The following is a 141,479-nucleotide window of genomic DNA, read 5'->3' as shown; positions in this document are numbered from 1 at the left end:
CACATCTACGAACTTCTGAACCGACGACTGGGAATCCAAGAGGAGATGCTCTTGTAAAACGTTTTTTTTTTTTTGCAACTTGAAGACGTACTGCATTGCGAGAACCGATGTGTAATATATCGCATATTTAAATGATAATACTTCCATGAGAAAGCCTTTGAAAATTAAACGTATTTTGAGATCGCAGGGCAGTTTGGGGCTTCCACGAATACGCAGTGAATATGCCGCGGGTCCCGTAGACCCACATTCGCTTTGATATGTGTATTTACAAGCACTTGTCAGAACTCTCCCCTGATGTGTAAGTCTGATATTAATAACTAATGAAATCTTGACGGGTGCCGGTCAAAACAATTATTTATTCAAGCTGTGGTTAATGTGTTCCTCTATCTGTACTCATAGATTTGTCTTTTGATTTACATTATAGATTATCCTCTCTGTCCATGCGCCAAACTTCATGTTGCTGTAATGCATCTTACTTTCAGGTTGACCAAAAGACAGACTTGGTTGTTTCTTATTTTTCATCTGTTCACATTTTGGAAGGATTCTGTAATAAGCTAAAACAACTTTGCTAGGGGTGTGAGGGGAAACAATATAGCCTTTATATGCTATATGCTTCAGAAAAGATCCAGCGGGATCTTTCATAACTCACATTTCATACATGTTCTTAACAGCTGATAGTATTATTTTTATAAGCTTGATAATTAAGCAGTTACAGCCAGTGCCATGATAAAACCAACTATATTTCCAACCAAATGTATATTACGTGATTTTTTCAAACTATGTGTATAAATGCATAGACAGTACTATGTTGTGCAGTAGAGTTATTACGTGCACAAAGGTTTAGTTTCAGAAATTAAGAATGCATTTTCATCCGGCTTCTCTATGCAATAATCATATATGCAATTGCTTGTGTTTATCATGTTCACTATGGAGTTTTTATCCTGAGGGCCCATAAAGACACTACTGTATGTTTAAATCTTTTCTCTTCTACAGTAGTCATCCTCGATCATTGCTATAAAAAAGAGCATTGGAAAAACTTGTCTTTGCATGGCAAGGCGTTTTTGTGCTACAGATGATATCGATGTCAATTTTCACTTTTGTAACGTTTTGTTCTGACTGCTGATTTGAAGACATCCACTAACTGAAAACGTGTACATGGTGTCTAGTGCTCAACAGCCTGTGTGATAGATGATAGATGCTTTCTGTAGGATATGCAAGTTTGTATCATGTGTAACATCTTCTTTTAACCGCTTGTTTTTCAAACCAAAGAGTGGTTAAGTTTTGAATACTTCTTATCACATTTTATAACAAGTATGATTTGTCATTTCATTTTCTGTCTCACCTCGATGTGATTTGGTTGTCGAAACATTGACAGTGACAGTTTTGCTCATTTGTAAAATCTGGTTTTAAATCATGCAGTTTTACTTTCATGTGTATTTAAGATTTACAAAATGGAAGAAAAATGTCCCTTTATAATTAAATATGTAGGATAGTCATGACTGGGCAAAACATTACCAAAAATATGACAATAGGTCAAATTTATGGTATACGAATGTTTTGGTCTTAAAATATGTGAGATCTTTTCAAATGTCAACACACTTTTTTGCCAGAAGTGAAAATAATAGTTAGGTAGTCGACAAATAAACCGTGCACGTGTCCTATGTGTGCATATTTTGTGATTTTTATTGCCATTATCATGTATCCTAACCAATAACAGGCAAATATCTAACCAATAAAAAGTATTAAAAAGTGCTTGTCAACTCTGACAACACAGTTCGTAATAATTTAAAAATTATAGTTTTTTTCCGGTTTCCTGAAAAACAAAACATTTGGAGATACGAGGTTATGCTGTTTTATATTATAAATATAAACAACATAAAATAATATTTTATTATCATTTTGATTTTAACATTTTTGCTTGTCACACCATAGGACACATGGTACGGTTCATTTGTCAACTACCCATATTTTATTTGTCAAATATTTATTTATTTAAATGATATGGCATCATGATATTATGTTCAATTTAAAGGGCTATTTTTAATGAATCCTCTCTCTTGTAATCAATAGGTTTGTGATATATGTGTTCGTAAAACTGGTTTACCCCTCAGCTCCATTAAAACACTGGATTTCTATTCAAATTATATTAAGGATTCCATTAAGGTTAGACAAAACCTGACTTCAGTAATTGGGAAATGTAAGCTGAAACATTGCAATTCAACAGCAGCACAATGTAGCAAGGTTGCATATCACATATCATTGGAACGTTCACAAACATGAATTGTTTTGACAGGAGCGTTTTCATGAGTTCACATAGTCACCAAACTAGTGCAAAACTGGTTTACGCACCATCCATTAGACGTATAGAGGCATACGATGTATAATTTACATCAGTGTGAGAAATGATCGAGTCACTTTTGATGTGCTCATTGGAGATGCAGGCACTGAAATGGGACTATTCAAATATATAGATAAAAACACATTTAAAGACGTATTGTTCAGCTCAATTTTGCTGTTAATGACGTATTTCTTTATCGACAAACCCCGCTTAAGGCTATTTCTGCTGGACTGTTCTCTGTGTAAATGACAGCAGTCGTGCCCTCACACAGCCAACACGCTAAACGCAACATAAAAGACAAGAACATTGAAGATTAATCCTGCCACAGGAATCCAAGGACAGTGTGATGTGAAATATGTTCTATATGAAACAGGTTTGTTATTTGGCTTAATAATCATGCAAATATAAATTTAATGTTAATATGATTTCAGTCGATCTAAATTATGGAGGCATGATATTGTTTCCGTCTTCTGCGTTTCTTTTTTCTCTTGATCCTTTTTTAAAATAATGACACCCTGCATAACCCTGCATTGCAATTGCCCAAGACGCGTGATCTCAGAATGACAGCGGTCATGGTGAACGGATGTAACCAATGTATGCAAACTGTGGGTAAAGTTTTAATTTTTGCACAAGTTGGTATGGCCTTAATTTTATTGGTTGATTTGCTTAAATTGTGTACTGGCACAAAGTGCATCTCTTCATTTGCTTATTGACATAATCCGAGTGCACTTCCAATGGGTGAAAAATAAAAGCAGATCCTTATTTTTATGTTCCAATACTAAAACATGGAATTTTGCATGAATAGAAATAAAATGGCAGATATTTTTTGGCTTGTACAGAAATGTGAGCAATTTGAAGAAAAAAAGGAATGTACCATTTCTGCTGTATCTGTATATAACACAATATTTATTGAAATATGTCTTAATGCTAAATCTAATTCTACTATTAAAGGTTTTCTGAACTAAAATAACTGAACTGTCTGTGAGAATTGTGTGAGAGCTGCACCTTTACTCTCTCAACAGCTGGTGTGACTTGATCAATGATGTGATGCATATTTTTCAATAGATATGTTTATTTATCTATTCATGCAGGTATGACCTAATGATGATGACGATTTCAGTTTCTGAATTCATTTTATATTTTTGAGGCAAGAATGTCAAGGTAGTGTTGCTTAAATTAAAAAATATTACTATTCCTATAAGTAACAAAGTCAAATTTTAAACGGTAATACTTGATTGTATAAATAGATATAAAAACCATAAGTTGTATATAATGGGTATAGCTTCTTTTTTAAATAATGATGTGAACACATGGTATAATAATGTTACTGCTGTTGTACTTGGTTACATAATTTGAGAGACATTAAAGGAATAGTTCACCTTCAAAACAAAAATTACATTATTTACACATCCTTTTGTCATTTTAAACCTGTGCGATTTTCTTCTGCAGAACACAAAAGAAGATATTTTGATAAATGTTAGTAACAGAAACCGCTGGTCCCCATTGACTTCTATTGTATGGACACAAACCCAATGCAAGTCAATGGTAACCAATTGTTTTCTTTTACGCCATTTTTAAATATATATTTTTTATGTTCTGCAAAAGAATAAAAGTCATACAGGTTTGAAATGAGTTTCTTCGTTTGAAAGATGAACTATTCCTTTACTTTATTCCTGTAAATACAAATTTTAGTTTCTATGAAGACCCATAGTGTGTGTGCTTGTGCGCACTGTTTATATGAAACATGGCCTGGGGTTGATTTATAATTACATCATTTTAACCTGAGAATATAAAAAATATTACACATTTCATTTTCATGACTCCGTTTTTAAGGTGTGTTTACGGATTACACTTATTTAAAAAAATTATAATTTGGATTACAAGATTACTGTCATTATACAATACTTTGCCAAATATTGTATACAAGAATTTTAATTTTTTTACATTTGCAATTTAAAGTCCCAGATTAATATTGACATATCCCTGTTTTAATATCCTTAAAGCATTTGTCTGTTTTGTAGTTTAGCTTAAACATGCATGCATTTGGCTTTATTAACTAAATGCAATTGAGAAGCAATTTGACTCACAAATGAGGTAAATGGGTAGATAATACGACTGTTGTATGGTTTTTAAATGGCTGGGATGGTGACTTGTGATAAAAAGGTTTGTAAGGGTCCATCTGGGAGGGGAATTGTTGCCAGCTGTATGAAGACATTTCATACATGGGTCATGAGGTGGGGGCTTCAAATATGCAAGCAGAGGAGAAACGTATAAAGCCCTCCCGCTTTCATGAATACTAATGCTGGGCCACCTGCTGGTCAACACACCTGTAACCAACTAATCACGTTTGCTGTTAATTCACTTTCTAAAACGCTTGGCTTGTAAACCTTTAGTCTGATGCGTGCACATGAATTCATAATTAGGGTCAATAATTTCATGATACACCAGTAATGGAATCAGACAGAGAAAATGGAAAGATGATTTGCCGCCGTAAGCCTCAGGATATATCTGTAAAGAAACACTGCTGGGATTATAAATCTTATTGATATTTTTTGAGAGCAGCAGCACAATATTGCAAAATCTCATCACTTTGGCAGCTGGGTGATAGATGCCGATAAGTTGCAAAATCGACTTTAGCCATTATGACCAACAATAGCTTGGCAACAATGGGGATAAAAGATTGAACCAATGGTATGAGGCTCCTCAGATGGAATGTGAGGGATTGGGTACTACCGGAGAGCCCTTTTAAATTAGATCTGCATTCACATCAATTATAACCCCAAAAAAGGTGATGACTCATTTAAAATGTCTTTAAGTTCCTGATATTTCTTCATAACCTTGAAAAAACCCTCTTAACCTTATCTCCCAGACAAGACACACTCATGCTTCAAAATAGTACATAGTTTATTTTGTTCTCTCATCAGTGGAGTTGTTAAAATGTTGTCATTCTTGATGAAGTGCAACAGTAGAAGGCAAACAGGATTCTTTACATGCTAGATAGTCACTCACACACAACCATGATTCGACTTGGCAACAATTCCAAATAAAACCATACTTGCACTTGACCTGAAAGCGGGTGCTAGCAATACACAGGATTGCCCAAGCAGTAAAAACACGTTCCTTTAAGAAACAGGGAGAGAACGAAATGCCAGGTTTCTCCTTCCCCAATTCAAGTAGTTTTGTTTTTCTACAACAAATTCAAGTTCAAACTCAGAAATAAAAGGAAGAGTCCAGATGAAGAATTCACACTCCTGGGTCCTGGAGTGGGGGATGGAGACAGGGAACAAGGGAAACCATCTGTGTTAACCAGGGTGACTTGCATCAGCAGCGAATGACGTTGGAGCTGCCTCACTGACGGGGTGCCGTGTAGCGGGCCTCGCTGGATCCTGTGCCGCGACCGGCTCCGAAACTAGGTTTCTGAGTCATGCCTCCACGGGTGGGTGGTACCCTTGAACCGCCTATCCTGTCTCGCGGTCCACCGGGGCCTCTGGGGCGGATGTCTCGCCGGTCACCTTCACGGGCAGAGCGGGTCTTTTTCTCCTCCACGTTGAGTCGAACATCTCCTCGCAGCTTAATGGGCTGAAATGTAAAGGAGGTTATTCTGATCATCCTGCATTTCTTAAAGTACATTGAGAAAACGTGACATCAGAGGGTTGAACGTACCCGATTGCTGAGAATCTTCTGCACTGGCTCAGAATCGTCAAATACCACAAATCCAAAGTTAGGCAGCTTGCCACCGCTGTTGATCCTCAACTCCAGGACTGTACCATATTCTACACAAGACAAATTAAGCAGGTAAGCACATGCAATGAGAACGTGAACATATGTAAATGCATTGCTTTATAAACTCACGTTCAAAGAATTCCTTGAGTTCAGTCTTGTCCACGTCGTGAGGCACGTTTCCAACGAAGAGCTGGTGGCTGTCGGGGTACCGGACTGCTCTCCTCACCTCTGACTCACCACTCTCCCCCTCCCGCACTGCTAAAAACCAGATGACGCATAAGACGAATGACACTGCAATCTGCATATGATGCACGTCCTCTCAGTGTGCTAGTGGACCAGCCAAGATTTGTGCTTTTAATTTAACTTTCCATTTAGCGGGGTGAAATCCTATTTGTACGCAGACAGGAATTAAACTGTGCTGAGGCTGCCTTAAGCAGTTTCACACGAGCCACTGAAGTTTATACACAAATGGCCAAATCAGCTAATGAAGAATGGAAAAAGTACAGGCAACACTAGCTAAATTACAAGTCGTAGCAATTTAACACAGTCGTTTGTCACATGGCAGATCACAGGAGAAATTTCACACCTCCTGGTCTAGGTGTTCTGTGAGCTGGAGACGGTCCTGGCCTTTGGTCACGTGGTCTCTGGTCTCTCTGGGGTCTCTGTGCTGTGGTCTGTGTTTCTGCTTTCACCTCTACACGTGGCTATAAACAAACAATCACTATTAATAGTGACCATAGCTCACGTTTAACATTTTTGATAATGTATTTAAGTCACACATCACATCTAAAACTACAATTACAACCTTCTATAAATAAATCATTAGACAAAGTAATTTATGACGAAAGATGTTTGTCTACCTGAGCAGATGGAACTCTGACAACATGTGGAGGGACTCCCGTCACAGGGACCACTCCTCCTGGTGGGAGATTCTTGCTTGTGACTGAAGCCCATGAGGATGGCTAAGAAAAATTTGAAAGCAGTTATAGCACTCATTTAACCAGTCTGTTATGTCAGTTTAGTTTTGCAAAGTTTAGTTGTCATAAGACTCCGGATGTGGTCCAGCATTCAAGTATTCAAGTATTGTGTAGTATTCAAGACTGCTTCACTCAAAAATTCAGTCATTTACTCACCTTAGAGTTGCTCCTAATCTGTATAAATGTATTTGTTCCGATGAACACAGTTCAAGATATTTGGAAGAATGCTTATAACCCGACAGATTTTAACCCCCCTTGACTTCCATAGTAGGAAAAAATATAATGGTAGTCAAAAGTGCCCCAGAACTGTTTGCTGTCCTACATTCTTCAAACTGTTTTTGGTGTTCAACAATAAAAATGCTATTCCTACTATGGTTGAGTCAATGGCAAGATCTGTTAGGTTTAAGCATTCTTCCAAATATCTTTCTCTGTTTTCATTAGAACAAAAGACATTTATGCAGATTTGAAACAACTCGAAGGTGAGTAAATGACAATTGAAATTTTTGGGTGAAGTGACCCTTTAAATCACATGCAGGCGTGTTTCATTTAGGTCGGATCTGAACCATTTGTGGAAAGTGGCCCTCGAGAACAGCAGCAGAGAGTGATGAGCATCTTACCCGGCTGTCCTCTGGCATGGTGGGTGCGGTGTCAGCAGGCGTGGGTGAAGTGGGAGTTCTTTGAGTCTTCTCCTCAGAATGAGTCTCGGGTAGACTGACGGGCTCCTGTTTCAGCTCTACAGCTGCTGACTCGGACTCCACCTCTTCTTCTGGCTCAGGCTGGGGCTCTGGGGTCACCGCTAACTCCTCTAGTGGGCCCTCTGGCTCAACACTTAAAGCCAATAGATGTCTAATTAGTTTTTTCTATTTAGGCATAAAACTAAGTTGAGAAGCAATTATTACTGGTTAGATACTTGCAAAACCCAGTAAAAAAATCAAATGGTGACTAATAATTCCGCAATAAATGTAAATAAGCCCATTATGTTGAAGAGTCCACCACAAGGCTATTATAGTTCAACTTATAGTTACCATGGTGGCTGTTCGTAGTATCCGGCAGGCTCATCCTGGACCACCTCAGGTGAGTGGACCCGTTCCAGCTCCTCCACATCCTCCTCAGACTCTGTCAACAGCAAGACAAGAATGAAATCATCTCCTCACAGTGAGACAAATTGCTCTAAAGAGCCAGTAAATACATCAAGAGTGCACATCAGCTGCTCACCCTCAGGAGGTTCTGAGTCGGAGTCGCCAAATACTTCATCCTGGTATCGGAAAATATCATTGTGTACGTAGAACTTATTCGCAACGGTGCCCTAGGAAGATGACACGGCAAAACAAATTAAAAATGGTCTAAACTAAATCCAAGTTAAATTCACCAAATTGATACAGGCACGATAAACATCTATTGATCTTGAATACTGCATTTAATTAAACTTGTATTAATTAGTCTAATACGGAAGATTGGAAAAAATAGACACGCCTACACAATGTCATAAAATTGTATTTCCTTACAAGATACTAAATAGTGCAACAAAAAAAATAAACACCGGTCTAAACATGCAGTTAAGGTAACAAAGCGCTATCGACACCTGGTAAGAATAAGAAACCTTCATACCTCAGGTGCCAGAACAAACGTCTGCATGAACTTCCTCATGGGCTGCATGTTATTGGAAAGCTCGCCCATGACTTGCACCACCACTCCTTCATTCAGTGTGGCATGGGCATCCACATGCCTTATCTTAGTGTGGCAATCACGAAAGCTCAGAGCCATTACCTTCTTATGGATTTCCTATTTAAAACCACAAAAACATCAACATGAAACCACAGGTAATGGGATTGAAAGGGAGACGAGCACTGGATATGAAACTCACAGACTGGCCGAAGACAGCTTCAGCTTGTTTGCCATTACCGTCCAGACCGCCGTGAACATAAGACGAGTTCTTGCCATAAAACCTGAGAAGAAAAACACTTTCAAGTCAGTTGCAGCTACAAATCTAGATGTGTAAGCACTACTAGGCGTTTACATGGGATTACCATAAAATGTGCGCAAATGAGAAATCTCAGAAAACAAACAGTCACCTGTGCAGGTAATCGGGCGCCTGGTTCAGCAGGGTGTAGTACTGTCGGACAAACTCTCGCCCGACAAGCTGGGCACTTGGCTTCTCCATCACCATTTCTTTGGTCAACTGGTTTCAACTAAAAGTTAAAAAGACGACAGTTCATAACGATGCGTTAAGCGCATAAGGCGAAGAAATGAAACACGACAGACCCTTTGGTGAAACTGAAACCCTTTGTTAAGCCAATCCAGATCGAGACGCAATGAGGCGGTTTATTATCGACGGACGACGATATTTCTCCAGGAAGTCACACCCCATGTGCGTGGATCATAAAAACCGTCTGAGTATCGCGTACAGTATCACTTTAAAGCGAAAAGAAACCCCCCGAGTGGTATTGTAAGGAAATCGGTCCATTATAAGAGGCACACAACCAGGCCCGTTTATCTCCAAAGGCCTCGTTTCCACCCCGGGCCTGGTCTTTTGTGATCACGCCGAGGCTAAGAACATGCTTGAAATATATTAAGAGCAAATCCACTTCATTATAACAGACGAATAAGGCACGTGTCCAGACCTACGCCGCATTATGTTGAACCAGATTCTCGTTTGCAGGATTAAACAGTGCATATATAAATATTAGTGGATTATTTAAGGTTAACGCGTATGTCCGCCGTGCATTTACTAAATAAATATAGCTATAACACGATATAAAAGAGTAAGTAAAGATGGATTCTGTCTGACGGAAATGTCGGCTAGCATTGAGCTGAAGAACGTGGCTAATGCTAATCCTCAATGCGTCGACTAACGAAATCCCACGCCGGTGGCCTAACAACGCATTTTATCAAACGCACGACAACATGGGACCTCGATGTGACTCGTGTGTAACGTATTGATGTGAAAATGATAGGAACGGGCAAGCGTTATAAAATTAGGCTTTACGTCAAGCACATGGTTATTAGCTGCGCACGGGCTAACGGAGACTCAATAAGCTAACAGCTTCAGCAACACAAGACGTACGGAAATAAAAAACAGATCGCGTGCTTTCAAACACGACACGTGAAATCCCCAAAACACTTACCAGGAGGGAATCGATAATATGTTTGATGTGGAGTTTGAAGCGATTTTGAAGTAACCACCTCCCGTGCCGGTAGCTGTGAGACTTTAGCTCGGATACTGGCAGCAGCAGCGCGTGTGGCGAATTGCCGGTTTTACATTAGCTGCGTCAAAATCAACCCGAGTGTGCACGCAAACCTCGGCAACCAATAGTATCTATGCAGAGATTTTACGCACCCAATCGGAAATCGTTTACTCCCAAATTCCAGAAATGCAACCAATAAGCGTTAACTATTAGAGATGTCGTAGCCTATTAAAACGGACGCTGAAAGGATTAAATCAAGGTTGCTAGGCCGGCATGGACGTGATGAACAATGAAGAATATCAATTGCGTAGCAGCCACGAAGTTTGTTTGCGACACTTAGTTGCCAAGTGATAGTGCACAATAGAAACTATACGGCACAAACAAATATTGAACTTTCATGCCAAGTACTGTGAACGAAGAAAGTTTTTAATCCAAAATCTTTTTTTTGTAGTGTTAAATTAAGAAAGTTTATTCGGTAGCGTAACATTGTTATTTAAAGAATTGAAGATTTCGAATGAATATAGCAGAACGCATATCGTCCTCTAGGGGGCGACACGTGTCTCAAACATAATGAACAATCGGCGTTTGAAGACGATACAGATCATTTGTTTGCCATTAATAAGGATTAATGTAACTGCCAACAATCCGTGATCAGTATTATATCCCTCCCAAAATGTTCAACAGAGCTCATTAACAGTGTTTTACTGAACGCTTTCATTTCAAGATGGTAGAGCGGGCGCTTCACTGCCTGTTTGGACACCATTCCTATGTGATAGTGGAAATAAGATTATGTTGTGTTGCTGGAACTCAACCGGTAGAACACAAGATGATGAGTTGATTTCCCAGGAAACATACAAACCGATCAAACGGGTACATTGAAAGTAAGCCGCTTTGAATAAACATGTCTGCCAATGCAAAACTGTGCATGAAAGACTCTGAAACTGCTTGTGATCGGTACACTCAATGTAGTAAGATTGTCTAACGTTCATCCACATTATTCGTTTATATTGTGTTTTTGTGATCTGCACAATCATTCTGTTTTTTAGGGTTAAGGAGGAGTGCATAAGGAGAAGAGGAGTGGTTTACGCCTCCCACTGCAGGGGCCAGGCCAAGCTTACTGTTCTGGAGCTCTGCCATTGTTCAGGATCCCTGATGTGAGCGTCTGGCTGGAAGGGTAAGCGTGGTGACTGGGTAAATCCTGCTCTCTCTCTACTGGAGCTCGGCTTTTCCCATGATTGTCTATCCCCACTGAGACCATTAACTCATTTTCCCACCGTGTCGTGCATGGCACGTGATTTGGGCTTAGTTTCAAGTGCTCACGTATTTAATTGCAAGTGAGAAGAATAATTTTATCATATAATCTTGAATAATAAATTATGCTTGTCGATGTGCTTTTAAGAAATGAAGATCTCTCCTCAAGCAATTCGTCCTCTAGAATCGTATATTTCTGAAGTTTATTTATGAACATGGCCAATTAAATACAAAATGAGAGTTTGTTAAAAACTTAATATAAATAGGTTTGTGTTTTTTTAATGTTTTGGTTTGACAGTTTGGGGTTTTTCTACATTCATCTGTTTACCAGCCACATTCCTCAAATAATCCTTTAAATACAAGGTTCCTAAAATATACTTTTATAAACGCAAAAGCAATGAAATTACGTAAACATCCACTCCTCCCTTGGTGAAAATACTAACATATGTGTTCCACATTTCTAGCCCTACTGTAGACTGTACAATGGCTCTACTGGTGTCCCTGATTTATTTTTTTATTTAGCTTTAACTAAGTAAAACATGTAACAATGCCAAAATATTACATATCTGCAGGAGAACGATATCGAAAAACGGAGAAATGCATGCAAAGATTGAGTTTGAAAAATTCAGTAGCTTTATTTTTTTAAGAGTTGCATAGCGCTCACATTGTGGCAAATACTGCAAATGTATGTGAACATGTTAGAGGGAGAAAAAATCTCATCCTGCGAGATTATGTCCTCTTGAAGTTCAAATAATAATTTCTTGTTTATTACTCAAATTTGAAAACACTTAACATTTCGCCCCGATTTCCGACAGGTACAATATGCAGATAAAAACAACAACCTAAGATATTCATGTATTTTTAGATCTTAGAAAGAAATCAAAAGAATAAAATCCACCACCAATTGTGCAACAAATAAAACTGAAAGGTTTATAAAGCAAGCAGAAAGGAAATTTATTTGGAAACTTTATTTTGTTTTTGTACATTTCCAACATCCAAACTTACATTAAAATAAAGCCCTGATTTTGAGATTTACTTTTGTGGAGCCATTTCCAGAACACACATTTATCTGGCAACACACATGTACATAGTTCATCATAGTTCAACTCTCTATTGAATACAGCCTGTACAACATCTGTTTGCAACTTAAGATTTAAAACGGGCAGTGTGAGTTGTGCACTCTTTAAACATTATGAATGTTTAGTGGTATAGAGTATGCAGGTTGTTAGCAATCGCGATTAGCACCTTTGATTTTAATTTAAGGGTCAGCACCTCGTCCCAATAGTAACTAGGAAGTGTAGATTTTAGACATGCTTTAGATGACAAGGTCGTTGTCGACATCCTCTGAAATCAGAAAATGATCAAAGTTATTAATATGTAAAAATTAAGCTACTAGACAAGAGTATTGACAAAGGCATTGACAAATTCAAAGAAACTCACGTTCTTTGATTCCAAAGCAGTTGGCCCATTCCTCAAGAGCGATGTACTTGTCGTTGTCAGCATCACACTGCTCAAAGAAGCTGGTGGTGCAGTGCTCCATAGGGATGAGAGGGGCACGCAGAGGGGCCACTTCAGTGTGGGACAGGAACCTGGCAGAGCACACGAAAACGCAAACAATTAGATGTTATTTGTTAAAAAAAGTAAATGCATTAGATATCATAAACTTACAATGAGGAATAGTGTTTTCATAACATTTATTTATATTTATTCATGTTTTTTATTGTCTGTACGTGTTGTGTTAGTACTGAGCACTTAAGTTTGTAAAAATGTACTAGTAAATGCAGAAAACAACATGAACTAGGATAAATAAATGTTGCGCAAGTGTTTTTTACTGTTAGTTTATGTGGCTAATGTATTAACTAATGTTAACAAATGCAAGTATATTGTGATGTGTTAGCCAAACACCGTGTACTGGACGCCACAGGCGGAATGCGAAATTACAACCTGCTCGTTCTTAATGGGTTTGTCACGTCTTGCATCCAGTGTGGTCAAAATGTAAAATTATAATAGGTTCTAATGAGTGTCTAATGTCTTTTGTTGTGTCTCATCACGCCGGTTGCCTACGGTGTAGACACGGTGTCAGTCTAATAGGAATTTCGGATGGAAACAAAATGGTAGGAAACTAGAGTAACTGAACATACCCGTCAATGGGGTGCTGGTCAAGCTGGCCAAACTGCCAGTGTACAGGGAATATGTACATGTTGTAGTTCTTCTCAAAGTCAAGAGCGAGAAGGTCCAGAGAGTGCTCACCAGCCTCCAGTCTCTTCTCATTCTCATAGATCTTCTTCACCTAGAAACAGACATTTGCCGGTGAGATTTCACTTCTGATAACATGAACGAAGCTCTTGGCTTCATGTTACTTGAAATACTTGAAAAATGTTCAATGGTAACATTTTACAATAGGACTGTATTTTGTTAACATAAGTCAATGCATGAAAGGGACAGTTCACCCAAAAAGAAAAATTCAGTTTACTCTGCCTACAGTTGTTTTAACCTGTATAAATGTATTTGTTCTGTTTATCACAAAGAAGACATTTGGAAGAATGTGGGAAACCAAACAGTTCTGGGGCACCATTGACCATTACTGTGTTAGTTTACAAACATTCCTTTAAATACCTTCTTTTGTGTTCAGTGGAACAATAAAATGTATAAATATTTGAAGCACCTTGAGTAAATGATGACAGAATTTCAATTTTTAGATGAACTAATATGAATTGTTATTTTTGGGTGAACTATCCCTTTAAAGTCAGTAGTTAAAACGCATACGAAACTAGCGAAATGATTAATAGCATTGAGTATTGACAATTATTAATCTTTGTTAATTTTAGTTAATGATGAAGTACTATATCGGTCATGCATTTACACATGTTAACAAATAAACCTTATTTTAAAACACTTGACAGTGTGAGGTATTTTGCACACATTAAGCCAACAATGAAAAGTTCTGCAGGTTAAACAATCGCATTTAAACACTTTAGACTGTAAAATTCTGAAGGTTGAACTGACTCTCAGTTTCTGCTTCTCTGTGAGCAGGTTGTTCTCGTCATCACGCTCATACAGGGTCACCAGCACGTTCTTCAGCCAGTCCCTCATGCGCAGGGGAAACTCATTCAGCTCGCTGTCCAAGCAGGGGGCAATGTCTGGGGCAAAAATCAAACATTAAAAAACAATAGATTTAAAATAAATAATAAACAAAAACAGCATGCCAGCACGTCTCTTGGCATATATTGTATTCTCATATTCACTGTAGTGTACGCCTGAGAGTGTTAAAAGGGCCAAATATCAGCCCTCTGGCTAATATTTGTGCCATAGCTGTTACGGCCTAATTCATTCATGCCAGAAACGCATTTTTCCTCGTTCGTCCCTCACTGAGACACCCCGCCTAGAAATGAGACTACACCACAGCAGGAGCTCCATCTGAGCCCTTCAGTCCCGACTGATCTCATAAAGCATACATAGGCTGTGGATGAGACAGATTTAAGGGGGATCATTCTGCTCTGCGAAGCAGCACTGCAAGCTCGATCTTGCCCTGTGCTCTGTCTGTGCAAAGGGTTCACCAGGAACGCCTGAAAGCTACAAGCCATCAATCAACCCTAAGCACTCATCGCTGTTTAATTTTACAGCTGATGCTGATCCAAACATTAGACTCTAAAGCAAACATTTTGGACAGTCCATTCAAATGTGTTTTTTATCCATAGGGCGGACTCACATTTGCAGGGTCCGATGTAGTCCAGGTGCAGCTTGTGGCCCTTCTTGGTGCCCTCCAGGGCGCATTTGGTGGCGAAGAAGTGGCAGGGGGACTCGTATGTTTTGTTGTCAGTGCCACAGATCTAAATGTCATAAACATGAGAATTTTTAAATGCCACGATTGTCATCTTGACAGGATTGGATTTGTACCCAAACAGACTAGTTATTAGATATAAACTTAAATTTCAATGCATTTCTGTCACTCTACATGTGAAAACATGAGATGGAATGAAATAAAACGCACATGCTCAAATTCTCCCACAGGGGCGGGGCATGTCAGAGGGTCCTGGCACACACACATTGGCTGGTTGCTGTCGTCAACCTCGCACACCTTGCCTTTCTTGCAGTGATGGTTCTGGCAGGGGTCTGGAAAGAAAATGCAATTAAGACACTAAAACTGTTTATATATTTCCTTTTTTTGTTACTTTTAACTATGTTGTAAAAAGTTTTCATTCCTTGCTTTTTATTTCAGACATATTATGTGGCAGGCAAACACATCATGTGGCTGAATAACTACAGTCTGTCGGATCCCGTAATTACAGCCGTCTACTTTTTGACTTATATTCAGTCTGTTATTACGCTTGGCTTTATGTTCGCCTGTGCAATCTCGATTCATACGCAGGGAAGGAGGGCTTCATGATGCAAGCTGCAGCTCTCATCTCTTTTCAATAAAGCTTTGCAGCAAGGTATGTGAGGCATGGAGAACACTAAATGATGAACCGAAGCCTCTGGTTATTTTGGGTAATGTTATTTAACTCACTCTCAGGAAAAACATCCTCCTCAATCTCAATGGCCTCATCAAATTCTCCCGTCTCCACCTGGACCGGGTTGGCTCCCACTTCTGGCTCCTAAATGATAAGAAAAAAGCATTGTTGTTATTATAACCAAATCGGGGGTTTAAAACACTGCTTTGCTCTTTTTTTTTAAAGCGGCTGAACTTCAAATGAATCAATTGGTTATGAATGACCCACGTAACTGGCCAGCCGCAGTAGCGTTTTGCTTTTGTGTCCAATAGAACATCTGGGCTGTGGGAAAGCGTTCAATAGCAACTGCTGCCTTTTTAGATATATTTTCTCTGGGGAATTTAAGAGGAAACTCAACATGTGGATATGAAACGCATCTGTTATCATTATGGGGGGGTCTATCTATTGTTTGCCCAATAGCTGGTTTGTAGGGGCCTTAAAATTCAGCTGAGATTTAGCTTTTTATTTATTTGAGGTAAAAGCTTTTTACCTCTTCAGCAACTGGCTCCTCTTCAACAATTGGATCTTCCTCAACAATTGTCTCCTCCTCCACATCTGGCTCCTCTTCAGTCTGCAAAAGAACATATAAATTAAATGCATTAAAGTGGTAGAAGTAAAAATGAGGGTCAGTAAATGATGACAGAAGTTTCATTTTTGGGTGAACTCTTTAAGTCATATGTGGTTTTAATTAAACACAAAGATTGACTTACTGGAGCAGCCAAGGTCGTGCCAGCAAGGCAGATTAGGAAGAAGATCCAAACCCTCATCTTGAGTTTCAGCCTAAGGAAAAATAACAATTCACATCACCACCAAGGATTGGAGCAAACATTTTGGTAGCATCACGTCAATCAGGCGTGCTTATATTCATCACTTTTATAGTAGTCGACCTGTCTTGCGTTCAATATCACACCAGTTCAACACCTCACACACCGAACCCCATGCACAGTACCAGCTGCTGGAGTTGGGATCTGGCACAGGCTTTGAGCATCATAACATCTTGCTTCTGCCATCAGAGCTGCTTTGTATGCTGTGTAGCAGAGAGCCAAGCAGCAGAAGTCTGTCTCTCCAGACATGAACTGATTGAGATAAGAGCTTTGGTTGTCTTTGTTCTGCTAGCTCAAATGCTTTTCTCTCTCCCAAACAGACCCAGGAAGAAGGACTTAGGTGAAATGTTCTCCTTGAGAAATACACTTACCTGTGAAGCGATATGGGTTGTTTGACTTCCTCATCTTAATGATTGCCTGTCTCTCTTTCTATATATTTACATATTTTTTGTTTATGGCTGAAAAGTTCAAAGCAGCAATGGGTGTATCATCATTTGGGTGAATGTATCAACTGGTGTACTTTAGACAGAGAAGATCAAAGCCAGACACTATTGTATGTTTTTTTAAACACAGGCATAGTAGGAAGGGTGTGCTGTAGTTTCACACAAAAGACATCCTGTTGTTTCTTTACATGAAAGGTGTGCATTTACCTTTATGGGACATGATTGAAATATTTATTTAGCCTTCTTACTGTGGTGATTTTATATATATGAAGTTTGTCATATGATATATATTTTATCACATGTTGTAGTTGATCTTTTCTGTGATTTAAAGCTAATTTCCCCTCGGGGCTATGATGGGCATGTTTCTGCATGAACAGAGAGAGGGTGGATTTACCCCATATAATCTGCACATTCATTATCGGCCGAGTAGAAAAATTCCTACGGGACGTAAGGGGGCTTCTTAAAACCACTGACCCCACAATCATTCGCCCTGCATCCTTGAATATCCTCGCCTTGCTGCCTAAGGATGAATTACTTAAAGAAAAAATAGTTTGAGCAACATTGTGGTTCCATCTGGCGATTAAAAACATTTAGTTGGCTGTGATGTCAGATAGTAGATGTCAGTAGTTTTCAGAATTTAGTTAATTATGCATTTCGTTCTTATGCAGAACGGAATAAAATATTTTAAAGAATGTTGGTAACCAAACAACGACGCTACCCATGGACTCGCATTGGTTTTGTGTCCATACAATAGAAGTGAATGGAAACTGCCAGTGTTCGGTTACAAAAATTCTTCAAATTATCTTCTTTTGTGTTCTGCAGAAGAAAATTTCAGTCAAACAGTTTTAACTGACAAGATGGTGAGTAAAAAATGACAGGATTACATTTTATATTTTTGAAACAATCCCTTTCAAATTCAAATAACCTTAAAAGTTGTGACGTCTCAATTTTATAGCATTGATTTTATTTTTTAACATCTCTTGTGCACATGTGCATGATTTGTATTCCTGCTGGAGGACATTAATCGGAGTCAGCCAGGATGTCGACTCTTTAGTTTTCATTGGCATAGGTGAGACGCCACACTTCTTTTAGACTTAGACATGGAAAACTTCAGACACTGTCACACTTTCAAACGCTGACGTCTGTGAACATGGTAAACAAAGAATGTTTTTGCTTTTCCGTCAACAAACAGGTACCGTTTCACTCCGAAAATGATGGATTTTAACAGGCTATGGCTTTGAGCGCTGTGAGTCACAGTACGAAGGAAATGACCCAATATCATATCCTGTGTTTAGTTTGGATGTAAGACTCTTTTCAGAAGTTGTTTTGGCACATGTAAGTGACTTTATTGCATGAGGTGAAAATCCATTTGGTGGAGTCTGTTTAGAGCAAAACAACTTGTTTTATTTGGAAGGTCGCGATTGAAATCAAACACCCCCGAAGTGAGGGAAGTCTGTAGGATAAAGATGTCTTTTTAACGTGGTATTTACTTTAGCGTCGAATTAGGTAATGCGGTAGCGGGGAGGATAACATGATCTCAATGCTCAATTTTTTCCTAAAGAGTCATTTTCCAGAAGCTCTGCAGGCTGGCGAAACTCTCGGCCCCCTCTGGAGTGACATAACAGGTGGTTCGATCTCAAGATAAATTAGTTGGAATACTGTATTCACATCAGTGATGCTACTTTGTCCTGCTCCCAAAGCATCTCCTACAAACTCATAAATTCTGTTTGAATACTAGACAGCACATCCGATTCTGCATAGAAACATACTTTCCAGCTGTAATATCATCCAAAGTAGTTTTAGCCTCTTCAGTACAACCACATTATCATCAATGCCCACAACAGGGATCAAGAATCTGGCATGGTAGGATACGCTTGATTTATAGAGCGGGAAGCCACTTGGCATGAGAGTTAAACCCTTGCGCAAACCACCTGTCCATTACTTCCCTGCATCTGTGCAGTGTTGAGCAAAAAAACAGACCCATTCTCAGTAAATGCTCGACTGAAAGCTTCAACGTAACAAAAGCAGTCACGGTAAAAAAATGATTCAACTTGACAAAAAACAAACCTCTATTAGCATGCAAAGGCTAAGAGGCCAAAACCTGCGTCTGTCCTACGGCTGAGGTTTTGTTTCACAGGAAATGAAATGAATTTCTCTGTAACTTTATCTTATTTTGGTGAAATAGCTGCTACAAAGCTAAACTTTGTGCAACAAGAAAGGTAGATGTGGGGGGGGGGGGGCAACATAGACACAGCAGGACATTTTGTCTTCTGATGAAAAGCTTTGCTATGGATACGGATGAGGTATGCAAGGTACAGGGACCTCCGATGTGGACAAAAGACGTGACTTAGCAGAAAGATCTGTAACCTGAGTGTACAATCACCTGACCTTCTTAACTTCCCCCTCCAACCCTCACAGACGCTTGTAAGATAGTCCTCTCTGTTTTTACTGCCGAACCGTCTGTTTTATCCGGTACAAAGAACAGAGCAGCTGTGCATGGTAGAGCAGGTTTAACCCGTAAAAAATAACAATTAAAAAAAATCTGTCCAGGACGAAATGCAAGAAAAGAACTGTGGTTAAAATCGGATTATTCTTTTGATAAATCTAAGGGAACGTTCACCCAAAAAGGAAAATTCTGTAATGAATCACTCTCTAGTTGTTCCAAACCTGTATACATTTCTTTGTTTGGTTGAACACAGAGAAATATATTTGGTAGAATGCAGGTAACCAAGAAGTTATTAGACCCCATTGACTATCATAGTAGGAAAGATGACAATGGTAGTCAAAAGTTCCCTATCCTACATTCTTCAAAATATCTTCTTGTGTTCAATAGAGCAAAACAATAATAAAGTAATTTGTCCTACTAGGGTATTCGATAGGGTCCAAGAACTGTTTGGTTATAAGCAGTCCTCCAAAAATATTTCTCTGTGTTCATAAGAACAAATACATTTATACCGATTTGGAACAACTCGAAGGTGAGTAAATTACAGAATTTCTATTTTTGGGTGAACTGTCCCTTTAAAGAAATACTGTTGGATTATTTTTTTTATATAATAACAGGTGCTTATGCTATATTATATTGTATTTTTTTATTCTACGCATTGTAAACACAAGTCTGAACAGGAGAATGATAAATTAGTGTTTTGATTTGTAGGTTTTTTCTGTTCCGTTGCAGAACTCATGCACACCATCTGCTTCTGATAGAAAAACAGATTTAACCTTTCCTGTTTTACCCAAAGGCAATTCAGAATTATTTTCCAATAAAACATATTTTTCTTTTTTTTACCATCTCATGAAAATCTTTTTAGTGCCCAGAAGGAAAAACACAAACTGGAAGGTGGAAAATTACACATTTACACATTTGTCAGAAACCATCCAACCCAACATCAGTCAACATCATTTGTTGATTTGTATCAGGTGGCATAAAAATAAGTACGTCTTTACATACTATTTACATGCCTTTAAGTGCCTTTTTTCGTCAAGTAATTTCTTTGTCTCTAAAATAGCACCGGCCCCTAAGCAGCTGTAACAGTTTGTTCTCACATCAGTCTTGTTTGTCCAAAGGAGCTACATCTGCCTTGTTTCGACAGGGTCCCAAACAGCTGCTGAAAAATTGCCATGGAAACATGCATTCCTTTTGATGGGAGTAATAGAAAAGGGAGTGATCTCTCTCTCTCTCTCTTTCTCTCTCGCTCTCTCCTTCTTTCTCTGGCTCTGTGACGTTCTCCCCTCCCCCCCGTCTCTGGCTCTGTGTTCACCCCTCCTGCTGCTTATGTGGCACACAATATCTCACTATTGTGCCTCTCCGAGCTTTACAGTACACGTTTTGTGCTGCAAACTTAGTAAACAGCACAGTACATTTGTCTGATAAATATTCTAATAGTGTGAAATGTTATGTTAAGAATTTTTAATGAATCATTTTGTAACACACCAATCTTGCACAAACAATAGACACCTGTTTCCATTGACAATGTCTGTGCTGTTTTAAATCTTTTTGTAAATCTCTGCATGGAAATGCAGGTATAGCATGCTGGTATAGAACAAAAATGGAAAACGTAAGCTAGTAGTGAAAATTGGTTTGTCTATAATTATCTTGGTATTGACAAAACTTGATTTTGGGAATCAGCCAGTTCTTTATAGATAGGAGTAGACAAAGGAATGATCTTACCTTCTGTCCGTCTAACAAAGAAGCCAGAGGAGAAGTCAGCTGTGGAAAGGTCTGAAACTATCTAACAGCAACACAAGTCCACACAGAAGACATTTGCTGTGGGCAGGCCCGGTCAACCCCCTTCGCTCAGTTTGGGTGGGACGTCCCACAGTTAACTCTGTGTATCCAAGTCGTGTTGACCTTTATTCTGAAATGTAGACTCTCATCCCCAAACTTTGTTTTTGTGTTTGTGCATTGTTTATATACATGATTATATACTTTGTCTGATGGTGTCCTTTGTTCTGTAACCCTAACCGGTAACCGCATACGAAATTTAGTGACTCTCAACTTGTTGAGTTTTGAATAAACACGGACAGATAATTGCATATAAGTGTGATACTTACAAAGAACGTTCCTTCAAGCTAAATATTACTGAATGAACCATTCATGTCAGATCTTGTAGTTCGTGTTGATGCAGACATGAATAACATCATAAAGGCATTTAAGCTTAGCTGTGTGGATGCATCTTTAGTCTTTTGGCCAATGCAAATAGTGTCACTTCCTCTTTTAGACCAAAGGTCAATACAAACAAATAAATCAAAACCAGTAGGTTTACTGTATATATGAAATATTATAAGACTACTTTAAAATGATTGTCATCAATATTACATTTTGATTTAATTAAACATTTATATTGACATTAGCCACAATAACTATATTGAATCTTTGGATGTCACGTAAAAAATAAGTCATTCATATTAACAACATTTATTTATTATCCAAAAGGGAATGTATAAACTGTTATTGGTGTGAAGCTATCTTATAACAGCCGGCTCTAAATGTAGCATGTATTTCAGATGTGCAGAACAGATTTTTGGAGAGAGCGTGTCAAAAACTGTTGATTCCTGTTGGAAAAAAAGGAAAAACCGAGTCCTAAATTCCAGGGCCCTTCCCATTTCACTGTCTCTAAGTTTTGCGTGTCCCTGACCCCCAGACTAAACTAATCTGTTTCATTCCACCTATGGGACATCACCCTCAAATTCATGGTGAAAGAGGTTTGCTCTGATATAGATTGCTAATGTCTGTACTTTCTGAGCGGTAAGGAGAGAAACATCTGGATGAGACAACGCTGGAAAAAAATAGCTTCTCTGCAACGTGGCACTTTCCATTCTGGCCTCTGCAGACACTGAAGGAGCGGAGGAGGTGTAATTATTGTATGCACTGCAGACGTGGCGCTGTCTGTGGGAGCTCAATGGGTCACAGACTCCCAGGAATTTATTCAATTTCAAATACATTGAAAACCCATAGGAAATATTATATTTGAGATAAACAGCAATGAGTCGATGTTGATAGGAAATTTAGACTTATGTATTTGGTTTTCACATTTTTCTTCTTGGGAAGAGAGCCCCTTTATCTCAAATGTACTGTATCTCCCAGACTCTCTGAAAGGATCTCAACAATCTTTTAAACTGGGCTCACATTGGCCAAGATCTTACCATACCAAAGTCTTCAAGAGATGTCACAAAAAGGTCTATAAATTAATTATATAAAATAATTGGTAACACTTTATAAGGTTGTATTTGTTATTAATGTTAGTTAATGTCAATATAAAAAGGTAACACTTTACAATAAAGTGCTAGTTAACATAAATACATTAGATTACATTACCTAACAAAGAACAATTTAGTTTTCAGCATTTATTAATTCTTTTTCAGTTCATGTCAATACAGTTACTCATGGTAATTCATGGTGCATTAACTAATGTTAACAGTAACAATGTTTTATTTTATTAATGTATTAGTAAATGCCGAAAGAAAAATGAATTAATATTAATAAATGCTTTAAACGTATTGTTCCTTGTTGCTTTATGTTAGCTAAATTATAAATTGTTTACAAATAACACCTTATTGTAAAGTGTTACCAATATATATAACTGTATACAATATATAGTCGCCAAGTAGTTTTATACTGTTGCTCTTTTACTGCCATATGTGTGTAAATTTATATTTATTCATTAAGAAGAAACATAGTGTGTTATAAAAGACAATTTATTGACCAATATAATAATAATACAATAATTTAATTTGTTTTGTTGCATCAAAATATTACATCATGGCCCTTAATTTATTTTGAGTCCCTCTGTGGGTATAGTTTACGGGAAATACCTCTCAAGGGACCAAACTGAAAATAGCTAGTTTTAGACTTGCACACCAGACGGTGGGAGTTTGACCACTGTTTCCGCAATAAGGTTACACAGGTTGTTCAAAGACATCATACCTCAAAAACAAGAACTCCTTTCACTCTGTTTCCTATTTAGACTCTTTGTAAACTCCGTCCCTGTGAAGAATAACCTTGACTGGAATAAATCATTATACATCAGTTCGCAGTAAATATAAACACTAAGGTGTTTCTGTTGTGTGCATAAATCATACTGCAATGATTCAACACTTGCTGATAAAGTCAATGTTTAGGATTAACATAAATTTACTATAAAATGGTGTTAAGCAAATACTGGCAGAATCTGTTTACTTGATGCCATAAAATGACTTAAAACCATTCTGTCTTTGTCATCGTGTCAACTGAAGCGAGGCCACACGCAGTGAATGTGTCTTTTCACAGTGAACCATCTCATTGTGTCAAAGACTCGTCTGTAATTTGGAAATAGACCCGTCTTTGCCTGTAGAGGCTACTGTGCAAACTGGAACCCAAATGCCCTTATGTAACCAGGTGCATAATATCACATTGCAGTCACTGAGGTTAGATATATACAGTTTAAAGAAAGACATAAACATAGGTGAAAAAAGTCAGTGGTGCTTGTTGAGATAAACACATTACCTTGACTCAAACTTAGAAGGGTTTAAAAATCTGAGTATTACACTTAACAGTGTTGTTTTGCTTTTGTTTTGGAGCTACAAAAGAATGAATGACTTCAAACTGTAGATTCTGATGTATTGAAATATATAATGCTGTAAGTTTGACTGTAGAAGCAGACGGGTATGTAACCTGCTGTTCTATACTTGGAGAAATACAATAGCTCTTCCTCTCAATGCCCAATTTCCTTTACTCCACAGATGACTTGGACAGATATGAGCACAGAGAAACATCTGGGCGTCGATCCAGGAAGACAATAATGATAAGCTGACAGATGGAATAAATGGACGGAATAGTGAGTACGTCATGATTCTGTGCTCTACTTCCGCGGAAGTTGCTAAGTGGATTTGAACGTGGCATTTCAGGGATGCAGGAGTGGCTGTTTTCAGTGGGATGGATCATAAGTGTTGGGTTCAGACCTGCTGTTGAATAAGAGGTGACCTGCTGACGTGTACATCAAAGACAGATGAAGACCTAACTAATGTAGACTGATAGCCGACTTTTTAGCATTGAGTTCATCAGGAACTGAATTGCTCTTTAAAGTTTAAAGTAGATTATACTGTTATCTTAATTGAATTCGAATAATAAATACTTTTTTGATATTAATCTTTTTAAAATATTTGTCTCAACCCTACCCCTTCTCAGTCTCTGTAAATGTGCGAACAAATGTTTTTTTAGTCCATCCATTTTTTATCATGACACTCATGATGGGCAATTATTTCTCAATAATTCCCACAATGGGCATTTGATATCGATGACATTTAAAACGTGACAATGCTGATGACAAGATTAAAAGCAGAATTATGGTCTCATATAAACGTCCTTGTGTTGCCACATCAGCAGCTTTCTGGTGAAATCTGAAGTGAATGAATAATCCATGGAGTCTTTTGACTAAACGACATTTAGAGATACAAATGAATGCAGCGTTTAATCAACCCCCATAGTCTTCATAATTAGCTTCAGTTTTGGCCCCATCTGTTAGGCAGTTAATTTAGCACATAAGCAATGACTGCAAACCTATTCTCATTTACTAATGGACTGTATGAAGCCTATAGTTTCAGCCTTTCCTACCATTTGCACACGTCAAAATCCTTTTTTCTGATTCTTTGTGTTTTATTGTAAAATTAGCACAGATATATTCACTTGAATGTGTCATTTCAAGTATCAAGCCTGGGGAATGTATCCCTTCGACTTTCTATTAAAAGATAAATAGTTTTAAATTTCTCAAAAAAAGAAGCATGATTGGTCTAGAAGCTGATTCATTTTTATTTAGTACTTTTTTATTTCAATTCAGTTTTAAATATTTTGTAGGTTGTATTTTGTTCCAACACTTCCATCACAAAAGTGCTGTGGACCACACAATTTTCCAAACAGATTTTTCACAAAACAAACTGTAATTTTGCAGATCTTTCAAACATTTACATCAAAAAATGAAAAGTAATTGACACAACTGTTGTTTTATGTATTTAACTGGCGCCGCAGCTGGGAGAAATTTACCGCTTTTTTACGGGACACCATTTTTCTACAGTAAAACTTTGTTTACGTCTTGCAAAATGGTCCATGCAGCGGACCACATTTTAGTGCCTATGGTGAACTGCTGTGGGTCTCTTGAGAATCACGTCCAGTCATCAGATACAGACCGTACTGTGCTTGGGTTACAGTACTTGTCCCTTGATCAGCTTGAGCGATTACACTTGTCTCTACTTGTATGGCAGACTACAGTCACGTCGCGCTCGCTCCTTCTTTTGAAAAGAGCAAAAGATTCTTTTCAGTAGCCCTCAGTAGATGTTATCCCCTGCAAATATTTCACTTCTTTGTGAAGTACAAACAAATTCAACTAATTTTTTCCCTTCTAACTGTCTGTTCTTACATTATGGTCCTTCTAATTAGCCTGGTTCTCTCAACCTTGCACTGGTTACCTATAAAGCCTCGCATTAACTTTAAAATCTTGCTTATTGCCTATAAAGCCCTACACGGTTTAGCTCCTCACTTCTTGTATTACAGTCCTTCACGTACACTACGCTCTTAGGCATCCGGTCAGTTGGTACTACCTAGAATTTCAAAATCAAGTTCAAGTGGTAGATCCTTTTCCTATCTAGCGCCTAAACTTTGGGATGCAGACACACTCTGTCAGTTTAAATAAAGACGCATCTTTTTAATCTTGCATACACTACAATACCATAATATAAATCCTCTGAGGATTTGGGCTGCATTAGTTAGATCAACCGGAACCAGAAATACTTCCAATAACAACTGATGTACTACTCTAGAACAGTACAGTAATCTACTCTCAGCCATACTTGTCTCATTGTTCCAAGGTTACCACAGAGGGCAGGATGCTGTTCAAACCCAGACCTGATGGTAGAGCGGAGAATGGGAAGCAGCGACCTAACAAGAGCTGAGATAAAAGAACTGAATAAAGAAGGATGCGGCAACTTGACACGTCTTCACTACAAAATTAAACTGCTATTAGATTATTAATGATAATCTTGAATCTTTATTTATTTTTATTTAGCCTTGTTGTGCAAGCACTGTCGAGCTTGTGCAAAGGCTGCAGCTTTTGCCAGAGGGGAACTGGAATCCCCTGGTTCTCCGGAGGTTTTACTTTTCTCCATTGGACTTTTGGGTTCCTCACCACCTTTTGCATACTGTTTTGCACTGTTTGCCTGGCCGGGGGGCTATAAAATGATTCTCAGTGATAACCACTGTGTTTATTTGTGTGGGGTGTGTGTTTGTGTGTGTGTGTTTGTACGTCCGTCTGTGTGCAGATTTGTGTGTGTGTCTATGTGTGTTATTGTGAGTGTTTTGTATGTGGGTGTGTTTGAATGGGTGTGTTTGAATAGGTGTGTTTGTGTGTGTGTGTGTGTATTTCTTCTGTATTTTTTGTTTTCACTTTGTATAACCGTATATGTTTTGCATATAGTCAATATATTTCTGTACAGCTGCTTTGTAAGAATGAAAATAGTAAAAAGCGCTATATAACTAAAGTTGACTTGACTTGACTAAAGTACATGACACAGTTATGCCAAAGCAGCAGTTACTTTACATGAGCTTGGATTTAGCCTGAATTCTCAAGTGTCTTGACTCAGTTAAGAGGGTGCGTGTGATCCTGTGATAGCAGTTAATTTGTGAAGGTGTTGGTGTGAACAGGAAAAGCCCTGTTTCAGCCTGTCACCCAGCGACTCTGTCCGAACATGATACGATTGATTCATGGGCTACACACAGTTAAGCATCTTTTATCATTCATCTCTCTGGCATTAATGAACAGACCACCCCTGCAATACAGACACTTTCATTTCTTAGATTTTAAGTAGAAAAAATCACGAAATCTCATTAATCACATAACAAACTGTGTTTTTAAAATGCTTCAGGGTAGTTTTAACATCTCATCTACAGTAGTTAACAACATCAACGTTTCAGCGCTGTATTAAATATCACAGGAAGGTTCTGTATTCAAATTATTATAGTACAGTGGGCAACACTGTGCAAGATTAACCAGAGCGCTCAAGAAGACGCCTATATACTAAAAAACGCTGGGTTATTTTCAAACCAGAGCTGGGTCAAATCCAAACATTTTCTGGGTTTATTGAACCCAACAGCTTTTTTTGTATATATCAAACAGTTTGCACTTTTTACAGATTATGATATTTGGTGGTTTCTATCTGTTAAACATGTTGAAGTTTCCTTAGGTTACAGCCCACTTAATATACAACACCTCTCCACCATCGAAGACTATCTGAGAAGGTTACTGTATCAGGTTTACATTTCGCAACTTTATAATAATACATCGCCAAAAACCAGGCACATGAACCATTAACCTTTATTTATGAATGAATGTTTGCAGTATTTCACAAGAATAAAATATTAAAGTATGCTTTAGTAAACTGTAGTACATTTCAGAATACCATATTATAGTAAATATGCCAGTATAATATGATTACTATAGAATACTAGTATTCCTCAGTATTGCCTGTATTTATAATAATACAATTTGGGGGTTATTTCAACCTAGCATTGGATCATAAAGAGAAACAAATGAGAAACCCCGCCATTGGGTTCAATTAACCAAGAAACTTTTTATATTTGACCCAACAATGGGTTAAAACAACTCAGCATTATGGATTGAAACAACCCAACAAAGTTAATTTACAACCCAACAGTTGGGTTGGTCCTTTTGTGACCCAATGCTTAGGTAAACCAGCATTTTTTGTGCATCTAGGAGTTAACCTTTCATGTGGTATTACTGATAATAGACAGACATTCTCTTTAAAAGACTAATATAAAAACAATGAATGAACTAGAGGCAAGGTCTCAGATATGAATCTAGATCTACTCTGTACAACAGATTTAGACTGGGATACTTCATTTGTCAAGAGTGGAAAAGAACTAAAGATCGGCTCTCTGTTTTAGTCAGTGATGCATGTGTCCACAGAGTTCTTGTACACTGAGTTTCCATCACCTGCTTGTTCAGACAGCGGGAACCAGTAAAAGTCTCTTTCCACTTGTTACAGTTATGGGTGCCTCTCGAGTCGCTGCATGGCCTGAATGGTGGGTCATTTCTTACATATTCTCTTTTCAAGTCATTCGAGACAACAGAGAAGCACTTGTGTTGCTTCCACCGAAGTATGATGAGTTTCTGGAGGAATTTGAAGCATCTTAGTGCCAGTTTATAAACACTGATTTTGTTATATATATGTTTTATAGGCTACTCCCTTAGCAATTAAGACACTTTTCATGATCTTTTTATTTATAAACCTGTTATGAATAACTGTATCTGCATTCAGAGTTTGTGGATCTGTATTCCACACACTAGACTAAAATTACAGTGAAACAAATGCCCCGCACATATTGAAATGCAGCAATACCCAGTTCCAAAGTCTGGAACAAGATGATCAGATTCAACTGAGAGAGGTTTGCACAGTCATGTCTATTATAATGAAACTTCGTCCCTTAGCTGCTCCATGGAACCGAAATTCAAAGCAAGGCCAATAGTGACTTGATGATTCTGCACAACAGTTGCAGCTTGAAGAACAGAGCTTATTTTGCTCCTTTCTGGGTTTGAGGCACATCTATCCGAATCAATGAAATTCAACCAACTGAATATATAAACATAATTTGACCAATAAAATATTGAAATGTAATTTTTTGGAAAAAAAAAATCTTTATAAAGAATGATTTAAAAAATGAATTCATTTAATTTCATTGGTCGTTACAGTTCAATTTCCATGAATTGTCTTATAGAGTTTGTTTCCTTCCCACACATGATACTGGAAATGTTTTGTTTGATTTAAACCAGTATCCCTGTCTGCACATTTAAAAAATGTTTATCTAAGGTTTTACTTAGAAACCACTGCCTGGAAAAATTTACTTTTATTTGTTGAAAGAGTGACATTGCCCCCCACTGGTAGCAAAATATAAAGCAAAAAACCCTATCAATTCTTGTTTTAGTCTTTATACATTATTTGCATCAGAATATACATTATTTGCATCAGAAACCTAAACTAAACATATAACTGTGTATTATTGACAAGATATATCAGGTTCAATGTGGAATCATAAAAACAAAGTACAACAACGCAGTTTAAGGCTTTGCCATTCTCATTGTTTTCACATTTGATGATTAACATTAAATCACAAAGCAAGTGTCAACAGAACTTGTTAAACTAAATATATTTATCTGAAAAGTAAACAGTTACAGAAAGTGTATTTCCTCTAAACATGAAGCTTTTTGAGATACCTTTTCTGTGCCATGCATGATGACCATGATAAACAGACAAACTAAAGAAAACACAGGAATCTTCATTTTGTTTTACATACTTTATTATGTGCGCGTCTAAACAATCACATCCAGATCCTAGAAGTGTTTCGATAGGGAAGGAAAACAACCATGATTGAAAAAAGTCTATTAGTGTTTCTTAAAAAAATCGTAATGGTCCCAAAAAATAGTATGCTATCGGATGCATGTTGATTTGTCCAATGTGCCGTCCCACTTGTGCATGTTCTTCAACGCAGCATTTGTGATCTATTGAAACAAGTGTAAAAATGGTTAAACACCAGACATATACATAAGGTGTATAAATATTGCAATTCTGTTCACGTGTGTAATTCAATAACTCATTATGAGCGAATGGATACAAATAAAAGGGACACAACTAAGGATAAGTACAAGACCTCCACTAGTAAAAGAAAGATGATGGATTTGAAATCACAGGAAGGCTGTAAAGCTTTTCACGAAGTAAAGACACTTTGGACCGACAAGTTAATCCTGTCTGATCACAAGACAGAAGACGTGTATAATGTATAGTAAGTCACGTGTCGTAAACAGTGTCACGTCACTATTCAATCATAAAATATTTCTTAATACCAGTTAAACTGGTCATATTCCACTGCGGTCTAATGAATTAGTCTTACATTTACTGTAAAATAATACTGTAACATTATAAGCTACTTGAGGAGCAGTCTGGGATTTGTGCAAGGGATCAATGAGATTCAATGACTTTATTCATATGTTTTGTATTCATTTTCCCTCACCTTGCTGTAATTTTTCATTTAGCACCGACGTATGTAACTGTTTTCCCAGTCTTTTTCAGTGTGTCCAGAAGAACATCTTTGTCTTTGTCCGACTCAATAAAAACCTTCTTGTTGGGGAGATCAATGTCAAATTTGACGTCTGTTGAGAAACGTGTTTAGGTCAAAACTGAACTTTGTTCCTGTTGCAAGGTAAAAATGTGCTACAAACTAAGACAGAAATGAACGAGTCACACTAAGTTAATGGATTGATGTTACGTTATTCAAGTAAAATGCTCACGTCTTTTCACTTTCATACATTCCACAAGTTTTGATAAGTTCGTTCAAAGGTTTTCCAGAGACTCTTCAGAACAAAACATAAAAACCTACCCAGTTTTTTAAGGACTCGAGTTACTGCACCAGAGCATCCCTCGCATGTCATGTCAACAAAAAACTCGTGAGTCTGTCACAAAAACAAAACATCTCTATTACTGTGAAATATCATATGCGCTAGCTGCAAAGCTAAACAGCTGGATAGTCCTGGTAAACAAAAAGCGATGCTCTACAAAAAGCAGGTATTTTAAATATACACAGATATGTGTTCATAAATGTGTGTATTAAATGTGACATTACCGTCATGATGAGTCAGAAAGTCTCGAAGTTTGATGCTGTACCGACTCGATCCCCAGACTAGCAGCAATTGTACAGTCAAATGACGCGGTGTTGGGTTTAGGGCTCATCACTAAATTACCCCTATTTTCTGACGCCGGTCAATTTGACAACTGAATGTATAGTTCACAAATGTAATATAAATGTATACTGTTGTAAAGTTTTATACAATGTTTGTTGTTATTTTGTGTGTGTTATGTGTTAATGGGCTTCTTTTAGAAGCAGATTTGCAACACACGGTTTACCCACATGAGGTATACTTTTGCACGGTTCCTTCGATCTCGGTAATTTGTTTTGGGCTCCCCCGTCCTTAAAAATGTTTGATATGTTTTAGATTTTTAAGATATTTTAGGATATTAAAGGTATAAACATTTCATCAAAAAAATAACGTTCTTTTTATTTCACCTAGCGTTACGGCTCTCCTGGTTGATGTCCTTAGGGCGACATCATGTTGACCCTGGAACAACATTTAAATCAACCAATCAGATTTCAGTAAAATGTTTTCCTTAGGTCAACTAAACAAGTTGCCCTGTGGGGTATTCCAGATTGTTTATTTGACCCGGGTACATTTAAGGGCAAGTTAGCTGATAACCTCATCAGAGGTAGCTTTCAGGGTATTTAAGTAACCATAGCAACTCACTACCTGAAGATAACGTGCTCCGGAGCTAGCGTTACAGATTTGTATCATAGCAACAGGGATCTCACTTAAAAGCTCACGTTTATCTCGAAGCTGTCATTTTAACAGCAAAATAATAAAACAATAACCTTTGGTTTTGAAAACACGTTTTGCTGTGCAGGCAACTGCAGCGGCAGAAGTGAAATCAGCTGACCGGCACAGATCATGTGACACGAGGAGGAGTTCAGGGACAATCACACGACACGAACAGTGGTTTCACATAGAGCTGTCAGGTCACATGAAATATGCTGTTCTGTCATAGCTGGACTCATTCAGGTCCGGTTTTGGGTATGGACTTTCTGATCGTTATATAGTTAGTGTCGGCCTTTCAGCGGCTGTTGTCGTGTTTACGGTAAGTCGTGTCATCTATTGCGACATGATAGCTGATGGCTAAATGGTGCAGGATGCTTAACGTTACAGGATCTTGCGTATCGACAGTTATGACTTAACATTAACTGCTACACAGTCTGTGGGTAACTAAAATGATATTCTGTGTTATACTAGTTATTAGACATGTTGCCAAGGGTTATTGCATTAGTTAGCCCATCCAAATCGACAGTGAATGCTTCACAGATATTATGGGGTCATTACATCTTCTTGTAGAATACAGTCACATTAACTTAAATGTGCTTTCTAAATAGCTGGAAATAAAATCATTTTGACATGTGCACTCATGACATGTCTTTCTTACTGCATTGATTTAAAAATCAACCCATTTTGCTTGTGAGCCTTTCTTTCTTGATGGTTTGCATGGCTAAATCAAAAATGTATAAAGTCCATGGTCATCCCACACTTTCTGTCATTTTATTGTGAGGTTCATTGATCTGTTGTTGTATTGATTTTTACATACCCAGACACCAATGTCAATGGGAAATGTGGTCATGCAAAACAATGGCCACTCCAAAGTCAAACATTGATTTTAGAAGTGACTTTATGGATAAGAGATTCCAGTTTTTACTGTAAACATGTAGCTTGGGTTCATCATATGTTGTGATGATACAGTTACATTTGTGAATGCTGAATTCATCTGCTGCTATTTGTGTCTCTATAACGTCTATTACAGCCTAAAACAACAGCTTATTGCTGTAAATGTAAATGGCTATATTATGATTATTGTCATGTTATTGGAAGGTCATTCCAAAGTACTCCTTTAAGTTTCTCTCTGCGTTTCCCATACAATTTGAAATATGTAATCATAATAATATGTTTTATTTATACAGTGCCTCTCAAGAACCCAAGGAAATCACATCTACAGATAATTGACAACAACAGATCACAAAGACAGGTAACATTCATACAAACCGGGTCAAGGCAAATATCAACAAATAATAGACAGACAATAGATAACACAAATAGAAAAAGACATACAATTACATCAATAAAAATATGGCGTTGAATGTTTGCACATAGGAAGCACATAGATGAGAAATAAGAGTGGACCATAATATGGTACTAAATTGTGTAGAATTCATATTCCCTTGTTTCTTCTTATTCAACTTTTTGTTGTTGTTTTCCCTACATACATAATAATACAAACGACGTCTGTAAATGATGCACTATAGTAGTTAATCTATGAAATTGTTGTTGCTGTATGAAACTAATGTTCATGCTCTCATGTCAGCTCATTCAGTCTTGCTTTTTAGCCCTGAGAGATAATAAAAAATATCATGGCACAGAAAGGGCACATTGTGCGTCACGCATGTGTTCTGGGAGGGCTAATAACTCTGTTCATCACAGGACCTGTAGATGCAGCGTCTCCGCAGGGAAGCTTTTGATCAGTGAAGCTATCAGTGGTAAATTACACCCCGCCAAAGCAACCATGGCCTCTGATATCAACTATCAGGATGGTAAACCAATTTCTTTTGCATTCAGGAAAACTCTGATCTCATCTCCCTCTTTTGGACTAAGCTTAACATAAGAAATGTAATAAGCAATGTACAAATGAAATAAATAGGAGATACAAGAAGATCTTGTTTTAATGTCTCTAAGCAAGTCAGTTTTTGGGACAATCTTAAAGCTCTATTGTGTGTTGATCACAGGCCCAGGCTTTTCTAGAAGAGATGAGAGCCCTGCTGAGGATGAGCCTATTCGTTCACCTGGTTCTGCACGACAGACAGATTACGAACGAATTGGAGGAGGAAGAACAGGATCCTCGTATGTGATATAATCTATTCATACTTGCTGTTTATAAACTTTTATATATATTGTGTTTTTTTAATATCTATTTTTGCTTTACAGTTTTTTTCAGACACTAATTCATTTACTAAAGGGAAATATTGGCACTGGACTGCTCGGCTTGCCTTTGGCTGTCAAGAATGCAGGCCTCCTGGTAGGACCCCAAAAACGTTGCCTGTTTTATTTTTTGAATTGTTGTTCCTGCTTTAAATCTAAGAGGTGTATAGTTTTAGTGCACTTGTCAGTGAGTGATACAGCGGGTTTGTTTTATTGTGGCAGGATTTGTCATTATTAGAAACTCACAGTATGTCAGCATCATTTTGGGCCTATTATTATACTCTTTGTGAGTGTTGAGATATTGAATTGCTCATCTGACCTAACCGCACTAAAACAGCAACAGTGTAGTGTGTAGAGAACTGAGCTCTGTTCAGGGAATGTGCTTTAGTTTCACATGTCGTCTGTTCGAATGAGTCAGGGTACATCAAACAGTACATGCATTTGTAAATCAGATGAGAACTACAGTCTTTTAAATGCATGCCAAGTACAAGTAAAACAAATATGCTGCATAGTTTGTTTCAGGAATTACAAAAAAGATATTGTTGTATTACTTTGTTTTGTTACCTACACATCTTTCCATTTCAATTTTAGATTTTTAATTCTAGGTTTAATTATGTATTTTTGTTTGAGTTTATTTAATATGTATTGTATATGGATTTTCCAAAAAACGTCTGGTTTTACACAGACTATAGAGATTACTTTATAAAAAATATATGTATATAACTGTGTACGTGACAAATGCAATCTTATCAAATCATGAAATAATTTGAATTGGTACATGTGAATAATAATTTCCAAAGATCCTTTTTGCTGCATTTCTCTGCGTGTAGTGCACACCACAACATGCTCGAGACTGTTGTGATAAGGAGGGTACTGAACACTTGCAGCTTCAACTGTAGACACAGAAACAACAAGAAGCAATCTATTCAAAGATGTCACAGACTTGTAAAGACATGCAATATGCTTTACTTTTGGAAACTCAGGCTTGAAGATGATCTTGAACTTAGATTTTAGTACACTTGCCATCTCAAGCAACATTATATTCCGTTTAGTAAAGAACCGTGTGTAACTCATGAGACAGTGGCAGCTTGGCCTTTAATTTAATTTACACAGTTGACATTCAGTATGAGGGAAGGTTGTTGCTTTAATGGCCTTGTGCGCCACCTTTCGGTACGATGTAAGGAAAATATACCCAGTATTTTTCCTCGCAGCAGGTTGAAAGGATATACTGTATTTAAATCTGTCATGTATGTTTTAAACATTAAATTCGAACAAACAAAAAAACATTCGCTCTATCGGCTCATTCACTAGCATCATGGGGTCAAATATGAGAAGCCCTGCTATAGAATGCTATAGTAAAAGCAAATAAAAGGTGTATAAGCAATGTTTTATCAATGTTTTAATGGTCTCTTTCTGTGCTTCAGGTGGGACCGTTAAGTCTTCTGGCCATGGGCATAGTGGCAGTACATTGTATGAACCTACTTGTGAAATGTGTACATCATCTAAGTGCAAAGTAAGAATGAAGTGCTTTGATGCTTATATGATACAGCACCACATAGCAGTTCTATTGCACAGCCAAATTCTTTATTAAGTTTATTGATTAACTCATTAAATGAATTGCAATCGTGCAATTCTTTTTTTTCCAGGCTGGGAAAACCATTTCTGTCGTACGGAGATGCGGTAGAGTATGGGATGGAGAATGTATCGTGGTTGAGTAGATATTCTTTGTGGGGAAGGTAACTAAACGGATTGACGATTATTCAATGTTTCACCAGTGCTTTTTAAGTTGAGCTTCTTCACAATAATATTTTGACCTCTGTGATTCTTTTTGCCTAATGTCATGCCACATCACCCCTGTAAAAAATGCAGTTTGTCTAAGGTGGTTAGACGTGTGACATTTGGAGTAACATGGAAGTTTGTTTTATCTTTCAGACATGTGGTGAATTTGTTCCTCAACATAACCCAGCTGGGATTCTGCTGTGTGTACTTCGTATTCCTCAGTGATAATGTCAAACAGGTAAGAGACCTTTAAATGCTAAATTCAACTGTTAGAAGAGCACAATTTATTCTGTCCATACAAGAAGCTGGGAAATAGTTTTCCATTTGTTTTCCTAGTAGCTAGGACATTCTTAGTAAAAAAGGTCAAAAAAAGCTGTCATTGCATTACATATCGGTACCTAAATGCTTTGTATGAGGACGTTTTTAAATGGTATAATCCCAGTGATATCTTCTGTACCGTTTTTCGGAAAGTGTAGGGCTTGATAACAATATTTAAGTGATAGTTCACCCAAAAATGATAATTCTGTCATCCTTTACCCGCTTTCTTGTCATTTCAAACCTGTATGATTGTAGAACACAAAATAAGATATTTTGAAGAATGTTGTTAACTGGCCCTCATTCACTTGCATTGGTTTTGTGTCCATACAATACAAGTGAATAGGGGCCAGTGCTGTTTGCTAACCAAATTTCTTCAAAATATCTTCTTTTGGGTTCTGCGGAAGAAAGTCATAAAGGTTTGAAAGAACAGGAAAGCGGGTAAAGGATGACAGGACTTTCATTTTTGGGTGAACTATCACTTTAAGGTGGGTTGAATACCAAGGCATGCGTAAAATGTACTACAGGATGTCACTTGGTTAAAAAATTAAGCTAAATTCATAAACTTTTAACAATATACACGCACCTAAAGGATTATTAGGAACACCTGTTCAATTTCTCATTAATGCAATTATCCAATCAACCAATCACATGGCAGTTGCTTCAATGCATTTAGGGGTGTGGTCCTGGTCAAGACAATCTCCTGAACTCCTGAATGTCAGAATGGGAAAGAAAGGTGATTTAAGCAATTTTGAGCGTGGCATGGTTGTTGGTGCCAGGCGGGCCGGTCTGAGTATTTCACAATCTGCTCAGTTACTGGGATTTTCACACACAACCATTTCTAGGGTTTACAAGGAAAAACATCCAGTATGCGGCAGTCCTGTAGGTGAAAATGCCTTGTTGATGCTAGAGGTCAGAGGAGAATGGGCCAACTGATTCAAGCTGATAGAAGAGCAACTTTGATTGAAATATCCACTCGTTACAACCGAGGTATGCAGCAAAGCATTTGTGAAGCCACAACACGCACAACCTTGAGGCGGATGGGCTACAACAGCAGAAGACCCCACCGGGTACCACTCATCTCCACTACAAATAGGAAAAAGAGGCTACAATTTGCGCAAGCTCGACAATATTGGACAGTTGAAGACTGGAAAAATGTTGCCTGGTCTGATGAGTCTCGATTTCTGTTGAGACATTCAGATGGTAGAGTCAGAATTTGGCGTAAACAGAATGAGAACATTGATCCATCATGCCTTGTTACCACTGTGCAGGCTGGTGGTGGTGGTGTAATGGTGTGGGGGATGTTTTCTTGGCACACTTTAGGCCCCTTAGTGCCAATTGGGCATCGTTTAAATGCCACGGCCTACCTGAGCATTGTTTCTGACCATGTCCATCCTCCTATGACCACCATGTACCCATCCTCTGATAGCTACTTCCAGCAGGATAATGCACCATGTCACAAAGCTCGAATCTTTTAAAAAAGGTTTCTTGAACAGGGCAATGAGTTCACTGTACTAAAATGGCCCCCACAGTCACCAGATCTCAACCCAATAGAGCATCTTTGTGATGTGGTGGAACGGGAGCTTCGTGCCCTGGATGTTCACCCCACAAATCTCCATCAACTGCAAGATGCTATCCTATCAATATGGGCCAACATTTCTTTCAGCACCTTGTTGAATCAATGACACGTAGAATTAAGGCAGTTCTGAAAGTGAAAGGGGGTCAAACACAGTATTAGTATGGTGTTCCTAAGAATCCTTTAGGTGAGTGTATGCAGGCATATTGTGATGAGTGAATTTCTTTTTTTCATCGCTAGAGGGCAGTATTGCTTTTCAGTTACAAACAACACAATTTCTAAACTTTTAATTAAACTACAGGTTCAAATGTTTAGGGTCAATTAACTCTTTATTATTTTTGTTTTGTTTTAGACAAAATAGTCAAATACAACTATTAAATAAGATATATTTAGTATGGCAATTATGTGGTGAATCTTGTGACTAAAGTAAATTCAAAATAACTATATGATATTTTAGCAAAAACATATAAATCTAAATTAGTTTTCACTGCAAGCCAGTCCCCCCCCCCTGAAAAAACAAGTACGCATATGCTTTCAGGTTCTACAAAATTTTAAATTACAAGAAACATGTGTCTATACAACGGTTGTATTGTGAAAGATTAATTCTTATTGCCATGAATTATTTCTTTCATTTTTTTGTACAATGTAGGTGGTTGAGACTGCTAATGGTACGTCCGTGAACTGTCACACAAATGAGACCGGAGTGATTGTCCCCAGCTATGACTCTCGTCTCTACATGCTTTTCTTCCTTCCTTTTATCATCGTGTTGGTGTTCATCCGCAATCTCAAGTACTTGGCTCCTCTGTCCTTTTTTGCAAACATAACCATGTGTGTCAGCCTGGTCTTCATATACTACTACTGTCTAACGGTAAGAAAGCATTAACTTATACCAAACACTCATCCACACGCTCTGAGCAATATAGAGTTTAGGGGCCCAGAATTAATGGGATGGTTCACCCAAAACAGTTCTTGGTCACCATTGACTACCATAGTAGGAGAAGTTTCAATTGTAGTGAAAAGTACCACAGAACTGTTTGCTTTCCTACATTCTTCAAAATATCAAATTTTTTGTTCAACAGAACAAATACATTTATAAAGCAATTCTTCCTACTATGGTAGTCAATGGGGACAGAAAAATCTGTTTGTTACAAGCATTCTTTCGAATATCTTTCTCTTGTTTTCATCTATTTGAACTCGAAGGTGAGTAAATGATGATAGAAATTAAAATCTTTGGGAGAACTGTCCCTTTAATAGCTATGATGTGGACCCTGAGCTTCAGTGTAAGCCATCAGCTACTTGAAAGTTGTTTTATGCATATTATGAATCATTATATCTAACAAGCAGAGTAAGCAATATTTTGATGGATTATAAGGTGTTGCCCAAAGTTGAACAATGCAATTTTTTGGGTGCAGTCAAAACATGTCTGTAATTCATATAATAAACTACACCTTTGCTGTTTCACCTGTTTGAACCTGTGAGACTTCATTCATCCAACCTGGACCGCCAAGTTGCAGAAAAGTTCGATCTTAGAAATATTCTAGTACCAGTCAGATTTTTTATTTCATGAAAATCATACAACATTACCAATCAAATACTTTTTGGAGCCACTCGGCAATTCTTCCAAAAATACATTGCATAATCGATCATTCTCATCCACGTTCAAAGCAATCCGTGAGACCCTTATCTCTCCCCCGGCCTCCTGATTGAGTCTCAGACGTTATGGATGAAGGGTTAAGTGTAAATGACAGGTTACCAAGTTGTTTTCATAGCCCGTTTCTTATTGAACAGCTTTAAAATCCTTCAAATCAGACTCCCTGCCTGTAATCTGTGGGTAATGCAATTTTCTAGAGAGGCAAGAAAATCTGTCATGCTAGAATAGAAACAGGAAGTTGGCTGCAGTTGGTAGATTGGTTTGTTGTTCGCGAGACATTTTTTTTGCGAAGAGGCAAGGGTTTCAAGAATGTTTTCAAAGCTGCCAAAGGACACAAAGATGTTTTTCCTGAAATCCCTCTCAACCCAACAGAGCATGTACGTGCAGACTGCCAGCGCTGCTGTCTGCTTTGAATACTTTATAGATAATGTTTTAAAACTCACTCTCCTTTAATGTAAATCTTTTAAAATTCAGAAAGTTGGTGTTTGTCTGTGTTTGATGTGTTTTATACTTTATTTTTTTATTGTCAAACATTTCTTATGTCATTGTTTCCATTGTCAGAATATTCCGTACCCTATTAACCTTCCATTGGCCGGCAGAGGCGTTGATTATCCCCTCTTCTTTGGGACGGCCATATTTGCTTTTGAGGGGATTGGAGTTGTAAGTTTTCTTATTATGTTTAAATACACCATAAAAATATTCAAATGATCTACATTCACATAAAGATTTGTGTCATTGTCAGGTGTTACCACTTGAAAACAAGATGCAGAATCCCAAAGATTTCACCAAGGTTCTGTATCTTGGCATGGGTATCGTCACAGCCTTCTACATCTCCATGGGCACCATCGGTTACATCGGCTTCGGAGAGCACATTCGGGGTAGCATCACCTTAAACTTGCCTTTGTGTTGGTGAGTGTCCGTCATTGCCCATATTTACAAGAAGTAATTTTGGGTAAATACACGTTAAGCTATATCAGCATCATACAGTATGTGATAACTGTACATAAGTTTGTACATTCGTTTTTCCAGAAGGTTTTCAAAGGCTACAATCGTATTTTCAAATTGGGATTTTGAAAAGGAAACTAGTGTTTGAGACACATTCACGTGACCGGTGAATACGGAGGAAGCAGTTTGAATTAATCATTGGGCCCAAGTTGAATAAAGCTGATAGTCAAGTTACTTAGAAACCGGGCACAGACCCAAAGACATCCAGCGCACTGCGAATCTGTCAGCAGGATGAATCTGCAGGGAATAATGATGTCATTAGAGAAACAGTGTGGAGTTCATGTAGACTTCAGATGCTGCGCTCGAGGTGTCAGTCGAAGCTATAAGAGACACTTCAGTTATGATGTGTTATTATGAGACAAATCCTCTCTCAGGAGCATTCGTGATCGGTTTAACATGTTCGATTTCTTATACTTTAATGAGATAAAGTTGAATGAGGACGTTTTCGTGTGTGATTTAAATGAATGAATAGAACGTGCTTCTCAATTTCATCTCTGGATCTTTCATCAGGTTATATCAGTCCGTGAAGCTGCTTTACTCTTTTGGAATCTACATCACCTACGCTCTACAGTTTTACGTCTCAGCAGAAATCCTGATCCCACCGGCTCAGGCGCGGTGCAGCCCCAGGTGGGCTCTGATGGTGGACCTCAGCATCCGCGTGGCACTAGTAGGCCTTACGTGTAAGTCTTGCCAAAACAAAAGTAAAAACACCTTGACACGCACCACACCCTTTTCCTAAACTAAACATCTACTTGGCAGCAGTCTTTCAGCAAAATCCATTAGCACTAGAGCGCCACGGGTGCTTTCACGTCAAAAGTCAGAAGCGTTTTCAATGGTTCAAGATGGTTCATTTGCCTTGGCACGCATTTGCAGGAGTGTCTTTTTAAAACAGCTCAAGGTTGCTCTCAATCACAATTCTTGCAGCATTTGTCATTGTTACATGAAATGTGTTTTTATCTTTTGTAACCCTGTTTTCTGAAATAGGATAGACCTTGTGCACAACAAAACATTTTCAGCTCATGATTCAGTTTGGATGGGCCGTTGAAATGAAACGCGCTCCATATTTCGGTTGACCGGAGTGGGTGGCCGCAGCAGAAGGTGGTCAAGGCGTAGAATTAAGATAAACGTTTGCTCCCTTTCTGCACAACACCCACATCCCAAACAGCTAAATATTTTTGGAAACATCTGAGGCTTATATTGGTTTTCCTTCAGAGCTGAGATTGTTAAGAACTGTTTAACACTCTGTGATCTCACATGATTGCTGCAGTCCCGCGCTGATAGCGTTTCCTTCACTAGGGGGCAGTCATGAGTCAACTCACTCTGCTGTAACTGCTTATTTTTTTACCTAGTCAGAATTAGTTTTTGAGTTTGATCAAATCTGTTTAGCTGAAAAACAATGCTTTTTAGAAACATTTAGGGTTTGACTTTTTAAGTTGACTTTAATGACTGTTAACGTCTAAGTTGCAACCTTTACTTTTGTATTTTGACAATTGAAAAGGAACATCGACTGAAATAAACTAGAGGGCACTTTTAAACTTTGTATTGACTGGATGTATAAAACAAACCATTTTATGCAAAATGGAACTGGGCGTAGACTGACTATTTAAGAGGGAAAGGCTTAATATCATGTTTAATATTTAGAGTAATATGTTTATATATATATATATATATATATATATATATATATATATATATATATATGCGTTATGCAAGTAGCCAAAATATGCTTTAAAGGGATAGTTCACCCAAAAAGGAAAATTCTGTCATTTACTCACCATCATATCATTTTGTATGACTTTCTTTTTTCTGCAGAACACAAAATCTTCCCCCTGATTTTGGATATTTACTTTGAACTGGTTTAAGGCGGTTTATCTCATCGCCTGCATGTTTTTCAACCCTGACCCAGAACACGCCATACATGTTATATGTGTAAAAAAAAGCTCTTGAAAATGTGTGACTTCTCACCTGTGCCTGTTGTAGAGTTGTGTGAACAAAAAAATAGTCATATTCCGTTATATAAAAAGAAAGTAACCACATATCGATTTTTGTCTCTGTACAAATATTTGTAGTATGATATAGTCAAGGAAATTGTATTCTATAGCAGACAAAGATATATTTTTCACTAAAATCAGGACTGTGGTGGTTTTTATAGGATGAAGAAGTATCTGTCATTCAGCTGTTTGAATATCGAGCCCACAGAGTCTGAGTCTGAATATTGTGTCAAACTTCACATTTCATCAGGCTTTGAGCTGGGCAGTTACAGATCGGTATGACCAGAAGTATCAAATGCTTGTCCCGACCGCAGTCTGTTGTCATTTCCTCAGAATGAAGCTTTCGACAGAGATCAGGGACCCGTTCAATAAGGAGGTTCAAGCACTTGAGTTAAATTGTGAACTCTGAGTTGATTTACTCAGATAATCGCTAATCTGAGTTTTCTGTTTCAGAACAGCTGATTTCAATGAGTTCAATCCACTCTAAGTTACGCGTGATCACCGCGGCTTTAAAAAGCCATCATCAATTGAGCGAAGATAACACGATTCACCATGGCAACGGCATGTGACAAAAAGCGCTCCGTTTATTTCTCGTCAGTCGAATTGGAGGCACTGTTACAAGCGTACAGCGAATATGAGCACATTTATAGAAAGAAGAGCAACACAAGAGCAGCAACAAAAGAAAGAGAGTCGGTATGGGAAAAAATCGCTTTACGTGTCAATGCTTAAGTTTAATTGTCAATTACTTTTATATTCATTTTCTTGATACGGTCAAAATGTGAATATACTGTATATCTCTCTCTCTCTCTCTCTCTCTATATATATATATATATATATTTAAAGTGTATATATAATAATCCACATTAATGCTGATTGACGTAATCTGTTTTATTTTGGGAAGGAGCGATGATGGGAATACGGGTGCCATCAATGCACTTAATACAACAACATGTACACCATTCACCTGCAATCCTGTGAAACTCCTCTTTGATGGCTCTCACAGGTTTGTGGCCAGGAAACTTAACAAAAATGTATAAAAAGTGCTTGAAAGCGATGCACACTTTTCTAACTGCTCTGCATACAGTTGCCTTGCTTACGTGTTCTGCATCCCCGGTGTTATAAAGAAAGCTTCCATTAGCAAACGTAAGGACATAGAAAGAATCTGCTCAGATGAAAGAGCGCGCCCCCCCGACGAGTGAGGTTTGTGATGTAAGGATGAAGCAGATTGTGGAGATATTTAATGGACTGTAAAGAAAAACGGTATCGCTCGAATAAAAAATTCTCTGGATATGATAAAACATCCAAACGGGGCCTCGCCATTCTCTCCCGACGTAAATTTAACTCTCTCCGAATGAATGCAGCTTCCTCGTCTACGGGTTCCTGAATAAACGGAAATTCCATTTGAATATCTGGGTTACGAATTTGTGTGCGATTAAGGAAAACGATTGAAAAAACAAACGGCGAAGGCAATTTCAACACCGCTCGCGCTTCTAAAAGGGGCGGAGATTGTAACAAACCTCGGGTTAGTGCAATAAAACCTGCTCCCGACCAGGTTAGGTTCACAGAGTAGGTTACTATGGTTACTCACTCTTAAGTATAAGATACCTTGATTTCTGAAACGGGCTTGACTTACCCCGCGGTCGCGGGTTTGATACACCTCGCGTTCTGAAACTGAAAACCCAGAGTATCCCATTTTCTGGGGTTAACTTACACTGAGTTTGCACTTACCCTGCTTTCTGAAACGGGTCCCTGGACTCTCCACTAACCGTTTAGTTCACTTCCAAGTCATTCATCACACCCGCTATTTGAAAGTCACTGATGTCAGATCAGCTTAAAGTAGAGGGCTGTCACAGTTGTCATGAAATGTTTTGCTGTTTGTTTTTTATAAATGCTAAACTTTCAGTATTGTCTTCATCAGTAGTTTTGTTTGTTTTACGATGAAAATACAAAAACTGTATTGTGATTCAAATCAATTTACAACAGAGTTTGTTTTAAGTCTGTTTTTAAAGCAATAAGCCCCAAGAAGCAGTGGGTTACAGTGCATTTTATAACAGCTCAGAGCTAAAAGCCCCCAATAAGTTATACATTTGCACTGTAACCCACTGCTTCGTGGGGCTTATTGCTTTTATAAAACAGTTATTCCATAAGCATAGCAAGGTTTCATAAAATAAAGTAAAATGATATTTAGGCTATGTTATACGGTCAGCCTTTATAAATCTGGGTATTTTATAACTGCTTAGCCAATCAGAATCAAGGACCAGAACTGACCGTTTTATAAAGTATATTTTACTCTAGACAATTTTCAGATTCGAAAATATATTAAAATAATACTTTTAGGAGTACACTAGTGTAAACGGATTACAATAAAACTCACATTAAATTAGCCACTTACATTTTATCTATGCCTGTCAAAAAATTAAATGATGAATCGCAATTATTCATTTGACAGCCCTAATTTAATTTTATGGATTCTTATTGAAAACGATTTCCTTTTGCAGTAACGCCCATCAACACAGCGAGTGTCGTGCATTTCCTACTTTCGTTCTCATTTGCAGCGTCTCTAAGAGTTTTTGGCCCATTGGGATGGTCTATTGCAGCAGAACACGGAGTAAAGCAACGTGCATTAATTTTCTCTGTGTAGCTTTACCATCACAAGTTCATGCTTTTGTTGACTCATTTGAATGGAAAATTCAGACACTAAAGAATCGGTATGGGGTCACTGAGGGCAGAACAGACGACATTGAGAATGCCTTTGTCTCAGAGATGAAGAGAGAATGATTGTAAGATCTCCAGAGAGAAGCTATAGAGGACCTCATCTGAGAGCTGAGATTCTCCTCGCACCTCTTATGATCACGAGAGTATGCAGAATCCACGAGAGGTGGTCCTTTGCGGTTAAGGGGTTTAGCTGCACACTGACATATAGCTGATGTTTTAGGATTTGTTTATGGAAGAACTTTTAGAAAAAGTACGCAATGCATACAAAATATTTAAGAAATTATTTTAGCAAAGTATGGAGAATCTGTTTGTCCTGGCTTGTTTTAGAATAGCACCAATTAGTAAGATTGCACATTGGTTTTAAACAAACAGTTTAAAGATTCTCTGTATTCGTATCATGCGTATCATATGCAGACGAATCCCAAAACGCTACAAAATTCATCTGTCAAACACTGATAAAGCTAATTGAATATTGCTTGCTGAGTTTGTATTAATGTATGAAGTGTTGTAGTAGTTGTCTGTCATAAATTACTCTGTTTAAAATAAGTTTCGATAATCTTAAGAAAAAACGTACCGTTTCGGACTGTCTATCAACTCTTTTCTTCTGATTTAATGTTTTGTTTATTTCTTTTGCTTAATTCTGGCTTTTCAGCTTTTTAGGTATTATTGTGCAGAAAATAGAAGTGGATTAATGAGTCATTTTGCAAGCTCTCATGCATTGGTTTTATTTCAAACAGGGCTTTAAAGAAACGCAGAGTTGGCTTAGCAATACCTACATTTGCTTTGCTAATGGTGTTTTTCTCTTTTCTCCTGATTCTGCATTATTTTGGCTCGCTCATCTTTGCAATACGTTTAATTGACATGTAAATCCGAGTGTGTGTTTTCCATTTTAATGAGAGAAAGTGATGGATGCAAAAAGACAGCAATCAATGTTTGTTAAAGATGGATGCAATAAGACAGTTATTGAGAGGAAGTTGTCTGCTCTGCTTTCAACTGAATATTGTAAATGATTGCTTAAGTGTTGATCCTGAAGGCAACCAAAAGATTCTATTATGTCAATTCATCAGTTTTGACCATTAGTATGTCAACTGGGACTGATGTGCTCTTTTCTAAGGCTAATGTAAACGTGGTCATGGTTGTCCCATGAACCTCCTAGGATTTATTAAAACGTGTACAGCTCTGAAAAATATTAAGAGACCAACCTGGTAATAGATGGTTTCAGCGACAACAACGTAAACATGTTATGTGGCCCAAACGTTACTTCCCTCTTCAATCAAATATGAAATTATTTGTTATATTATGGATGTATTATAAGTATTAATATATTATAAGTTAATATTATCTTTAATCAGCATTTCTACATGTATTGCGGCCATTTCTATTGAATTCTTCAGATGTGACAAACTCACCAACAGCAATGTGAAAGACTGAGCGACTGCCAAGACTCATTCATGTTGTGATTAAGGCCTGATTATTTCTTGTCAAAACATTAGTATTGTATTGTTTAAAGTGAGCATGACATTTTTTATTTTCTACATATAAACATTTTTGTTAAACCCCAATTATTTTGGAATCTTGAACAAATGTTGTGGGTAGTTCACAGACTTAAACAAAAATAATCATTATTATTACTGAAATAGGAAAAATATAAACGACTTTTGGATTGGTCTCCTAACTTTTTCCACAGCTGTATTTGTGGACATAAGTGCAAATGACGTTTTTGGTTTATTTTCACCCCAGCTGGCTTATAATAATCATCAGTTGCAATGGCTTTTAACTGATTTGGATTCAGGGGCCTGGTTTACATTAGCATACAAATATTATGCAATATAGACTATCATGCAAAATTAAAAATGCTTTTAAAATGCATGCATTTTAAGGTTTATAGGCATGCCAAGTATTTATCCTATGTTGGCATCTGCTAATTTAACCCTTTTTCGGCCTAATTTAGCTTTATAATTCGGTTAGTACTACTTGCTTTTAGCAGTGTTTTTCCTCTGCTGTCTGTGGGCCTAGCAGAACCTGCGTTTTATTTAGTCTCGAAACCCAATGAATGCGAACCACTGATCTATTCGATGATCAGACTCATTTTCGCAGTTTTTTAGCATTCACATGTCTCTTCTCACTTGATTTTTTGGTTGAAAGCTTGAAGTTCAGGTATCCTCCGAGCTGAAGCTTGGTTCTCAGCAGTGACCGCACAGTTATATCTCCTAGATGAAAGAGCAAATAGATCTCCATATCCCCCCCATGCTCCTCCATCACGGCAGTTGAATACAGAACTCGGATGCAGGAGGTGGGAAAAAGAAAGAGTTCAGCGTTTCTTCCGTCACATCACTGTTTACGAGTCAATCCAGTTTAAAGCTTGGAGATTAAGAGGAAGCCACTGCATGTCATTTGATCCATCTGGAGGCAATGCCTTAGTTGATCCGACTGCTTTTATAAAACATGCAGCAGTTAAGTGCTTTTTCTTTTTTGAAAATCGGAAACATCACTCTACAAAAACATACCGGTGTAACTTAAACATTACCACCATGTTTCACGAGGTCACTGAAATATGCTTCCACTTTAAACGTGACAGTTCAGAAGTTGTATGTAAAACGCATAAAGAAATGTACAAAAATACAAAAAAAAACATGTAAGATTTGAAACATATTCTTGATCTTCTTTGACTGGCCAAATGAGATGATGGTTTTGTTAGAAGCTTAAAGCCTTACTGACCTGGTTGTATAAAGTGTTTTCATGTCTTGTGCGCCTTTCAGATTAATTAGATTTTATGAAAGCTGTTGTGTTGTCTTGTTCACTTGTTATCAGCCTTATTCATGGTTTGCTGTATTGAGGCCAGAGAAAATAGCCCAGTGTTGTTTAGACCTGATGACATGCGACCCAAACTATGATGAAAGATACACTTCATCTCTGTTTTAAACCTCGTGAGCTGCCTTGCTTTTTACATTAACGGAAGTGACTGATTTGGAGTGCTCTAGATAAGCAGCAGTTATGCACTAAAACGATGAATCTTATAAACGAAAATTCTGACTTGAACTAAAATTGCATGTCACCTTTTGTTCTGAGTATTTATTTATTATAAATAATAATATGAATTATTAATAAGATAATGATTGAAATCAATAGCTTTCCTGTAGCTCAGTGCAAAGCAACGCAAGGTTGTGGGTTCGATCTCAGGGGATTGCACATACCCATGTATAGGGTAATGCAATGTAAGTCACCTTGGATAAAAGCGTCTGCCAAATGCGTAAATGTAATTGAAATATCACAAAATGCACATTTAAATGGTTTTAAATATGATTGAAATATTTCAAGAAAATTGTGGATTCAAATAGCAGAAAGACTGATGAGACAGAGAGGGAGTTTATTTTTCTTTGCCCAGAATGTTGAACCATTTAAATTAATGGTCAAAAATGTTAAGCATTTTGGTATGGCATATTCCATTATTTAGCAGGATATCAAAATTTTCTACGAAATCATCTAGCCATATTTCCTGCGTTTTTGTGCCTAGAGATGTCACAATATATACTGTACCGTTATTGGCAATAACATGTTATTAAAAGCAATGATTATTGATATCATGATAATCCCACACATATCGTAATATTATAAACTGTTCAACATCCATTTAAAAATTTGTCACAATGATTTCAAACTCTTTCTCTGCCTTTATACATTTGTGTTATGAGTGTGATTCATTGCCCAAATAAAAGACAAAACACAAAATTAAAGATGAACTCTAATTTAAAAAAATATATTGTGAGAGATATCACGATACTACCCCTATTATGAACTCTTTTGGCCATGATGATAATTTTGGGTAACTTTGATATCGTGACAGCCCTACTTGTGACTTGACAAAAATACATTTCCAGCTATTTTGAAAACATTGGATTTCCGGAAACTCTGGATGCATAAATACTTTTTATGCATAAACCATAATATTTGATAGTACACAATTAGCATAAACCCCGCCCGTTGCCACAATATACAATTTATATAAAATACACAAAAATATTTTATCATAATATTCATACCAGTTACTATTTATTAAAAACAGGCTTACATAAAAGAACAGGCTTCTTTTACTGTATTTTGGATCAAATCAAGGGCTTGGTGAATAGAAATGACTTATGATGTCATGATCATGACAGGGCCACGTGTTTTGTGTGGAGAGAAACATATTATTGTCAGTCATGAGGGTTTCAGTACCCACACCAGTCCCTTGTTAATCATGCCATGTTAGTTTCCCCTATTTAATGCCCTCATGTCTATTGTCTTGTGCTCGTTCGTTGTACATGTTTCCTGCCTTACGGCGCGTAGTTACCTTGTTTTTGTTCCTGACACCCTGTATGTATATTTTGAAGTACCTTGTTCGTTGTTTCTGTTTTGGTTATTTTTGCCCCCCTTGTGGGAAGTGTTTTCAGTTTTTATATTTAGTTTGGTTAGTGTTTTCCCCCATCGTGGGTGTTTGTTTTGCAGTTATATTATTATTAAAGTCTTGTTAACCCCTTCATCGTTGCTGCCTGCATTAGGGTTCTTCCGCCACCCCCGATCCTGACATATGAACCGAATGTACGTCCAAAAGAATAATGCTAGTAGTATTTACTATTTCCCCTAAAAACAACTTGATGTTTGACACTTTGTGATAATAGTATTTGTTCCAAAAGACTTGTGTAAATGCAAGAAACTAGTTTATTAGATATTAAAAAATTTATTGTGACAAGATTTCAGTCTGTGTGTTAGTGTTGTTGGGATTTTTCAACGATTTCAGTGCAGTTTACATAGTTATGTCCAGTAGGTGGTGGCAAGGGACTTTTATAAGTCTGTTGTCAGGCAGTAGACTATTCAACCATTCCAGGCCAAAAGGCTGCTTTATTCAGGAACTAACTATTGATATTAACATGTCAATCATAGCTATTTCAAGAGTGAAGCCCGCATTTATATGCCGATGTAATCCACGAAACTTTGCAGCGTGTATGTGGCCGTTGGTTTTAGCAGCATGAAAAACAAGTTTTATACAATTCTGAATGGATTTTATATATAGCACAGAAACCACACAACGAACACTCCCTTTATAATTACTAAACAGATGTCACTCATCTTCATAGAGATCTCTCGCACGCCAGAACCAAGCCCAATAATAATGTACTCAAGGGATACAAAAGCCCTGACATGGAGTGGATAAACATAGTGGAAAGATATAGAGAGAGGGAAAATTACCCATCAAAATGAGAAGCTTCCTCTTACAGACTGCGAGTGGAGGTTTATTCCCTATTTTTTAGTTGAAGTAAGCTTCACCAGAGCGACGCCAAACAAACAGGCATGTCAACGATGTCCTGCGCTTAGCTGTCTTTAGACGTGGCGGGGGTGTTTAAAATTTTAAAAGACATGACAACTAGCCCATAAACAAACTAAATATCAATTATTGTAAATAATTAATTCACGAAATTTATTGCATGAATTTAATCACATTTCTCAAATTAAAACATCTAATGCTTTATGGGGGGTCCCGGATCCCCCCAGTCCCCCTTCAATTCGAGCACTGGCTATATGCTTACCAATAAATTAATCAATTAAACGGAAATGCATTAGTTGCTTTGATTTTAGAATATCCTCAACAGTTAGCCTACTTGTTAATAGTATCCTATTTGAAAGAATACCAGTAATATGAAAATGCAGTAATCATTAATATTGACTTCTCCATTGTGGTGTATGATGGTTGATCATGTAGTGTTTGTCCCGCATCTTCTCCACTGTGATTGGACGGCTGTGTAAGAAAGGACCATGACGAGCTCTGCGTTTTATTCAAAGTGAAAAAAAAATTATTGATAAAAGACAGGGCAAAATAACTTGTGAAATATCATTATGATAAGCACGGTTTTAAGCACATTTTTTATAGAGCAGTTGTTGAAAAACATTTTGAAAATACTAGCATTTTCAAAAATTGTAAAATTTATGTTTGAATGACTTAATGAACGATATACAAAAAAAATGGTTCTGCTCGTGTTTCATGAATGAGACCCATTATTATAATGTGAATATGACCACAAAAACAACTTAATGTCCAATAGTTTGGCAGCCCCTTAAAAATGATCAAGATTTAAAATCAAGATTATCTCAAGTATTTTATTGCAGTGCATTCTGGGATTTCTGTCTCCACAAAAGATGCATTCACTTTTGCTTTAAACTGTCAAAAAAAAACCAAGAAAGCTGCTGTAGCTATCTTTAAAACCTTTCTAGGGTCATTTTAATATTTTGGAAGATTGTGTGAGAAATGTTGTCCTCTGAGAATTTATAAATATAAGCTAAGGAGTTTGGTATTGTCATAATAAATATTTTACGCTTGGTATTGTTGTAAAAGACAGTGTCTTTGTCCGAAAGCTAAACCATAAACCCTGTCTCACATAAACCATAAACCCTGAAACTTTAAATCTCCAAGAAATGTAAGGTGTTTTCCCGTGGTTGCCAAGTTTGTCAGCGAAATGGACTGTAAAAAACGAAAATAATAAAATCTTGTGCTATTGGTATGTAAGGTACGACTATAGTTATTAAAATTATCTTATGTAAAAACAGTAGAAGCCTTTGTTATGTCGCTGTTTAGATGTTGGGGTGTGTGTATGTTCATGCATGCACATGCAAGCTTACGTAAATGTATCCTTCTCTTGTAGTCTTTACAAGCCTGTGGCAGGAATTCACAAGTTATATAATATAAAATATGTGCTCGGATGATGCATGTTATTATTACAATTACTGTATACAACTTTTCCTCCTAGCAAGAGATTTGCACACATCATACATATGACATCTGTAATTCTCAGAACAAAAGCATCCTATACCTGTAAAGAGCGATTTATGGTTCTGTGTCAGACAGGCAACGTGTGGATTTTAATTAAACTTGTGAATTGTTGTTTGTGCCAATGTGCAATTACAAATGCCGACCGCTAGTAGACAGTGTCCACGGGCATTTCGCTGGCCGTATAAGGGCAAACACCAAAGACGCGGCTTGTTGCGTACGCTCTTGAATAATCATTTAGCCGTGAATAGACGGTGCCTTTTGTTGCAGCTTGAATTGTTACGTATAGAACAAATCCTTTATTTAGATAATTATTTCGGAAATGCATACAAGTAAAACTCGACGCTATTGCAGAGTTATTTGACCTGAGGGAGGGGTTCAAGAAGACCAATCACAGTGTTTGTGGTCCATGTAGGGTCAAGTTGACATGTTGTTCAGCACTTAAGTATTTTTTGGGAGTATCTGAATTTTATTTGAGTCTTCATATTTCTGAAGACTTATACTTCTGCTCCACTAAATGTCCTAAGCAAAACATATCCTTTTACTCAGATACATTTCCCTTAACCATGTTCGTTACTACAAAATAAAAGCATAGAAGCCAGACTTAAATAGACAAGTCGGCAATCCGGTCACCATGACAATGTTGAACCAATTATGGGTTGAAGCTCAATGGGCAAGTCCAAAACGGTGCTCTCCCCGGTTTATTTCAAAACAAGGTTTTTATGTGCTGCTTCTTTATAAGATATAAGATGAACAGCTAATGTTTCGCTTTAAGTGAATTATCAAATGACTGGGTTGTTACTGTAAGGGAATTGCAAGGAAAGAAAGAAGAGACAGATTTTGTTCCAAGTTGTTCTCTAAGACGATAATATTGGGGGTTGGAGAGAACTGTCCTTCAATAAAGTTATAATTTGTAAAGTAAAGTTTTAAAGATGAACTTGTATTTTGATAGTTTAGCAATTTGGCAACATGTTCCAGATAAAACTACTGAGCTTGAGAGAGAGCTTTTTCAAAGTTGTAAATTTCTATTTTTTATTAAAGTGATAGTTCACCCAAAATAAAAAAAATTATGTCATCATTTGTTTACCCACATGTCATTTCATACCAGTATAAATTAGACAGAGACACAGAGGAAGATATTTGGAAGAATGTTAGCAATTTTCAAATCTGTGACATCATTGATTGCCATGGTAGGAAAAAATGAAAGAATTACAAAACAGCCCCAGAACTGTTTTTGTTCCTAAATTCTTCCTAAAATCTCACTTTGTGTGCAATCGAACAAAAAAATCCACATTTTGATGCTACTGGGGCTGGGGGATGATGTCACAAAACTCACATTCTTGCTCACATTCTTACAAAATTGTTTCTCTGTGTTTAACCGAACAAATAAATGTATATGAAACAACCTGAGGGGGAATAAATCATGACAGAATTTTCATTTTAGAGTGAACTATCCCTTTAACTACGTTTGCTTCAACTTTACTTTAAATACTTGAAAAGACCTTATTTGTCCGAAAGAGCGGGAGTCCGTCTACTTTGTTAACTGGAGCGAAGATTCGGCAGATGGATGCTTGGCAGTGCAGTTCTAAATCCACGCTGTCAGAGCTCGACGAGCACGCCAGCTTGCTTCCCATATTTGGGAATGTTCCGCCGACTATAATTTCCAGCAAAACATCAGAATAGTCAAAAACCGGTAGAAGATTGTGTGGTGTGTACTGCCAACTGATTGTATTTACATATATGCATTTGGCAGGCGCTTTTATCCAAAGCGACTTACATTGCATTGTACTATATGTTTGTTTCTGACTATGTGCAATCCCCTGGGGTCGGACCCATGACCTTGGCATTGCTAGCGCAATGCTCTAACCACTGAGCCACAGTAAAGCAGTTGACAAACAGAACAGGACAAACTAACAAAACAACTGGAGAGCTCCACACCGAGGCAGCCATCCACGACACCATCTTGTTTTTGTTACTGTCTGTCTTTCATTTGTTTCATACTTTGCAACCAATCCCCTGTTCATGTTTGGATGCATGTTTGGATACAAAAGCTTCCCTCCATCTGTAAGCTTCATTTAGAAATCAGAAATCAGTTTTTCCTGAAGAAAGACGTATGAATTTGAATGTGTGTGAGGGGGCGATCCTAGGAGTTAACACTCAAAATCAAACCATTTCGGGTTCTTTAAATGCTACATTCTCACAGTGGAGCTCCTACTTGAAATCAGCTTTGCAGACAAGTGCATCAATGCTGGAAAGAGAAGGGGGTGGCGTGACTAGTTTCCAGCGGCGAAAGCTTGTGCGTGTGCACTCTTAATGGAAAGTGGAATGGACAGTGCGTAAGCCCCCTCTGGTCTTTACTTTTTCTGGAAGTGCACTGCTATCACCAACAGCACGCTGACACACGAGCACCGGGGCATTCTGACTGCGCGGCGCTCATCTGCTTTACCTCTGGAGCTGCAGATACTGACCTCCCGTAGCCCCAGGGAAGCTGCAAACCTGTTTCTTTCTGTTCTGCCCAAGACACAAGAAGACGCTTGAACCGCGTGGCTCCAAAGGTCTCTGAAAATGCCACGCATCAAAAAGTGAAGGTCTGGAAAACCAGTTTTATGCGTCGTGGGATGCCACTCGATGGTCACGTGGCGATTTGACCTTTGACCCTATAAAGAGATCATTGAGGTAAAAATACTGTGCCATATTTCCTTTCACAAGGATTGTATAGTTTATCCTTGTATTATAAATCCACAGCGAAGTTTTTAGAAGTTTTTAGGCAGTGCACAACATATTTGATCTAATTTATTTTGATATCAATAAATTGAATTCATTATTTTTATTATATATTTTACATTGTTATCTATTTAAACTTGAATTCAAATGAATATTTATTAAATATGAATTATTGTAAATTTTTAGGCAGCCCTAATTATTAAATATTACATAATTATTTATAATAATCTGAAAAAAAAAAACACCAAGTAATAATGTTTATCTTATCTACAATCTTTTTTAAATTGTATGTTCGATTCTGTTATGGAAATGCAATAGTTTTGTTGTAAACCAAGTCTGCAATTGTCCAATCAGAATGTAGTATTCCAGAGAACGATGTAATAATAGGAATACTTAACTCCACAAGCTGTGATATATATATTTTTTATTCAAAAAATATTCTCAAATACCACTGAGAATCCATTAGGCCATCTAGATTTGATCTTTGCAGATGTTAATGGCCTCTGGAAGATCACATGAGCCAATGCCCAAGAGAGAAACATTTCAATCTCAGGTAATTTCTGTGCAATTTCCTGGTTTGGGACTGTAGGTAAGAAAACACCAGAGTAAATCAATCAGTTTAAGACCTGCCTTGGTCTCGGATTAGCATTTCTAGCCTGATGTTGTTGCTCTGAGGTTTTCTCTGCAGTGTAAACTGTGAGCCCACACAGACTCTTGAGTCAAGGCTTTGAGCTGTGCAATGAAGCAGCAGTAACTGAGATTACATTTTGTGAGAGAGGTAGTTATATATATACCTTACATCATGAATGGAGCTGTAGCACAGCCAGAGTGACTTTAAATACGATTTTACATCTTTGGAAGAAGATATGAGTGGATCTCTGTGCAGAACTTGCCAGCACGATGCTTGAATGTTGCAGGTGGTTGCTAGGTCATTGCTATGTGGTTGCTAGGGTGCTGATGTTACTAGGTGATTGCCAGGGTGATTTGGGTTGGCTGTTTACTCTATGTATTTTTGAGGTCTGTAGACATGCAAGCCATGTGATCTGTTTCTTCTCAATTCTCTCGTCTTTTTAGTTCTCTCTCATTATTAAGGGTCAAAAAGTTTAAATATTAAAAGCTAAGAAAGGTTGTGAAACTGTCCGATTATTAGCGAAAAGGAGCCTTGATGTTCTCCAGCTAAGTGATTTAAGTCATTTAAGCAATTTACTCCACGGTGCTGTTAGGCATTTTGCTAAATACCCGAAAATGGTCTTGCATTTCAATATAGAGAGTCGTGATAATTCTGTTTTGAAGAAATCAAACTGAGCGACGTTCACGAGCATTAGCATGATAGAGGCTGTTAAGTGTATCAAGCTATCATTGGTAATGATGGTAAATACGTGATTGAATCAATAGACATCTGCTTTCTCAATTATAAGGCACTTTTTCATCCGTTTCTCATGTACGCCGATGAAACGCTACAGCCAGTCCTGCCAATATCGCTGGTATTTTCCAGGAACCATGATTTTGGTGGTCTGACTCACAATTCAATTCATGACATTAATAGTCTGCTTCATTACTTCATTTTACCACAATGTTCTCTTCTTCGCCCCGAGTGAGACAGAAACGTGCTGTTTTTCGCTGCTGTAACTACGACACAAACTGTCCCAGACATCGTAATGAGGCGTAATGTCGTAATGTCCGAGCGTCTTTTGAAAGCTTTGAAATATTCCTTGCGCTTTTCCCTCCCTCTGATGGGTTAATAGTTGCTCATTTTGAAGGCTGCTGGGAAATGAATGGCTTTTCTACTAATGATATGTCCAAGATGAGCTCATTGTTCATTTTTACACGAGAGAAAGATCAGGTTACTGCAGCTTGCATTCGAGAAAGACTTGATACGCAAATGCACAAGCGAATGGAAGGACACAGTTAGATGGTTCAGTAGCAACACTCGTCGCCTGCAACTCTTCTGAGGGTAACTCCTTTGTTCAATTCACTTATTGAAGCCAGCCCTGGCTTTCTTGAGGCCTACTAAACAGGTGAATTGTTGATGAATGTTTGTGGGTTCAAACTGCATTTGTGTTTTATACTTGGCTGTCTGTAAATATATATGGGCTTATGTCATTTCTGCTTGGTGCGTGCATAAACTTCTGGGAGGTGTGTAACCCAGGTTAAAAACCAGTATTAGCATAAAGTAATAGCATAATATACATTTATTTTTGTCCTTTATTTATTTTGTTTAGAAAATGAGTCCTTTAGAGTATTAAAAGTCCTTGAAACCCTAAGAAAAAACAGTGTTTAAAGAATAAATTTTATTTCTTGAAGCACACTTTGTATTTTCTGTATTTTCTTTTTTCCATTGCCAGTATTTTATTTTATCTTTATTTATTTCTCAAGATCTACAAAATTTGCATTCTACGCAAACCAAAAACTAAAAAATCAGTTAAACCTTATACCTTTTTAGTGAATTAGCGAATTTTAGTCTTCTGATTTAACTGGTCCATACGCAGACATTTGTGTGATGATGTCCAACTCGTATTATGAAGAAAAAAGCCTTAAGTTTTCAGAAACATCTATACGAAAAAACTTTGTCTGATGGGGAAATTCTTTTTAACTGATTCAGTGTTTTATTTTTGTCGTCGTAATTTGTTAATTATTTAAGTATAAAAAATATATAGCTATTTATTGTAGGCCCTATGCCTATTTTATGTTTTTTATTTAGCCTATATTATATTTATATTATTATTTTCTGTCCTGTTCTGTTCTGTTGTTTAGGCTATCTGTTCTGGGCCGGGTTTCCCGATAACGATGTAGCCTATCTTAGCTCTTAAAAGCGCTCTCTGCGTGCAAGGTTATGAGCGTTAGCCGCAATTCCTCGCGCGTTTCCCAAAAATGTACATCTTCCCAAAAATGTAGGCACTGAACTTTTAGAACGCGAGAATAGGTGCTACTCGAGTCGCTGTCCTTTCGCAAAGTGCTGAACTAGTATATACTAACCTTATATGGAATCGTATTCTGAACGTTTAACCTAACCATCGTCATCTGTTGTGTATTAGGAATCAAGACAGGAAAAAATATATATAATGACATTCTATGTAGATAGATCATTGGAGCTTATATTCTAGGTTGGAATGTAATTCTATATAGATCATTGGAGCTAACTGACTCTTGCCGTATCCGGTCGGCAAAACAGCAAATTTCAGCGCAGTCTTCTGTTCCTCTTTTAGATAAAAACCCAAGTCTAAATCGTTCATTGTCATTCTATATAGATCTTTCAGATTTAGGTCTGGATTTCCATACTACTATGATGTTGCCAATGCGTCAAAAAATATTTATCAAACGACAGTGCCCCCCCGCCAATGATCCAATGCCCCTCCAGTAGATCCACTCTGACGCCGACTCTGGTACCACTAATCGTTGTTCCTTTCCAGACCGCAGTGATCTGGCAGGAACATGAGTCTGCATTGGTGAGTGGAGATACGATGGTGCAGACCCGGTGGTGGTCTTGTAGGCCAGGAGCATATACACACTCCACTTCAGAAAGACCAAGTTAATATAAAAAATAAAAAGGGCAGATGGGAGTAGAATTTCCTCCGAGTGATTTACTATCAAGGCTCACAATAAAATTCCCAGGGATCATTCCCATTATTACCAACTCATCTACTTAGCGCAAATTAGCACATGCTATGTCATGCATTCTGACTTCTTCACACTGTGAAACGTGCTGGCTTCTCATGTTTAACATGGTCGACTTCTTAAAAAACGAGTTGGACTTATGACGTAGTATTCCTTGATACACTCCCCCAGCACTCCAACTTGTTTCGGAAAGTTTTTAATAATTCTGGCAATCATTTTAATAATTGAAAATTCCGCAATTCATGCTCTGAGTTGTTCGTTGAGATTACACAGTTTGGAAAGTTGTTCAAAAATTTAAGTTGTATTTTTTACGGTGTTTGTGCCATAAACTAACTAACTTTGGTTATAACCAAAATCATTTTTTATGTTTCTGTAAGGTTGATCTAAGACCAATATGTGAAATCTCTTTAGTAACAACAGTATTTCAAATTCAAAAATATAATTATTGATCCATGAGTTTTCAAATGGATTATTTGACAAGAAAGGCATTTGATTATTGTTATTCAGATTCCCAAATTACACAAATTGTTGTTATCAAGGTCAAAGGAGGCAATACAAGATATTAAGTTTTTTAAGTTACTATGTATGAATAAAGACTATTTAGTTGTTTTCAGTGTGACATATTTCTAAAATATTTGTGTTTTCTCTCTATTATGATAGGTGGTCTAATGCATTTGTTAAGCACAGTACATGCTGCTCATCGTAAATTTTTCTTAGTAGTTACTTGAGGCACAGAATGTGAGTTATTGATCAAAATGTAATAATGAATATGTTTTCTAGTATTATTCACAGTATTTATAATTACCAGCGATAACAATATTGTGATAAACTGTAAGTTTACTTTGCAACGCATTAACAACTATTCACAAACCCTAGCAAGCGGGAGAGTTTTGCACATGCATGCAGCATTCACAAAATGTAAAAAATATTCTATATGTGCTATATACACTATACTATATTCACTGGATTTTCATTTTATCCAATGAATTTAATACTGCATCCAGACCATAAATATGGGCTCCGGGGTTAAACTTGATTGATGCAAGCTTTTATAAGCTCTGTTGCTCGACACCTTTCTAGCTTGACACCCCTGGAGTTCCTCTGTAGGTATGGAGATAGGGTTCTTATGCGTAAATCAATTTGCTTTAAAGCACAGCTGTCAAAGTTGCCGCGCGTGCGGATTAAATTCCTTCTTTTTTTTTAACAACCACCTTCAAAAATAGCTTAAACAGAGTGGCAGACCTCATTAATCTAGAAGCTCCACAATCGGCAAGCCATAGTCCTTTCCAAGTACAGAAATGTGCTGACTCCGAACGTTCTTTCAGTGCCATGACAAGGTGAGCCAGAGGTGAGCTACGAAATGGATAAGAGACACTGGTCCGGACCTGCGGACGTTCTTGATATCCAATTAATAATCACATACCAACATCTCTGAACTCATTCTGTTTTATTTAAAGAAATGGTTTAGTTAGTCTAGAGAAGGATGTAGAGCCAATGGCACAGCAGTAGGAATATAACCTAGCCAATATAACCCTTATACAGCAATGGAAAAGGACACGAATTACAAAACCCAGAGAAGGGACGTGAGGATGTGGCAGCAGAACACCAGCTGTTGTCTAACACGGCATGTGAAATCTTGCTGAGTTAATGATATTCCATTGTTAAAAGTAGGAAAAGCTGCACAGACTGGGTGGCAAAATGCTCACTGTTGGATTACAATCCCAAATTGTCTTTGCTAATAATGTGTAGCTACTGCGCAATCTCCTGTCCCCGTCATCGCCGTGTGGAACAAATGTGTCACACGGACAAATGGACACCTTTATCATTTTCGGAGGTGCCTTAGCTTAGTAGTTCCATCAATTGATCTGCGATACCTTTAAAACCCCTTGTCTCTCTTCTTGTTCCCAAGGGGAATGTGTCACCCGTTCCTGCTTTGTAATCTGGTTGTCCTGTGCGCCGCTCAAATCTTCAAAGTGACTTACATCTCAGTCCCCTCGGACTGTCTCCTTTGGACTTAAAGTTTGGAAATTAGGCCTTTCGAAACAGCATCTTGTAACACGGACCGTTCTCTCGCAGGAGCATAGGTTGTCCAAAAGATCAACCTTCCTGTCTCCTTGGACGTTCATTTGCCAGATAGCCTGGCGACGGATTACGCTTCAAAGAGTCTTACGTGTCAGAGGAGAATGGCATGAACAGCCGACACGTTTTACAAGCCCTAGGCAATAATAAGTGACAAGAAGTTAGCGGGAGCACGGATGTGTGACGGACAGGAATTCAAGAACGTTTGAAAGCTCCTGTGTTTCCCAAACAGAGGAACATTTGGTGGGGAGCGATATACATCATATAGCAATAGATCAACAGCCTGACATGACCACCGTCACATGAATGCTTTTAGTTTTGACACTTTTTAACTTCCTCAGTCTCTGTCATGACATGTAGGAAGCGATGCCTTGGTTAAACGAGATGTCCTTTTGCTGTTTTCTCCTCAGGTGCACTCGCGGTATTGATTCCAGAGCTTGACCTGGTAATCTCGCTGGTGGGTTCTGTAAGCAGCAGCGCTCTGGCCCTCATCTTTCCACCTCTGCTTCAGATCATCACCTTCCATAATGAAGGCATGAAGCGGTGGGTGATGGTCAAGGACGTCGCAATCAGTCTCATCGGTTTGGTGGGCTTCGTGGCGGGGACCTACATCTCCATCCAGGAGATTATCACACGTAACAGTGCCAGACACAACAGCACACACATTCAGCTCCTGTGAATGAAATAAGGGCTACAGACCCATTTACTCTTTAGATGGTTCTTTTTGTGTGGATTATTTTTACTTCCGATTAGTCGTTTTTTTACGTCACTGCATCTCTTTACAACGAGTTTAGTAAGTTTAGGTTTTACACTTTGGTTTCTGTTAAATATAAACGAGAGACCATTTATATTAAATCCTTTGTGTAAAACATTGCTTTTATCCAGATTTTAACATGTTAACAGAACAGTCACCTTATTGTTTGTTTGTTGTTTACATAGTCTCGGCTGGTTCTTTTTGATATGATTTTAGTACTCATGCATTTTCGTGGACGGTAAACTTTGCTTATAATTGTTTATAGTGTCAGGGTTGCCAAGCGAAAAAAAAACGATCTTGACCTCTGCCTTTTACACAGACGTAACTTCTGTTCATTTAGCTTTTATTAGGTGGAAGTGCATTTAAAATAAAGAATGTTTTTTTGCTTGTGCGTATCTTAAGATATGAAAGGGGTAGTTATTCATGCAGAAAGGGGCAGTAGTCCCAAAATAAAAGGGGGGTCAGCTGTGGCCTAATGGTTAGAGCGTTGGGCTTGTGATCAGAAGGTTGCAGGTTCAAATCTCATTGCCAGCAGGTCATGACTGAAGTGCCCTTGAGCAAGGCACCTTACCCCTGATTGCTCTGCAGTAATGTGCCACTGTATAAAACTACTTGTAAGTCGATTTGGATAAAAGCATCTGCCAAATGAATAAATGTAAATGTAAAAGTCTCTTGATTTGATCTCATCTCAAATGTGCAGTTTAAAAATGTCATCTCAAGTTTTTAGGTAGACTCCAGATGTCATGATCTTTAGCACACAAAACAGACACTTTAACTTGACCGAAACAACGGTGTAAATGTTTTTGTTATTTTCAAGCTGTACGTATTTTTAATAGACTTTGAATTCAACACAGATGCTGTTTTTATATGTTTTATTGCTTGTCTACTTGAATTTCTTTTTCATTTATTTAATTTGTATAAATCCCTTGTATATAATGATGGCGGTGCCAAAAGTGTTTTTGAGTATTTCTTATTTTACTTTATTTTCTGATTGTAACTACAGTGTTATTTTTTGTCATTGTGGTGTAATGGATTTTAAGTATATACTGGAAGTAGTTTGTGCTTGCATTGTTCCAAATTGACGTAAATGATAGTTCACCCAAAAATGTAAATGATGTCATTCACTCAACATCATTTCAAACCTTTATGATAGAAATGAATGGGTGCCGTTCGATAGTTACAAACTATTTTTAAAATATTTTCTTTTGTGTTCTGCAGAAGAAAGAAAGTCATACAGGTTTGAATTGACAAGAGGGTGAGTAAATGATGACAGAATGTTCATTTTGGCGTGAAATATCCCTTTAAAGCTTTACAATATACAAAAATGAAATGTCAGGGGTAGATTCATCTGTTATAATCCAGGATCTTGCTTGTCTCGCTCATATCTGTTCTTATATTAAGTTCAACCAAACATGAAAATTCAAAACACCAGTTGACATGTCCTGTATTCTAATTTAGTACAATATGTGCTCTTTGGAGGAATAAAAGAGTGGATTTTCTGCCATGATGTTTGAAAGTATCTTGTCACGGTGTTATAAAGTTCTTCCTGCATATTCTTTTGTCCTGAAGGGCATTTCATTGATGATGTTTTGCTATATGATGCTTTATAAGGTAACAGTGCTGCTGTCGTGCAGAAAGGATGGTAAATTTAGCTCTAGTCGTGTTCGATTTTTAAGAGTTGAGGGCAATAATTCAGGAGGTGAATTTGTAACAGTGCTCGGCTGTCAGTTTCTAAAGGTTAGAACGTAACACAGAGCAGGTGTGTCGAGCAAGGATGAATTTCATACATAAACTTAGCCTTCTATCGGGGCTTTGAATAGATGTGTGTGTCTGTGTCATGTAAGCCACAAAAGAAATCGCAAAACAAACCCTGTTATGAAATAAAATAACTTGGTTTTGTTTTCTAGTTATTTTGTATAAATCTCAGTCTTATTTTTGAATTTCTGGTATTACCAAAATGTTCTTGCATTTTTTAACATCTTACAAACATGCTTATCTTACAATGACTTTACACAGGGAGGGTTGGCAAGAATTTGCATATGTTTGAAGGAATCATTCACCCAAAGACAAAAATCCTTTCATGATTTACTTATTCTAATGTCATTTCAAACCTGTATGACTTTATTCTTCTGCAGAACACAAAAGAAGATATTCTGAAGAATGTTGGTAACTGAACAATGTTTCCCATTAACTTGGTCACAAAACCCCTGAGGTATTTTTAAAAATATCTTCTTTTGTGTACCACAGAAGAAAGAGTCAAACACATGTTATCAATGACGTGAAGCTGAATTAATAAAGATTTTTGTTTTTTTGTGGTTCTATTTATTTTAATCTTTTGTCTGTTTTACATAGTGTGAATCATTGCGTACAATACTTTTCTCCGACTCTTCCCATGGATGTGGTTTACGGAAAACCTCATTTTCTTTCAGGGATAAGTGTTTTGTGCGATAATCAACAGCATGCCCTGATGTTGTCAGCAGAGCTTAACTTGTATCAAATCCGGAACATTCCTTTAAGCCTGTCTGCTTCTGAGAAAAGATGAAACATAACTTCTAAAGATGTTTTTCTAGGATAAAATCTTTTTACTGCGAATTGGACTAACTGCGATCATCATCATCTGTGTGGGGTATCTTTATTTTTCTCTTAAAACTAGAGACGCAAATCTACCATCTACAAGCTATTTGTCCTCAGTGACCCACAAAGCTTTCTGTCAGATCTGCGTTTTCTCCTGCTGAACCTGCTCTGAATGGATCATTTCTTCATGGCAGCACACCATGAAGAAAACTGCCCCGAGCAAAGTTTCTCGGTAATGTGTGTTGACTTGTATTTATTTTGTATTTTTTAAACATTTGAGGTGCGGAAAACAACAAAGGTCTCGTCAAACATGTACTTCTGGTGTTTGTCTATTGAAACAAGCCCATGTCAAAAATGTCTTTATTTCTTTCTCCCACAGTGAATATTTTTTCTGACATGCTGCACAGTTAAAAGTTAAACACAGTGATCGAAGTTTTACTATAAACATGATATTGAGAATGAAGGCAGCGCTGATATTGTCAGTGCAGTATTAATGTCTACATATAAAAATATGATTGTTTCATAAATATTTCATCATTTGGGGAGAAAAGTGCAGTACACATAAAAACTCACAAACATGTGCATGTGCATGAAGCATGGAATTATAGCACACATAGAACATATACAGGAAACACAATATTTCTTGTGCATTTTGTAACATTCAAGTTATATGGATAAATCATTATAAACCAACTTATGATAAAAAAAACAGGCATGAACTTTCATCAGTTGTTTTGTACAGTAGCAATGTATGAAAATGTTTAACAATTATTTTAAGTAAATAATACATTCTTTTATGGACTTGAGGTCTCAGAAAATACATTTAGAAAAATTAGGCTCAAAGAAATATTTAAAACAACCTCATATATTCTCAATAATATTTTCTAATTGTAATTCATTACACATTTTCATACTCAGGAATAAATAGGAATTAAAGGTCCAGTGTATGCAAACTAACAGCTCACTCCACCCCTCCCGCCTTCCTTTGGAGCGCTGCCATGGCTGATACAGAACTAAGATGTCGTCACGATTTCACTTCTTTGCCGAAGGAGATAACGTTTTTATGAAATGTGCTTTGTAAAACAGTTTGTCTGTTTAGGGCTTCTGTAGAAACAACATGACGAATTCCAAGCCAGGGGTCCTGCTGTGTATGTAGATAGAAATAGCTCATTCTAAAGTAATAAAAACATCAAACTTCATTATGTAAGGTCTTTATACACCTCTGAAGATATAGTTATGAATATTATATTGCATTTCTGTCAATAGATCCTCCAAAACATTACACACTGGACCTTAGTAAATACAGAGAGTAATGTGACATCTGATCAAATTGATATAAAAGTATGTGCTGGATTTGGATTTAATGATATCCACGTTTAATCATAATGTTAATTATAATCATGAATATCCTCTCAAGTGCTTGCCAGAAACAGATCTGATATGCTCCATTTAAAGTTGAATGCTTCATATATTCAGTAATTATTGTGACAGATCTTTCAGTAATAGAACCAGATATTGAAATATTTGAATTAATGTTCACAATAAATAATTTAATTCACAATTGAGTCTTAAAGTATGTTTTGTTTCGGAAAACAGCATTTATACATTTTGACACCAATTAAAATCTTTCATATAAAGATTATATTTAATGATTTAATAAAAACAAGAAATGTCATACAGTTCTGTGCGAATGTAGCCATGTACATACAGTGCCAGTGACTTGAATATATATGTATGTTACATTTTTGGTATAGCAAAATTCAAACAATAAAAAGGAAAATCACGCCATAACTCAATGATAATGAAACAAAGATTCAATGAAAGACACAGTGGTTGTCTCTTCGCAAAAACTTCTAACAATGGAACTTGAAAATAGCAAGTACAATCCGTTTATACTCTTTTCGAAAGTTATTGTTTAGCACTCCATATACAACACCATTGAGACAGCTGTTGAAGTACGCCATGAAATAACTGGCTGTAAAGAGCCACTCTGGTATGGACTGGCCCAGTCTTGGGTGGATTGCCACCGCCAAGCCTATGAGGTTCAGAGGAGCCCAGCAGACGGCAAACAGCACAAACACCACAAACATGGTGAGAAAGTTTCGGACATCATGAGGCTTGATCTTGGTCCGGCTGTCTGGCTTGACCCGTTTGCGCACCTGTATTACAAGTATCCAGATGCGCAGGTAGCAGTATGTGACGATACTGATGGGCAGAATAAAGTGGACCACCACCACTGTGATGGTGTAGAAGGAGCTCACCGATTGGGCGAAGGTGCATGAATAGACCCGTGGGTCGTACTGCAGGGACTCCACGAACCAGTTCGGGACGATTGCCAGGATGGTCAGCATCCAGACCAAGATGACGTAACATACTGTGTTTTTGTTGGAGAAGAGCTTGTCGTATTTAAGGCTGTGGCAGATGTAACAGTAGCGGTTGATGGCAATCCCTGTGATGTTGAAAATGGAGCTGATGACACTGAGACCCATTAGGAAGCCGCTGATTTGACAGTGAATATCGCCGGCGATCCATCGGTCATGGAAGATTGCAGTTAAGACCAGTGGGTACGGGTAGATGGCCACTACCAGATCTGCTATGGCCAAACTCACCACAAAGGCATTGCCTGTAAGGGAAAAATATTCTCACTTGTGTTAAAACAACGCATTTTGTGTTCGGTTAAGCAAAACCCCCAAAATAAGCGGTCCTAAACACATCTCTGTGTTATTTCTGGTACAACACATTTTGTCTTACTTTGTACTTAACTTGCGTGTCCCTTTTATTTATTTATAACACAAATCATTTTGAAAGTGTAAGAAGTAACTAGTGTTTGATAATCTTGTTTCTATTTTTTAACAATGCCTTAAAAACAAGCAGGGGCAGACTGGCCATCTATAGTTGGAATATGGGGCCGGAACGGAGGCTTGGCCTCGGAAAACAAGTACTGTATACTTTAAGATCATTTTATTATTTATATAAACCTATACCTATGGGAAGTTCAGTTATATTGTTAAGTATAAGCATGTGGAAAGAAATTACTGACATTAACAGAAGTAGTAGTATTCTTGTTAGTGTACTATTTCAGTCCTTCCAGTTGTTACTAAATTGCTTACTTTTTGGTTTATAAAGGTATCATTTTATAGAGACAAATGTCCAGTGAAAGCCTCATCAACCATATGGCCATTAGTACAAAACATCAGCAAAGCCGACAATGAACCACACCTTGATGGTTTGTCTGGCCAGAGGAGCAATGACATCCCGAACCTGGTTTCTCATAAAGTTTTTCTCCATTTCTGTCGCCTTTTGGCTTGCTCAGTTGTGAACACTTGATTTTTGGGGAATATTAACGACTTGGTTGCACAGACACAATCTGAAGAGAAATGAACTGAGCTGGGTTTCTCAATAATGATGGATTTTAGCTTTTAGGAGCATTTTCGACGAGCCACTTTGCGAAGGTTCTTCATCGTTTCATGCGCTTTTCGCAAAAAATGCACTTAACACGACTACACTTGGCTTTAAGTGCTACTTACGAGTCGCTGTCTGTTTGTCAGGTGCTACAATGTCACCTCTTACAATGGCTCGTTTTTGTAGCACACGCTTGTTTTCGAAATGTTTAGGCTCATTATTTTGTTGTACCACATTTTATTACACATTACCAGCACATTATTAATAATTTACATTTAGTCATTTACGCTTTTATCCAAAGCGACTTCCAAAGAATTCAGGGAGCAATATGCAATATGTCATACCAGAGCAATAGTATGATAGGTGCTAATACAAATTTACTAGTTTCAACAAAAGCTAGACCACTACCTGTTGAGAGAGAGAGGGTTAGTTATACATTAAATATATATATATTTTTTTTCATTTGTCTGTCAAGTATTCAGGGAAGAAATGGGTTTTAAGTAGTTTTTTGAAAGTTGTGAGAGATGTGGTTAACCGGACATAGTTAGGAAGTTGTGAAGGAGAATGAGCGGGAAAGGGATTTAGTGCCCTTATGAGAAGGCATTACAAGACGCCGCTCATTTGGTGAACGCAGTTCTTGATGGGGTGTAGGAGGGTGAGAAAGTATGCCGGTGCAGATCCAGCAATAGTTCTGTAGGCAAACATCAGTGACTTGAATCTGATCCGGGCTTCAACTGGTAGCCAGTGGAGAGAGATGAAAAGAGATGTCACATGAGCCCTTTTGGGCTGTTGGAAGACTAGGCGTGCTGCTGAGTTTTGAACCAGCTGCAGTGGTTTGATAGCCTTTGCAGGAAGACCAGCAAGGAGAGCATTGCAGTAGTCCAACCTTGAGATTACCAGGGCCTAGACAAGGAGTTCTGCCACATGCTCAGTGAGTTCAAATGTTGAATAAGGCTTACCGGCAAATATTGAACTTGTAAACTATCAATGTCATGGTTCTGTCTCACCTTGTCTTGCTTTTATTTACCTATTAGCAGAACCATGACAGAATCTCATGTTTTATGTGGAGAGAGGCAATTATGGCCCTTATGGCCTTACATACACTCTCTCTGGTCTCCTCTGTTCACGTCCTCTCGTTTCCTCATTATTGCTTGTTAATTAGTTCATGCCCCACACCTGTTTCTCTCTTGATTTTTCCCTTTTTTAATGCCTTAGTGTATTCTGTCTTGTGTCAGATACTGCTTTTGTCACCCACCTTGTCCAGTTGTCAAATGTTAGTCTAGTCTAGTCTAGTCTAGTCTAGTCTAGTCTAGTCTAGTCTAGTCTAGTCTAGTCTAGTCTAGTCTAGTCTTTAGTTTTGTCTAGCTTTATCTAGTCAGTTTATGTTCATGTGTACCCTTCCTGTTCTGTTATTTTACCCCCTCGTGGGTGTTTGTTTAATTTTGATTAACTATTAAAAACCCCTTACCCACTGTCTGCACTTGGGTCCTCTGTCTCTGTTCCCGCAACACGTCCCTGACAAAATTAGAGAACGATAAAGGGAAGATATAATCAATCCAATTTCTCAGCATATCAGGCATTATGTTTCTTAAAGTATTGGCTTCTGCAGTTGTTAGAAAATATTATAGGCAGTGTGTGATATATAAGCATTGTAACAGCCTGAAAACCTTTTATTACTTGGTTGGTCCAACTTAAAATAAAAAGTGACCACAACAAATATTCAGTCTCAATAACTTTTATTTGTCAATTTAACTCAGAAGAGTCAAGTTCACTTAACTTATTTCTTTCTTTATGCACAACGTTTATTTACTTAATAATTTCAAGGCAATGGTTTTCCAAATTTCTTTTTTAAGTTAAGTCAACTAATCGCTTTTTACAGTGTATGTCATACAGGTTTTGAATAAATATCTATATTTTTGGGGTAAACCATCCCTTTCATTCATTGTATTGCAATAAAGACTGAAACACCTGATAACATCTTATTATGACTGATATTACCTTCATTAGCAGTTGAAGGTCTCCACTGGGAAGGCAAAAAGCGATTGGCATCACTTATTACCCTCTGTGGTGTTTTTGAAATGAATATCCGTGTTACCTTGCCACGTGCAGATAATCATTGCCTACTTTCGCATAAATGCCAGACAAAACTCAATCTGTGCCTGATAACCTCAAAACAAATAGACACGCCTGATATGACTCACAAACGACTGTATTGGGCTGTAAATATTAATACCAAATTGTGTGTACACAAATCCCAGGAGTTCAGAGCAATGACCTACACGGTATAATTGGATCTTGTAATGTTTGAGCAATGCCTTCATACTCCATTACCATGTTCACAGATAGCAACTCGTGTAGCTAATATAGCTTATTGAATTAGTAAAATGGTACACATATTAAGACCAATAATTTACCTTTCAGAAAATCCTAAAGAAAGGATTTGCAACGCAAGTACTTTGGTGATCTTAAAGAGTTTTAACAAAACTATTAAATCACCCCTATGGAGTACTTTTCACCTAAAATGTTATTGCATTTATTATGCACCCTCATGTTGTTTAAAACCTGTATGTGGCTCTTTCTTCTGTGGAATACAAAAGAAGATATTATGAGAAATGTCTCAGTGTTTCTGTGTCATATGTAATGAGTTAGTCCACGCGTGAAACAGAGAGACTGGATCTAAGTGCAGCTTCGAAGTGATTCAATAAGCCCGAATGAAGGTAACATCTAGGAACGAGAAACATGAGCAAGGTCAAACAGACAGATATATTACAGTGGCCGATAGTTTGTTCTGTCCGGCCACTACTTTATATAGTGCACTTACATTTTGTTCTGAAAGCCACACTATAGAACTGTTGCTCACGGCTAATTTTAGAGACATTATGTTAAGATCGATAAGCTACAAAGGGTTGCTTTAATAAAGGCCACTTAGATGTAAAGCCAGAATATGACACATAGTAAATGTGTTATGTGGTGGATGTGATAGAAATATTATATGGCAAGTACTTATAAAACATTAAATTCGTATATATTTGATTCCTTTTTAGATACATTAACCTACCCGAAATTAACGTAATGTTTCATGTGACCTTTACATGGTTTCATGTGTGTTTGAATGCTAAGGTACATGCTGGCAACTAGCCATGCTATACACAACCATTTTTCATATAGTTTCCCAAATTTTTTGTATGTGTCTTATTTGCTGTAAGTGTATTTGTTTTATATTGGCGTCTTTCAGCCAATCTGCAATGGTACTTTCAGCCAATCTGCAATGGTACTCTGTATCAGCATCGATAGTTAAAATAACATATCGGTTGACCACCAAGTAAATCACTTTAACACATGACACACGTGGCATGTTGAGTATACACGTTTCATTGTTTTAAAGTTCCCCAATTTGAATGCACTTCTCAACACTCCAGCTATCATTAGAGAAGCTTCATCAGAACAAGTGCTGTACTGACTTCTTCATCCACCTCTGTGACCGGAGGCAAATGAATTCTTTCAATTACTGAGCACACACTTCACATCCAACCGTGTTTATCCCTTTACTAGTCTGGTACATGAGAAAGACATTCTCTTGCAGGCTGCTTTATTCTGTGCTTGTTAAATTAAACAGTTAGCAATGAATCAACAGATGTGGACTCGCAAGACAAATAAAACAAATGTAGATGTTACTACATTCGTCACCGCTGGGGTAAATGTAAAAGACAGTGCTGCTAAAGTTGATCAACTGGTGAATGAAAAAGGTTTCGTGTTGTTGTTGAAGCGGATGTTCTAGGAGCGAGTTAAGGAACATTTTAATGGAGCTTCTCTTCACAGTCATCGTGGTGTAAAAATGAGCAGGTGGTTGGCCTGATTAACTCTGAATGAACAGCTATAGATCAAAAAGTGTTTTCAGGAACAAGAGTCTCAAACAAATGTTGTCCATGCTGCAGACAGGACCAGCAATCTCGAAACAATGAGGAATGATTGTTCCCTCATGTTTGTTGTTAATGTATTTTTATATTCGTTGCACAGGTGGCACTGTTAATTCACAGATCTAAGTGTCGCACAGGTCACAGATAATAATTCATACGGGCTACATTCCGTACTTGGGTGAAAGTACAGATAGTGGTCAAACATCACTCCACTATAAGTAAAGTTGTAAAGACAGATTCTTACTTAAGTAAAAGCACAGAAGTACGTGCCTTTAAAAGTACCCAATTATTAAAAGTAAATTTCCTTTATGTCAGTGGTGCATCGTTTTATCGTCGTATACCTTATGCATCTGAAGCAACATACTGGATACACTGAGTAGCGACAGTATCAGTGGTATTAAAGGAGTAGTTCCCTTCAAAATTTGCCCCCATTGACTTTCCACGGTCATTTTTAATCCTACTGTACTATGGAATGTCAATGGGGCAACTTTTTTAGTGAGAAACCCTTTAAGAGCTTTATATAATCCTGTATGATCATTCGCCTAATTATCCTCATTATCCCCCTACCTATATGTATTTATGACCAGTGTTTTTTAGGGAGATATTCCCTTTACCAGTTTTAGCAGGAATTTACCAGTAAGTAGTAAGGTTCTTGTATATAGTAAAGTGTATAAGCTTAATTGGAGTATGGTTACTATATAAAGAAAATGGTAAATTTGTTGAAACTGTGGTTTTAATGCAAATACCATCCCTGCTGAAAAAACAACAATGAATTTATGAATTAGAATAAGATTTTTCTATCAAATTCCTCTTAGTAGTGTGTTGTGGGTTTTATTCCAATAGGATTTACCATCCCACCAATAAAATCTATCACATACAAGTATAGACAACAAGTATCCATACAATATAAGTACCATTATAACAATTAAATCCATTACATTATCTGCTGTATTTTGGGCAGGGTTCTATTGTTTTTATCTCAGCAGGAATACTTTAATAGTTACTTCAGTAAAAACATCATTCATTTCGCAAATGTCTTTAAATGATATAGCAGAAGATCAGAAGCTTACACGCATGCACGCGCACTTCCCTAATCTAGCTATGCGATTTTATGAAATTCAGAATAAAAACTTTACATTTTCTATTTTCCCTGTCATGTAGCTCACTGTGTATGTGATGATTATCTATCGATTATCCTTTATGTCGATCATTTTCATGACAATGTCTTCTATGATCTTTGACTGGTCGTGGCACTCGTTCTAAGCAACGGTTTACACATAGTTTATTCCACAGATGATTACACCACACTTAAGCATGTGCCTTTTTCATCTTTCATTGTTCTATTTGCCTTTTTAGAGCGCTTTCAGCTGTGTAGTAGCGCCGACGTTTACATTCGTTTTGCGGGAAGATCCAAGGATTGCTAGGTTTGCGTAAAAAAATCTGCCAAATGGCCATTCAAACCGCGAGCTTAGAAAAACTGAAATAGGCCTACTTGGCAACAGTGAAGGGTCCAGATCGCAAGCCAGAATTCTCATCGCAAACCCACTACGTAGAAACGACTTTCTACTTTTGGACATTTTGATAAATGTAGTGGAGTATGATAGGAAAGGTGTGATATTTGTCTATCAAATGTAGTGAAGTTAAAGTACCAGTACTCAGAAAAAGAATACAAGTAAAGTACAGATACTCAAAAAGTCCACTTAAGTAGCCTACTGTACTGTCCACCTCTGTTAGTGAAGTATCATTATGATGCATGGTGCATCAAAATGCGATGTCATCGGTTTGCCTAAAAGAATACAGAACGTGCGGTTTTTGCACTATTTACACGTGGAAGTTGCAGGTGTACATTTCTTTAGTAACAACTAACATTTTGAAAATACAAACATCATGAATCCTCCAATTTATGTTAGAAACAACGTTTTCACATGAAAGGTGACTTAGTTTCAAGCCCTTTTGAGATAATTCCGTAGTACATGGAAACATTAAGAAAGATAAAATCGTTTTGGTCTTTCCCGTTGGATGCCCCATAACCACTTAAATCCTAAATCTATAAATGAAAAGGTCAGTTCGTGCCCTGTGCTGTTGAGATAAAACCAGTGGTCAGACGGAGACTCAGATTTAAACTGACAATGGTCAATATAACATCTCCATCCCTGCATGCATTTTCATCTCGTCTTTTTTAAAGGACATCGTGTAGCTCGAAACTGTTATTGCATAAACAACTCTAAGTCTTCAACATAAGATTGTTGAAGGAAACTACACAAATTTGTCAATAACACATCACACGGGGCATATTTACCCGCCTTCCTGAGTTTTCGGTTTCTGAAGACAGACACAATGACCAACAGGTTGCCCAGTACGTCTACTATGATGGTGGTGATGAGGACACTGGAGAGTAAGGTCACCACCCAGGGAAAGAGATACTTGCTGTCCCGGTTTGCGGTAGAAATGTTCCTCAGAGGGGCATCCGTTCCTTCCACCATCCTCAATTGATCATCGTGGGGCAGCGGTATGGGGAACTGTCCTCCGCCCCGCGTGCACCTGTGAAACAGCGCGTGCATTCAGACCGCGGAGCTGCTCTTTGCGTTACGCACTGGCGCGCGCCGTATAACACAAGTCGTTTAAATTCCTGATAATTTTACTGATAAAACGACATTTGGATGGCGATGTCAATATCTTTATGCTTGTGAAATTTAGTTATTCTTGCTTAGTCCGGTGCAGTCATAGCGCAACTGGTCATCTAGATCGATATGCTAAAAAAGGAAACAGTTATTACAATCAACGGATAAAAAACGTGCTATCAAAGTTGTATCCTGCAGATTGACGCTCGGTTTTAAGAAAAAAAACTCAGTTTGACAAAAAGTGGGACATTTATAATCCAGCGGTGATCTTCAGATGTGTGGATGGTGAGACGCATCTGCCATTCGCGAATCTGATTCCCACGTGAAATTGAGAAGTTGTGTTCATTCACCCACCCTGCGTTCATAATGCTGTCTCCAAAAAGGCGCCGAGCAATGAAAAAGTTTAAGGTGATCGGGAAATCCAGTTGCAGATCTGATCCATCCGTGTCTGGATGCTGGTGATGCTGCTGCGGTGAGGATGGTCGAGCCGATCACGCGAGGGTGCACCTGATGGCTCCGTGTGCGCAGGTGTGCACGAGAGCATCTTCAAACACGCTCCGTGGAAACACGGTTCCGAGACCGGAAAGCCCAAGAGGGCACATCGCAAAATAATGCCAGAATGAAAACAGCCAAGAGCAATGTTATACCTATATGGTTTTGGTATATATATATTTTACTACAGTGTTGTAAAACAGTTTTCTTCTTAATAAACATTTTGTCGACTATACGTCATTTACAATATGCTGTTTAAATTTTGATACGCATCAACACAATACAAAACGTGTTAATGTGTCTGTTTAGTTTCCACATTCATTCATCTGGTGGCCATTCAAAAGACCCTCAACATCGCCCAACAAGACCTGGGACATCAATTCGTTCATCCAACAAACTTTGGGTCTCCTTTGAGCTGGATGCTGGTTGTCTCGTTCACATTTCACATCATCCATCATGTGTTTGGGGTGCTGCACCCGTTTCCAATTTTCCCAAAATTTGACAAATCCATGAAGAAATGAATTTTTGCAGGATTACTGGTTTCTCCATTCGAGAAAATGACAAGAGAACATTTCTACAAATTTTAGGCAAAAGTCTACATTGAAGATGCTAAACGACAGTATAACACATTTTTTATGTTGTTGAAACTGTATCCTCATAGTTCCCTTTGTGTTATATTATAGTTTGATGAGCTTGATATTTTTCTAAAATGTGGAAAAATATGAATACTGTAAGTGTTCAAAAACTCTTGAACAGTAGTGTACACTGTTAACCTGGAGTCTAGCAGAGTAAATGTTGAAATAAAGTGTTATTTTTAACAGGTTTTTGCTGCAGCAGTCATTTGTGTTGCATCACTCTCTGTGAAAGTTGCCTTATAAACCTGGAGTTAACAGTAAGTTGGGAAAACAAATAAATTGAGGTAACCAGCTACATCAAATCTTTTGAGTTATGATGTTCCCAATTTTAGTAAGCAGAACCACACATTTTAGAGTTTGTTGTACTCATGCATGTTATTTCCTTTTAATTTTGAACATTTAGTTAGGTTTTTAATTTAAAATTACATAAAAGAAATGTACGGTGGCCCACTAGTGCACAGCAAAACGAAATAAAAAAAGCAAATATAACTTCACAACACAACGCAATCGAGCTACAACAAAACGGAATAAAGCCACAACACAACGGAATAAAGCCACAACACAAATATTGTTTTGCTGTGCACTAGTGAGCCACCGTAGAAATGTATTTTTAGGACAACCTAAATATTTCAGCTACATCAACAATTAACAAACAGCTTTCACAGAGAGTGATGCAACACAAATGACTGCTGCGGCACCACCCACAAAGCACAAACACTACTCTTCTGAACCATGGTAACCCCAGAAATACAACAAACTCTAAATATCCATGAAAAATGTATTCATCATTATCAAGGCTTTATTCTTTATAAAAACCTGTTAAAAATAACTCTAAATTTCAACATTTACTCTCCTAATGCAGTCTCACTGAAAATAATTCCCAACAAATCGTGTTGAATTAACTTGATTAGTTAAAGTTAGATTTACTCAAAAGTAAGACTTAGTGCGAAATTAAATATTTTGAGTTCCTGTAACTATTTTTAAATTTAATTAACTTTACACTACTTTAACTATTTCATTATTTTGAACATTCGGGTTTACATTGTGCCATAAATGTAATAAAGAGTGTATGCATACTGTACATTAAACAATTTTATTTTTGATAAAGATATTTCATAGTATTTTCTATAGACATCAGAAATGATAAAGACAACATAAATTCTCTCACAGAGGAACTCATAAAAAAGAGCTTTTTCCACCCTTGTAATAAAATATAAAAAATGACATTGGCATTCGCAACATATACCACACAGCCACACCACTGCACAAACAACTGTTCATAAAGACAAATATTTACAACAGCTGCCATAAATATTTACATCAACACTGTACTGTCATTTTGAAAGACTACAGACTAAACCCTGCAATGAAGCAGTTCTACTGCGCACATGCAGTAAAGTTAAATGGCACGGCCCTCCGCACAAACCATGGCGATGTCACAGATTTAATATGAATCACCTCAGTAGTGCTCACCTATTGTTGGCATTCAGTAAGACGTGAAAATCCCCACTCACAACTTTTTAAATCAAAACAAAAGAACAAAAGAACCATAGAACCTCCATCACCGTTATGCACGCAAAACACAAAGAAAATTACTTTAGAATATAAAATGCAGTTGTCGTTTTTGTTTGTAAATTCAACACGTTTATAAATTGGTCAGTTCACGTCTCATCAGCAGACTTGCTAAGTATTTTGATCTTTTCATGATTAGTAAGCATTATAACAAGTTTGTCAAGTATAGCATAATTGAACCTAAAAAAGGCTGCATTTGGGATTTCTCATGGCTTGAGTTTGACTGCCTTTGATCACTGGAAACTTCTAACACTGCATAACATCTGCAGCATGAGAAGCTGAAACTTCAAGTTCTCATTTAAAATTACCGCATTACTTTTCACCAAGTACTGCAATTTGGACACATCATAACAGCCAAAAATACTTATTTAAAAGTATTATTTCGGAACTGTCAAGAACATCAACGATAAAAGGGGTTAGTTGTGTTCATAAACATACATGGTATTTCACATTGGGGGCTTAGTTTTGACACAGCAAAGAACCAGCCTCTGCTTCAGTCTGTTGTCACAAATCGATCTATTTGCATAGCGCATTTTATTGTTGTATAATATAATCTGCGTTGATAAAAACCACTGGTTGTTGTGAGCACACGAACTTCAGGAAACACACACAACTTGACTATGAAATCTTTTAAGCATCTGGTGCCCGATCTGATGACATGCAACACAATCAGTTATTTAAACAAATGGGGTGATGTAGATCATGTAGAAATTAGAATACTAATACCAAAAAGGGGGCATTTACAACCACACTTTTGACTTTCTAAGGCCATGCAATACTTCTACAGGAATGTAAAGGGTAAAATAGAGGGAATAATTCGATTTTGGACTGATATATCTTTCTTTCCCTGAAAACGACTCTTAATACTGATAGTCATAGTGCTTCTGTGGCTTTCCGCCATTGAGCTTCATATACTAGATGTAAGAGATCTCCTTTCGCACTGTAATGCATTGCAGTCTCTTAAAACATGACCTCCTCACAGCTGCCATAGTCACTTTCTACCTGATCCGAGCCAGCGTAACTGCGAGATGTCCTGCTCGTTCCAGCCCGATTGGATCCGCCACTGTCCGCGTAGGAAGGCTGGGCCACGCTCAAGCGCACACTCAGTCTCTTGAAGCTGCTGGAAACGTTGTCCATGCTGCGAGTATGCTGGGTAGGGTAGTAGCTTATGGCAGTGTACTCGTTCGGGCACTTTGGGGAGGGCAGAGGCAGACCATCCGGCCCTAAGAAGTCATCTAGGTTTTGGTTGCTGTAACAGGGAGGCAATGGGGCTCGCCGATCGAGGCGCTCAAGAGGGAAAGGGAAGCCTCCAAAGCGAGAGTTTCTGCGGGACTCTGTAGGAGGGTTCGAGTAGGTGCTTTCTACGATGTCAAACTGTGGGAATTCTTGAACAGAAGGTCGGCCGTAGTAGTCAGGATCGGCTGGATACACTGGGAGGGAGAATTCAAAAGGATTAGTGTGTTGTTGTAGCACTGACTAGTCACTTATTTCTGCAACTAGTACAAATATTGAACTGTTTATATTCCAATGAGAGTTTAAAGGGAATCAAATAATATTTGACATACAGGACAAAATTCTCATCAGTCACAAATTTTTTGTCGGCCAGTGGCAGACAGAAATAAAATGTTGTACAGTAATTGAGTATTTTTTACCCCCTATAACAATATTGAAACCAATAGAGATGTTGCAATGAATATGGCATGTCATTTTTATACTTATTGCAAACAATAAGTATACTGTACTTCAAGGTATAGCTTCTTAAAGTTCAAGTATTTTTAAGTATTCTTTATTTAATAAGTATATTAATATCAATGCCCTAGTAATATACTTTTAAGTGTACTATTTTAATGCTACTTGGGTTTAAATTGGCCATTTTTAGTTTATAAGTATTCTTAAAGGGTTTACAACTTTAAACTAGTTTACAACTACGGTTTTTGTATGTACTGCAACTGTACTGTATACATGAACGTATAGGTAGACAGATAGTTTACTACACAGCAAAACCCCCAGAGTTAAATTAACACTGCTGGGAGTTTATTTAAGTCCACACCCTTAGAGAGTTAAAGTAACACTGAAGTAGAGGTAAAGTTAATGAGATAATTAAGGTGATAAATGAAGTGATGATTGATAATTAATGATGAACAACTGCTGATAACAAACACAATCACTGAAGAAACCATGAACAATAAAAAGTCACCATAATAGTGTTTCCTTTTGTTAGGCATGTGATTTATTTATTATATTTATTTTTGGTTACCTTTAATAGTGTGTTAATAATGCACATTTATAACACCAAAACAAAGCTAAATATTATTGTCCACTTACTGAGGGTATTTGATACAGTTATGACTTTCTTAAGCTGAGTGTAGGTGTGTTTTATACTAATCCGACTTAATTTTGCATTCCGAACTCATTCACGACTCCCAGCATGCATTGCAGCTTAAATAATAGATATAACTTTTCGCCATCTTGATGTCTCAGATTTAAAAATTAATTATTTTCATTTTGTGAAAATGTGTGTCTTTCTTAAAAGCTATTACTAGACAGCTGTGGCACATAATTAAATTATGTCTAAACATTGACTAAGTCTCTTATAAGCACAAATTTGAAGATACATTGGCTATGAGCCAAGTTTCTTTAGGTACACTTTATGTAATACTTAGCTTACTATTAATAAAACATTGTGTAAACCAAAAAAAGTATTTAATGGGTTACTCAATCAAAAGATCAAAACTACAAGCCATGCTTATGCAAAGCAATGTATAAATGTTTTTGTCAAAATATTAAATAATTTAACGTAGTTTAGACAATAAATATAATAATACAGTATATATAGTAATATACCCATATATAGTAATTGATATGGAAATAAATAGTTTTTATATTACAGTATATTCATATTTTAGTTTTGTAAGGGAAGTATACTTAGTCTTTTGATGGAGTAATACTTTAAAGTATAATGAAGTATTCTGAGTACAAACATACATCAAACTTACTTTTCTCTCAGTATACTGAAAAGTCACTAAAAGTACACTTGTAGTGTCATGTTTAATAAATGTTTAATAAAAAGTAGACGGAAAGTATACTTTCTTATTTAAGGTTTAAAAGAAGTCAACTAATAGCACACTTGAATAAACTTAATTTTTGTTGGGGTAAACCTTTTAACTCCCAGCCTAGACGAATGCTTCTCTGGATGACTGATCGACTTATAATAATGAATAGTTCTGCAGTGTGTGTTTTCACCTGTACTTGAACTTTTATTATATTGCTTGACTGTTAGGGATGCAAAATTGTCCTTGACATCAAAACATGAAAGGACAGTTAGGCTTTTTAAGCCATAGTTTTAGTAGAAGAACAGGTAGAGACAGTGCTCAGCGCCGTGACAACGATACAATATAATAGAATACGACCTACATGCTTTTATTCAACCTGCACAAGCACGTCTGTCCTCCACCTTACTCTTTTCTGCTTCTCTCGTCTTTCACTAAATTCCACATTAAATAAGGCTGCTAAAATGAAACGTGCATTCTTACCTTCATAGTCATGCTCCCAGTGGTTTTTCCGAATAGAGTCATTATCAGAGCTGGAGGAGGGTGGAGGAGGTAGATTGGGAGCCACGCTACAGATCACAGGACCTTGAGACCTATGCGTGCGAGGTCCTACCTGAGGACCGAGCTCCCGCTGGCTGCGCGGTTTCAACGAACGGAAAGGACTGTTTTCCAGATCGCCTCCAAAGCCAATGAGGTTGGTGATCTCCATAGGAGAGCTGATTTCTGTTCCTTTCATCATGCATTTGGATGAAGTTGGGAAGTAACTGTTGGAATCCTGCACACAGGCCAACTTGTCCTTTTTATGGCTGATGTACCACTTTCGAAGACACACGAAGGCCACGACAAGAAGAACGAGTCCCAGTATCCCTGCGCAGATCTCTGCAATCTCCACGTAAGGAGGGGATGTGGTGCGTTCGCACTGAATGGAGTTTTCCGCCATCGTGCACGCGAAACCTTGGACACAGGGATTTGGGTTGCATGCATTTACGTCAATCTCACACCTGTAAAAAGAGGAAAAACAGACTGACCGTAAGAAGAGGCGTAGAAAGAGTGTGGACCACAGAACCATTCATCTAAATATATTTATTAGATTATAAATATTGATGAAAATGTTAATAAAGGACGTGAGAACTGAATTAAAATTTGCAGCAAAATAAAAACTCTTTCATCATTTTACGACTCATTTCATTTCAAACCTGTTAAAGAAGATATTTTGAAGAACCCTGGTAGCCAAACAACATTGGATGACATTGACTTCCAATGTACGGACACAAAACCACATTTCTCTAAATATCTTCTTTGTGCTCCACAGAAGTAAAGAGTCATATTCAGATTGATAAACAGCATGCGGTTGAATAAATGATGAATGATAAATGATGAATGAATTGCATTGTTTAGGTAAACTATCCCTTTAACATTATACATGACTATCGATAAAAAAGACACTTCTGGATCTTCATCTCTAACATGCCTTTGTAATCTCTTTTATTTTACATGAAATATTTTGGTAATATTGTCATTATGATATAATTCCATGAGAAAGATATGACCAATAGCCATTTGATATGACAATTTGGTGTCCTACATAATGGTTGTGAATGGAGTTCACCAGTCTAGTATACAGACATTAAATAATAAACTATCAACGCAAACCGAATTATTGCATTTCTGATATTAAACATGAATCCATTAACATTTTTCATAACTGAACACTGTTTGTGAAATTTCCCACCTTACTTAGAATAATGCACTGAGATGTTTGTAACCAATAACCGTGAGATGCTTTGAAGCAAATGTATTGATTGAAATTCCCACCTTACGACTACTGTGTGCAAGCTTTAAAGTTAAATATTAATGGGTCAATCAATAATGCTTTAAATCATAACCTCAGAGGCACATAGCTACATCTTCATTCATAAGAGAGTTACTACTGAATCCTAAAAGGCACTTATGCATGTGTTCATGAACCGACCAAATAATATATTCTCACACAAATCGGTCAGGCTTCTCAATGACTTCATCAAGGACATGAGGAGGAGACATATGTGATCAAAAGAGCTCCGCTATTGGATTCTCACCTGTTTCCAGTCATTTGCTCAGAACAGTTGCAGATGTAACTCTGAGTGTTTGGCACGCACAGGCCTTTGGCACAGGGATGAGATGCACAGGGATTGACCGTCTTCTCACAGCGAGAGCCATAATACGGCAATGCACAGCTACAGCGAAACTCTGGAGGAAGAATGTAAAACTGTGTCTTGTGCTTCCGACAGGAAAATGGTCAAATTAGCAAAGGCATATCAATAGGAACTCCTCAGGGCTCAGATTAAAGGACAAACTGGCACTGGAGATCTTTTAGAGCAAGATACTGATGAGATGTATATCTCCCTAGCTTTATTTCCATATCTGTGTAGTGCTAATAATCTTGCGTGTACTCGAATGACATGTCAGAATGTTTTCTGTTTGATTCGTCTATTTGTTGTTTTCTTAAAATTGTGAAGCAATTTATTGCAAAGTGTTCAGAAATAAACAACAATATTAGCTGGCCCAGATCAACCCTTAAATATTTTATCCTCACCTCCGCTGACGTCTTCAACACAAGTGCCTCCGTTCCCACAAGGATCACTGGAACAGCTCTTCACTTCAGAGCAGCACTGGTAGATCCCAAAGAGTCTGCCGCTCCGGTTGCCAGAACCCTCCTCACTTCTCACCGCCTCTCCATTGAACTCCAAGCTCTTCAAACAGCCGGTGAAGCCCGGTCGGTGGGCATCTGCGCTGGGATTAGAGCTGGCTAGCACCAGGGCTCCATCAGACTGGGTCAGTTTACAAGGTTGGGACAGGATGAGGGAATTGGTGTGGATGGCATCTATGGTGAGCCTAAGGGTTGAGCCATTGACCTCCAGGGAGACATGGTGCCAATGGCCATCAGCCACAGGACGGTTGGCCACCTGCAGACTGGCGGGAGGCATATTGCCACATCTATAGCTTAACCGCAGCTCCTTGTCTACCAGCTAGATAAACAAACACAAACAAAGAAGTTTTTGTGAATGAGATTTCAGATCACCCCATTTCCGTTATTTAAAGGTCCAGTGTGTAATTTTTTGGAGGATGTATTGAGAGAAATATCCTTTAAGGGATAGTTCACACAAAAGATGAGAATTCTGTCATCATTTATTCGCCCTCTTGTGATTTCAAACCTGTATCACTTTCTTTCTTCAGCAGAACACTAAATAAGATGTTTTGATAAAAGTTACTAATCGTACAATGGTGGTAATCATTGACTTCAATTGTATGTTCCAAAAAACAATGCAAGTCAATGGGTACCGCCGTTGTTAGGTTACCTTCTTTTGTATTCTGCAGAAGGAAGTCATACAGGTTTGTGGGTAAGTACAGTAAATGATGACAGAATTGTCATGTTTGTGGGAAGGGCTCCTTGGTTTCTCAAACACTTCCATTTAGCCTTAAACTCACGTCATTGGTTAATCAAAAGATAACATGTCGGACCATTAAAAAAAATATATATTTTCAAAGCTGCAAAGAATTGCAGTGTGCACACTTTTGGATGCTAAACCGGCTGTACAAATAATTTTCTTATAGTCATCTCTTTACTTTAAACCGTCACAGAAAAGCATAATTGAACATCAAAGATATACCACATTTCACCTTTGAGACTTGTATTTACCTTCGCCTGATCTATAAAGAACGCCTGTAGTTTGCATTAAGTTTTATGGATTGTGCCCGGGCCATTCTGAATAGAAAAAGTGCCGGCAGGTCTCATGCTGAGGTAGGTTAGATAGGTTGTGTTTTCTCACAGTGGGAAGCGTGGGCTCTCGCCGCGGGAGATAAGAAGCACTTTGAGCGATAAAGGTAGATGTGAAAGACGGTGCTCGAGGGAGAGCGATGTTGGGATGCTAAGGCCCACTCCAATCAAAAGCATTTGGATGCATGCTGATATTCGGCGTTCCAGCGACAAATAATTGATCACTCCCATATTCATTCATTAGTTTCCCTTTCTGTGCATTAAAAATGCATAGCTGGTGTGTGTACTTTAAATTTGAAAGTATAACACCGATGCAGCGGGTTTGCATTATTAACCATTATCTCTCTCACACCGGCCTCTTAATTGCTGCGGCAAAATCTTCAGAGAGTTTTGCGATGTGAGAACCGAACTGAGCACAGAGACTTTTTCTCTGATCTGATAGCGCTCGGCCCATGGGTTCTGCTCATTTGCTTTCGTTGGTTGGGGTTGCTGTTTGATTTCGCTTTGCCAAGCGCAAAGAGAAAGAGGAGCTTCTCTCCCGAGAGGACTTATTGAAGGGGGAGCGTTCGATCTGAGATTCTGTTCCTTAAGGGCAATGCTGACTTTAACCGGTAAGACGGCTGTTTGTCTAGCAAAGTCCATGGCAAAAACATGACCTTGCTTGTAAGTCGACAAAAAAACAGCAGCTAAACATTTATGGTCAAGAAAAGTAAAAACTTAAGTGGAGATGTTCCCTGACCACCTATTCACAACGAGGCAACTGACACGTCTGTCATTAAAAAAAGGTATTGGTTTGATTAACTAATATAAAATATGTAACTACGCTTGCATCCATGAAAGTAAGTGTGAAGCTGCTTTTAAATCTAAGAAAGTCTGTTCCAGAAAGGACCAATTCCCATGTCATAATTGGTCATTTCAATTAGGTTTCCTGTTGTGCAGATCATCTACTTAAAACTAGTGTAAGACAGTTCTGACATCCTTATGTTACTAAAAACGTTTTACCATGGAACACGAAATTAGTTATTATAAAAATACCACTGCACTGACCAGTCTATCCTATTTGTTATCATCACTTGCCCAAAATGCTCCTAATTATCTTAAAATAAGTCTGTTTTCTGAACAATAATATTTGTTCAAGTTCAAAAATAATATTTTGATGTGATAACCTTTTATTGGATGACTTTGTCACTCCTGAGGTTTGATTTTGAGGTTTGAAGAGTTTACTAATATCCTTAAATGTGGAAAAAGATATCCCCTGAACACCCCTTTATACATACATTATAGTATTGCTCAAACTTGTTTGTTGCAAGGCCCCCAAAGCGATGCGCTTTGTTCCCCCCCAAATAAAGAATTTGAATAATTCCAAAAAACTAATTCAGTGATACAATGCTGGAACATCAATTATTTTGGTTGGTGGTCTTATTTTCTTATGTTGGATAGCATAAAATCAATGAAACATTTCTATATTTAATAAAATGCCATAAAATCTGTGGCCCCCCCTGGATCCATCTGGATCCCTTGACCCTCAGTTAAGGAACCACTGTTGTATAGATTCCTTCGCAACTAAGAAAGAGAACTAAGAAATGAATTATTGCGATCAACGCCTCATGCTGTGACTCCTCACTGCGTTAAACGCTATCCGTTTCAGCATATCTCATGCCTCAGATCTTGTTTTTGCTAATAATGTTAGATTGCAGCTGTCAGTATTCATAAATGCTACACCTGCTTAACTGACAAGTCACCTTTTCATCTGTCTTCGTCGTCAGCATAGGCACAATTTACATTTAAAATGTAATAACTTAAAGATAAGACGATATTACAGTTTTTCTCAAATGCTAAAACTCAAAAGCCAATCCTCTAAACCAAATGTCCAGTTGTCTAAACACATTTACTAAATATAGCCATCATTTTCCAATATCATAAACACATTTCACATGAAGACACAATTCACAAAACACAATCCTCCGTTCTCATAAATCTTAACACATTTTTCCTTGTTAAAACACAAGTTGCAAAATAACTCTGCTCATATTCTCAGATGAAAGCTCATGTGATGCAAAATGCTTGCCACAGTCAGCAATATTTGAACACAATGAACACACCTGGCACCATTCATTACACACAACGACTCAAAATTTAAGACACTTGTTGCCAATGCTGTGGCCACATGTATAAAAGCAAGTTCAGAGGGCACAGTTTGCTGAAGATTTGAGTCAGAGGAGGGAGAAGAGCTGGCTATGGGAGAAGAGCTGGCTATGGAAGAAGAGGAGCAGGCAAACAAGGGAGAGGTGAAGGTCCAGGAGGGAGAGGAGAAGGTCCAGGAGGGAGAGCAAGACAACCTCGCACCATCATTACAGACAAGATGCGAGGAACAGTCATTGACCATGTCATTGTCCATGGCATGACAATGGCTGAAGCAGGACTAAGTGTCCGTCCAAACCTGAGTAGGTTCACCGTGGCCACCATTATCAGGGCATTCAGACAACACAACAGGTATTGTACTCTATTGCTTTCTTTGTCACAATACAATTTACAAGCCTATGAAAGTAGTCTATTTGTTTCAAATAAGTTGTTACTGTATTTGTAAAACATGTCAATTGACAACACGTTTCTTTATTTAGTGTTGAAAGAATGCCACATCGAGGTGGGAGGGTTGCCATATTTACAGCGGCACAAGAAACCCTCATTTTGGATATGGTTCGTGAGAACAACCTCATCAGACTCCGGGAGATCAGAGACAAAGTCACTGCCGATAATGTCAACTTTGAGAGCATTGATGTCAGCTTGGCCATGGGTTTGGAGGGGCTTGTCCACCGGCATTCTGTCCTTTAGGTCTTACAACATCCAACATCTCCTCACCTTCCTAGAGGAGCTAAAAGACATCCTCCTGGACCGCCCATCACATTTATGTGATCATTTGGGACAATGTAAGCTTCCACAGAACAAACCAAATCAGAGAGTGGTTTGTACAGTAACCACCTTTTAAACGTCTGTCTGCCGCCATACTCCGCTTTCCTGAATCCTATAGAGGAGCTCTTCTCATCGTGGAGATGGAAGGTTTATGACAGACAACCATACACTAGAAAGAACCTCCTAAGGGCAATGGAGCTGGCCTGTGTTGACATCCCAGTGGAGGCCCTCCATGGATGGATTCGCCATTCCAGGGCGTTTTAGACAATATAGCCTGCAATGTGGATGAGGGGATGTGGCCAATGCAGCTCAGCGACATGATGCCGCACAGAGATTGTGGTGTGTGTGTGGTGTGAATAAAGTAAATAAAAAAACTTCACACCCTGATCATGTTTTCAAGAGTACTTTTGTGTGCAATAGATTCAGTTTTTGGATTGATTTGTGTTACAGTAGTGTACATGCAGAATTTACTATAGATTTATACTCTTCATATGAAACTCACAAATCTAAATGCCTAATGCTCTGCAGAGATCTAAGAAGATCCATTACTGTAAAGTTTCAAAAAATATGCATTGGCAGTTATGAAACAAAGAACCTTCTCACAAATTGAGCATTGTGTTTTAAATTTTTTTGCTGTTGTGTGTAATGATGTGTATAGTGTTTACATTTTTGAAAGCTTCGAGCTGCTCTTTTGGTGTGAAAGTTTGAGTTTTGAAGTGAGAAGGTGTGGTTGTGTTTATGTAGCTTTAGAAAAGGGTGTTGTGTTTAGACATTGGGGAACATGGAGGAAACGTTTGTGAAATGTGTTTTAGCATTTGAGAAAAACTGTAAAAAGTATCAGTTCGGGAGGTACTGTAATTCAAGTTTTACAAGTTTCAAAGTTATCTCTTTTCTCCAATTAAAATTGTCATGAGACAGGAGCTGGTAAGAATTGCTGAGGTGCGCTGGAATGTTACGTCTCCAGAGAGGTGCGTAAAACTCAAATTGTGTTATGTATCTCTGTGAAGTGCGTGAAGACGTGTGCACCAGAGACATCGTGGATGACCATCTATAACAATTCCTTTTGAAGCCTCCTCCAACAATGAAAAGGACCAGCTTGTCAAGTTTCAAAACTCAGAGGTAAAGCTTTGAAAAAAAGAAGAGTGCACTTTTGATGTTGAAAGCCACTTAAATGGAATATTCAATTGTGATGTATAAATGAGACGCCCTTCGGGACCAGAAATATAGGCTTTTTAAGCAGCGGTTGCAGATTCAAGGAGTACTTTCTGCATTACTTATCCGTCTTGAAATATATAGAACGCGAATATCACTTACAGTTTTATTTGGTGTGTTAACCTTACTGACTGAAGCATCAAAGTTGTTGAATAAACAAGTACTCCAAAAATGCTCAGTGCACAGCACCCCTGAGAGAAGTTGGTCATGAATTCATCATAACACTTACAGTATTTAATATAAACAGGTTGATTCATCATTGATATGCTTGAAGGCATAACCACATCAAAAGTTCTTTATTTCCCTCTTGCAAAGTGTCCTTGAATGTTAACATTTCCTATTTGCAGTCAAGTCAAGTTTCTAAAGCAAACATTTGGGCACAAAAAAATCAATTATCAAAGTTTTCTTTTGTCAGTAAATTGGAAAGTGTCGCACCTCTAATGTTCCCCAGTCAGTAGCATTGGTAGTCATTACTGTGCCTTCGGGATGGGATGTTTTAAGTCGGAGAGATAGATGAAAGTTGTGTTTGTCTTCCTCCATGTGATAGAAGTATTTCAGATAACCTTTGCCATCAAATCTCACAGCAGATTCTGCAAAACAGAAGGCATAAATTGTAAATACATTTTGCAAAACACAAATCCACCTGCTTGTCAATAAATGAAATATGTTATTATGCTAAGAACACAATATATCTTTTTGACTAACCAATAACTGTACGTGTCTTGTGTCTAACAAAAAAGTCCCATTGTTCATTCTCTCCCTTGCTTGCTCCAGCTTTAATCCTCCTTGTAGCATGGCCTTGTAAACTAACAGTACTGTTTAGCATGTCGACAAAATGTTATGTGCTCTCCTGCTTGTACGTTGCTTTTGATAAAAGTGTCTGCCAAACTAATAAATGTAATCTAAATGTAATATCATCCATCCATATCCCTTCTGAGATGGCAGAGAGTCAGAAAAACACACATCTTTCACACCCCATAAATAATTTGGTGATGACATTCATAGTCATCATTAACCTTCCTGCCATTCCAAACCTGGACATATTTGTCATGGAACATAAAAGAAGATATCCAAACGTCTATTGAAAATGAAAGTAGACAGTAATCAAATCCAAATGACAAGGTAGATTAGACATTTTTGTCATCATTTACTTATCCACTTTTTTGTTCTGTGTAAGAAAGAAAGTAATATAGGTTATTTTGAAGAAAGTTGGTAACCGGACAGCACTAGCCCCTAGAAAGTCATACAGGTTTGAAATGACAAGAGATACATAATAATATATAAATGACAGAATTTTCATTTTTGGGTGAACTATCACATTTACTATATTTAAACCGGACATGTCGTGACTGAACACATGACATTGCATTTTGGATCTTGAGGAGCCCACAGTAAAAAAAGCATAAATCCCACTTTGAGTTATTTAGTTTTTTCCTCACACAAAGCTATCAAGTGCACTCAGAAGACTTTTAAGACTTATAAATATAATACACAAGTTTGAAAAGGCTATTTTTATGTTCTTTTTTTTACTTTTTCAAGCTTCACTGACCCTCATTACCATATGTTTTTTTGTATGGAAAAACTTAAACTAAACGAAGATTTGAAATATTGCTTCGGCAATTAAAATTAAGGCACTACAATTAACAACTCAAAATAAATAAAAAACAAAAAATAAAATTGAAATAAAGGTAATTCAATTTATACAGCAAGATAAAAATGAACCAATAAATAAAATGCCAAAAGCACAAAACAAAGTTATTAGAAATACTAAACAAAAATTTGTAAAGTGAAAATAAAAAATCAAAATTAGGTCTGTCAAACGATAATTCGCAATTAATCACATCCAGAATACAAGTTTGTTTTTACATAATATGTGTCTATGTACAGTGTATATTAATTTAGCATTTATAAGCATATACACATACATGCATTTATAAAAAATGCATAAACATTTATATATAATTTACATTATTGGTAAACATTAAAAACATGAACATGTATGTGGATGTGTTTATAAATACATGCACAGTACACATGCATGTATTATGTAAACACAAACTTGTATTCCTGTTGCGATTAATCACGATAGCCTTAAAAAAGTTGCAATCATAAAAATTACAAATCTAAAATTAATAGCTTGATAAGTATAGCTCCCAACATTTCATATCAAGATGACTAAAACCCAGATCAAGATGACTTAGACCCAGAGGCCTTGAATATATCATTTCTCAAGTTCTAAGCTTAAGTGAATTCAAAATTAAAAGACGGCCTACCATTGCAGAAGCACACGCTCTCCCAGCTGTGCTTTGGGGTGATGAAGTTAGCTCGTGCCGTCGCATAGTTGTTCATTCTCCCGTTCTTTACCACGACTGAGTTTCTGCAACCCCGTGGTGGGCACCCAGCGTCCACACAACCATCATGCTTCAGTCTCAAGATGTTCAAACCCAGCGTGTCTTCCACAGCTGACAGGACCCCAGTCAGCCGCTGTGCAGGTACGGGCTGAACAGAGCCATCCTGAGCTAGACGGACCAGCAGTACCTCTGTGTTGACCGAGTTTGGCACTTGTTGCAAGCTGGCAATGTGCAGCTCCTGTCTGGGTATATTGAGTTCTGAACTCAGGCTGCGCTGGAGGCCCCTCCAATGATCGGCCACAAACTCCTCAGCCGAAAGGCCGGCGAACCGCAGCGTGAAGCCCCGATCCAAAACATGCCGAGCGGCAGACAAGACATGAACCTTTACTGCAGCCCAGACGCTAAACTTCCCATCAGACACAGTGATGTTTAGTTGGTACAGGCCTGGCTCCAGGTCTTTCTCTACTACGATCTTTCCATCCATTGGGTCCACAGAAAACAAGTCTCTGTCTAGGACATCAGATACGAGTTTGTAAGAAAGAAAGTCTTGGGGGTCTTGGTCGGTGGCGTGCAGTTTGCCGATCACTTGTTTGGTGAATGTCCCCCCAGGAGTGGTGATGAAAACCTCCAGCGGAGTCACAGTGGGTGGATATCTGCTCTGCTCTGTGATGTTGATTTTCACCACACATATAGAGGAAAGTGGAGGGTGCCCGTTGTCGGTGACCTGTGGAAATGATATTTATGTGAAGAGAGAATTTCTTTTTTTTAGTGTGAAGAGTTGACACCAAACTATTTAGTTCTGTAAAATCCCGAGTTCACAGGCTGTTGTTATTTGTCTTCAAGAAAACCTTTTTTTTTTCACTCTTGTGTTGCTTCAAACCCTTAATCCTGTTTTTCTTCCATAGTACACAAAAGGAGATTCTTTCTATATGAAAAATGTGAATGGGGACTGAAAGTACTGTAAAGCACCTTAAACGGTTTCTAAGGATTTAACAGCTCAAATCTTGTTGATTTTTTTTGTGAAGTTGTTTTATGATGCCCCTTCAATTTATGATGAAGTGGAAAATAGAAACATAAAGCCTATGGATAATAGACCTGCCGTCTCCTTTTGTGTTCCAGGATAGAATGAAACTCATGCAGGTTCGGATCAATATGAATTCTATGAATTCATTTTCCTTTTCCAAACAAGCCTTTCACATGTCGTGGTAACTGAAGTTTACGCATGAAATCTTTTACCTGGATTTTCAGCAGATGCTGCGGCTTGGCTTTCCTCCTCAGTGTGGAGGATACGGACAGAAGTCCTCCTTGGTCAATGTGAAAGCTCTTTTCTTCATTTCCAGAGACAATATGAAAAGAGAAGGGAGGGCCGTTCTGAGGCGTATCTCTGTCTGTAACCCGCAGCTGCAGAATACCACTGCCCACAGACTCTCCTTCCTGTCAGCCAAAAACAAAAATATATGCTTTCTGTGATATAAATATAAATTCGGTCAAACCTGTATAAATGTATTTGTTTGGTTGAACACAAAGAAAGATATTTGGACGAATGCTTGTAACCAAACAGTTCTTGTACCCCACTGACTACCATATAGTAGGAAAAATGACAATGGTTGTCAAAAGTTTCATATAGTTCAAACTATATAAACATAACAGCAACCTAGAAGAAATAATAAATCAATTAACACAATTAAACAAATAAAGACTGACAGACAAAAAAAACATCAAACTGACAGCAAGAATAATTAATTCTAAAATAAAATTAATTCTAAAATAAAAAAACATTTTGTTTGACATTTAAATTATTCTTTACCTATATAGTTTCTTTAAAAAAAACTATAACACGCAAATGTGGTGTTTTTTTCTAACCAAAGTAGTGATAATCAAAACAAAACACGATAAATATAGTTTACTTTACAAAGCAAAGTATAAGAAAACGTCTCTGAATGTGACAAATTAAAAATGACATATTATCATAGGCAAACCAAATGCAGTGGATAACAGTGGTCTGCATCATAGCTGAGACTCACATGAACACTGGTTGGTTTTAGGCCTGTAAGTCATTGCCTCTAAATGCTATTGAGCTTTAAATAATCATATATCTTTTGAATGAACCCATATAGTAGATGGGTTTTATATACACAGCAAAACCCATAGCAATATATACATATGATTTGACAGTTTATTGTAATAAATATACAAAATCATAGGTTGTGCATTATAGCTGACACCCACATGAACACTGTAGAGCTGGTTTTGTGGTCTAAGTTATTTCCTTTAAATGCTACTGAGGTTAGAAACATGTATTAATCTGTATGAAACTATTATTAGACGGTAAACGTGTATTAGACGGTCTCTAAATTCACGAATATCAAACCTCCAATGTCAAGCAACTTTAGTGTTCAAATCCTGATTTTGTAGACACGTTCTTGCATAATTTGGTAAAAACAAAATAAGAGTTTAAAAAAGTACAAAAACACAAGCCTCTTGTTCTTTTGCTTTACGTTGTTGGCGTTTTATCCTTTAGCTCCATATAAAACCATAGCCATGTGTAAAGGCGGCACATCGCGCGCACTGCATGATGTCGGAGCACTGAGTATGTCACAGTAATTCAATAAATGAAAAACTAAAAAGGACATTTCCAAATGATGCCTCCAAAGTTGGATCCGCAAGTTATAAAAATAGCGTTTTAATGGTATTCAATAGTGTTTTTGATTGGTACTAAGGGGGCCCCCTGGTGGATTAGAAGCCCTACGCAACCTGCTTAGTCTGGTATAGGATCGGTTCTGTTTTTGTTCATCTGAACAAAGAAATCTATAAATATAAAGATGAGATTGGATGTAGTTGAACTATCCCTTTAGTGCTTTTTATTAATAAAACCATTTGCAAGGGCCACAGCAAGGAAGCAAACAAGCATGAAGGTGATTAGTTAATGATTTGTGAAAAAAAATTATAATAAACATCATAAAGATTTGTACATTTTACAAAAGACTTAAGTAACAAATTAGTTCAAGTATTACGTACGCTGTAGAAAAAATATGGAAAGAAACCATAAATGACATGACAAATCTGTAAACAAAATATTTTTTTTCTTTTGACTTAAGAAAACTAACCAAGAGCACCAAATGACAGAGTTTAGCTCTATGGAAACAATTTAATGATTTAACAAATAAGACAAAAACACATCATGCATTTTAAAAGTACAGAAGATGGAACGATAAATGACGATAACATTACTATGAGATTAATACATATTTTTTATGGTCAGTAGAGAATTTAGATGTATAAAACAGATGGCGGTTTATCAATCCCTATACATGTCGGCAAAGGACTAGCATTTGGACCGAAATGTGCTTTTTGTCTCTGGTTGTTCTCTTAAAATCGGCACAACTGGAACAGGTAATTGAAACAGAGTGCTCGCTGGCAGACATGAGCCTAATTGTTACTGACCACCTACATGGTGCCAAATAGCCTCTGCACTCGAAAGACACCGACACCTTGGGTGGGGATAAATGGGCTGTGACGAATATTTCCAAGTCAGCACACTTGGGTCTATAATTAGAAGCAATGAATACAGTTGACTACAGGGGTAAACAGCCATCCAAATACTGCCACAGAGAAACATGGCAGGGAGGCAAATCCGTTGCTGTATTAGACATGGCTGATCGGCTCTTTAGCCTGAACTCTTGGCCTCCTGCGCCTGTGTGAGATTTACAACAACCATGAGAAGTGAACTGGGGCTGAAAGCAAAAAAATGCTCCCCTAGAATGTGATGTAGGCATTATTCTGTCTTTTATGATGATTTTATCTGGTTTGGATTTTGTTGGAACCAAAAAATCCCACTGCCTACGATATCCCACAATTCTGTGTGTGCTATTATAAAAAGGATAATCATTTAATTTAAATAATTCATTAAAACAAAGTAATTTAAGAGAACGTTGACATGCTCACCTGAAGAAAGAGGTCGTGGTTGATCTGCGAGAACATTGGTGGGTTGTCGTTGACATCAGACACAGTCACCATCACCTGGACGGCAGAGGATAATGGCGGATCTCCTTCATCGTTCGCTTGCACAGTCAGCGAGTAGTGTGTAATCTAAAAAGACAGATGCCTAGTCAGGGGGATTATAAAGGTATAAAATCTCTGCACATAGAGTCTACAACAGCAGTCAAACATGAACACCAGTGGTTAAAATGTTCTTCTTTGATCCGCACATTCAAAACAGACACGACCAACTCTCTGATAATACAAGTGAGTACGTGTTACGGGTGGTGGCGCCTGAACTTGCCCTCCTTTCTTCTCCAAACTCAACAGAACTCACCTCCTCCCGATCCAGCATGGAGCGTACTGTGATGTGACCGGAGCGTGGGTCTATGCTGAACTGCTGCTTGGGATTACCGCTTACAATGGAGTAGAAAATGAAGTTATTTGGGGGCCCATCGAGGTCGACAGCAGTTACCTGAGACACAATGAAGAAGAGATGAGCACACCTGAGCGGTATTAAGCGAAGCTTTAAAGCTGTGGATTACGGCAGGTATTACAAATCGGAGGTCTGAACAAGACTTCCCGGCCACCGTACACTGCTAATCCTGTGGCAAAAAACTGGGTGCTGGTAGACAATCACCATTAGTGAATTGCTTCATTCAGAACATCTTTGTGATCACTGAAATGACATTTACTCAGCAGCTGCTGCTGTAGCGTGGCCAAATACAGTCAGTCAGATTGTGAACATTTGGCTTTGCTTTGCTTTAGTATGCATAGACGATGTGCAGAATGTCTCGGAATTACATCAAAGCGGCATCAAAGCGTATTTAGATGAGAGAATGACAAACCAAAGAAATCATTAATTTTGTTAACTGTAATACCAGCGAATGCAGATTCAGAGGTCGGCAGCTTTATATTGTGTTGCGTTTAGGAAACGAGACAGGAAGTTATCAGCAGGTCTGAGCATACGGACGTCAAGTCTGAAAGGCTTTATCACTGGGGGTGCAGTGACAGTTAATGAGAACAGACCGTGATACCTGCAATACAGTGTCCCCAGGTGAAATGTCCTCAGCGGTCACAGCACTGTAGCTGCTGCGGTCAAAGACGGGTGGGTTGTCGTTGAAGTCTGTGATATTGATGATAACCGTGGCAATGTCACTGAGCAATGGTTTGCCCCTCGCCCCCTCCACGGACAAGTAATACTGCCGGTTGAGCTCGAAGTCCAGTGTAGCGTTCACCAAAAGCATACCTGTGGCACAGAGCAACAATATCACATCCATTTCAGGCTGGGGCGATGAGTTCCTCACAGAAAGTGTCCTGAAGTATATTATTTCTTTATTTTTTATGTATTCTTTTAGTGTGAATAATATATATTTAATCATGAATTGAATACTGTTTATTATATTATTGTATTAAGTATTCATGTGCTATTTAAGTATTCATAGATTTACTTAATACTGTGCTTAAAATGTATGAATGTGATTTCAATAGATAAGAAATTATGAAAGAGATAAGGAAATAGAAATGTCATTTTAATTTGAAATTTTAAAGAACGTGGCCTGAAGTGAACAGACTATTTCTTTTTTTTTTACTTTTTTACTATTGAGTCTTTTACTTTAGTTTTTTAATTGTATTTATTATATTATTTCTTAATTCTTTTAATGTATTCTTTTATTATAAAAAATATTTATTTTATTATGAACTTAATACTATTTCATTAAGAAATTGTGTACTATTACAATAATAAAATGATGAATATGTTTACTTAATGCTGTGCTTAAAATGTGTGAATGTCATTTCAATAGCAGAAATTATGAAAGTTTTTCAAAGAAATGTATTGTTAAAAGGTTGTCTTGGATGCTGCTTCATATAAGACAGTATTAAATCATTTAAATAGTACATATACATTTTTTTACATTTCCTGAAATATCCACAAATTTGGACATCTGAGGTTTTGGAAGGGCAGCAGTGATAAACATGTTTTTAATGAAAGAGGCAGTAATGAAAGATTTACTGCTCATCGGCTCTTGATTTCGCTATACAAATTCTGCTTCATTGATAAGTACTGTTTGTTCAGTACAAAATAGTGCTGCTGCTGCTGCTGATGATGAAGCTAGATATACGGACTAAAGTAGACACAACAGATACAACAGTTCAACAGCTCCCAACAGAGGAAACACAGAGTAACTAATAAATCTCATGTACGAAGAACTTGTACCAAAATCCTTTAAAGTGATAGTTCACCCAAAAATAATAATTCTGTCATCATTTACTCACCCTCTTGTCATTCCAAATCTGATTTTCTTTCTTTTATCCACAGAACACAAAAGAAAATATTTTTAAGAATGTTGTTAACCGGCACCCATTCACTTGCATTGGTTTTGTGTCCATATAACACAAGCGAATGGGTGCCAGTGCTGTCCGGTTACCCACTTTCTTCAAAAAATCTTCTTTTGGGTTCTTCAGAAGAATGAAAGTCATAAAGGTTTGAAATGACAAGAGTGTGGATAAATGATAACAGAATGCTCATTTTGGGTGTACTATCACTTTAAGACAGCATTTCATGACCACATTTGTAGTATTTAGATGTTTAACAAAGCAAATATATTAAATCAAATGTGCAATGCTGCATTTTCTGTTTTTGCCAGAAATCTTTAACTTTGACAGATGGGTAGACTGTCTCATACGGTCATATACAATACAGCCAAGAAAGGTTCATGGTGGGCTTGTTTCTGTCCTTTCTGCCCCCCATATTATAATAATGAAACTAATGGTTTCCTACCAGTGCAGGAATTCAGTTTGCAACAAGTGCAAAATTGCTCTCTGCAACATTTTATTATTGATTTTAAAGATCAAGTGCAGCGCTGCGTCATTTAGTGACCTTCTTAGAAAGCACCACCGTATTATTAGCAGGGCTGTGTTTGTCCTTGGCATACATTCTGTCAATAAAGGCACGCTTGTGTGAACACAGAGCTTGTGTTGTGAACGGCAGCTGTAAGCTCGCCATCTTACAATTAAGAAGCTCTTGTCAATGTCAAGAGTGAAGAAGATGCGCCTAAGTGCTCTCCTTCACAACACATTTCACCACGAGTGGCTCTGTTGGGCAAAATGATTATTTGTAGCTCATTTTAAACTAACTCATGAAACACAATGTTAGACGGAGTGAGCGATGTGGGCTGTTATGAAAAGCGTCTATACGGTTTGGTCCTATTTCTATTTGCTGGAAATCTCAGAAACAACAAAATAGTTTGGCAGTTATGACAGTCACGTGTTCTTGTCACAAGAGATACAGAACAACATGACACTGAACCGTTTGTAATAAGATGTTAAACTGTGACATCTACTGGAAAATTTGAAAACTGGAGGAAATAAATAAAATATTCATTTTTGCAACATAATTTTCTTGTTTACAAACAGCTATGAAACTACACTATACCTTATAAAAGATCATAGTTATTTTCAAATATAAATGTTGGTGACATTAGTGTTCACCTTCGGACAGAGAGGATAAACTTCTTACTTCCGTTGTTTAAACGCTCCGCCTATGTTTTATTAGTGGTGCAAGAACAATTGAGGACACATGATGGAGTTTAATGGATTACGGTTACCTGTAAACTAGTCATTTGCCAAAAATTAAGTCTACATTAAGCTCAATTTAACAGAAACATTCGGATCTATCCATTACAAGGAAACCAATCATGCTTATTTATAGACCTTTAAACAAGATGTAAACAACATTGCTCCAAAAGCAATTCCTGTTTCAGACTTTAACAGTGCACACATTTTTATCAAAAAACAACAAAACAAGTAGCCTAAGTCATTCCCGAGTCAAACAAACATTCTAAAGACTTTAACAGGAAATGCATAATTTGGGTTAACTTCTTGCACGCACACACATTGTAGGGACATTCATATTGTTTATCAAATTATTTTCATTTTCATTAAATGTTATCATAGTAAGCCAGGTAATTATCTGAAATGGAGAGCAATGCTTACCATTATATTTTTTTGTAAAATCTGCCTCCTTTTACAAAATTTGTAACCTGCCTTGCCCGGTTGTCATTACCTTAATTGTGGTTTTAAATTACATTTACTTTTTTAAATCCTACAATTATTTAGTATGAGTTTGTATGAAATGAGAAATAAATCGAATTAGTTGCTCAATTCAATCTATGATTGATGAGTTTCATGTTTAGCAAATCTGTTTGCAATCCCTCTGCAATTGCAGAGCGACCCGCTGATGAAAGTGAAAAGTGACCTATTTGTCAGTTATGGTGATCCATAACCGAAATGTGACCTCTGCATGCCATTTAACCCATCCAGTGAGTAGTGAACACACACACTGCAAGTCGTGAACACACGTACACCCGGGGAGCAAATGGGGTTAGGTGCCTTGCTCAAGGGCACGTCAGTCACTACCTGCTGGTCGCTGATAATCAAATCTGTGAATTTCTGGTTACGAGTACGACTCTAACCACTAGGCCACAACTGACCCACAAATAATGTGCAATAATATTTATAACATTGTAATTAAAAAATATATATAGTTCCACAGATAATGTGATTATGAAATATATGTTTATGCCTCTAGCTAAGTGTATTAACTAGGTTTATATTTAACCAGGGTCGCTCATGGGTGAAGTTAAGTAAATAGCTTTATCTACAGCTGTTGTACTAAAGCCTCAGACTACATTACATAGAAAAGGACATTTATACTGAGATTTATTGGTATGCATATAGAAAGTATCCAGACATAAGGTTATTAACTTTGAATCAAGTAAACACTAAGTAAATATTTCACAAATAGAAAGAAATCTAGCACACGTATAATGCATATAATGAACTCCCAGCAGTTTCCCTTTTGTTTGATTCAGGAGTTTAAGCAACTGCAGTTATGGGTTTATAGCTTTTGAATGAATTTACCACTAAACAGCTAATTTAGTTTTGCAGAATGCCTTGTATCAGAAGTCAGAGTTTAGTATTGTTTTGACAACTGATAAAGAGATCAGCCCAAATCCCCATCAAAGTCCTTTAGGATAAAGTGTCTAAGGATTCAAGATTAGAGGACAGAGAGAGTGGCAAAAATATGTGGAATGAACAGATGGGAATGAACAAGCTGACAAGTGCCCAAGGATTCAAAACATGTCAGCACAGGTTCCTCAGTTTAACATATACACATGCTGAAGAGTTTTCCCTCCTTCACACTAGCCAATGAACTATGTGCTAAAAGTGTGCAGAGCTGTAATCTACAAAAGCCAAAATAGCCAAACTTTTAACCAACAAAATCTTAACCTTTAACATCTAGTGTATTCCATCATTTGAACAAATCAAACTGCTTCCAAACAAGCATGAAAGAGCAACAAAAATAAACCAATCCCTTACCTGTCACTGAGTTCATTTTGAATCTGCCGTCCTCATTGCCTGAAATGATAGTGTATCGCACTGGCTCATTTTCTGTCCCATCTTTGGTAAGGGAAGACAGCGTGATCACTTCTGACCCGATTTGAAATGATTCTGGGATCTGAACGGAGTACTCTGAGCTCAGAAACAACGGTTGGTAGTCACTCAGGACAACCACATGTATGGTGATCTTAGCAGAGGAGGAAAGGTGGTGAGGGAGGCCTCGATCTGTGGCTTTCACGGTCATCTCATATATGGACTTGGTCTCATCAGTTGAAGATCTCTCCAGTCTCAAAATGCCTGAGATCTCATCTAACGAGAAGAATCCACTGTCGGCACCTTGAAGTGAGTATCTCACCTCCGAGTTGATACCTGGAAGAGTTACGCAACATGGCATTTCTCAGTATTTTCCTATTAGATCAGAAATGGAATACTTTCATTTCCAAGCAAGGAAATTAAAGCATTATGACAAAAAAAGTGTTCTATTCACATCAAGTCAACATAAATTAAATGTTGCCTTTTTGATTTGACTCATCTTGTGTTTAGAGAGGATTGAAATAACACCATTAAACATTGCATAGTTTGAAAAGGGCAAAGCAGTTCGAATTCACAAAAGTCCCCTTGACGGGAGCCCCTGTATGTTTTCTGCATGTTCACACACATCTCCAGGTGTGGTCTGTCCTTTTTTTAAACCATGTTTGTCTGTCACAGCTTTCAATCCTACATCAAACACTGCATACCATACTGTTCCACCTAGATGCATTGTGTCATGCAAAAAGACAAGAGCTGGGGGCTTTTTAATGCTTTCTGACTAAATAAACAGAAAATCTGTGTCTATGCATTTTAAGCGTTTTTCGTTATTCTGAAATGTTTCCGCAGAAATATTTCCGTACCTGTGTCCGGGTCTTTGGCGTAGATGACAGCAATGGGTGTCCTAATCGTAGTGTTGTCAAACACAGTGATCTCATAGTGGTTTGTGGAGAACTTAGGTGGGTTGTCGTTCATGTCCTGCACCATGAGCATGACGTCTGCCTGACACGAGTGTCCACCACCATCAGTTGCTTTGACAACAAGATCATACTCTGTTTCCCTCTCTCGGTCCAAGACAGTGACTGTGAATAGCTCCCCTGTTCACAAAAAAGTTTAAACGAGACATTGGTGATATGTCAGACAATAGGAGGGGTGGGTTTTAACATGTGTGATATCTGAGACAAACCAATACTTTTAATTAGATGAATAACCCCAAGGATTAATTTGAAGTACATTTCAAACCATTTCTAATCTGGCCTTTACATTTTTTAGGTTGCTGTCTCAGTAACTTACAATTAGACAATCTTTTTTCTGTAAAATTGCCCTATGATACATCTAGTATCTTTGTAACCGAAAATAATGTCTTGTGATTTTGGATCAGATAGTAATCCCTCGAAGGGCAGGTCACATAAAATGGATATCATAAAGAAAGCACAAAGAATTCCAAAAATGTCAAACAGCCTGAGAAAACGACATCTTATCTTCTCTGTTGAATTCATTTCCTTGAATCTACACTAAACAAAAGCTGATTCAAATAGTGAATGCCTCTGAAACTCTGTTAAAGATTGGAATTACCCGTTTTGGAATCAAGATGGAACCTGTCTGCATTTGGACCGTGAAGAGTAAATGAGATCTGTCCATTGGTTCCAATGTCTGGATCAGAAGCAGAGATCTTCAGAATGAACATGTTGGATGGGGAATTCTCCATGACTGCTTCAGTATAAAGTAACTAGAAGAGATTGGTGGGTCAATATACACACTTTTTTGTCAAATGCTGCATTTTCCAGTAAAATTTTGGCATAAAATTAACAAAAAGCCTTTTTGTTAACAATACATTTCCATTAATCTGCTTTCATCTGACTTACTTGCTCACACAGAGGACTGTTGTCATTGACGTCAAGAACATGGACCTCCACATTGGCAGAGGTTTGAAACCTTCCATCTGTGGCAATTATCCTAAGGGTGTAAATGTCCTTGTCTTCTCTGTCAAGTGGAGTTTGGGAAATCAATCTCCACTCCTCATCTCCTGCTGTTACTGAGAACTGTCCCAACGGGTCTCCATCTTGAGAGAGAACAACACCAACCATAATTGTACAAAAGTTCATTTTGGTGACCTTTTTATTAAATTAGCTTGAGATACATGTGATTTCTCGTACCTGTTATATAACATACAATCTGTCTATTGTCCACAGACACATCTTTATCAGCAGTTGTCAACGTAACAATGGTCTCTCCGGGCCTGCTGTTCTCCAGGATGGATCCTTGATAAAGCTCCTCTGTGAACTCAGGAGGGTTATCATTTTCATCTGTAATGGTCACTTCGACTAGCACTGAAGAGGACAGTTTAACAACATCACCGTGATCGGTGGCTACCACATAGAATCTATGAAGTTGTTTGGTCTCTGAGTCAGCTTTCTTTAAGGTAGTGATCCAACCAGTTTGTGAATCAATGGTAAACATGTCTCCAATATCATCTGAATCGGACATGAGTATATATGATACCTCTCCATTGACATTTGTGTCTGCATCATTAGCTGTCACTTGAATGACTGTTGTCCCGGAGGGCAAATTTTCTGCCAGGAAGGCCTCATAGGGGTCAGCCTCGAACGTAGGCTGATTGTCATTGACATCTTGAACCTCTATGTGCACAGAAACAAGAGATGCTACATCTGTGCCGTTGTGATTAACTTGGGCGAGGACGTCAACTTTATATATCTTGGTTTTTTCATGGTCAATGTTTTTCTGCATTACAACTGTACCGCTGTCTTTATCAACAGCAAAAACGTTGTCTCTGTTGCTGTCCACTGTGTTTCCATTCACCAAGCTGTATATGAGGGGCATATCAGCGTCTGCCTTGACCGTTCCTATCTCGTACCCGATGGGGATGTCTTCAGATGCTGAAAATGAGTACAGTGGTTCGGTAAACCTGGGAAGAACCACCTCTGGCGGGACCACTTTGACCTGTACTGGTACAGTGGAGTTGTAGAAAGGAATCCCACCATCTCGAGCCCTAACTTTGAAATTGAAAATCCTGTTCTCTAAACCAACCAGACTCTCTTTGAGTCTGACCACACCAGTAAATGGATTGATCTCAATAATGTCCTCTGTAACATCCTCAACCTCTTCTACCGTGTAAGTGACATCAGCATTTTTACCTTCATCTGCATCGTATGCCATTATCTGTATCACCGGCAACCCTTTATTCACCGTGGACTGAATGGAAACCTGATATTCCGAGGCTTTAAACTCAGGGGCATTATCATTCTCGTCTGTTAGAATAATCTTTACGGTGCAAAAGCCCACTCTTCCTCCACCATCCTTAGCCATGACCTTAATAGCAATCACTCTTTGTGATGGATTTTCTCTGTCCAAGGACTGAGAAGTCACGATTTGTCCATTTTCATCGATGGCGAACTTCTCATCTGCTAGCTTGTTAATGATGGTGTAATCAACACTGCCATATGGCCCGTCGTCCGGGTCAATAGCAGCCAGTCGAATCACACGTGTTCCAATTTCTGCGTTCTCTGCCAGATCGGACTCATAAATGTTTTGGGTAAAATGGGGGCTGTGCTTGTTGCCATTGGACATGTCGATGTTAACAGGGGCGGTCTTCTGAAACACGCCGTCGGAAACGGCAACGGTGAGGTTATAAAATGGATCTAGTTTTCTCTTGCACACATTTGAGAATGAGATGAGTCCAGAAGATTCATTGATTGAAAAATATCTCCCTTCATTACCTGAGAGTATCTTGTATTGAAGATCGTCCTTGCTGTCTGGGTCTGAGGCCTGAACTTTGATAGCTATGTGACCACAAGTGGCCATTTCATTAAGAGTGGCTTGATAAGTTGACTCGCTAAAATTGGGAGGGTTGTCATTAACATCTATTACATTAACAACAATGATAGCCTCACTGATGAGTGGGGGTGTACCCTTATCTGTGGCTTTAACTTTCAATCTGAACTGCTTTTTGGTTTCATAATCTAGTACTTGCGATGTCAACAAAAGTCCGCTTAGAGTATCAATTTCAAAAAAGTCTGTTTCTTTGTCAATCAGTTGGTACGTTAAATCTGAGTTCCTTCCAGAATCTTTGTCTGTGGCTGAGACCTGTATAACAGATGTGCCAACCGGAAGACCCTCAGGGACATCTGTAACATAAGTGAGTCTTTGAAAGACAGGAACATTGTCGTTCATATCTTCCACATCAATCTCAACTTTGGCCTCAGAATATGTACCAGTGACTGAATCTGTGGCACGGACAGTCAAAATATGCTTTGTTTCAGTCTCATAATCTAGAAAATCAGTGACACTTAAGACTCCTGTTTTGAAATCAATGTGAAAAAACTTGGAAGTGTTGGCTTCGTCAAGATTGTAGATAAGGCGGTATCCCTCTGGGTTCCTCGCTTGCACATGCAGGATAGTTGTAAAAGGAGTAATATTCTCAGGTAATTTCAATGGGTAGAACAGGCTTTGAAATATTGGATGGGAACGATTTTGCACTTGGATGTAGAGTGTTCCTGCCACTGATAGACTGGGCTCACCTTCATCTGATACCAGCACAGTGAGCTCGTATTTATTAATTGACTCAAAGTCTAAAGGTCTTTGCAAAGACACATCCCCAAGCAATGGGTCGATTTGGAAGAGACCGAAATCATCCTCCAATACAAAATTTAAAGATCCGTTCTCACCAAAATCATCGTCAGTTGCCTGCACTTGAAAGAGCACATCCCCTGCTTCAGTCTCCTCAGATATCATCAAAGAATGAGGCAAATTTGATATCCTGGGAGCATTGTCATTTATATCATCTATGAAGACCTTAACATGGGTAATGTCTACACGGGGTGGATGTTTCATGTCTCTGACTTCTACAACCACATCATACTCGTCCTGTTCTTCTCTGTCGAATGGAATGCCAGTGGTCTGCAGAACTCCAGAGGATGGAATGATGACAAATCTCTCATGTGGGTTTAAAACAGTGTACTGCAGAGGCTCATTGAGGTAGCCACCGGTTGCTCTTAGGACAGCTAAACTTTTTACAGATGTAGTATTCTCCTGTACTGTAGCTACATGCATACTCTCCTCAAACTTCAGACTTGTTTTTGTTGCATTGGTGATTTTAATTTTCACTATTGCAGTGTCTTTGTACAACCCATCTGAGGCAATGACTTTCAACTCATTATAGGACTGTAGTTCAGTGATGTCGTTTATCAAGATGATTCCAGTCAATCGATCTATTTTAAATATGTTATTATAATTACTATCTGAACTTTTGTAAGTGACAGTTGAATCCGCATCATGAGCTGTCACTTGCATTACTTCCATGTCTTTAAAAACAGGTAACATAAGGGCAGTTTCATATATAGGTAAATCAAATTTTGGAGGACAATCATTAAAATCCAGAACACGAATATTCACTCTGCATGGTTTGGGAGCACTTAGCAAGGGCTTGCCCGAATCCCAAACCTGAACACTAAAGAAATACTCAGACGTTGACTCAAAGTCAACTGTAGATTTTAAAGAGATGGTGCCCATGCTTGTATCTATTTTGAACACTTTTTGAGCTGCAGGCTCAAGGATTTGGAAAACCAGAAGAGCATTTGTGTCTTTGTCCGCATCGGATGCCTTGATCACCAGCGGTGTATTGTTGTCTCCAGTTACGATGCTGTTCACAGGTGCAGACTCACTGATCTGCCCATAGTAAGTGTCCTGATAGAAAACTGGTGCATTGTCATTTTCATCAATAACGTACACATAGACGACAGCATCAGATGACACTTCTCCAGTATTTGTAGCTCTTATTTTCAGTTGATAAGAAGGATTCTGCTCAAAGTCAAGGGCCTTTTGGATGGACAACAGTCCAGAGTTGATGTTGATGTCAAAAATTCCACTGGGGTCTCCATCAGTGATTTTGTACAACACTGGAGAAGGGCAGCTGGCAGAGACAGATAACACTGGGGAGTTTGGAGCTATGTCCTCACTTATCTCAGTGATGTATTCAACGGAGGAGAACTTGGGAGGTGTAAATCCAGACAGCTTTACAGTGATGGTAACTGGGCAAAGGGCACTGCGTTGGGGAAATCCTTGATCTGTGGCTTTCACTGTGAGGTGATACTGCTCCTGAGGAAATCTGTCTAACGCCTCAGCCACGCGGATGCTTCCTGTCACTTGGTCGATATCAAAGGAACCATCAACATTCCCACCTGGAGAGAAAAATTTAACATATGAAGATAATGTTGGCTTGTCAGAAACAAACAATATGTAATTATTATTTCTCAAGGCAACATTTATATTATATATATGTGCTTTCCCGTGAATTTTAATTGCTGCTTTTCTTAGAAAATATTAAGCAAATCCGTAATGCAAACATGACATATCTTACCAGTGTGGAACGAATAAACAATTTCTGCATTGCTTCCTGTATCCTTATCCAGGGCTTTGACTCTCAACACTTCTGTTCCAGCGGGTGCCAAATTACTTATGGTGCCTTCATGAGTATTCATGAAAGTTGGGATGTGGTCATTACAGTCCTCTACATGCACAACAACCTTTGCAAAGTTCTTTTTTATTGGGAGCGTATCTCTGACCTGCAAAGATAAAATCAGGGTTTCAGGTGATGTATGTCATTAAGATTTCAAAAGAGAGACAGGCAGTCTTATGACCCTTTTAGTTGAGAATTTTGGGAGGTCTGTAATGTTTTGAGAATGTGGATTTATGGCTTTCCTTGGATTTTTACCCCTCCTTATCATTGTTTCCGTCGCTGTTTTTACCTGAATTCAAATCTGTTTAAATCTGTTTAAATCATTTGGCAGACGCTTTTATCCAAAGCGACATACATTGCATTATCCTATACATTTGTATCTGCAATCCCCTGGGACTGAACCCACAACATCACTTTGTTAACACAATGCTCTTACCACTGAGCTACAGGAAAACAGTTAGTTCATTGTTAGTTCAAATATTTTCTATATTATTGCTAACATAAAACATCTTATGACATGACATTGTCATGTCGATTAACTAAAAAAATGTCCAGGAATCTCAAGGCCTATCATTAGCATTTACATACGACCTTAAGAAAAGAGTCTAGTTAAGTCTAGAGTCACTTTACCATCACAATGAGAGTGTGAGTTGAAATGGTCTCGTAGTCTAGCTCTTCTTTCAAGACGAGCACACCACTTTTTTGGTCCAGGTGAAAATATTTTAGGCTGTCTGGGTTCAAGCTACTCTGGATGTTGTAAAACAGTCCACTGTTGGTGTCTGCATCCTGGGCACTGATGTGAAGTATCTCCTTCCATGGAGCTGTGTCCTCTGGCACTCTCACTTCATAGATACTTTTCAGGAACACGGGCCGATGCTCGTTTATATCCATTACTCGAATGTAGGCCTGAAGGACAATCCCAGATAGCAGTTTATTGCCTTACTTTAATATGAAATGCTATTAATATGTTGAGTGCTCAGTGTATGATGAATTTGACATGCTCGCTCATACCTGAGTGGTTATAGTCTGAATGCCATCTGTGACTCTGACAGTCAAGTTGTAATTCGATTTTACAGCTGCATTCAGACGCCGGGCTTTGATGATGCTCCCTGTGTTCTTCTCAATGTAGAAGTCCTGTCCTTCATCACCACCTAACATACAACATCAGCTATTGGTTAGATTGAAATGGTTTATCATAGACACCTTTTTTTGAAACCAAAGCGGGTGAACCCATATGCATTCATTCAAGGCAAAGTGAGTAATGTAAGGTGCTGTGACTTTAAGATTTAACTATACTATAATTCAAGTCTTCAAAGGCATAGTTCACACACAATGAAAATTCGGCCATTGTTTACTCATATGGGTTGTGTTACCACATAAAGGCGAGTTAGTTATGACCGTGCTTTAATTTCTCATGAACTAACACTTCAAAGCCAGCATGAGCAATTTAAGTGCACAATAACTGGATGACATGGCCACGTGAGCAACAAAAGCTTGGATGAAAAGTACCAGCACAGATTTCACATACATTTTCCAGTTTGACTACCATTCACGCAATGTCTCTGCATTTGAGCATTTGATCTTTTTATACAAGGTATGGGTATAAAGCGGAAAACAAGTTCACTCCTGAATGACAGTGTACATTAGATCAGAACTACTGTTTAAGGGAAAACATTTGGCATGTGCATAAAAAGAGCAGACGTCTTTCACGGTGGGGGTAAATTCATGCCTGCTTAAACAGATGGTGTTTATTAAGAATTCAACCTATTGAAGGGTTTTTTGTTTAATATGATTATAGATTCAAAATGGCTTTATAAATTCAATTTCACACATTAAGCAATCTAAAATCATCTGTCTATGTCTAATACTGGTCTAATGAATTAACATGAATAATTATTTTGACATTAACATAAGCGAAGATTAATAAATGCTGAAAAACGATATTGTTCATTGTTAGTTCATGATAGTTGATGCCTTATTGCCAACTACAACCTTATTGTACAGTGTTTCCAATGTGTCACAAAGTGTGAGATTCTTATAATGTGTAATACTGGTTCTTCTCCATAAAATCGGTTCCACCGCTTAGACCATGGTATCCTGATTAAAAGATAATGCTGCTTGTGCATAAGAGCATGTTAAGGAATGTAAATTAATGATGGTCCTGCCATAATCGTGTCACATTCCTTAGCACCCTGTAGAGATAAAACAAGTTCTATAGCCAACAGGTGAACTTTGTGACTTACTACAGTACAAATAGTCCTGATTTATTTCACCCGCTCCTCTTTAATCTATGAGCGAGTCTGTAGGGCTGAAGGTAAGAATGCAGGAGGCAGAGTGAAGGTCAGTGGTGGGTAGGGGCCTCAGAGACTGACAGTGGAGCTATCAGGAAGGAGCTCCTCAGGTGCTCTGGCTTGTCATCTTAGGAAATGTTGCTCCACTAAGGCTTCTGGCATAGATTTTATCTCAGGGTGGGAAGCAACAACATCGCAATGACACCAGACTCCCTGTACTCTAACATGTGCTCAAGAAAGCCCATACTGCAGTAGGATTTACAATCTTTAACCTTTGACTTCAATTAAAATGTTTGCCTAAAAAGATTGTTTTGCTTAGCTGTTTTTATAAAGTAATGCTTTAAAATAGAGATGCATCGATATATTGGCCAATTTTGTGAATAAAAGTTTTCACATTATCAGCTGATACAGTAGGTTAAAAATAGCCATTGATCAGGGCTGATAAATCCTGTCGATCAAAATAGGACTGGAAAAGGCAATATATTTGTGCTCCGTATATAGAATATTTTAAGAAACATCATGATGTTTGATGTTCAATATTTATAATCATTATATAAATTAATAGCATTCAGAAAGATAAGAAATATACATTTAATCTTCAGAATCGGCAGATATTACTAATAACCGGCTATCGGTGGAGAAATATAGTATCGTTGGATCTTGACTAAACATGCTTTTTCATGCATTTTGACTTCTTTACACTTTGAAACGTGCTGGCTTCTCGTGCTTAACATGGTCAACTTGTTAAAAACTAGTTAGACATATGATGTAGTATTTCTGTGCTTGATAACTCCCCCAGCACTCCAACCTGTTTCGGAAAGTTATTTTCTGGAAGTCTGGATCCGTAACAGCGATGCTATTCCTTTTTATTGGGCAATTCTCCCGAAAAAGCACGGCAATACGAAAGAAATAGCCCGCCCACGCACCAACCGCCGAGCGATAGTAAGACCCGCTTAACAAGATCTCGAAACACGAATGGATTAATGCAATTCTGTTGTGTGCTCATGCTCTAGTTCCGTCCCACCTGCCTGCCTCCAGCAGCTCGTCTTTTCCAAAAATAAGGGCACAGCTTTATCTCTCTTTTAAAAGATTTGATGAAACTAAATACTCTTTGAAGATATGGCGTATGCAATACTAATATATATGTACTCAAGATTAATATGAGATTGGTACTTAGAACTGTAAAAATGTTGACGTGCTCTAGACGTATAACTGGCTTCCACCGGTCAATTTATGAACATCTTAAGAAACAAATGAGAGTCTTGCTTACCAATAATGTCAAACAAAAGTGGATTCTTGGTTATCTCTGTATGGATGATTCCCACCATATCTGTAACAGGATCTGTTTCCATAACCACATAGTTGAATGGGGGATCATCGAAAGCCAACACTTCAGAGCTTGGCTCGGGTTTAGGAACCCACTCAACATGTAAACGGGCCTTAGACATTCTTGGAGGATTGCCTTGGTCTGTTGCTTTTACCTATGAGATAATAGCAGAAAATTAAATAAGAAAGTGTCTACTCTTAAGATATAAATAAATGTATCTTTATGTGTTTTTTAAGGAGAATTAATGCAATATATGAATGTCATACCGTCATAATACTGTAGTTGCCTCTAACAAACTCTCCTCTAGCTGTCACCACTCCGGTATCAGGATGAATATCAAATCGATCCTCAATACTGTCTTCCAGGCTGTACGTGATAATCCCATTAGATCCCACGTCGTCATCGCGGGCAACCATCCTATAGATGACCTGGGGCTCGGCTGTGCTCCGCCATTCAGGCAGTTTTACCTTGAAAAGCTTATGATTGAACTGAGGGCTGTTATCGTTCTCGTCCAAGACTTCAATAACTACGGTGGCAGTGGAGCTTAATGAAGGAGCGCCTTTGTCTGATACCATCACCTAAACAAGGGTATGGAGGCAAACAGACATCATCCTCAGGTGAGAAAATCACTCATTTGTTGTTTTAATAAAATGAAAGCAAAGGGCATTTGAGCCTTTATAGACGGTTTTGGCGGCAACAACATAAAAAAATGTTAAATGGTCCAAGCTTGACTTCTGGTGGACCTCCGCAAAGAATCTATAACTTTTGAGAAGTTTTAATTTTGTTACTTTACAAAAAAATATTGATATATATTAATCTAAATAAAAAATAAAATGATTTGTTATTTTACTTGCCAGAGCAATAACCAGACACAGACACAGTTAACTTTGGGCCAAGTGCGTGCGTTCGTCTATTGCATTTCTTATGAAATATATTTGATTTAATTGTCATCAATAAAATAAACGTTGTTATCAAAGCAAAAACACATTTTAAAGATTTTTGGGTTTGTTTAAGTTTTGTGCCTTGAGGCAGTATTTCGCTACTATGGAAAGGAATTGAACAAGACATTGATGATATTAAAATACTAACATCTGTATGAATACCGGAAGAATCTGCAAGTACAGAATACAGAAATATCTGCGAGAAATTAGTAGGACTGGCTCCAAGGTCTATTATTTGTCTTAATTTATTATAGTGTTAAAAAAATGAAATAATTTATTAGTTACAATACAGAAAGATATGTGAAATCCATTACATTTTTATTAGGCAACAAACACATGATTTTTATTTATACAAAAATGTGAATTCTTCACACGACACCCCAAGCACAGTGTGTCCTTAAGAAAGTGTTTTAATTGGCACTTTTAAATTGTTCCTAGATTATCCAACATAATCTTTCCATCCTATAAATCAGTGTTTCCTAACTTTGTACATTAAGCATCTGTCTGGAAAATTTTAATAATTTAGCTTATATTTAACAAATTTGCCTTTAGAACCATACAACACATTTACTTTTACAAAATAAGACTTTTATGTTATACCACGTGATTACTCAACATAATAGAAATTGAAGACAAAGTTGACTAAATAAGAATAACAGTGCCTGAAGTGATGTGCATAACTTTGTGGCATTTAAGCCCTTTTAGAAATGTTAATACTCATTGTTGTTGTTAATGTAAAGAAGCCTATACGTCATGTCTACAATATGCATTGTGGGATTGACAGTGGCAGAGAAAAAACATCAATAGGTCTCAAAATCTTTTAAATTGTTTTACTCCCCTTAGCTCTCGCATGCTAATTGCCTGTGAGAAGTTCTGTACATGAACGGTTCGAAAATACTGTTTTGAATGTAATTTCAGACTTAAATTTTGGGAAGGGGATTTTCCCACTGTCACCCATACCCACAGTGAAAAAATGTAAGTCGCTTTGGGTAAAAGCGTTTCTCCAAATGCATAAATGTAATGTAACCGAATTCGAAGGAAGCGAATGCACCAACCTCAATAATATGTTCTGCTTTTTGTTCTCGGTCCAAGGCAGCGAGAGTGTGGATCACACCTAAACAAACATAAAGGGGAAGAAACAGACAGATTGAGCAATGACAGAGCCTTTAGATGGACGGCACACCTGTTTATTCCCCCCATGTTGCCCATTTTACTTTCTCTTCCCACAGGTTTTGTTTTAAAAGCCTTTTTTATGTTTGCTACACTGTTTATTGTAGGTCGGCCTGTGGTTTATGTGCCGTGGGAACAGTGCTTATTATTCACGTCCACAGCAACTTGGATCCACTGGAACCGAGAAGTGCATAAAAACAGTGTTACGGATTAGAATGAGAGGTTTTCAGATATCTTTTCGCGACAATCTACGAGTGTTCAGAGTGCTCCATGGCAGCGGATTTTAGCCAAGGAGTGGACAAAATGCAGCGCAGCAATAAACACTTGAAGTGTCATTTCGGTGGGAGAGGACAGCACCCAGGGTGTCTTTTAACCTCTGCTGCACTGAAAACAAATCCTGCTGGGATTTTATGACAGCTTGTATTTAGGCAGGTGATCCTGGAAGAGCAATTCAAGAAAGCATGGTTTTGACATCAGTGCCCACCTGTAGAAATCCTACAATAGAAACGGTTCAATGGATGCAAAATGCATGGATTTAAAACGTCTTAAATGCTTTAGCATTCAGATATAAATCAACAAGTACGAAAACATTACCACAAACACCCTTTGTTTTAATCAGAGCATTTAGCATTTGATGATGTAAGCCGCATTCTCAACCCACCCAAGGACTATTCGTCTTATCTGTTTGCCCGTTCTAGAATATTTATCCGTTAATTCACGTAAATGAGCTGTTATTGTGGTGCTAAGCTGTTAAGGCAGTTAGTTTGGTCACGGTGTTCTCTTTAGTGATGAATCATCTGTACTCGTCCTGTTCTGACATGGAGAGACGTGGAGAGAGAAGTTCATTCCCTTAAGCCCTGAGGGAAACAGCTAAACTGAAGTGAAGTGTGATTTGTCTCCATCTCTGCAGCTGATTTGAGATGCAGCATTTATTTTACAACCCTTTCATATTCATATTGCATTCTCCTTGATCATGTACTGTATGTCCATACGACATTCACAGAAAGACGTTTTCGCTTCAAGCGCTCCAAGAGTAAAAGAGATAAAGCATTGTTGTACACTTTTAACATCTACAAACCCCGCAAGAGCATTTCAGTGTGATGTATCCTTTATATAATACACCCCAACCCCCTCTGTTCTGCTTTGAAATTCGTGTCTATTAGCTCAGGGTGGAGCAGATAAAACAACAAAGGGACAAGACTTAGTAAAGACAAGTGTAAGCTTGCAATGCTGGTTAATGCGGTTCCAATTTTCCTAGCTACTGTTAAAAGGCCAGGTTAAGCTGCAAAAAGGGTCAGAGGTGTTGCGTTTTGTGATTGTGTGCCTGCGGAACAACTATTTTCACCCTTGACCCAAAATTACCCACACTGATCACAGTATTCAACGTAATTAGAGACACAATTCCTTGTGCCATTCACGTGGCATACCACCTTTACATAAAATGTGTGCCTAGACGTGTTTATTCAACTGTATTATCACATGAGATGATTCACCATCAACAACATACTTAAAGTGTTTACCTGTTTTTGCATCTATGCTGAAATACACACGCTGAGAATCAAGGATCTGGAAAGTCAGTTTGCCCTCGGAGGACTTGTCCATGTCGCTGGCAGATACTTTGAGGACAGATTTGTCCTTTGGCAGATTCTCTTGCACCGAGGCGAAGTAAACAGGTTGGGAGAGCTCAGGGGGATTGTCATTAATATCCAGGACCTCAATGTAGACCTCAGTCCAGGATAGCAGGGGTACAGTGCTCAAATCTTTTGCATAAACTGTCAGCCAGTAGTGTGGCACAGCCTCGCGATCCAAAGGAGCTGCGGTTCGAATGACACCTGCAAAGCAGAAACAGAATCGATGGGAAATTTGAAAATAAATTATTGAAAATTATTGAAAATAAATGACCATAATGACATTCAGCAGTAAATTGAGATGCTGTCATGTATTATTTTTCTCCTATTTTATTGAGGTACAATAGCCTGCATGCAGTTATGTTTAATGTTTAAAAATCAGTTTTCTGGGATTTTGGAAAACTGTTGTTACGTACATTTGACGTCTGTACTTAAATTATATATGAAAAATTCCCCAGACACTGGAATACAATGGATAAAATACATGCAGAAATGCTGATAAAAGGCAAATTTGGAGAGGTATGTTAATTTTTTTCTGTGGCTGTAAATACACTAAATAGTGTATAGGGGTATGCGCTTATAGAAATGTTTTGAATATGAAAAAGTCAAACATGATATATTGTTTAGCTTAAAGGTTCTATAATATCCACAGCTATTTGTTTCTGCCTTGGTGAAGCATGTAAATTAAATATTGTAATCTTAAACATACCTGTTTCTTCATCAATCGTGAAGATGCCAAGCCCTGAGCCATCATGGATGTAATATCTGACTACTCCATCTCGTCCAAGATCTTTATCCACGGTGCTCAGTGTCAAAACTGAGGTTCCTATGTTAGCGTCCTCCATAACTGCTGCGTTATGAACAAAGAGGGTAAAGGTAGGCCGGTTGAGATTTTCATTGACATCCAACACTTCCACCTCAATGAAACATGAAGACGATAAAGGCCGGGGCTTTCCATGGTCTACAGCTCGAACGGTTAGATTATAAAACTGCTGTTTTTCGAAGTCCAGTTCACGCTCCAAAGTCAAGCAGCCTGTGGAGGTATCCAGGAAAAACGTTCCAATTTCACTGTTCCTCAGGTTGTAGCTTATAAGACCTCCGCTCTCCAGATCTAAGTCAAAACTTTCCACCCATAAAAGTACCGTGCCTAGAGGAGCATCTTCAGGAACTTTTACCTTGAAGACTGTGGGTACAAACTTAGGAGGGTTGTCGTTAATATCTTCCAGCACAACCACCAGATCTGCAAATGAACAAAGCTGCGGGTCCTGCTTGGCTTGATCTCGGGCCTCAATTTTTAGGTCATATCGACAGAAGCGTTCTCTATCTAAGTGACCAATTACCTTCACCTCCCCTGTGAATTCATCAATCTTGAAGAAATCTGTGAAGGTTAGCAGTGAGTATTTAATCTCTGCATTGTCATCAGTGTCAAAATCTACTGCGTTTACATTAAAGATGCTTTTGTCAACTTCTGTGTCTTCTGGGATCCTTACAATGTATCTTGGCTGAGAAAACTGTGGCGGATTATCATTGGCATCTAAAATATTGACAGCAAGCAACTTCCATGTAGTCATTTGTGGAGATCCTAGATCATACACTGTGATGTTCAGAATGTAAAATTCTTTTTGCTCTCTGTCCAGTGCACAAATGACCTTGATGTCACCCGTGTTCATGTCAATAGTAAAACACCCGTCCTCATTTCCACTGGAAATTGCATAAACAAGCTTTCCGTTAAAGCCGGAATCATTATCAGTGGCATTAAAGTGCAAAACGGACACATTGAGAGCAGCGTCCTCCCTGATGTCAATCGAACTTGGTGTGCCCATGATAAACTTTGGAGAGTAGCGGTTAATTATATGAACATCAGAGATCAACTCGTCGTCTTTGACAGTAAGTGAAGGCTTAAATGATTCGATAAGCTTCTCTGTCAGCTTCTTAGTAATTCCTGTGTCTTTGCAATGTGTGGTGGCATCAGTTCCCTTGGCTGTGATACGCACTGTTACAGTGTTGGAATCAGCCTTATATTTTCCATCTGTTGCTGTTATTATAAGTATATATGGAGAATTATCCCTGTATACATAATTGGAGGGAATGGCCTTGGCAAGTGTAATGGTGCCAGAGACAGGGTCGATAGCAAACAAGCCTTCATCATTTCCAGACTCTATTGTGTACATAATCTGCTGTAGCTCATCCAGATCAAGTACTGACATCTCTGCAATGCTCTCCCCCACCGCAAAGTCTTGGGATATGGAAGCATTGCATGCCACCCGCTCAAACACTGGAACGTTGTCGTTGATGTTGGTCATGGTGATAGTTACCGAACATTCACTCGCTCTGCTAAAAGGGCTGCCGCTGTCAGACGCCCAGATTCTGAGGTGGTACCACCTTTTCATGAGTTCGTAATCAAATTCGTCAAAGGTAGAAATTACACCGGTGAATGGGTCTATAGTGAAAGGCACAGGAGATGTGTTTGCTATTGCATAGGTCACAAATCCGTTGTTATCTTTGTCAACATCAATGGCAGAGACAGCTAAGATGCTTGTTCCGATAGGAACATTTTCAGGAAGTGAAGCTTGGTATGAGGGCAATGTGAAACTAGGGGCATTATCATTTTCATCAATTACATCTACGGTGACCCGGGTTACCGCTTCTCCGTTGTTTACTGTGACATCAAACTCACAATGAGATTGCTTTTCAAAGTCAAGAAACTGAGTTGTTACGATTACACCAGTTTTGGCACTGATTTTGAATTTATGGCTGTCTGGGTTTTCCTTGATGCTGAAGGTGACATTTTTTAAATTCTGACCAACCGACACTCTAACCACATGACTTTGCGGTGGAGAAAATTCGCTAAGGATGACGCGATAGCGTTCCTGTTCAAATTTCACAGTTTCAGATTGAGGTGGAAGGATGTGCACATTTTTTATTTTAGTTAACGAAGGGGGGGTACTATTTTCTTTAGCTTGAAGAGAAATGTTCAATCCAAATGGATTTTTCGACCACTCAATCCGTTTTGTGGAGATCAGCTCAAAGCCACCATCCCTCACTGCAGATGGAACAATCTGAAAGCTCTTCGCTGGATCCCCTTCAACTATACTTAAAGACGCGGTTTTCTCCTTCTTCCTGGGTTCCATCTTGACGTTCACGCTTATTGTGCCATCATCCGTTTGAGGATTTACAGCGTTGATAGGTGTGATAAGGGTAAAGTCTTCAGTTACCTTTTGTATGTTCACAACAACCGTAGCAACATTACCAAACTTTTGCACGCCAGAGATTTTCTTTGTCCTGTCCTCTGCCAGTACAGTGAGCTCATACTGGTCTCTCTGACTGGCGTTAAGTCTCTTGACAAGTGAAACGGTCCCAGTGTAAGGATCGACAGCGAATGGGTGGGATCTGGTTGTGAATGAATAGTAAAAGTCAGCGTTGCTCCCGATATCAGCATCTGTTGCGCTTACTCTCACAAGGCTCGACTTTATTGGTGTGTCCTCTTTGATTTGCACATGATACGAAGCCGGGTAAAAGAGCGGTTTCAGATCATTGGTGTCAAGCACCTGGATCAATACCTTTGTTCTAACCTTGTTGTCGTAGGTGCTCTCAGTGGCCTCCACGGTAAGAGTATAGATGTCCCGTACCTCTCTGTTGAGCACAGCCGAGTTACTGATTCGGGTTTTGATTCTTAGAAAGCAGAAATCTCCCACGACTATATCCTCGGCTTTGAAAAGGCTGTCATCATCTCCAGCCACAATCTTGTACTTGATGTCCCAGAAGGAATCAGATAGTATGATGCCCGTCTGAACAGGGTTGTCAACATAGGTTCTGGGGGCAGAGTTCTCATAAATGCTGGAATTATACAAATGATGGGTGAACTTCAGCGGAGAGGTGTCTTTATGCAGACTTCCCTGACTTTTGAGTATGGTTGCTAGGACTGCTATGACAGTGAGAATTATGGCTGTGTCTGTGAAAGCCATTTTCGCTGTCTCAACATGGACCTGCAGACCTGAAAAAAAGGAAAGGACATGTGTTTAAAGGTGCATTTTTATATTTCTGACAGGTAAACCATGCTATGATATGTGAAATATTTGACCAGTGTATAACCACCGAGAAAATCACAGTCAGGTATTTTTTTACAAGTCCTGACAAGCTAGAACTGTTTAAAACAGATGATACATTTTCACTCGGTTAAGCCTGTCTTTGTCTAATACAATTTGCATGTTTAAGCGACTGTGGCACTGTATCTTTCTCTCTATCTGTGTTTGAGGGGGGTGACTAACACACAAGTCACAAAGAAATAATTCATGACTAAAAAGGAACATGAAGATTGCGTGGTTGGCGGTTACAGCAACAATGCTTTTCCAACTTATTTGAACGCTTCGAAAATCCAGCCGGTAAAAGTTGTGAAATCCCTTAGGGTGAGTCTGTTAGCAGTAGGATGTGCAGTGTGTTAGCCTGCAGCCTACACTCTTACAACTACCTGTCACCACACGCTCAGCCAGGCGGCAGAGCCTCTCAGATCCTATTTCACTATCAGATCTCACCTTGCCAGTTTCGTTAGATTCAACGACATTTAAGGATAGTGTGAACAGCTTAGCATGCAAGCAACTTTCCTGTTATGATACTGCATAATATAATAAACCAAACCAAAATGAGTGTTGTGAACGTAACATCAAATGTTTTAAACATCTACTTTTGTAAACCATTTAAGCCAACAAGGAGAGGTATTTGTTTCAATTTCCTGTATTTACACAATATTATCAAAACTTTCTCCTTTATAGTTTGTGGTGCATGGGTTTAGTCACTACTTTAATTTACAACTTCCTGGATTATGCTAGCTTCTCGGTTGGTTTGGTGTTTGTAAAAGTTGTGGCCAGAGCCAAGCATCAACATGCCCATTGATGCGTCATATTCTAGAGAACAACTAGTTAAACTGTAGTGGAGCATTACGAATGAGGTGAAAAGCCACTACAACTGCCAATTTTTTATGTGAAATACAGATTTTTTTTCGTAGCGAGAGAAACTCTTTGGCTGCAGATATGCAAACACTGATCATGTTTGTAATTCCTGCAATCATAATTAATATTCTATCTTTTTAAAATATTTTAAAATTGTTGTCAAATTGGATGATTATATTTTCCTGTAATTTACAATGAAATTGAGGTATTCTAGCGATAAAAATCTTGAGTTCTTGAGGCCAGTGTATGCAAATTTAACTTGACAATAAAAACCAAGAATCCATACCATCCATACCTAGTGCCATATTTCATAATTATTAAAAGAGCTCTAAAGAATAGTTTGGAAAAATGACTTTAGCCCATTTTATCATTCATTGGACAGGTGTCAATAACACTCTTTAATGCCAGCATCAGCTTCAATGGCCTTCATGGCTGAGATATATGCATTCAGTTCAATTTGACAAAGGTTACATTAGACCATAATGAGTTCAGTTATGTCGTAAGTAACAAAATTAAGTTAAAGTAGAAAAATCGTTTAGAAATGGATTCTAAATAAGAATTGTGGTATGCATGTTATTAATAAAATAACTGATGATTTTCTTTGTACTACCATGTTCAGCATACAAAGGCATGTGCAGCACACTTTCAGTTTGCTTGTGTGTAGAAAGTAGCACCCTCTAGTTTGCTATGAGGAACTTTTGAATAACTTCAAATTAAAATTAAAATATTTTTTCTACTTTTTCCCTGAACAAAATTGACTTTTCTTTATTATTTATAGACATAAACACAGGTACATATGTTTTATTGCAACACTTTTAGTAACATCTTGACTGTAGTCCATCATCACGTTTACAGTAACAAAACTCTATTAACACAAAACTCTGTTAACACAAGACCACCGTGACTTTTGCAAACCCACAAATGTAAATGTTTTCTAAAATCATCTCTCTAAAAGAAATCGGCAAAGAAGTTTAGCAAACTGACACCGCACGTCTGACATCTTATAGACATACCTGAGGTCCTCGATTCCAGCAATGCATTAAGTTTTTCCAAAGTCCTCACACCTTCGGTATAACAGTATTCCAATGCGGCAGTAAAACTTTTAGCTTTTCGTCCATAATGAACTCTAAAATCCTTCCAAAAAAGCTAATGTTGACAGTTCCAGTCAATTTAGCATGCTCGTGACTGTAGAGTCGTGAGGCTTATTCCCTGAGGAATCAGGTTCATCATCTCCTCCCCAATTCTGATGACATTGTCCCTCCCTCTAAAGCCCTCCCCCACACCCTAAACTCAGCCCAACACCCAGAAGCAATCTGCCACAGATTGGAGGCGTTGTTGTGTTTCTTTTCTTTCCCTCCCCTCTTTCTGTCGCTGTCTTTTTCCGTGTCCCTTTCTTTTTGGTTGTATTGGATTTTGGGCGAGGTAGAGCGCCAGCGCTGTCCCACAAAGTTAAAACTATCCCGTTTAAAGTAAACACTGTTCCATAAAATACACACCTCAGGTTTCAAAAAGTTTTGCTTTGTGCTATATGGAGAGAACTAGCGCGTTTACAGTTTGTGGACAACATTTCAAAACAGATTTAGGAAACTGTCTGAGTGTGTCTGAGTAACTCACAACAAAGCTAAACACAAAACTGCTCCAACTAATACCAGAAGGCAATTAGACATTCTTAGCACTCGCGATACTTCTAACAGCCTGAAGCACATGGTCTTTGTCTAATTGTTATGTAAACAGAGATCGCTGTTCACATTCAGACCGACTCTATAATGTTGCTGTGAAGATCAGCACCTCCTTATCAGTAAAGCACCTCCTTATCTCCACGCAAAAGTTCTCCACCTTAAAAGTTCTCCAACTTTTGTTCAACTGTTAATCTAGCAGACCATTCATCATGGGGACCCAAAAAGACTCCAGCACTGTACATTGAGGTACGACAGCACTTTTTCATCCTGCTATCAACCGAAAAGGATGTAAACAGACCCCACGCATGGTGCCAAGACCTGCCATGGAGCGAGAGAGGATGCGCACATGGACCCAGCCAGCAAGGGAGCAGGCATGGCCCACAAATAAGACCCAACAGACGGTGGGCACCGGGCCACTGGCAGCAGGTGGACTTTGCAGTGCACTTTGAAGATGAAGTGAAAAGTGTTAAAGCCCAAGGCTACGAGAGGAAAATTTTGAGAGATAGCCACCTGCTCTATTTCACAATGTGTTTCTTTTGGGTAGTTTTATGAAGGGATTATTTTGTTTTCTTATCAGTATTTGTAGCGAACCGTAATAACATCCTGTTCCTTTACATATTTACACTGATATGAGTCTATATCATATCTTGGTAATGCATCAGTCATCACTTACTAATGTACACAACATACGCTAAATTAATCTCTTAAATCCCAATACTCACCAGATGAATGATATGAAGCGTATTTTGGCATTTGTCTGTGTTAGACAGTGACACAAAGGTTTGAGCGTCATCCCGGTTTTATCTGTTACAATGTGTTGACCTTTCCTCATTGTGAGCTTTTCACATTCTCTGTATGTGTTCATTTGCTTTTTTCAGTCAGAGTGACATGAAAGGGTAATATGATACATCTCATTATATTAAAATATACTAGCATTTTCAGTATTAGAAATTTTACCTTATTAACCATATGACTATAGCTATATTTATTTGAAAAACTTGGTGAGTTAATATTGATTTTCATATATCTTTTAAGATTATCTATTAAATGTTTTATTAAGGAAAAGACAATAATGCAAACATAAATGTAAATTTGACTTTGGGAGAGAAATTTATGGATTGCTAATTCAGGAAGGCAATAAATCATGTTAATGTATAAACCTCAAATGGAAAACTTTAATTTCTACCTTAATAATTATGACCTTTTTGCAACCAATTTAACATAAAGTTGAAACTATGTAAACTTTTCAAATCAAATAAACAAGACATATTTTGTGCCACGCAAGTTAAACGAATGGAAAAACATTCACAGTGATATAAAGTTACAAGATGACAATGACGGACCATCAGTAAAGCAAAACATTGTGCTTGCCGTAATCAACAATGAAAATACTCAAATTTCTATAAATTTTTCGTGCCCTCCAGAAAAGATAAACCATTACCTCATATTCAGAATAAAATCTTAACAGGAATACAACATAACAATATGCATAATCAAGCAAACAAACATGTATTGGCACTAATATTTGCAATATTCTGAGAAATAATCAAACACAGCTGAAAGAGAAAGTACTTTTAACCGTTGGTTCCCATGACAGTTCACGGGCTGTCGGACAGATCTGGTCGTTTGTCTGTCAAAGTGATGAACAGACGATTGACGGAAATTCACAGCTGTCTGCAGCGTGTAAACAGTGTCCAGCATTCAATGACCACATGGCTGACAGACATGTGAATAAACTCTTCAAATGTGTTTAAACAGAGATCAGCAAGTCTCCAGTCTTCATCAACAAATTCAGTAATGGTCCCTTGAGGGCTATAAAAATTAAATTACCAAGTTAAAACAAACTTTGTCAAATGCTGTTTTCATTTATAGTAAACACAGATTAAAGTTTGTTATCAGTTTTTTACATCACAAGTGGGAATTGGTCCACAACTAAAATGGGTTTTGTTTCACGTTTGTTTCAGGACACCAACAGCTAGTGGAGGGGGTTCCTGAAGCCGTTTCAGTTATGTTTTTCTTTCAATCGAGGTTTCCAGAATTGAACTGTAATATATTCGAACTGTGCTAACAAGCACACTAACCTATCGCATAACATTAGTATGCTACTTGAATAACCTACCAAAAGTCGCATTGAAACAAACACAGAGAAACACCACAACACAATGAATTATGCAATGTCAAATTGTTTAATTGAACACAAACACAACAACTTTCCTGCCTATCTGTGCATATTAATTTATGTTTTTAAACACATACAGTACATGTATATATTTAGTAAATATTTACATGTATGTATTTATTTATATTTACCAACAATTTAAATAAAATATAAATGTTTATACTTTTTTGTTTAAACTTTGTATTTCTTAAATACATGCATTGTATTTAATTGTATTTAATATGTAATTAATATGCACAGTATACAGACATTTATTGCGAAAAAACACAAACTTTTATTCTTGATGCAATAAATCTCAATTAATCGTTTGACGGACATAAAAAATACATTATGAACATTAAAATGCATGAATCGTATGTCTATAAACTTTGTACCTCTCAGTATAAAATTAATTTAAAACAAAATGTGTCCAGTAGATGGTTTCAGTGGCAACAGCATAAAAAACATTATGTGGCCCAAACTAACTTCTAAAATACATTTTTAATACAATTAATATACAATAAAATAATAATATAAATTAACTATAAAATAAATTGTTATATTATAACCAAACACAGACCTAAAGTTCACTTAGGGCCAGGCATGTGTGTCCGATGAAACCATCTATCCAGAATATACTTGGAATAAAGATGCTATACGCAAGATTTCTTACATAAACTCAAATTGTCATTCATCTGGAATTGAACTTGTCAAGATCCGATCGAAAATGAATAATATACAAGTATCAGTGACCTCTGATTGAAATTCTGCCCAGTGAACGGCACGATCACCGCTTTGTGTTTATTGTGTTTGAAGCTGTCAAATAAAGAGTGGTGAATGCATTAACTCCATCATTAGAATGAGAGCAGCTGCTTGCGGCCTGCATAGCAATTCACACTGAGGTCACAGGCAGAGCGACGGAGGAGCTTGAGCTCACTCATATATCAGTCTGCCTCTACAATGCAAATCGAATTCCCTCGCTGGGTCCATCGACAAGATAATGAAAGTTTCATCAGAGCAAATCAGTGCGTATTGTGCTATTCTGACAGGGGAGACAAGAACCCCATTTCTAATTATACAAATCAGGTGTTTGAATATAGAAATATCAATCTGAATTGACTTCCAGCTCTAAGCGCTGATGAATGGTATTTTATCCACCTCATGTCAGCAAAAATGACACTTCTTGGTTTAGATGATGTTGTCAGAGCGAACAAAGAATTCAAGTCAATTCAGTTTGTTTATTACTGACAGCAAAACTTGTACATATGAAACATGGTGCGTAAAAATCTGCAACCTACATAATCATAAACATTTTGCGTGAATCCTACAAAAGGTATATGTTTCGGCAGCTTGACTGTTTGCCAGGCATTATGCACTTTGGTGTAACCTCTGACTTCTCATACAATGATGTTTTATTACAGTCATTACAGCACGACAAGTAAATCACAGCACCATTTCTATTGAGAAATACAGTATGCCGCCTTTCCATCTTTTTCCAGAGGTGACAGCCATTTTCTTTCAACACACCTTTTTTGTTTTAAAAGTCTAGATTCAACTCTTTTCGTTTGACTTGCGGGTACATAAAAAAAGAGAATGGAAGTCACATAGAAAAACAAGGACTTGTTTGAACCCTCCTGGAAGGATGAATTGTTTTTTGATTGGGGCTGCGTTGTGTTTTATATGTTGGTATGATGGTATACAGGCAGGGCCGGCCCAAAACTAATAAATTAAATAATTTATAATATCTGAAAATGAACTTATTCATTTTAATATAACATGAACATAATAACATGTGATTAAATAATTAACAACAACAAATATTTGTAGTTAAAATGTTTCTAATTACCTACTCATTGTTTCCTCAATAATACTGTATTTGAATATTAGAGCTCATAAAACGAATATTATGTTTTTTAATTTTTTTTGATAAAGGTTATTAAGAAGGATTTTTTAATGTTGTCAATATGCGCAAAAATGCTGTAGGGACACAAATAAACGTTTATTTTATTGTTTAGATTTTCTTAAATATGTCATCGGCTAGTCACAGTGCCATTAAACAAACTTTGTAGTTCACTTAGTTGAAAGCAATCAAAGACAGCAGGTAGTGTCAGTGTTACCAGTAAAATGGTTAAAAAAAAGCAAACCGCGCCAAACAGGTTTCGAACTTAAAACCGGTGATGAGTCCGACATGGTAAGCATGCGCGCTAAAATTGAGGCCCCAAACACTGATGTAAGTTGTAGGAGCATCTGTGGAAGTCAGGGAGTAAGGTTTACCTGAACAGATCACACTAGATAGTTTCCGTTACACACGCATAATTAACGCGTTAAGATGATTAATTATAATCGTATCATGATGCAAGAAGCTGTTCGCATGTCGCTATTTTTTGCGCTCTGGTCTGGCGCCCCTCCATCATCTCGGGCCAGCCCTGTGTACATGTACCTTATAGCAAGTTTCAAGCCTATTAAATGTATTTTACTGATGTCATTCTAAACGCATATAAATGTCTTTGTATTTGTGACCTGGTGTGATTGAAACTGTTCAATTCTCTTGAGTAGTTTAACACTTTCAGAATAAGGCCCTGACACTTACGGTGTTAATAGAATGCCTTGGAGTGTTTTACTATAGCTCTAGTTTATGCCCTCCTGTTTGCCCTTTTATGGTATTTCCGTCCTTTAACAGTGATTTTTGTGGAGCCTAACAGGGCCTGGTTGCTATGCTTTCATTTTATTAAAAAGAAAGGTCATGCAAAAACGACTTGAGCAAACTATGGTATCCTTGAAGTCCAAGAATGAAACTGACATATTGTTAACAAAACAAGTACAGATAATATGTTGAACATATTTTTTCACAAGATCCATTTAGTCATACCAGCAAAACAAGTTGAGTGTATTAAGTGAAACAAAAGGTGTCTTTAAAAAAGAGCGTGGGACACGTGTTCCTGCAGTCTAAGGAGAGACGGCTGTAATTGCTGCTTTTTTGATGTGAATTCTACCATGCAAATCTTCCATTAGTGAGAATTTAATCTTTTCTTACTATGTGCTGTTCAGATACTTGCATCTTTGCTGAGCAATAATTATCATGTCTTAGATTAATGTTCTCTTGTTTGGTGACTATAGCAATTATGCGTCTTTAGAGTTAAACCGCATGCATGTCACCACATTAGTGTGTTGTACCAAATGAATGTTTTCAGATTTATAAACTCAAAGCTATAAATGAGGACCTATTTTCACTTGAGGCGATGTTGTGACATTTTCCTATCCATCTTGTTCTGTCATGAGAGAGAACATTATGCCAAAAGGGAACAAGAAGTGCTAGAGAGGAGAGAGCACGTTTTTGTGCATGTCACATCATCGTCATAACTTGGCTCTGTTTTATGCAGGCCATGAGGGAGGCTGGTGGAGAGGGGGCAGTGGGCGGGTTGAAATCCTCTTTAGATGCTGGAGGAGAGAGGGAGGAATGTGAGGCAGATGGTGCGTGGTTGGGGAGAGAAGGGACAGGAGCAGGAGCTCTGCAGCACTCCCAGGAAATACAATCAAACTCTCAGCAGACCTGCTGAGACTGACATACAACACATCTCTCTCTCTCTCTCTTTCTCTCTCTCTCTCTCTCTCTCTCTCTCTCTCTCTCTCTCTCTAGCTCTCTCTGTCTATCAAAACATTACAATTTACTATGATCAGCATTTGATATAACATGAAAATCAACTTCACAACCTCTTTCTTAGGCATGTTTAGACATGTATGAGAAAACTTAATAGGCCATTATAAACTGTTTACATTCACGTTTGGATGCAACAATTTGCCCTGCTAGGAAAAGAAAAACTTGCAGTGAACATGGAGGATGGTTTCGTTGTGAATAAGAATGAGGTCATTTCAGATACAGTGTTAGACGTGAAAAACAACCCATGTTGCCTCTAGCATTGAGTCTCGGTATTAAAGTTTGTTTGCTTTGTGTATCATGTTTGGCTTTTACAGACAGAATTCCAGTTGAAATTGTTTATTAATTCATTTTAATATGAACTGTTGCTTTAAATTGAATGTAACATCTTACATAAGAATGAGTTTATGGACATTTTACAATGAAACTTGACATCTTAAATAAGGCCCATAAACTACAGAGACCACTTCGACAAGTGTAACCACTGGTCGAGGTTCACATTCGGTTGTATTTTACATTGATTCTTTTTCAACCTTATGTATGTAAAAATATCATTTAAATATTGCTTTTAAATGTTCTGTTGGTTATATGTGCATTTTGTTTGTGTAGTGTTAAAAAACTGCACCAGCGTTGAGCCATAGGTTTATACAGATGCACACATGGTAAAGACAGTAATATTTATAAATATATAATTTCATACAGAAAACTGGTGCTGTACTTGACAAAATGTGCTTTATGTGTTTATATATAAAGTAGTTACACATTTTTATCTCATCATTTTCGGAGGATGGCGGCCCTCTTGTAGTATTTGAGGACATCCACCTGGACAAACTCTATGCATCTGACTTCCATACCGTCACCACTTCGTTCGACCTCACGCGCCGGTACTCATAGAACAGGAAACCAACTTGACCCGTTGATCTACACCCGTAACTGCACCACAGACAAAATTAAAGTCACACCTCTTCACATTTCTGACCACTTCTTCATCACTTTCAACATGCTCCCTTCTACATGAACTACACCAACACCACCACCTGTTCATTTTAGACAGAAACTTCGCTCTCTCTCCCCTAGCACACTCTCTGCTAAAGTGCCATCCTCTCTTCCCTCCAATTTTGCATCTCTAGATGCTGACACTGCCACCGACACCTTATGCTCTACACTTACATCCTATCTAGATAACCTTTGTCCTCTGTCCTCCAGACCAGCTCGTGACACCCCCTCCCTTGGCTGTCTGACAACCTATGTGAACAACGGAGTACACTCGGGGCTCCTGAAAGGAAATGGCACAAGAACAAGAATCCTGCTGACCTAAGGGACTACCAGTCACTACTCTCCTCTTCCCCTGCTAGTGTTACCACAGCTAAAACATCTTTTTATACCACCAAGGTGTGCAATGCACCTAACACTCGGCAGCTTTTCAAGACCTTTAACTCTCTTCTTTGCCCCCCTCCACCCCCGCCCACTACATCTTTGACTGTGGAGGACTTCGTTGTAATTTTCACTGAGAAAACATCAACCATCAGCAAACAATTCTGAGCACCTCACACCTCGGTACACACTACCCTCACCTCAAACATCAAACTCTCCTCTTTCGCTCCACAGACTGACACCGAAGTCACCAGACTTCTCTACAGCCACCCCACCACCTGTTACCTTGACCCAATCTCCTCCAGGACATATCCAGCACACTTACACACATTATCAACAACTCCCTGCTCACAGGCACTTTTCCATCCACATTCAAACAGGCCAAGGTCACGCCCCTACTTAAGAAACAACAGTTACAGACCTGTTTCTCTCCTCCCATTTATTGCTAAAACTCTTGAAAGGGCAGTTTTCAACCAGATGTCTTCCTTCCTATCCCAGAACAAACTACTGGATGACAAGCAGTCTGGCTTCAAATAAACCACTCCACTGAGACGGCACTGCTATCGGTCACAGAAGCACTGCGGCTAGCCAAGGCGGAATCTAAATCTTCGGTCCTGATTCTGCTAGACCTATCTGCAGCGTTTGACACTGTCAATCACCAGATACTGCTAGCAACCCTGTCATCTCTAGGAATCTCAGGCTCCCCTCTCCGCTGGTTCAAATCCTACCTCTCCTGCAGATCCTTCAGGACGTCATGGAGGGGCTCGCTGTCCACTGCTCACCACAGGATCCCTCAGGGATCGGTGCTTTTTTCCATCTAGACGACATCCTTGGGACCCATCACACAGGCACACGACTTCTCGTATCACTGTTATGCTGATGACACCCCATATCTACATCTCGTTTTACCCAGATGATACCAGCCTGCCTAGAAGACATCTCAGCTTGGATGAAAGAGCATCACCTCCAGCTGAACCCGGCCAAGACAGAACTACTCGTGTTTCCGGCACACCCCACGGTGCAACACAATCTCACATCCAAATTTGGCAATTCCACAATAACTCCTTCCGAAACAGCCATGAACCTCTGAGTCATATTTAATGAACAGCTGTCCTTCAATGATCACATTGCAAAGACAACACGATCATGCAGATATGCTTTATTCTACATTCAAAAGGTTAGACCATATCTCACTGAGCATGCAGCACAACTCCTTGTCGAGGGCCTGGTAATCTCAAGGTTGGATTACTGCAATGCTCTCCTTGCTGGTCTTCCTGCAAAGACTATCAAACCACTCCAGCTGGTTCAAAACGCAGCAGCACGCCTCGTCTTCCAAATACCCTAATGGTCTCATGTGACACCCCTTTTCATCTCCCTCCACTGGCTACCGGTTGAAGCCCGGAACAGATTCAAGTCACTGATGTTTGCCTACAGGACTATCGCTGGATCTGCACCGTCACACTTTCACACCCTCCCACACCCCATCAAGAACGCTGCGTTCAGCAAACTAGCGGTGTCTTATATTGTCTTCTCATAAGGGCATTAAATCTCTTTCCCGCTCATTCTTCACAACTCTTCCCTGGTGGAACATTCTTCCTAACTCTGTTCGGTTAACCACATCTCTCACAACCTTCAAAAAACTACTTACAACCCATCTCTTCCGTGAATACTTTACAGACAAATATATATATATATATATATATATATATTTAATGTTCACTAAACCTCTCTCTTCTCTCAACAGGTAGTTGTCTAGCTTTTGTTGAAACTGGTAACTTTGTATTAGCACCTGTTGCATTATTGCTCCAGTTTGACATATCGCTTATAGCTTCCTGAACTCTTTGTAAGTCGCTTAGGATAAGAGTGTCTGCTAAATGACCAAATCTAAATGTAAATAAAAAAACAGGACAGAATCAGCTTGTCTACATTAGATGACACCAGATAAAGTTCTATGGTTTATGGGTAAAATAGCCCTTCAAAGACAGCAGCATGTTTACCTCAAAGTGTAATTAAGTTGCTCATAACTGGATATGTTGAGAGACTAAAACTGGTTCAGCAGCCGTTTCAAATTTGCATTGTAAATCTACGATTAAGTCCTGTAGTGCGTTTCAAGTATATTTTATAATTTTTTTAGATCATTTATATCCCATAAGCCTCTATCTTTCTCCACCACCATCTTAGTCAGTATCTTAATTTTAATGACTTTTAAAGAAGTCCACTGTCCTATCAGCTTTACTTAATGCATATAATACAGTGCTCCGTTCGAGTCTTATGAAAACAGCACACAAGGGGAATTAGTGCAAAGACAGAGGCTTTGCAGAGAATTTGGGTCCTGCTTGTTGTGACAACATAGTTCAGCTGCTGATAGTCCAAGTGAGGTGGAGAGTTTTGATAAGATTAAGTGGTGGAATTATTCTCATTCGTAACAAAAGCCTTATTGAAGAGGGCTGTGGATGTTGACACCGGTGGACGCAAAAAGAAAGACCACTTTGTGTGATGCAGACAGATAACAAAGAACCCAGAGTGCTCCACACGAGCCCGTGGCCATGAACTACACCGCCACTCACACATACAGGCTTAAAGGTCTGCCAATAAATATTCATTATTTTCTACGGGGAGGAGAAAGTTGGATCCAGAGACAGATGTTTTCAAAGGTGGTGGTGGTGTGTAATTTTATGTAGTTTGGAAGAAATACATTTCTGCAGAGCGGTATCTCCATCATGGAAATTTCTCCCTTTTTCAGCAATTTATAAAATTGCCACAAGATCCTGGACATATATTTATAGGTAGAATGCTGAAAGTAAACAACTCACAAGATAACTGAATATTTAGATTAGTGTTTTTCTCCGTTGCCATACTGAATAATAACTACCATAGAAGTTTTGTTCAAAAGCTAATTTATATAAAGTTGTAATATTAGAACAGACACAAAACCAGAGAGATTCACGCATGCACTGTCAAATTGTTTTATCGGGTAGCCAAGGTCTGCATCTAGTAATATCTAAAGTATCTGTTTTTATTTACAAATGTTATTTAATATGACCAAAACAGCCCGACTACATTGAAAACCAACAAAATTCATAAATCTTCTCTAAGTATTTCTATAAGTGTTTATTCCCCCTGGGTAGCAATTGCATGTTTCATGCGTGGAATGTTAAAACAAATAGATTTTAACCTAAGGATATTTTCTGTAACCTTTCACCCAGTCCATTATTCAACTGTAGAATGCTCCTTTATCACAGTATCAGTTTCTCTCTCATGTTCTGTCTGAGCAGGTCTGCTTGTGCAGGAAAAATGCATTCACTGAAATTGCTCAACAGTGCTGCAGGCACAGCTTAAAACTGGCAAACTGAGCTTTCACAAGGTTTGGAGTCTTGATCTTATACCACCCTTGGAGCATTTGAACCTGACGCAAAACAACAATAACTGACTTATTGAAGTTAAAGGGATAGTTCACTCTAAAATTAAAATACTTTGATATACTCACCCTCATGTCACCCTAAATGTATTAGACTTAGAAAAAACATTGGCCCCCTTTGACTTCCATTATAGACACAAAACCTATTTCTCAAAATATATTTTGTGATCCACAAAAAAAAGGAGTCATATACAGGTTTTGAATGAAATGAGGACGAAATAATTCAAACATTTTTGGAAAACTATGCCTTTACCTATCCCACTGTATATTACAGATAGTGTAACTGTAATAGGTTTCAAGATTGTTTAATGCACACTGCCGCAAATGACAGATTTTACCCTCCGGAGAATCTTTCAGAAAATCGTCTCCATGACCTCGATCGGGTCAGATGTTCGGTCCAGATTATCGTGTAATGTGAGGCATTCACAGATCAAATCTTACACCTCCTGATCTGTTTAATATTTAGGATTTTAAATCGGGTGATGACGTTGCTACTTTTACAACAACCAATGAGAGACAAGACTGCAAGATGAGTGCAAGATGAGCGACTGACAGAACAATAATAATGTAAACCATAGTGGAGATATATTGTCTAGTGTGTCCTTATAGTTATTACTTCGCAATCTCCATTGTGCTCTCTGTATTTTACATGGTGAACACGAGCTGATGCTTCCTAACACAACTTTATTTAACTGCTACCAGAAACAAAACATCCCTGCATGACCACCAGTTGACATAACGCCATATTACCACTGGATGTCCCCACGTCATCACATTGTGCTTTCTGGTGAAATCACTGTTACGATCAACTTTAAAAGGTCCTGTAGTGTGTGATGTGACAGAAATGTCAATATTTTGTTTGAGATTTTAAATAAGAGAATCTATCAAGATTCTCCATATGTGTGTGCTGCAACCAGATTTTATAATTGGTCAGGATATTAAAACTCCTGTAATCTGAGCCAGCCTTAATGTAATGAACCATGATAAACAGTTTCTATGAAAAATCATGTGTGATGACACACAGGTCCGCAAATGCATGTAAATGTACAGTGTCCTTGCGTTCATGAATGTATTCGTTGACTGTAGGCATTTTAAAAATTAAATATTTTACAAGCACATGCATCACAGATTGCCGCCCGGGGGTGACGAGAAATGATTTTTTCATACAGATCTTGGATTTAACAGATCTTGGATTTTGATTTATTGGGCAGGTGGAACCTGGGGTAAAGGTGCCAATATATTGTTAATGTAAAACTTTTGTCATATGATCTTATCTGAAATGTCAAACAACTCTTTCTGTGATCCTGATAGGAATATCCAGTGTATTATAACATAAAAGCTGTTCTATCAGAAGTGTGCATCATCCCTGCAGCTATGATATTTAAAGCAACACTGATGAATGTGTAAAGACTGATGTAAGGACCATATCTTACGTTATCTGATGTAAAGAACTGTAGGATTTGGCTTAGGGCGACAGTATAATACATGTATGTATTTTTCAAAAACATTTTATATATAAACGCAACATGACAAAAAGCTTGAGTACAGTATGATCACATGTTGGCATAAAACACATTTCTGCAAAGCTGCATCGATACAAATTTGCTTGATGAGCAAAAATACACTACAATGAAATCTTGAAATATGTGTGCAGCAATCTTTGGAATATCCTATCAATATTTTTAGCAACAGAGTCTTATCTTTTTCAGATAAACACACCATATCTTCCAGTTTTTATCTTGCTTTCTCCATACACTGCTATTTAAGGAGAATGTAGGAATGTTTGCTGGCATTGAGAATCTGTCTGAATAAAGAAGTGTTGTTGATGCCACTTGTTTGTGTGTTGAGAGTAAAATGTAAGAACAAAGATCAAAGGAATACCATTATAAATTCAAAATTACTGAAATTGTTAAAAAAGCATTCATTCAATTCATTGAAATTGTACACAGCTCATGTTGATGAACAAGACCTCAGGCCACTTTGCAAAATTCCTGCTTTGTAATTTGATAAACTGGATTTTCCTAAGCACTATTTATCAGGAAAACTTTATAAGGAATGCATTGTGTGAAAAGTGAACTGTACCTTTCAGATCTAAACATTGGCGGACTATTTGGCACATATGGGCTGGCATTCACCTGCAGAAACATGCAGCGAGATTAAAGGTGACTCGTGCGTGCTTAGGCCTATCATCATATGGTCTGTGAATGCAAGTGCTCTGTTAGATAAAAACCTGATCCCCTGATTAATGTACTCTTTCATGTTTTATAATACAACAAATAATTATAATGTTTAGGACAACAATACCGGCCATTGTTTCTCTCAAAACATGTTCTCAGCACAGTAGCCGTGTTCCTAGTGGAACTGAAAAGCATTAAGAGGTGTGAGTATCTCATTTCTTTGATATATTGTTTTTCTTTGATACAGATTGCCTGCATGTCGCTTGGCTGTACTCTATAAAATGCATGGCAGTGTGGCCTAACTGGAAAAGGATGATGCTATTATTGCCAGGGTCATGGGTTTGGGAACGCATGCGCTTATAAAATGCAAAGCTTAAATGCACTTGAATAAAACCATCTGCCAAATTCATAAAAATCAGAATTTTGCTTCTGAGCTATATGATCTCATTGAGCGTTACATTTAGCTGACAGGCCATTATGAATTACGTATTAATCACGTAATCGCTTTAAAGCACTGCCATCTTGTGGCCACAGGGTAATAAGACAACAGCTAAAGCTGTAGTGTGCCGAAATGAATTCCAGTTTAAATGTATAGATTGTACGATTATCAGTGGATTATTTCAGGCTTTCAATGCTTGAAGTGTTTCCCATATTAGAGAAGTCTGGTGAAAAAGACGGTGGGCTTAAAATGGAAATATAAAAGTGTTCAGTCGACCCCCTTCAAGCGCTGCAGGTGCTGTAATATGGACTACGGTCTTGTATATAAAAGGAGACTTCAGATAAAACACAGACCTCTTTCAAAAAGTGTTTCTGGTGAACAAGAGCTTGTTCACATGTCCTCCTTCCACTGGAGGTCGCTGTTACACTGTATAAAGCAGTCCAGGTTTTTGACAACACATTATTCAAATACCACCACATGATCTTCACACAGGACAGTTCCTAGGTGTAATTGTCTTCGGATAAGTTCCTCTTTCCGCCTGGTGCCTCACAGCTTGCTGTGCCCAGTTTCAGACAGATCGCTTGTGATTTTGCTCATTATTTGTTTTTATAAACATGTCGTGCATTATGAAGTGCCGCGGTCATGTGTTTGTGGCTCTGATCGCATTGAGCTGTTTACTCCCGGAAGGCTCTCGCACCTTTCAGAGGAGGAACAGCTTCAATGCAATAACCGAGGTGAGGGGTGCATTTTTACATTTTCGATGGAATGACATTCATGATAGACACTATTAACAGATATTTGTGTTTCAATGTTTGTCATTGAGCAGGTGCTGGGGTTTTCTTGGGGAAACTGTAAGTCGGGTGATGCTGCATTTATGAAGACTCTGAATGTGTCTCCGGACCCGATTCCTATTCCAGGATATTTAACAACAATCGCATCGGGCACAACATCTGTAGAGCTGGCCTCTCCTCTTTCCGTGAGTCAAGAAAGCGTGCCATTATTCCCATATTAATCATACACATCAATCACCACTTCATCTGTGCTGTTGGGACAAGCTTTAAATCAAACATTTCCTTGTTGTGTCCTAAAAAAGACGTGCTGGGTTGTTTTTGGCTTATAAACAACAACCAATCTTTTGAAATTAGAATATGCTAATAATTTTTTTTTACTTTATAATTCAATTTAATCATAATTTAATTTGTCAATTATAATGTTGTTTCTTTGCTAGTGCTTTAATGTAATTCAGAGGACATGCAATTGTAATACAAATTTAGAAATGACTACATTTTTTGTTTGCCTTATTGAGCATATATATATATATATGACCTCCTTTATGCTTAAAATTAAAAAATGTAATCTAATAAATAGAATGTTTGTTATAAAAGTGGGAACCATGTGACCTTTGCAAAGGATTGTAAACCACCAGCATAAGATTTAAACTTGTCACAACGTGTAGCGAGCAAACCTGAATACTGTACTTTGGCAGAGAATTAAGTTTCACTTCCTCTGTTTCAGGTGAACGTGACACTGGAAAGAGAAGTAGCAGGCATCTGGGTAAAAATACCATGTATAGAGGATCTAGGAAGTTGTCATTATCCTGATGTCTGTGATCTGCTCAATCAGCTCATCCCTCCAGGTCAAGATTGTCCTGAGCCACTGCGTACTTATGGTCTGCCGTGCCACTGTCCATTTAAAGCTGTAAGTTTTTAGAAATCGTTTTTGATTCACTTCATTCTAACGGTTAAAATGATGTCACTATTGTACATATTTTTATGGTATGGTTGGTAGGGGAGTCGCAGTGTTTTGTGTGCTGCACCTGAGAGTGTTCCCTTTTTGGGACCATAAAGTATATTACAGTATGAAGTGTCTTTATGGCACTATTTTATGGTGAAATATGGCACTTGCGATGGTTTAATTATGTTTTCATATTTCAACACAGAAATATGTTATTAGGTATGTTGTGTTCAAAGTATAAAGCCATAACATTTATTTTCCTTTTGCTAGGGTGACTACACATTGCCATCATCAGAGTTCTACATACCAAATGTTGAACTTCCCGGCTGGCTGACCAACGGCCAATACAAAGTACAGGGTGTTTTAGGAAGTTCTGATAAAGAGCTGGGTTGCCTTAAAATTAGCTTCTCATTACACTCAAACAACAATTTTTCTCCTTTGTTTGAGAAGGTACGACAAGATTTAGAGCGCTGAAAATCATTGCCAATATCTTGGCTTGGTTGCATAGTGCTTATGAAGATGACTGTGTTGCTGTTATATCCTATTCGTATGGTTCCTGTTTTGTTCTCAAATAGGGTGTTAAAGGGCCTGAATAGCTGGCTGAGCTCCTTTTATATGGAATTCACTATAACACAGAAATGTCATCTCGTGAACTTTTTATAATAATTTTAAATCGGTTCACTTTAGCAGACAAAGAAGCAGACCATGGGAATTTGTGATTGCTCCAAAATGTCTTTTAAGTACTTTGTATATTTTTGTTTTAAATCGTATTCAGGTTTTATCTACGGTTTTGTTCTTTTGTTGATTCATGCACAGATCTCTTTTGGTCAGTTATGTTTTCATGATCTGTTTTGTTCTTAATAAACACTGGTTTCAGACATTTACAGCTGTTCTGTTTTCTTTTTATTCTTTTTGGTTACTTCACATTGTCATTTATATCACGACAGACCCCTAGGTTATGTCTACGATTTTGTTTTACTATGTTGATACATACTGTATAACCATATTATCAATTAAAAGACCATTCAAATTTATTATGAGTTTTTTTCCTAAATATGTTCTTAAGTATATGAATAGGTAAAATAATCATTTTTGTGTCATTCTTTGAACTACTAACAATATTCTCCCAAATTTTAAATTAATATTTTTTTAAATTAGCAAAAAAATTTAACTGAAGAAACCATTCAAGATAACAGAAAATATGCTCTGTATTTTTTCAGACCTCAAATACTGCAAAGAAAACAAGTTCTTATTCACTTTTAAGCAGTTATATTTTCACATTACATGTATTTTTTTATGTGATAACCTGGATTTATGTCACACTTTTTATGTGTCCTTTCATGCTGTCAGTCTTTCACGTTACTGTTGGATGACTTCATGTCACTCATGAGGTTTAATTTTGTTAAAATCAACAGACACTGGACTGAGATGGCCATAACACCTAAGCATCTAGAAATGCTTATTAAGTGAAATTTTGGTCTCTTCATTTTTTTCCACAGCTCTATATAGTGCTACAGTTGTAGTTTCCAATAACTACACTTGATGGCGACAAACGCAGATTTTGTAGTAAAAGTGCTGTCTTCCTCAGGAAACTAAACATGGATTAAGCTAAAGTTTTCAATTTCATGTGTTGGTTAACATGGTTGAACGTGTACATTTAGTTGCAATCAGGTGCAATGTCAGGAATGTGGAAAGAATATATAAGTAGCCTACCTCAACACACTTCTATTGCTTCATGTGCATGTAGTTCCAACCGAACGGTAAACTTTGTGAAAATGAGAATTTGCATCGTGTTTATTGCTATATTCGCTGCCAGCAGCTTTTTCTTGGAAGGCTTGAGCAGCAACAACATCTCTAAACTGACCAAAGTGACAAACGTGAATACAGTTGGCATTGTTTCAGTTTTATATGTATTTACTGTGTGGCCCAACATTTTGTTAATTTCTATTTTTTGTCAGCTGCGGGGGTTTTCGTGGGAAAACTGTGGAAAGCTGGGTGACCCTGCATATCTGAAAGATTTTAGTTTGGATCCAGATCCGATTCCTTCACCAGGATAGAAGAAGCAGGTGCATTAAAAAACATCATTACAGCTGGACTTTCCTGTCTCTGTAAGTTACAAGTAAACATATTTTATACCACATATTGTAAATTTATTCTCAGTTTAACCATCTACTTTCGAGAACATACCTAACAAATTGATGGTGCCATAAAATTGTGATTGCTGTCTTGTGACTGTCACAACAAACTATGAACCACATTTGAACAAACATAATGCAGATCTCTTTATCCATTTCTTTATTTCCTTAAGGTGAACGTGTAAGAGAAGTTGCAAGTGTGTGGGTAAAAATACCATGTGTAGATGCTCTAGGTCTAGGAAGTTGTCAATATCCTGATGTCTGTAAACTGCTCGATCAGCTCATGCCTCCAGGTGTCCTGAGCAACATACGTGTGTTTAAACATTTTAAACATTTAAGCAATGGTTATACAGTGTAATTCTGGGCTTTTTGCTAAAAGTCATGATTCACTGATGTTCTGCATTCTGTGTCTCTGCAATCTCACACATTTACTTGTTTTGTACTCGATGGGAGGTTTACCGCATTTATGTTAAGGTCTATGCATACATTAATTTATCTGATTTACGCTTATGACAATATAGCTTAATATGGTCATAAGTCAGGTTTTCTCATACCGGCAACATTGTGTGCATTCCTGATTTTTAGGCTGTTTTTAGTGTTCCACAGCCCTAAATCCAGATGTCCAGGTGGAATGCTAACAAGGGCAGACTTCCACACAGAGCAAAACTAGCTACGTTCATGAATTTTACTGACTGCTAAACACAGATCTATCATCACTTGTGAAACATTAAATTGCAGTATCTTTCCTGTCTATAGTGTGGTTGTTTATAAAATGCACTCTGTACAATTTCATATTGTTTTATATAAGAACATATATAGTTTTTTGCACTTAATTCTAACCTGGTAGATGTTCCAGATGCCGTACTGTCAGTAGTACTTTTTAAAGGGCCTTGTGAAACCCTCATGAAAGCACCTCCAGTTTTCCGAGACCTTGAGGCTTTACACTTTATGCCTGGGGTCAGAACGGGGGGAGTAATGGAAAGAATGTTATCTCCTGGCTGTCTGTGAGGTTGTGTCTGGTTTTTAAGAGCTGTGCGGTGCGAAGTATGTTCATAACACCACATACTCTCTCACGCTGGCTTACTACATGCATGTCTCGTGCCAAAATTGACACCCAATACATAATGGAAAAATGACTGAACACTGAACTCCATTTATTGATTTAATTTATGAGCATTTAAGCACCTTAATCCTTTAGTCACAATAAATATAAAATAATAATATTACCAAAATGTGTTCTGAATACCCAATCTCAGTACACACTGTACAGAGTGTTTCGAAAATAAGCTTTAGGGCGTGAGTATGTTAATTTATTTGTTAACCTGAGTTAATTTATTGTTCCCTTTTAAAATCCTGACCTCATATGTGATAAGCCTGTTAACTTTGGCATATCATATGCTAAACACAACCATGCTGTTTTTGTTACTTTATTGTTGTCACCATTGAGTCGCAGAGACTCTGCAGCTGCCTGTCAATGGAAAGTTCATCGTCACACACGCTTCTGAGCAACAACTGCGCTATCATTTTTATGACAGATTACAGACCTGCTATAAATAGAGGGAGTTTTGACTAAAATGAAAGTCTCAAATTACTCCGATGATCCAAAGCCCATGTATCAAATTAGTGCTTAATATATACACAAAACAAGAGGCCGAAATAGACATTGTAGCTCTCACACTAGTGTATACACCATATACAGCAGTGAATGTGATTACAACAGATATGATGTTTTGTCAAATGAATAAGGACAGTGTTTTATATAAAGATAAGATATTACAGAATAGTAGAATTCGCCTTCAATGGTGTACAGTAAATATCACTTGCTTTCCTTAATTCAATTGACACTCAATGTTTAACGGATTTGTAATCAAAATGACATGGGTGATGAAGTCAAAACTGCCAACCACTATAAACAATGCCTGTTGTGTTTACATTCGGCATGTGCATCCACATACCTCAGGATTGTGCTATGGATCATTGCTGTTTTGACACTTTCTCTAAACAGAATTCCTCTGAAGCAACAGGGTGACAAATTATGACAACTCATAACATACTACTAGTTCTGCACTCTGTTTATTATGACCTGTGAGCATCCATCCCAGTATCTGAGATCTTACTTTCACCAGCAGTTATTTTACACGTGTGTAGAAAATAAACTTTACATTATCATTGTGTGAAAATGTTGTACAGGTATTGCATAATGCAATGTGCCATTTATGCATAAAATGCACATAAAATATAAAACAAAACAAAAGTTAATCAATGATTCTCAGTGTAGAATTAAGGGATTTAGATGTGCATTTCGACCTCTTCGTTGACTCCTCTGCACTATGTGTTTTATGTAAAGACAATAAACACATAAACCTACATGTTTTATAAGCACTTACAAGTGCCTATTTGTCTAACATGTATTTTGTATATATTTCAGTTGTTTATATTTTAAAGTAATTCACTTACCACATTGTTTATTGTGTTGTTGCATTGGACAAACACTATCCATAAGACATGCAAGCTTAAGTTAAAGCAAATGTTTATCAATTGATTATTGCGTCTAGTATTTTGTCTAGTCTTCCATTAAATGATGAAATGCGATTAAAGCGTATTTTGATTCTTCTCGCGTACTTCTATGTACGTTTTACGGCATGCAAACTTTAGTGCACAGTGCCTTTTCCTGTGATGAAAGGTGACGTCTATATTTCCTTAAATATTTTCATATTACATGATTGTTCCTAATAAATCTCTCACGTGTTTTCCTGCATTTGGGACATCATAAAAGATATTAATTCATGTGAATGCGCATTTTGTAGGGTAATGCAAACCTAGCTTCTCTGTTTACAACGTGCAGCAGTAACGTACAAGTGGTTTGCATCGTCTGTGTATATTCGAGGAAGTTGCGGCTTACTGCAGTTTGCGCAGCTGTGCACAGATTCGCTCGCTTTTCGATTGCGCTCGTACGTGTTGAATGCGTTTTCGGAACGCAGTCGTGACTGTGAAGATCCCGCCCCTCTCCCCGAGTGTAGAGATCAATGAGGGCTCGTATTTGAACGGGCGGAGGCGGCCAAAAAGAGTTCGGCGGTCTGATACTACAGAGGACGGGGGCAAGAGGACCATGGGTTGTCACAACAGCAAAGTTTGTGGCCAGGTCTCCCGGAAAAAGGTAGGGTTTGCTAAGTCTCTTTAGTTAACGTTAGTCCACAAATAACACAAAGTTGCATTGAGACTTTAGAGGCATCGCATTTGAGGCATTATAAATGACTCGGTGCGAATCAATGCACCACGTGTAAATTGCATCTTTTTTTACTAAAGTCGCTGTTCTTTTGTTATTTCAAATCACTTGTTACTTCCTCTCTAATGCGCCAGTCGATGCGAAAGCTCTTAATATGGTCGTTTCTCGACTTGTGAAAGGTTTAATTAGAAACAGATGCGGGTTTCTTTGAAATAACATCATGACATCCGCTGTGACAAATAAAAGACGTGTTTATCTCGAATAATAACGTGAATCTTTTCCGCATCTGCCTCGGAAGGGCTTGTGAGAATCTTTCACGTTTGAAGTTTACGTCGTTTAAATGCGCAGGAGAAATGAATGCATTCCTGTGACGCAACAATCTCAGGGTCAAGCTTTCATTAGCCCGGATTGTTGAAGGATTTGTGCTTGAATGTGATTTCACTGCAAGTTTTAATGTGACCTATTAACAGTCCTACCTACACCATCCCGTTGATCACACATGCGTCGGTATACTTGACATGGACAACTGGAGACGTGTGAAAGACTAACTCGTAACGTTTTAGAATCTGCATCAAAAGCATATAGGACTGCGAAGTGTAGTAAAGTCGATGTTCATTAAAGTTCCCCCTGCCACAGGCGGTCAGAAAATGCGTGAAAGTGAATTATGTTATGAAAGCAGTTCATGGCTTGGGATCTTTGTTCGTGATTTTGGAAGTGACCTGCTCCATAACCTACAAAACTCAAAATGAAGTGTCGTAGATTTTGCATCGGGTTGCAAAATGAGATAAAATTCTCTTTTAATTCTCCGATTAGTGTTTTCACATTGTGTCTTTTTGCTACAGCACCGGGCACTGCGAGGGCAACGCTGACAAAATGCTCATGCAAACGTAAACAAATCTGCTTAAAGAGATGATCTTGTAGTTCTAAGATGATGGTTTTCTTTGAATTCTTTCATTTAATCATTCACCTTCGTGACTTTATTTAATCTGCACAACACAAAGTAAGATGTTCGCAAGAACACTGGTGACCAAACGGCACTGGTCCCAATTGAGTTCCATTAAGGACCCAAAACAACAAATATTTCTCGAAATATCTTCTTCTGTGTTTCACAGATAATAGAGTCATAGATTTTCAAAAACATGTAGGTGTATAAATGATGTCAGAATGCTTATTTTTGCTCGAACTAGCCCTTTAAAATCAAACACGACTTGGTGTTATGGTTGAAGGATTGCCAGTGCAACCTGTCCATGTTGGCATGTGCCTCATTTGGTTAAGATTATTACATTTGCACTAGACGTTGAGTTTCTGTGGTTGCTCAGCTTTTGATCTCAACAATATATGTATCATTTGAATTTGGAACTATATTGCCATTTCTCTTTTCATGCACTGTCGTAAGGTTCATTGCCCATTATTTGATTTATTTTTCCTGCCAAAACCCAATCAGAGAAGGCATGTGTGAGTAGGCCTAC

General features: G+C 37.9%; 8 protein-coding genes across 12 annotated transcripts in view; 3 read left to right on the top strand and 5 right to left on the bottom strand.

Annotated features, from left to right (window-relative positions):
* Positions 1 to 4,256: 4,256 nt before the first annotated feature.
* g3bp1 (GTPase activating protein (SH3 domain) binding protein 1) lies at positions 4,257 to 10,363 on the bottom strand. Of its 2 annotated transcripts, none has more exons than XM_079480605.1 (12): positions 10,164 to 10,363; positions 9,111 to 9,227; positions 8,903 to 8,984; positions 8,647 to 8,820; positions 8,254 to 8,344; positions 8,064 to 8,154; positions 7,656 to 7,866; positions 6,922 to 7,023; positions 6,648 to 6,765; positions 6,191 to 6,319; positions 6,002 to 6,111; positions 4,257 to 5,917 (listed from the first exon to the last, which is right to left on the bottom strand). In XM_079480605.1, exons 2-12 carry the CDS (start codon positions 9,203 to 9,205, stop codon positions 5,687 to 5,689), a joined length of 1,434 nt encoding a protein of 477 aa, XP_079336731.1. In that variant the 5' UTR covers positions 9,206 to 9,227; positions 10,164 to 10,363; the 3' UTR covers positions 4,257 to 5,686. The 2 variants fall into 2 exon arrangements, with proteins under 2 accessions (XP_079336731.1, XP_079336732.1); XM_079480606.1 differs by having other exon boundaries at positions 5,223 to 5,917; positions 6,191 to 6,316; positions 10,164 to 10,328.
* Positions 10,364 to 11,761: 1,398 nt separating this feature from the next.
* On the bottom strand, positions 11,762 to 21,593 carry sparc (secreted protein, acidic, cysteine-rich (osteonectin)). The gene is made up of 10 exons (XM_079480202.1): positions 21,400 to 21,593; positions 16,675 to 16,744; positions 16,455 to 16,535; positions 15,982 to 16,069; positions 15,466 to 15,587; positions 15,184 to 15,304; positions 14,481 to 14,614; positions 13,616 to 13,764; positions 12,915 to 13,063; positions 11,762 to 12,818 (listed from the first exon to the last, which is right to left on the bottom strand). The coding sequence occupies exons 2-10, from the start codon at positions 16,729 to 16,731 to the stop codon at positions 12,790 to 12,792; spliced, it is 930 nt and encodes a 309-aa protein (XP_079336328.1). The 5' UTR covers positions 16,732 to 16,744; positions 21,400 to 21,593; the 3' UTR covers positions 11,762 to 12,789.
* An 8,541-nt stretch (positions 21,594 to 30,134) lies between these two features.
* Positions 30,135 to 31,462, bottom strand: atox1 (antioxidant 1 copper chaperone). The gene is made up of 4 exons (XM_079480141.1): positions 31,390 to 31,462; positions 31,147 to 31,219; positions 30,781 to 30,919; positions 30,135 to 30,271 (listed from the first exon to the last, which is right to left on the bottom strand). Exons 1-3 carry the CDS (start codon positions 31,393 to 31,395, stop codon positions 30,795 to 30,797), a joined length of 204 nt encoding a protein of 67 aa, XP_079336267.1. The 5' UTR covers positions 31,396 to 31,462; the 3' UTR covers positions 30,135 to 30,271; positions 30,781 to 30,794.
* A 775-nt stretch (positions 31,463 to 32,237) lies between these two features.
* slc36a1 (solute carrier family 36 member 1) lies at positions 32,238 to 63,656 on the top strand. Of its 3 annotated transcripts, XR_013787935.1 has the most exons (14): positions 32,238 to 32,453; positions 33,322 to 33,386; positions 33,839 to 33,948; positions 34,141 to 34,255; positions 34,340 to 34,430; positions 35,758 to 35,846; positions 35,980 to 36,069; positions 36,266 to 36,350; positions 38,653 to 38,871; positions 40,216 to 40,314; positions 40,397 to 40,563; positions 41,170 to 41,339; positions 60,993 to 61,796; positions 62,005 to 63,656. XR_013787935.1 is itself a non-coding variant. In XM_079480139.1 (13 exons), the coding sequence occupies exons 3-13, from the start codon at positions 33,921 to 33,923 to the stop codon at positions 61,259 to 61,261; spliced, it is 1,422 nt and encodes a 473-aa protein (XP_079336265.1). In that variant the 5' UTR covers positions 32,267 to 32,453; positions 33,322 to 33,386; positions 33,839 to 33,920; the 3' UTR covers positions 61,262 to 63,656. The 3 variants fall into 3 exon arrangements, 2 of the variants coding, with proteins under 2 accessions (XP_079336265.1, XP_079336266.1); XM_079480139.1 differs by having other exon boundaries at positions 32,267 to 32,453; positions 60,993 to 63,656; XM_079480140.1 differs by lacking the exons at positions 60,993 to 61,796; positions 62,005 to 63,656 and adding an exon at positions 42,472 to 42,694 and having other exon boundaries at positions 32,271 to 32,453.
* Positions 63,657 to 65,763: 2,107 nt separating this feature from the next.
* mtnr1al (melatonin receptor type 1A like) lies at positions 65,764 to 73,733 on the bottom strand (the record flags this gene model as incomplete). The annotated part of the gene is made up of 2 exons (XM_079479130.1): positions 73,529 to 73,733; positions 65,764 to 66,533 (listed from the first exon to the last, which is right to left on the bottom strand). The coding sequence occupies exons 1-2, from the start codon at positions 73,710 to 73,712 to the stop codon at positions 65,764 to 65,766; spliced, it is 954 nt and encodes a 317-aa protein (XP_079335256.1). The 5' UTR covers positions 73,713 to 73,733.
* A 2,319-nt stretch (positions 73,734 to 76,052) lies between these two features.
* fat2 (FAT atypical cadherin 2) lies at positions 76,053 to 119,226 on the bottom strand. The gene is made up of 24 exons (XM_079480377.1): positions 119,029 to 119,226; positions 113,779 to 117,063; positions 112,962 to 113,273; positions 111,327 to 111,385; positions 109,597 to 109,908; positions 109,274 to 109,484; positions 106,724 to 106,863; positions 106,343 to 106,618; positions 105,614 to 105,818; positions 101,394 to 105,434; positions 101,103 to 101,299; positions 100,813 to 100,966; positions 100,101 to 100,334; positions 99,190 to 99,579; positions 94,845 to 95,056; positions 94,145 to 94,282; positions 93,775 to 93,918; positions 91,066 to 91,263; positions 89,752 to 90,553; positions 87,914 to 88,068; positions 82,175 to 82,607; positions 81,678 to 81,828; positions 80,083 to 80,600; positions 76,053 to 77,979 (listed from the first exon to the last, which is right to left on the bottom strand). The coding sequence occupies exons 2-24, from the start codon at positions 117,032 to 117,034 to the stop codon at positions 77,510 to 77,512; spliced, it is 13,008 nt and encodes a 4,335-aa protein (XP_079336503.1). The 5' UTR covers positions 117,035 to 117,063; positions 119,029 to 119,226; the 3' UTR covers positions 76,053 to 77,509.
* A 14,131-nt stretch (positions 119,227 to 133,357) lies between these two features.
* Positions 133,358 to 135,682, top strand: LOC306907238 (ganglioside GM2 activator-like). Its single transcript, XM_079479214.1, has 4 exons — positions 133,358 to 133,649; positions 133,742 to 133,891; positions 134,431 to 134,613; positions 134,920 to 135,682. Exons 1-4 carry the CDS (start codon positions 133,530 to 133,532, stop codon positions 135,121 to 135,123), a joined length of 657 nt encoding a protein of 218 aa, XP_079335340.1. The 5' UTR covers positions 133,358 to 133,529; the 3' UTR covers positions 135,124 to 135,682.
* Positions 135,683 to 139,390: 3,708 nt separating this feature from the next.
* The window catches only part of ccdc69 (coiled-coil domain containing 69), an 8,288-nt gene continuing 6,199 nt past the window's right edge, over positions 139,391 to 141,479 (top strand). The window contains exon 1 of one of the 2 annotated variants that reach the window (XM_079479212.1): positions 139,391 to 139,941. In XM_079479212.1, coding sequence (XP_079335338.1) covers positions 139,747 to 139,941 — 195 coding nt within the window. In that variant the 5' untranslated portion in view covers positions 139,391 to 139,746. The remainder of the gene's footprint in view (positions 139,942 to 141,479) is intronic. The other variant, XM_079479213.1, reaches the window with a different exon arrangement.

Source organism: Barbatula barbatula (genome assembly GCF_947034865.1).
Source record: "Barbatula barbatula genome assembly, chromosome: 18".
NCBI lineage: Eukaryota > Metazoa > Chordata > Actinopteri > Cypriniformes > Nemacheilidae > Barbatula > Barbatula barbatula.
The sequence above is the reverse complement of the archived record's forward strand: the minus strand, read 5'-3'. Positions and strand labels throughout refer to the sequence as shown.

Bases quoted from the DNA above. Each gene is read 5' to 3' on its own strand.
- g3bp1 (XM_079480605.1), bottom strand. From the start codon at position 9,205: ATGGTGATGGAGAAGCCAAGTGCCCAGCTTGTCGGGCGAGAGTTTGTC. The intron at 8,345-8,646 runs GTATGAAGGTTT...TCATCTTCCTAG, and splicing joins CGTTTGTTCTGGCACCTGAG to GGCACCGTTGCGAATAAGTT. The intron at 5,918-6,001 runs GTACGTTCAACC...TTTACATTTCAG, and splicing joins AGAAGATTCTCAGCAATCGG to CCCATTAAGCTGCGAGGAGA.
- sparc (XM_079480202.1), bottom strand. From the start codon at position 16,731: ATGAGGGTTTGGATCTTCTTCCTAATCTGCCTTGCTGGCACGACCTTG. The intron at 16,536-16,674 runs GTAAGTCAATCT...GTTCTTTTGCAG, and splicing joins GCACGACCTTGGCTGCTCCA to ACTGAAGAGGAGCCAGATGT. The intron at 15,305-15,465 runs GTGCGTTTTATT...TATGACATTTAG, and splicing joins CTGTGGGAGAATTTGAGCAT to ATCTGTGGCACTGACAACAA.
- atox1 (XM_079480141.1), bottom strand. The intron at 30,920-31,146 runs GTAGGTTTTTAT...GTTTCTCAACAG, and splicing joins TCGAGTCCTTAAAAAACTGG to ACGTCAAATTTGACATTGAT.
- fat2 (XM_079480377.1), bottom strand. From the start codon at position 117,034: ATGGCTTTCACAGACACAGCCATAATTCTCACTGTCATAGCAGTCCTA. The intron at 111,386-112,961 runs GTAAACACTTTA...ATGTTTGTTTAG, and splicing joins CAGCATAGATGCAAAAACAG to GTGTGATCCACACTCTCGCT. The intron at 90,554-91,065 runs GTAAAAGATTTC...TCATTTCCACAG, and splicing joins AGCATCTGCTGAAAATCCAG to GTCACCGACAACGGGCACCC.
- slc36a1 (XM_079480139.1), top strand. From the start codon at position 33,921: ATGGCCTCTGATATCAACTATCAGGATG. The intron at 38,872-40,215 runs GTAAGAAAGCAT...TTCCATTGTCAG, and splicing joins TATACTACTACTGTCTAACG to AATATTCCGTACCCTATTAA. The intron at 40,315-40,396 runs GTAAGTTTTCTT...TGTCATTGTCAG, and splicing joins CTTTTGAGGGGATTGGAGTT to GTGTTACCACTTGAAAACAA.
- LOC306907238 (XM_079479214.1), top strand. From the start codon at position 133,530: ATGTCGTGCATTATGAAGTGCCGCGGTCATGTGTTTGTGGCTCTGATC. The intron at 133,892-134,430 runs GTGAGTCAAGAA...CCTCTGTTTCAG, and splicing joins AGCTGGCCTCTCCTCTTTCC to GTGAACGTGACACTGGAAAG. The intron at 134,614-134,919 runs GTAAGTTTTTAG...TCCTTTTGCTAG, and splicing joins GCCACTGTCCATTTAAAGCT to GGTGACTACACATTGCCATC.